The sequence below is a fragment of the Alligator mississippiensis genome, chromosome 1 (genome assembly GCF_030867095.1).
Source record: "Alligator mississippiensis isolate rAllMis1 chromosome 1, rAllMis1, whole genome shotgun sequence".
Taxonomy (NCBI): domain Eukaryota; kingdom Metazoa; phylum Chordata; order Crocodylia; family Alligatoridae; genus Alligator; species Alligator mississippiensis.
This window is the reverse complement of record NC_081824.1, coordinates 231,376,091-231,519,106: the sequence shown is the minus strand read 5'-3', so window position 1 is coordinate 231,519,106 and position 143,016 is coordinate 231,376,091. Positions and strand designations below refer to the sequence as shown.

Genomic DNA, 143,016 nt, shown 5'->3' with positions numbered 1-143,016 from the left:
AGACAACCTCCAAGCCCACTGCTCTAGCATTCTATAATGAATTCTTTAGCCCCAAGACCTGGGTGGATAACCCCATTCGTGCAGGCCTGAATAAGCTCCAGGTTCCTGTATCTCCTCCCTTGTGGAACCTGTGGCTGCCAACATAGGACCAGATCAATACTGGCCTTGTTAGCACTTCCATTTAGGTCTCAGCCTGCCTAAAATATATGCAATTTGTGCCTGGAGTGCATTCCACATATAAGGAATTAGGCATTGATGATCCCTGTACCATCAGTAGCACAGCTCAGTGCCTGCAACAGGAGATCCAGGTACTTACACAGTGAGCAAGGAACTATTTGGAGGGATGAAAATAGGAAGCATGGGGCACAGGAATGTGTCTGAATGCCTGTTCCACCTCAACATGCTGCATAATAGGCATCTCTGTCTAGTTAAGACACCTGGAGGTAGGTGTCTAAATGATTAACACTGGTAGTGTCACTGCCACATGTTTTTGTGCAATAGCCTAGTTATACAAGCAGTCACCCAAGAAGCTGGAGACCAGAGTACTAGGCCCTTCAGTCAGTGGGGATCCAAACTCACACAGTTCCCAGATGAGCACTTGTACCCACAGGTTATAAGACAAGCTATGTAGAGGCTCCCTCTAACCGCTCCTGCTGAAGCCAGGCCATAGTGCAACCAAGAATACAAGAGTCCTCAAGCTAGAATGCCTATGAGAGGCATATCTATCAGGCTTTGTGACTGGACAAACCCTGCTGGAGAGCGGGGTAAGGGAGAGGGCAGGTCATAACTATACAGTTGGTCCAATAGAAGATATCACACACAAAAAATCCTTGCCTCTTAAATAATTCCTGGACCATCACAGCTACTATATCACTCCAACACTATTCCTGCTATACTGAGAGGTTACTTATGCTAAAAGATTTCCCAAAGATCACTTCATCCTTGCTTTCACCAAAAATGCAACTCACTCTTTTGGAGCCATATACTTGTGTGATAGGAGAAGAGGGCTACTTCAAATGTGACTTCAAGTGAAACAGTGGAAAACAATGTGCACTCACATCCAGGGGAGCATGTAATGGATGACACAGAAGGAAACACTTCTAACCTTAACTCAAGCTGAAGGAGAAACCATGAACAAAATGTTGAAGTCAAAATTAAATGAAAAGGAAAAACTCCAAATAAAGTGTAACAATCAAAGCAGAGCAAAATGGGAAACTGGAAACAATGGGAAGGGAAAAAGCTAACTCAGAAAAAAAACAAAATGTTCAAGCCAAAACAAATTAAGATAGCATTATTTCCAACTGATCTATAAATACTTCATGGAGGTTTTCATCAAAATCATTTTGAGCTTGCAAAAAATACATGCTCATTATGATGAATCAGTAATTTCTGGGAGGGAGAGGTGAAGAGGAGAAATCCCTAGCTCTGATAAAAAATTCCCAACCAAATTTATTGCCAAACACACATATTCAAAAAATCTCATTTTAGCTCCCCGAAAGCACGGAATTAAGATAATCTATCAAAAATCAATATACAATAATTATGTACTAGTCCTCTGATTTTTGAGTGTTTAGAATATGCAGTTTGTGTTCACAGGCTTTTCTCATCTACCATGAGGGCTATGAAATTACTGTTTGTAAAATAAAAATGGAGATGCTCATTCAACCTCTCCTTCCCAGCAGCTAAGGCTTTAAGAAAACACAATCATGAAATTCACGATGAAACCACAAGCTGTGGCCTTCTCTTGCATTTTTTGTAAGTAATTTCTCCCCAGTTGTTTCCTCCATGGTTTTAGGAGGCAGTTAAATAAAACTGACTCTTTGGAATGGATATGAGTAGCTTTCCTGGAATGGTATTTGGATGACTTCCTCAGTAAGGAGGATTATTGATGCTGCACTTGTCATGGATGAACAAACAACATCTGTGCTTGGGTGCAATCCAGACATTGTTTCATGGAGCTGCAGGTCTCCTAGGACTGTCACAAATCCAGCTGGTGCTGCAGAGTGCTGGCTTTTACATTCAGAGTGTGGGGAGGTAAGAAAGCACAAGCAGGCACTGAGCCCTCCCATGATTTTATCAACAGCTTAGGAGACTCAAGTGCTGGGCTTGTTCCAGCAAGCACACAGATGTCTGGGACTCATCAAATGGAGCATTGCAGTGGAGGGGCACATAATAATTGAATGATGAAAAGAGTTGCTCCTCTATAGAGAAGCCTGGGTTTTCTTTCTGGAGACTAAACATGTTCCACCTTGAATGGTTGTTATAACAGCATATTACCAGCTTCTCCATCCCAAGTTTTTTTCCGTTCCTTTCAAGTGCCTCCACCAGCTTGCCCCACAGTTGCAGCCACATTAGGCCTGCTCTTCTGAAGAACCAGAGAATATCATAAGATATTCCTTTCTCAAAATGCTTGCTGCCAGGATGCAGCCACACTTCAGTGCAGCAGGTGGGACAGGGCAGCAACTTTAACAAGCATAACTCTGTGCTGCAGGATCCAGTCTCTTCTGAAGTGCAGCAGCAGGAAAAAGGGACCTTAAGATGGACATAAATGTAATTTATACCATCTAAAGCTTCTTTTCGCTACCAGAACAACAACAGAGCTTGGTGTAAATGATAATCAGACTATGTCAACAGCCTTGTGCTGTGCAACATAGCACTTGCAGTCCTTGACACAGAGAAGATATGATTTTGCTGACAAAGCTAAGGGCCTGGAGCTCTGGACAGACAAGAGAGCTCTCCTGGGAGTTGATGGGTTTGTTCAGTGTGCGTTTACTGGCTGCATGGAGGGAACACAAACTGTAACTTCTGTCAAGTCTGGGCAAGTCTGCTTAACTCAGAACTCCTGAAATAAGCCCAGACTCAACCAAAGCCTACGATAAACAGTCTCTGGATATTGTAACCTCTCTCTATCCCTACCCTGGCAATGAACAATAATTTTAATGACTGGTCTGTGTCTAAAACTGTAAGGCCTCTACAAAACATTAAAATAATGGTATGCTTGGGACCTGAGGAATTTTATGCTCCATCACCAAAATGACATGTCATGCCATGCAAGGACAGAGAGGCTGGGAGCTGTTTCAATACACTGTGCTCTGGGTACCTCCAGCTGGCTCTTAGGAGATTATTGCCAGCTGGCACAACACAGAGCAGTCCCAGACTGCTCTAACCTGTGCTGAATCAGACAAAACTGAATGTTGCAACTGAGCTTCAAAGTTGTTCCCCACACCCCTCCTGGAAGGCCACACAGGAGGAGAACTAGCTTTTGTGGCTGTCTGAATCTAGGGGAGTAAGAAAGACCAGGGAGCAATCTAGCCCTCAAAGGACGCATCTACATGAGACATTTACTGCAGTTGACTAATTAGCTGCACAGTAAATATCATACATCTACACATGCGCTTCTATTAGGCTAGAGTAAACTAAGTTACTCCACAGCGGGACAGTACTTGTAAATACAAGTACTATCCTGCTGTGGAGTAAAAAACCCCATAGCAGTTCATATTTAAACACTGCCCTGGCTGGCAGGAGCACAAAGGTGCTTTAGTGTGGGGGCTGCCTGCTAGCTAACTCCACGCTAAAGCACCTTCATGCCCCAGCCAGCCCCTCCACAGCACACTGGGCCAGGAGGAGCAGATCCAGACTTGCAGGCTGACCCCTGGGGTCCCCTGTCAGCTAGGGTTGCTCCAAACCAGCTCAACATGCTGCACATGAATAAACTCCAAAGCTTATTGCTCTGGTGTTTATTGCTCCTAGGTACATGTTCAAATGGCACACCTAGGACCAATAAACTCTGGAGCTTATTCATGTACATTAATTGCACATGTAGATGTGCCCAAAGAGGTGCACTGTAGAAAGAAACTGAAAAAGCTGGTGAAAGCTATTTGCCTACATGTCTGAAGGAGTGCAGTCACCGCTTTCAACACACCTTCTTGCACTTTTTGGGTCTTGCATTGGTCTGGGGTCCAAGAGTCCATTAACATGTTCAGAGTTAAGCACATATTTGACTTCACGGAACTGGACATTTAAGAGAAGTGCTACAAAACCAAAGTAAAGGGTAATTGTAAGTCAGCTGGCAATCAGCTCACAGTTGTCTAGAAAGTAAAGATGCATGGTTGGTTGCTAGCATGTTTGCCCTATTATGGATCAAAAGGATCTCTGAATTTTCATTAGCTACCTCAAAGCACCATTCATAAGGAATTCTGCATGGAGCAAGCAACAGCACAGCCCAGAATTACACTTGATTTTTCTCCCAGTCCACTGTATGTCTCTGCTCTTGGTATGAACTCAGAAATGCAATGGACTTAATTTTTATTAATTGTCTTAGTGTCTTGGTGTCCAAGATTGCCATGAATGATAAGAAAGCACCCTAGTGGCCAAAGCAATGCTTCTGTATGCTCAGGATCTCACTTTCACAGACCACCTACAGCTCATCTTAGAGGGACACAATCTTTTGCTTTCTAGAGAGCCACCCTGTCTAACGGAGTAGAGTAGCTGGCATGAAGCTCTGGGCTATTCTGGCTAGGCTGCTGCTGGTAACCAAGCTAGCATGAGTATCATTGCACTGCAGTCTGCATCACAGACATTTTAATCAGTTCTGTCACAGGGCCAGCTGGCACAGCATCTGGAGGCCATGGCTGATAGAGACACACCTGGTTGGAAAGTTGGAAGCATGAGACACCCAAGAGTAAAGCCAGGTATTCCCAAAGGAACCAGGGGAGTTAAGCCCTCCAAACCCATCAAATTCCTTTGGAAATCCCAGCCCACAGCCCTGCCCAACATGAGTTAGTGCAAGCCATATAAGAGGTAATTGCTGCTCCAGTGCTTTATATCAATATATAGGTTAAAATATGAAACATTTCCTTGGGTATTTTTGCCTGCATCTAATGCATGAAGGCCAATCACAGGATGTTGCAGAATGTTTCAATTTACCATTGCTTAACAGACAGATCAGAACTGGAGGGTTTCAAATGAGATTGTGGGACTGAAACAAATACACAAGGAAAATGAAATGTCTCTCTCCACATTTCCTCTAGTCTGTTTCCTGCTTTGCCTCCAAGACTCCTAGGAGAGTCTGAGCTGGCTCCTTTCTACTATGCAGGCACAGCAGAACAGCACTTCTGAAGAGTTCATACCAGCCCCTGTATGAGCTACAAGAACCCTGAGGGCTGAATCCAGTATCTGGTTTTAATGGACCAGCAGCAAATTCTTCCATCATATTGGCTTCAGGGGCACAGAAAGCAAGGTAGAGATGAACCATTGTGGACTAACTAAATAACAAAGCTGCAGGCACTCAAATCAGCCAAGCCAAACTCAGACCTCATGCTGACCTGCTACAATGCCAACCCCAGGATAATGAAAACAGTATCCCTCTGGTTGTCACCTACAGCCCCCAGCTTGAACACCCTGACATATCATAAATGACCTCCAACCTCTCCTGGAGAAGGATGAACATCTCAAGGTAGCCAAGGGGGACAAACCTGTCCTGGCTTACAGGCAGCCCCCCAAGCTCAAATGGCATCTCTTAAACAGCAGATTAACTCCCATCCTCAACAAGTTCACCAGGTCTTGCAATGGACCTCAATGCCTGCTGTGCCCCCACATCAGTGCCAACCACATCATCATTAGACCAAATAAGGAATACAGCATCAAAGGTTCATTCACATTGGTTCAATCACCAATGCATGCCATATGCCATCACCTGCTTACAATGCCCATCTGCTACCTACATCAGACAGACAGGGCAATCTCTACGTGTATGAATGAATGAACAGCGATCTGACGTCAGCTAGAAAGACAAAAAAGCCTGTGTCAGAACACTTTACCCTTCCTAGGCACTCTGCTCACCTCAGGATTGCTGTTCTCAGGCAGAAAAAAAATTAAAAACCAGTTTGAATGGGAAAATGCAGAACAAGAAAACATCCACAGACCGGGTTGTGTTTAGTATGGTTTAAACAGGAACTACTGCTCCTTATGCCATTATCTGGATTAGCTTGTGTGACCCGCTCTGTTTCTATGAGTTCTTTGCTTGCATGCCTCTCCTAGAATATTCCCCTCTATTCAGCACTGGTGAGAGCACATCTGGAGTACGGTGTTCAATTTTGGGTCCCCCACAACAGAAAGGATGTGGACAAATTGGAGATTGTCTAGTGGAGGAAGACAAAAATGATAAGGGGCTGGAACACATGACTTATGAGGAAAGACTGGGGAAACTGGACTTATTTAGTCTAGAGAAGAGGAGACTGAGAACAGACTTAATAGCAGTCTAACTACCTGAAGTGGGGGTTCATAAGAGGATGGAGCTAAGCTAGTCTCAGTAGTGACAGATGACAGAACAAGGAGCAATGGTCTCAAGTTGCAGCAAGGGAGTTTAGGTTAGATATCAGGAAGAATTCTCTCACTAGAAGGGTGGTAAAACACTGGAACAGGTTACCCAGAGAGGTGGTGGAAGCTCTATCCTTGGAGGTTTTCAAAACCTGGCTGGACAAAGCTTTGACTAAGATGATCTAGTTGGGGATGGGCCTGCTTTGAGCAGGGGGTTGGACTAAATGACCTCCTGAGGTCCCTTCCAGCCCTTACTTTTTAAGATTCTATGAACTCCTCCTTCCCCACATACTGAATCCTAGTCACTCACTCTACTTCATACTTCATTCTATGATGTCCTTTCACAGCATCTGATGAATTGAACCTGGATTCACGAAAGCTTGTGCTCTCCCTATGCATCTCATTCAGTTAGTCTATACAGATGCATATGTACTCTGCCTTCTGACTGATTTCACACTAACACAGCTGACTACCTCTATCAGTGGTGCAGCTTGGTCCTGAGGATACCACTCTACTTCACTCCACTAGAGACAGCAGGTCAGAAAGAGAACACCACAGCTGTGCTCCATCAAATCTCAAGGGATGTAAGGCATCTTTGGGGACCATCCCAGGTGGTCTAAAGTAGAACAGCCTTCTCTAGCTTATACTGGGGCTGACTTCTCTAGCTCATGGTGGGGCTGATGCAAATCCTTCCAGAGAGAGGGAACCACAGTTCCTTTGCACTGAGTGGACCTTTGTGCAAAACAGGGACTGTAAACCCTAACAAGTCCAGAATTGCTGAAGCATGAAATAATACCTGTCGGCCACGAGGTGGCACTCACACCTTGATAGTGATTAGCCCAAAGCTTCTGGATCCCACTTCATGCTGAGTAACATAGAATCATAGACAATTGGATTTGGTTTGAAGAAGTAGTCCCTTGCAAATACTTCACAAGATGGGGATGCAGTAGCCCATGTGAGGCTAACTGTTATTCTATACGCTGGCTATCAATGCTGTCTTTCTAAAACTTAACAGTTCTGGTTCCAACTCAGACTTAAACAAACACTGCTTCTTGTCTCACTGCCTCGGCCTTACTGGCTGGGGTTCTAACAGGGGCAAGTGGAGTGGTTTGGAAAGGGGACGGACTAAGGAATTGGAGAGAGGAAGGTAAATCAACCACCAGCCCAAAGATGAGACCAAGCTGAGGGGGAGAGGAAGAAGAAAGGATGAGATCTTTTGAGCTGGGAATTATAGAGAGCCAGAAAAATGAGATAGCTGGAAATTTTCAGAGGATGAGGATTTCAATCAAACTTTTCAAAACCTCAGGGAGGCATCCAAATCCCACTGAAATACAATGGGGGTTGAGTGCCCAGCTGCTATAAGCTCCATTGAAAATCCCAGGTCTGTCGCTTATTGATAGGTTGGACACACATTTATACCCATGTTGTTTACATCAGTTTGTGCACTAAAGAAACTTACACTAGGATCTGAAGCAGACAGACCAGCAGCTATTCCAGAGTACTATTGTGCTTTGCCATTAACGCTAGGGACAGACATTCAAAAAGCCAGAGCATGAACTGATGCAATCTTTGCAGGTTAGTGTAACCTGCCTAGATTGAACCAATTTTCAAGCAAACAGACATTCCCCCTGGGCTGAGGAAATAATTGCAGGCACATGCCTGCAGTCACTCAGGCCAGGAGCAGGGTGGTGCTAGAGCAGCCTTCAGCTGCAGGAAAGCTGTGCTGCGGGGTGGGGGGTGGCGTGTGGCCAACCCTAGCAGTAGCCTGAAGTGAACTGGCCAGGGAGGCAGTTAAATTCCCCCCTCCCTGTGCCATGGACCTGAACCAGGGTCCCCCTGGCGCTCCCACTTCACTGCTGCAGCAGGGCCACAGCCAGACACTGGGCAGCATTGTCCCCTGAGGCAGAGAGGGTAGGGAGGGGGTTTATTCCCCCTCAACCACCTCTGCCCTCCGGGGACTGCAGCAGTTTGCCAGGCCTGGCCGCTGCCACCTCTAATCATTCTCTGCATGGGGCGAGCAGCGAGATAAGCCCCCTCTCTGTCCCATCCACCAGATGCTGGAGGGAGGGGGAAATAACCCCCTTCACCACCCCCTTGCCTAAGGAGGCCATGCCGGCCCACCTCTGACTGTACCCCAGCTCCGCTGCCAGTGGTGAGGGGAGAGTGACCATGATGGGGCAGCAGTTTCTCTCATAGCTTCCAGGAGCATAAGCCTCCTCCCAGTGTGGAGGGCCGCACTGCAAGTGGGGGCAGGGTGGAGAAAGCTGCAGCAGACTGTGTGGAGGGAGCAGCAGCACCAGAGCTCAGAGGGGTGGCCATAGCCCCCAAACCCCACCTAGTGCTACTGTCGGTCGCCCCGCACAGTCTGTGGCAACTCTGACCACACAGCTCCCATCCTCACCAACAGTGCAGCCCCCCTGCCGGAAAGAGGCTTGCACTCCAGGAAGCCATGAGAGGGGCTGCAGCCCCCCATCTCAGTCGCTCCCCCCTCACCGCTCCAGTAGCAGGGGTGGGCGGGCGGCCAGAGGCCAGCAGGCATGGCCCCCTTAGGCAAGGTAGCAGGGAGGGGGGTTATTTTCCCCTCCCTCCAGTATCTGGCAGAGGGGGTAAGGAGGGGGCTTATTCCACTGCAGGGAGAGATCGGCAATGGTGGGGTTTGGGGTGGGAAGACCCCAGCTGCAGTTTCTCAAGGGCAGAGGGGAAAATAAACAACCTCCCTGCCCCCTATGCCTCAGGGGCCCATGCTGGCCAGCATCTGAATACCCCCCTGACCCAGCTGCTATGGCAGTGAGGGGAGAGTGCCAGGCAGACCCCGGCTTGGGTCCATGGGACAGAGGGGGGGAATTAAACCCCCTCCCTGGCCAGTTCACTCCAAGCTACTGCCAGGGCTGGCCACGCTGCCGTTGTGGAAGCAATGAGTGGAGAAATGCCTGGCAGATCGGTGCTGGTGCGACAGGGGAGGGATGGGGAATAAACCTCTTCCCTGCCCCCTGCACCTTAGAGGGGCTGGCGTCTGGCCATGTCCCTGCCCCTGCCCACCCCCGCTCCAGCTAGGGAGAAGAGAGGTGGGGTCAGCCTTGGTCCACTGAAGCAGAGAGCCCAGCCCAGCTCAGCCCAGGGCTGCAGAACATGCCGGGATGCTGGGGGACTCTGGTTTAACTTAAACCAGGAAGGGGTCTGGGACAGATGTTGCATACACTGGTTTGAGCTCAGTCAGTGAAGTCTGACACTACATTCAACCAGGTTTATCTCAAACCAGTTTCAGCCATGTGGTTCAAACTGCTTTATGTGCACTAAACTTATGTTCTGTTACAAGTTTAAACCAGTTTCTGCTCACTTAAACCATTTTATGTGCAACTTCTGTCTCTAGCCCAGGTGAAAGGGGAGCAAGTGGCAGCTTGTTTACAATGAGCAAAAAGCTACCCTGAGATAAGACGAGGGCTCATAATATGCCCACGTAACTTATTCCAGAGCTGAGTAAATTATACCAGTGAAAAGCTATACATTGTGGGTCCAACTGCTGCGTGTCCATGCCCGTGCTTGCTCTGGCCGTGCCTAACTTGTGCCTCACTCAGCTAAGCATCACTCAGCTCACTTGCTCTGACTTTGTACAGTCTCTACACCGGGGTGGGCAAAATACAGACTTTGTCCAGCCCACTGCAGGTCACTCAGTCCCACCTGGCCCATATGCCATATGACCTGTGGTACGTCCCACCACCCTTTGGGCATGCAGTGGGGCTGCGACTGGACTGCCTTTCTAGGCAGCCCAGGTGGTGACAGCTCCTTCCAGCTACCACTGCCACTGGCCCGAACCCTGGGGTACTGGTGGGGACCTGTGCACACAGCCCCGACCCCAGCCCTCCCTGCGCCTGCTCCGGACTCCGCCCAGTGAAGTGGACCAGCTCTGGACCAGCCGGAACTAGTACCCCCAGTCCCAACCCTGCCCTGCTCCACACTTGCTCCAGACCGGCCCGCCCATGCTGAGCAGCAGCAGCTGGGCAGAAACTGGGGCAAGTCTGGAGTGGACATGGGGTGGGCTGGGGTCAGAACTGGGGCTGTGTGCTGTTGGCAGTGGTGGGAAAGAGCCACAGGAGAGGCAGTCTTCAGGCTGTTGAGGGGGAGGGGTACTGACTGGCCTGTGGCAACTCCACAGAACTACCTATGTAGCCCATGGGCCCAAATAATCGCGCATCCCTTCTCTACACTAATGACCTGCCACAAACCCAGTCACGGAAATTCATCTATGCTGACAACATCAGCTATGGATTCCAGGCCCAGACCTTCTCTGAGCTACAATGCTCTGAACAGTGACATCACAAAATTGGCTGACTACTGCAAGACTTGGCACCTGTAGCCTAGTGTCAGTAAAACAATTTCCAGTGTTTTCCACCTACACAATGCCAGCACTGCCCTGGAGCTGACCATTTTCCTGAATAGTCAGAGGCTGTGGCACAAAGCACAACCCATCTACCTGGGTGTGATGCTAGACCAGACATTAAGCTACCATGAACACTTGAAAAACCAACAATGAAAGTTAAGACACACAATAATCTCCTTTTAGAAGCTGGCTGAGTCATTGTGGGGTGCAAGAGCCTCAACTCTAAGGATGTCATCACTTGCCATGTCATACTCTGTGTCAGACTACTGCGCACCAGTTGGGAACCAGTTGTCACACACCAAACTCGTTGATATGCAGCTACATTCAACGATGTGCGTCATCTTGGGAACTCTTCAACCAACCCCCCTACCATGGCTCCCAGTCCTGAGCAACGTTGTTCCCCTCCATACCTGATGGGACATTGCAACTAGCAAACTACTGGAAGAGATCTAAGCCAATCCAAGCAGGCTGCTGCACAACAATCTCTTAAATCCACCTGCTGCATTCTACCATCACAACACCCACTGTGGTCCAAACTGCCACACCAGGACCTCATGGCAGAGACTTTATGGTGTGAGGAATGGAGGTCTACATTCAAACAAGTTCCTTATCACAGATCCTACAGTCTTTCCACCTGGCTTCAACCTGCCCTGCTGTCAGTGGGCCTTGCTGAATAGGTTCCAGACAGGGCAAGGTCTATGTGCAGCCAGCGTTGGGGTCTTTGTGACAATCAGAGACCATAGCTGTAGCAAAACACACACCATGACACATATTGTTGATGACTGCATGCTAGGTTCTGTGCCCATGGCCACTGAGGACACTATCGCATGGCTTAGCAGTTACATACATGCTGACTGACCAACTCAGCTACAGTAACTGCTGCTCTCTGCTGGCTATTTTGAGGCCAAACTATACCGTGCTGCATTAGGAACTCAGAGGCCCAAGAGGACACCACTGGAGATTAGGAGTTGCTACACTGGATTCTGAAGCTAGTCCATGATGTTTGGAAGCCCTTCTCAAAAGCTCCCTGTTCCAGCCTTTTCAGAGCATGGTTTAATGTCTCTATAATGGACAGATGTACAATAGCATACCTACAGCGTGTTGGTAGGAGCAGGTGCACAAGAGGAGACAGGCTCTGGGATGACAGCAGGACGGTGATAAACCCTGGTTTCATGTCTGCACTCAAGGTTCCATCACTGGAGTTGCATGGTGGTAGCAAGGCAGATGTCTCCAAAGTGTCTAGCATAGATTAGGCCAAGAAACAGAAAACAGAAGTAGGAATTAATGGCCAACATTGCCCACTTGTTAAATTTTCAAGCAAGCCACTCTATTTTCTTTTCCATACCACCACTCGTGCTGATAAGAGCTCCCCATAAACCCACACACATCTGCGCCAGCTTCCTTCCAGTCCTTTCTTAGAATCCTCTTTTCCCAGGCCTGCAAGAAAATCTGACAGCATTTGGCAGCAGGATCTGTACACCAGTGGCCTAGCAATCAGACCAGCACCGATTCCTTGCATTCCCCACTCTTGTCTGTGTTCACCTCTCATCTCTGGCTATTGCACAGGGTTTAGGGCAAGGAATGCCTTTTTGTTTTGTCATGCAAAACTCTAGAACTCTTGGTTCAGAGATTATACCTTTTATTAGACCAACTAATTAATTGCAAAAAAATATCTATTTCTGCAAGCTTTTAGGTACACATACTTTTCCTCACGCTCAGGGAAAATTAAAGATGGTAAAAAGTCCCCACAGGTAGAAAATAAATTTCAGTTTTGCACAGAGAAAGCTGAAGGTGGAAGTCTGTTCCTCTGGGTCCATGAGAGTGTCTTTGTGAGTTGATTTTTGTTCCGTCTGCTGGGACAGCGGCGTCCTTGGTCTAGTCCAAGAACTCCTAGACCTGAGGGTAGCTATTATCAACAAGGCAAAAAGTTAAAGTGAGGCTTTGTCCTGTCTTCATTAGCCTCAATTAGCACAAGCCTCATTATTTGGAGCTCAGTTAGCACTCCAGATAAATCCACCTCAACACTAAGTGCCTCAACACTGAAGGCAAAAGGGGCATAAGCAGTTACTACTGTTGTACATTGCAATCATCTTCCTAACTGTGCTTTAGTCAAAGGTCTCTCAAAATGGGATGCAGAGATGGCACCTCTTAAGGGCATGGGCTGAGGAAGGGTGTCCCAGTGGTTAAAATGCAAAAGCTGACTCATGCCTGACTTAGCACAACTTCCTGGGCAAGTCACGTAGCTTTCTGTGGCTCGATTACCATTGGTAAAATGGAGGTGATACCCTGCCTTAGAGGAGTATTACGAAGCATTTTCTTGCTACAGTGATGGAGGCCATGCAAAAACCATGCAGAATCCCAGGGCTTCAGCGTGTCAGCAACAAGTTTTCCCTCTCCATAGAAGACAGAAACTTAAGATGCAACTCTTGTGTAGAAGGGCCTACCACAAAATAGGTTATAAATATAGGGTGTATAGGCCCTGAGCTGACTCTGTGCAGATCCAGGCATTTCACTCTTGCTCATTGCACAAAGTAGCGTCCTCTGGGCAATACCAAAAACATAATGAACCACACAGGGAAGAACATAGAAATGCAAGATAATGATTAACCACAACAAGATGCTGTCCAGTTTGAGTTGCCTCCTAATCCCATTTCTTCTCATGAATTCCTAAACACTCAAAATGCCCTTGGAGGTTTTTAAAGCCCAGCAGATGAGAACAGGATGCGGTTCAACGTAGATAAATGCAGGGTGCTGCACCTTGGGAGAAGGAATCCACAGCATACATACAGGCTGGGGAGTTCCCCTCTTGAAAGCACAGAGGCGGAAAGGGATTTTGGAGTCATTATTGACACCAAGATGAATATGAGCCGCCAATGCCAGACCGCAGCCAGCCATACCTTGTCATGCATCCAAAGATGCATCTCAAGCCGGTCCAGAGAGGTGATACTTCCCCTCGATGCGACTTTGGTCAGGCCGCAGTTGGAGTACTTCATCCAGTACTGGGCTCCGCACTTCAAGAGGGATGTGGCCAGCCTGGAGAGGGTTCAGAGGAGGGCCACCTGCTTGGTGAGAGGGCAGCAGGACAGGCCCTATGAGGAGAGACTGAAGGACCTGAACCTGCTCAGCCTCAGCAAGAGGAGGCTGAGGGGGGACCTGGTGGCTGCCTACAAACTCATCAGCGGAGATCAACAGCAAATAGGTAGAGCCCTTTTCTCCCCAGCACAACGTAGGGTGACGAGGAACAATGGTCATAAGCTGATGGAGAATGGATTTAGGTTAGAGGTCAGAAGGCAATATTTTAGAGGTAGGGTGGCCAAAATCTGGAACCAAATTCCCAGGGAGGTGGTCCTCGCCCCTACCTTGGGCAAATTCAAGAGGAGGTTGGACGATCACCTGTCTGGGGTCTTGTGAACCCAGCATTCATTCCTGCCTGTGGCAGGGGGTCAGGCTAGATGATCTGTTCAGGTCCCTCCTGACCCTAGCTACTATGAAACTATGAAACATATATAGTGGCCCTCATTCTGATCTCTTTGAGCAGTGCAAATCCAGGATGATTCCAGTGTAGTTGGTGTCCTTTATTCTAGATTTACACTAGCATGAGTGAAATCACGTTCTGAACCAGTAGCCCATTGTTTTTACAACCTCCACTTCCCTGTGAAGTGACAAAAATGCAGCCTGCAGCAAGTGCAGAAGCCAAGAGCAGTCCCAAAGGACATTCAATTCTGGCATATATCTGTGGAATTTAGTGCAGGATTTTCATCCCTGTGCATGTTAGTGCGTTTCCAAAAAATGCCTTGCTCTTTCAGCAGTAGGCCTCAAAGCACTTCACAATGGAAGCTGGTATCAACCTCTGTGTCTGCAAAGAGGGTAAACTAAGACATGGATTAAGTGCCTTGCCCAAGATCATACAGCACAGCCAGGAATACAGTGGGGACTCTAGTCACTCCACTACACTGCCTCTCTATAACAGGAAATGGGATAAGACAGCCCCAGGATCGTGACAACTTGGACGTTTAACTCCCAGTTCACCTTTTGATCACAGAAAATTATAGCAACGCCTATCCAAGGGCTGCGCCCCAGGGTCCCATTAGCAGGTGAATTGTCAGGGCTGTACCTACCAAAGTCTCCTTACAGACTCCTTACATGCCCAGGGAATTGCTAATATCCCATACCTTAGAATAAAACAAATAATGGAATGGAAGCACACAAAGGCATTACATTGCTATAGCGGGGCCAAGCAGATCAAGCCCACATTAGACACTGCATGGAAGGAAATGATGGACCTACCTTTGAACAGCTTGCAAACTAACAACCGAAACTATGATGTCTGTGTCACCTTTAAGCCCATGCCTTGCCCCCCTTCCCCACCCCCATGTAGTAAATGGGGCTCTCTATGGTCACTGCCCATCACCCATGTGTAACGAACCACAGTGGCAGAATGGAAGCGTATGACAAGGCAGTGGGTGGATATAACACACAGGGGAGAGGGCAGAGGGCAGCAATGAGACAACGGTGATTAGCATAATAAGCAGCAGCCCCAGCATACCAGCTGCTCTGCCAGTTGTCAACTCCTCTGATTCACAATGGCAAATAAACCATTTGCATAGGAGCACAGCACATGTCTAAAATGGACGCTATTGAGAAAAAGAAGCTGAATTTCTAAGACACAAAAGCAGCACATGCAAGGCAGCGTAGGAGCTGTAAGAGCTGGTTGAAGCAGGGTTTTCAGCACACAGCCAACAACATCACAAAATACTGTATAGTGAGAGTCTAAAAAAGGAAGGTTTAACAAGAGGAAATGACTCAGTAGCTGGGAGGATGGGAGGGAGTTTCACATACTCAGGGCATATAAAGTAAGCAGGCAGTCACCATCCTGAGGGTGGAAAATCTGGGCGGGAGGTGGATTTATTTTCCCATGGTTAATAAAAAAAAATCAAATTAAAAAAAAATCGATGATTTCACCAAAAACAAAACAAAAAACCCCTAACACTTGGATTTTTAATTTAAAACCAGCTGTTTTCATTTTTGGTATCTAAATGATCTTTTTGTGTGTGTTTTTTTTTAATAAACCTGTTCAAAATGAAACATAACACAAAAGTAAGACCTAAGCTAATCAGCTCTTAAAACATTTAAATAAAAAACAAACCTGCTTAACACGAGCTGCTGTCAAAACTTAGAGTTACAGGTTGTGTTCTTCTATACAAAGAAAGAATAGGGAGAAGCAGGGGAGGGAAGGGGTTGGTAGAGAAATCAGTTACCCATTGAGATAATGCTTTATATATAAATAAGCCACAATACGCCAGGTACCATATTAAGAGCCTGATCCTCTGAGGGACACAAGGATGGTGCAGCTGCGTGTTAAGAGATTGATACAGCCTCTGCAGATCTCACCTTTGCCTCCAGGGGCTCCTATCTTGTATCTTACCAGTACCACCTAAGGAGCCACCTGCGTAATTTCATGCTCCTATTCCAGGGGTTTTCAACCTTTTTTCATTTGCAGACCCCTAAAAAATTTCAAATGGAGATGCAAACCCCTTTGGAAATTTCAAATGGAGGTGTGGACACCTTTGAATTGTAAGTGTGGCTAGTCACATACTTTTGATGGATCATAGTCATCTTTCATGAACCCCTTAGACATGGGGTGGAAACAATTGTCCTATTCTAAAGTTTCTTCCTACCTGAGCTCCAGTTGGTTCAGTTCTTAAATTCACATGGAGGTTTACGTATCAAGAACACTGAAGGTTGTCTTAATTAATAAAAATGTTATATGCTGTTTTGTGTGCATTCAAATCCCAGATACCAGCCTACTGCAGCTACTTGAAACAAATCATGAGTAAAAATTATTTAGTAAATAAGCCACATCTCATTCCCATTATCTGGTATACTGAAAAAGTGAGAATTAATAAAGATTTTGAAAATGCTGAGCTATATAGTTGTTTGAATTAAATACGAAGTCATAGTGTACTCTCCTAGGTAGAAAAAGATGTTCGAAATCTACTATAAAGGCTCTATTCCGTTGCAAATATTTATGATGCAATGGCTATAGCAACCAATGAAAATGTAGCTTTCTTTAGAAAATAACTGACAAATACAAAGAAAAATAGATTTAAAAAATCAATAATGTAAATCAAGGCTATCCACTTGAGGACTTAACTCATGATTTACTGTCTTGATTTAAATCACTTCACTCCAAATCTTATATAATATCTCTTTATTCAGGGCATTATCCAGAGACATTGAAATCGTTGGGAGTCTTTCTACTTTTACAGTCCTTGGCTGATGAAAAACAAGCCAGAACATGAGAACACAGTGTCACCATTGTGAGGCTCTTCTAAGTCATCTGAAATTTCTTAAGCTCATTTTTGGATGAGGGTTGGACTTTTTGGAAAGGTTCAAGTTAACCAGAGATGCTGTTCTGAGTAATCAGACTAAAAATTTTTGGAAAACATACATCAGTGGTATAGTCTAAGCTCTTCTAATTTATTTGTATGTGTATTATTATTCCTTAGAGGATATCTGAACTGGACGTTGAACACTGGGTGAAAAGGCTGGCACTGCTTAGGTGAGAAGAGATAGGAGACATGGTCTAAAATGCCATTTTAAGAACACTAAAGCAATTCATCATTATGTTGCTTTGCCTCTCATTTCTTGGTCTCAGCAATGTGCTTGCTGGGCATAACTCCTGAAGGCAAAGTAGTAAATCTCAGTGCACCAAAGTCATAATTCCTGCTTGAGAATGAACCACAAACCGTATGTGCATTAACATAGCAAAAACTCATGAAAGCTCATATATCTGTACAGCAAAAACACATAACAAATGAGAATTTATTCAGTTGTACTCTAGCCCCTCTCCATCACAACAAAAATGTGTATGTGGACCTTAAAAGTTTGTTTAAGCTATGGAAGGATTGCTCAGAACTAGCAGTGAGAGGACACCTGGGAGACTTCAGAGAATCACACCACCAGCCATTTTGCATTGATCAGAACCACAACGTTGCAGAGATTGGGCGAAACTGGGGCCTACAAAGGCAGAAACACCTGCAATCATTTAGGCACTGGAAGAGCTCAGGATCAAGTAGGTAGTCCCCTTTCTCCTGGGGCTGCACCTGTGGTGTTCCTTGTCTTGAAAAAGCAGCACAGTTTTGCTTGGTGCATGCATCAGCCATAAGTGTGCTTAAGCTCTTAACATTTGGCCTTATCCCTTCAGTTACTCAAAGCACATGCATGGCCAATTAGTGTACACACGCCTAAGTGCACTATTGTGATTTTACAGGGGTATAGGGTGTAGCCATGTTGGTCTAAGGACATAGCCAGACAAGGTTCTTTGGATATATGTGATATATTTTATTAAGCCAACTCAAATAGTTGGAAAAATTCTTCTTTGCAAGCTTTTGGGTATAGATACCCTTCGTCAGGCTGAGAAAGCACCTGCAGTTGGTGTGTGCGTTCACCCACTGACTCCTCAATTTACATTTTCACTGACTGGCTTTCTTGCCTGCATACCAGCCTCTGGCTGCTTTACTATTCATTCCATCCAGGAAGAGCTCCCCCCCCTCCCCCACAACCGGAGATGCTTCCTCAGCCTGACAAAGGGTATTTATGCCCAAAAGCTTGCAAAGAAGAATTTTTCTAACTATTTGAGTTGGTTTAATAAAAAAGACATCGGATTTAACCAAAGAATCTTGTTGGTCTAATATTATTTTGGAATTTCCAGGGAGGAAAAGGAGTGGAGGTTGTATGAAAGGTTGGAAATAGCAAGGTGTGAGTTCTCACTGACACTTTGTCCTCCCAGTATGCAACAAACCTCTAGCAAAAAGAGAAAAGTACACATACTAACGAGGAAGGGCTTCACATGCTATCTCTCCACTACTCTAAACAGAAATTGGTAGCTGGTCAAACCCCGCCCCCTGCTTCATGTTAAAGGTTCCTTCAGCTCCTTGGACTCCTTCCCCACAAAAGCACCAACTCCAGACACTCAGCTCCCCCTTTCACTGCAGTCAGACCCAGCTGACAATTTCAATTCCCTTCTGTTTGAAACAATTAGGTTTCAACTAGGGCTGGCAAGCCAACCAATTGATCAGTCCAATATTGTCAATTGACAGGTCAACGGATTGCATTTTTTTTTTTACCTATCAAAGATTATAGCAATTCTACAAAAACAACCTTTTTTTGTTTTGTTGTTTTAACAGAAATATTTTTTTTAATTTTTTGACACATTTCTTAATAGCAAATCTGTGCTTTTGCTGTGTATTATTGGACCCATGGACAATTTTTGACCAATATCTGACTGCTCATTTGACACAACTGTATTTGACCGGTCAAAAACCCAACCTTAGTTTCAGCTGAACATCCTCCAACCTTGCTTTTGCTGCCTTGCTTCACCCCAAGCGTATATAGAGCACATCTTTGTTTTCCTCTAACAGCATGCCTCTTCCTCCATTTGACTCACAACCTTAGCTAGCACCCACCCAAGCGATTCACTCCCAGACTTGGATGGGTGCTGCAGCAGCTCCAGCTGTGCCCCACAGCTGGGACCAAGCTATGATGTCATCTAAAAGGCCCAGCCCACCCATCCAAGTGATCAAAGTCCTCTCCACCTCTTCAACCAGAAGAAGGGTGTGCCCTGCAGGTAAGTCCCGTATCTTAAAGGGAGGGCAGATCTGCTTGCTCTCCTCCAGCTGCACAGCAAAAAGAGCACCAAGCTGGCAAGCTGGGTATTAGTGCTATGCTTGGCCAGAAGACATGGCCAGATAACTAGGCAGGCAGGCAAGGCCTGGGAGCTTCTGGAAAGTGCTGGAAGCGCTGCCAGGCAAGCTTCTTTAGGCAGATGTGACATCTTTGATGAAAACAACTGAATCCTTGGGAAAAAAATGGCCACAATCGCCCTTCTTCAGGCACAGGGAGTCTCTGCAGCTTGGAGATCTCCCAGGAGGAGCTGCCAGGTGCCCAGGCAAGCCCAGGACCGGCTTATTTGGGGGCCCCCTGCATACATGACACCACCCCCCAACCTTCCAAAGGGCTCCACGCAGAGCAGCGGACTCCGCTGCTACCCAGGAGCCCCAGGAGCTGCCCAGCCCCCTCCCCACACTTCAGGGCGGAACGCAACGCGAGGCAGCCGGCGCTGCCGCCAGTCACGCGCGAGCGAGGGGCGGGGCCTCGGGCGGGGCCCAGCCAATCCGGAGGGGGCGAGCCCCGATCGCACCAAAGTAGGTAAAAACCAACCGACCCGCTGGCCCCGCCCCTCCCTGGCCCCGCCCCCTGCACTCTCTTCCCCCCCCCCGCCGCACCTGACGCAGGTAGCTCCTCCCCCTCCGCAGCAGGCGCCGCCATTAGCCGGCCCTCGGGCCACTCCCGCCCCTCGAAAGGAAAGAGAGACAGAGAAAGAAAGAAAGAAAGATCCCCCACCCTTCCTCGACAGCAAGCCGCCCTGCCATTGGCCGGACGGCCATTGGCCCCACCACCCCTACCGCCTGATTGGGCAGCGGGCCGGGCCGCGAGAGCGCGCGTGCCCCGTGTCTATATGAGGCAGGCGGGCGGCGCGGGCGGGTGACAGTCGGCGCGCGCGCGGCGGAGGTAACAGGCGTTACCACGCGGGGCTTCTTCCCTAGCAACCGCTTCCTCCGGGCACGGCGCCGTGACGTCGGCAGCGTTTCCGCCCGGCCCGCGCCTCGCCTCGCCTCGCCTCGCTCCTTCCTTCCTGCTCTCGGAGCTCGCGCCGCGCCCAGCTCAGCCCAGCCCTCCTGCGAGCCCGCCGTCTGCACCGCCCGCCGTACCCAGCCTTCGCTATGGTGAGGAGACGCCGGGGTCGATGGACCCGTGTTCCATCCCCCTCCCCGTGGTACTGCCCGCACCCCTGTGGGGGCAAGTGGGGGCGCCCCCCCTCCCCTCCCCTCCCCTCCCCTCCCGCGGCAGATGGATGCGCCGGCGCCCGCGCGCGGGGGAGGCCGGGGAGGTACCATCTGCCTTGCGCGGAGGGGGCCGCCCCCGCCCTGCGCCTCCCGCCTAGGCGCCATTCTTCTGCCGCGCGGCTCCGGGTTGCAGCCCATCCCCCCCGCGCAGGGTGGGTCCCTCCGCGCCTTCACTCCCCTCCCTGCTCCATCTCGGGGGAGGGGGGAAGCACGTGTCGTCCCCTCCGGGGTGGCCCCGCCCCGCCCTGGGGCCGCACGTGGGGGGGGGGGTTACAAGGCGGGAGAGCCGCCCTAGGAGGGAGGATCCTGCCCTCCCCCCAGTATCTGCCCCTACAGGCATAGGGATGGCTTATGGGCCTGCCTCCAAAGAGTCTGGGCAGTGTCTGGCTTTCCTGAGACTGACAGTACGTGGTGCCACCACCCTTCAACCACCTGGTGTGTGGCAGAGTGGGAAAGCTGTGGGTGGAGGGCCAAGGGGGCAGGCTGTGCGATCCCCACCCTGCAACACTTTGGGTGGAAGGCTGCGGTGACCCCAGGCTGTCCAGGCCCTATGACTGGCTTTATCCAGCAGTGAGGGGTGGGGAGGGTGCTGGATGCAGCAGCTGAGCATCCCTTGTGTTTAGGTGGTGGCTATGGCTGCCTTGAAGACCTTGCTATGAAACTCGATCTCTTCCATGCAGTTGAAAGGCACAGAAGGATTTTTTTTCAGGGGATGCTCAAGAGTGGTTGGCCTGTCTTAACCAGGGCATCCGCAGCCCCTGAATTCCTGTTGTGGAGTGCCTCCTTGCCTGCCCCCGCTCCACCAGGCTTTGTTTTTTCTCTCCTTATAGAGGAGCTAAACACCCTGTTCATCATAGCCACAGCGCTTGGGCCTCACTGAAGCAGAGCCATGACTCATTGAAAAGCATTTGCTTGTTCTCTAGCAGACTCCCTCCTCTGTCACTGCTACTGTTGTGGGGTAATGCCTCATTTGGTGCCATTGTGGTCCAGCATTGGGGTCCTGTTGCCTGAGGGGGATGTTCTTAATGGCAAATGCAGTGGTAGAAGGCAACTTACCTGCACAAGCACAGTCACTAAAGCATAATACGATTTTCAGGCTGCTGCTCCAGAGCTGTTGATCTTTGCACAGCAGGTGCTTCAATGGCATTGTCTTGCCTTGTCAGTGTGGTACAATTTCAAGTATTGAAAAGTAAAGAACTATAGAGAAGTGTATTAAGTGCCTGGTCTTGCTTATTTTTTCCCTGTTCCTCTTAATCTGCAAACCAGGAAGTACCACGTTCTTTGAAGTGTGGATGGAGGGGAAGGGCTGCCACACTTGACCTGGTGCTATACAGCTCTACCTCCTTGGAGCTCATTTTTATCCTAGGCCAAGCTATGGCTGCATTTACAAAGGTATTGGCCAATTCAGCTTATCCGCCCTGGAGCCAGAAGAGGGCCCTTACCTTCCAGCCTAAACAAACACTTGACAGAAGAAAATTAAGAGTTTCTAGTTGAGCATTTATGAGTGCTCCCTAGCCAAGTCGGTTCTCAACTAGCTTCCACTTGGAGCAGTTAGCAAAGTCAAGTCTACACAGAGTGTATATGCATAGCTTCTGTAAGGCTTGGCTTGTCTAATAGCATATCTTCTTGCATACCACATGCCTCTGAAAAAGAAAAATACCTTAATTTGATTTCTCTTTTTGGAAGACAGAATAAATGCTTCCTTACCCCAGTAATGCCTACACAAAACAGATATGGAGCCTGGTCTTCAGCTCACTTGTGATCCCCTTTCTGCACAGGAAAAAGCTTCAGTTTTACTCCTTTTGCAGCTGAACTGTCAGCAGCTCTTGGCTGAGCAGCCAAGAGCTAAAACTAGTTGCTGCTGAAGATTGGCCTCTGTTTGTAGATCTAGAATTTAGGAAGTGGCTAAGAAGTCTGCAGGGCTGTGAAATAGGAGAAGAGAGGCCAGGAGTTCCTAAGTTCCAGATTCTTCAGCAAAGCTAGTGAAGCAAGGTTAACTTGATTTAATGGAACATGGAGACTTATTAAAAAAGGACAGTGATTGTTAATACCTGTTGAGTGAAGAACAATTGTCAGGATTTGGATTATAACCACCCAAGAAGTAAACTGACCCTTACTGCACTATCTGAATAGAATTGCCACTTCTGCTGTTCTGGGCAGAAAATCAGGGTGTCTGCTTAAGACATGCACCCCCAGTTCTGGGAAAATAATTCTTGATGGAAAGGTTGTAAATATTGTAAACATGTAAGTGAATATGGTTAATATTTCTTTCCTCTGTGTGAACCTGGTGAGGCATGTTACATTGCTTCCTATAAAACCAGAATGGAGAAGAATTGCTGGCACTGTCCCTCCAAAATAGAATGTAGTTAATGGGTGTGCTATAAGAAGATACAGAAAACTTGGGCAAGAGTTGCTTTTAGATTTTGCAAAACCAAACTTCCCAGTTTCCCTTGGAAACTTCCACTTACTCAAAGCCAAGAGAGACTAGACAAAAATCTGCTAAAACATGGGTCCTTTGCTAATGAACAAAAAATCAGCACAAGCATGTTGGGTCTTGTTTCTTGGGAGAAGTAAGAGAGCTGTCTACTGAAAGTTGGCTTGTTCAGACAGGCCTATACCTGATCTGAAATGCATAAACCTGGTTTGGAATTGTTGTGGTAAGGCTTCATTTTGCTTCCAGTTAAGCAGTGTCCCAATTTTCTCTTCCCATGCAGCTGGAGGGTAGACTCATTGGAACAGGATAGAGGGTTGTCACAGCACAAACATGCATTCTGCCAAAGGCTAATGATCCTGCTGCAAAGTACAGTACTGCAAGCAGGGGAGGACAGTGGAGTATTCTACATGTGATCTCTGTAGTTCCTGCTTTTAAACATTTATGCTTTAGACTAAGGTTTAGTTTGCCATTAGCTTAAGCTGTCCTATGGCCTGCAGAGAGCCTGCAGCGCTTTCTCCCCCCCCCCCCCTTCCCCTCCCTGCCCCTCAAAGCTGTTGGTTAATATTTATTTAAACTTATAATTCTTGTAATGGCCATCTTACTGGCTGGAAACTCTTGACAACTGATGATGAGGCTGTGCTGGTTTTCTGTGTTTTTGTGTGCTCTCACAGGAGACAATTAGCCAGGATCCAAGCAGCTCTGAATATTTCTGATCTACATGTACAGCTGTCTGCATGAGAAAGGTGTCTTGGTAAACAATATTTGGATTCAAAGAGATCCCAGTTGCTCCTGAGACCTCTGAAGAACCAGATCCATTGACCCTTTCAAAGGCAAAGAGGTTCCATTCTTTGAAGGGACTCTAGGGGAACACTGAAGTCCTAGAGTAACTATACCTCTGCCAGGAGAACCTTCAGGTGTTAGGACAAGTTCCATAGGACTTCTGCTGCATATGGTTTACATGCCCATGCCCTAGAAAGTAAGTGACTGTGAGGTAAAGGAAGGTCAGGTCTTTAGAGAGCATCAGCTGGCTTGTGTTAACTAGCCATCTGCATGCTTTTACCCCAGCAAATGGAAGCTAACGCATGATAACTTTTACCTAACCTTTTATCATCTTTATATGTCTATGCCCTATAAAGCTATACTTCTGCAAGAACCCAGTACCCTACAACTATCAACATCCTGCAGTGTCCTTTGCATGTCAGCCTTGACTCTAGAGTATACTAGCTCCACACCAGCATTCCCATTTTCAGGTGGCTCAGTTCCTGTATTTTTGTTTTGTTTTGTTTTGTTTTTTTGTACACGTGTGGGCTGGGGTTAGTAAGCATCAGTGGGTAGTAAAGACTACCAAATGCTAATCTATGTACTGTATTTACCTGAATCTAAGATGAATTTGAATTTAAGATGACCTCCCAATAAGTATGTTTTCCACATAGAATCTAATTAATAGAGTGTAATTTTGATTTTTCTGTCACTATAATTATACCTTCAGAGGAAAGAACATCTTTTTCTGGTGCTACTTAGTCTTTTTCCTCTGCCTCTGCTTATCTGTGTCTTTTTTGCTGTTTTTATTGGTAGACAAAAGGCTAGAATGGAGCCTTGCTTTTCTTCCAAGATACCAACTAATATAAAATACAACACTTTATTCTGTAGGCATGTCTTGCAGGCTTGCTGAAGTGATATGCAAATAACTGTACTACTTGCTGCTTTATGATTTGTAAATAATGGCCTCTTACACAACAGCAGTTTTGTCTTGTATCTTGCTCCAGATCTGAATCGGAGTTTATTCTACATTGCTGCAAAAAAAAAAAAAAAAGCCCTGCCTCAGTCTGCCAAAGGGCCAGCTGTCTGACTCAACAGCGCATGTGTAAGGGAAGGAATAGGGGTCAATAGGATAGAGCTCTGGATTGGTACTTGGTGATCTAAGTACCCTATAGACTAAATTGAAGTGTTTGTTGCCAGCTAATAGTATAGTTGGCAGCAAATGTGCATTGCATGACAATATACGTCATAAATCCTTAATTTAAATATGTTCTCTCACCTTTATAGAGACAACCTGGCTTCAGACCAAGTTGTCTTCCAAATCAGTTTATCCCAGCATGGGTGACCCCTCTGTGTGTCTAACTGGTTTGTTTAGCTGTAAGGACATCCAGAGAGAGGTGAGGCAGAGCAGTTTTTGGTGGCATAGAGAACTCTAGTATTGCTGCCCAGACTCTCCTAGATGACACAGGCATGTGCTGAGTAACTAAAACTTAACAATTGTTAACAAGATTTACAGTACTAGATGAGGGATCATGGGTCAGATAGAAGTGTGACATGGCAACTTCCTGTGGTATAAATGAGCATCCTATTGGAGTGAGTGGAGGATGACTTAAAGTCCATCTCAATTGCTTTTGCTTCAGATGTTAAAAAGTAAATGCATTCTGATTAATCTGACTAGCAGTCCTGAGCATACAAAGTTGTGGGGCCTCTGTGTGCCTTCTAAATTAAGCCCAGAATGCTTGAGGAATGTAGTCCTGGGCTGTACTTGCAACTGAATTTATGTAATAGCTGACTTTTCCAAGAACCAAATGTTTCCACTCATTTGACTTGAGATGGATAGTCTGTGCTGTTGGAGTTTGTGTGCAATTATCTCCCAAACTAATACAATTTTAAGAGCCAGTTCTTGAGAACTTGAATGTCTAATTAAGCTGTTTTACTATATGTAAACGTAATGCTGTTATTGGAGAGCTTTCCTTTCCAAACCAGGCTGTCTTTAGAGGGAGTGGACCTAAATATTAACCTTGCTATTGCTACTTGGAACAGTTTCAACCCTCTAAATCTATCCTGGTACTCAAACTCCAATTTAGTAATTCAAAGCCTTTCTTGGCTCTTCTGCTGTGGCCAGTGGAACAAAGACAAAGCTTATTCTTGTACCAAAATATTTAAGTATTCAAAATAGTGAAGTTCATAGCTCTTGCTAACCAAGGATTGGGCTAATTTCATTGTGTCAGAGTTGCATTGGAATTCAAATTTGTTGTAAAACCCTCTTGCAGGTGTTGCATGCATCCCATGAATTTGCTTTCCGAACTCACACTTCCATGCAGGGATGTGTAGATTTTTGCTGGTATTTTGCAGCCTTTCAGAACTATTCGCGCAAAGAGGAAAAACTCTTCTAAGCTGGATTCATGCTTAACTTAGGGTATTTGTTTATTAAACTTAGAGGAAGCCTACAGTCATGTCATTGCCTGTCTGTTACCTGCAACTATCAAGCTAGGGCACTGTTTTCCCTTACACTTTGGGATCTGTGTGGCTCTGGATACCAGCTTTGGTTTGCAGACATGGGAGAAGTACATGATGCTTGTAAAAAGGAATATAAAAGTGGCTGTGTCACTGCTGTGATGTGGTTGTGGTATTGTCAACTAGTTTACATTTTGGTTTCCCTCATACCTGCAGCAGTGTGACTAGACTGCAGAGGAACATGGACTGGTATGGCTAGTTTTCTACAACATACAGCTTGCTAGCAGAGGAGTCCATGAGACATGCTGCCTTTTTCCACCGACAGTTGCATAACATCCCTCCAGCAACTGCAGCTGTTTCATGAAAAGCATCACAAAGAAACACCTAGCTCATACAGAGCTTAATAACCTTAAGGGAATTCTTCCTACTCTTGACGTTTCCTTCTGCTCCTACTACCTTGCCATGTTTCTCTTCCTGAAGAGCTGTTGGAGCTTCCGCTTGGCTTGGCTTTCCTTGCTTCCCACTTGTAACGCTGCCTTGTGTTTCACACGCTTAGACAGGCCTCTTAAGTGCTCTGGTACTGAAGAGCATGGGCAGTTGTAGAAGCAGATCAGAACCACGTGGCCAGGCTGTCCTTTACTGATGTGTTCTGGGAATCCTTGAAATGGAGCCTATGAAACAGACCCTTACCTGCTAAATAAGTGTGTTCAAATAGCGGTCTTGCATCCCTCAAGTAGCAGTCTTGCATTCCATTGGGTAGCTGTACTTGCAGTCCAGAAGTTTGTTGCTTTAAATAATAAAGATGGGCTAGAATTAGAAATGTTCCACTACCTCTTTATGGGCTGTGCAGCGTAAGAGTTGAACAAGTAGAGATGTGCAGCATAGGTGCAAATGCCATGTTTTGCCCAAGCAGTGAAGTTGTGTTAAATGGAAATGAGAGATTTTGTTCGGTAACTAGTGGATGGTTTTTTAGGGTTGGCAAGCCAGTTGATTAACAGGTCAAATATTGTCAATTGACCAGTTAATTGCCTTTTTTTTTTCATTTTGGACCTGTCTGTCAAAGATTTAAACCAATTTTACAAAACTACTTTTTTTTTATAGTTTCCTTAACATATATAGGATGTTTTTATGTTGTTTTTTGATGCACTTAATGGAAATTTGTGCCTTTTCTGTATATTATTTGGATCTCTTGGCAGTTTTTTACAATTTTTGATCAATCTTTGCCTGGTAAATTGACCAAACTTTATTTGACCGGTCAGATATGTAGCCCTAGTGTCTTGGGTTTCTCTCAAACTGGATGTGAATTTTGAGTTGTTCTTTTCATTGCCCAGAAGACTAGAGACTTAAAGTATGAACAGATAATAGTGAGATTAAAAGGTGGGAAGGATGTGCTGTATGTTGGTTGCTCTGAGGTAGCTGTCCATGTGCCTGCCCTTAACCTGAGTTGAGGAAGCAATGGTTATGCTATTCCAGTTCAGCTCCCTGGTACTGTAGGGCAGTGATTATGAACTCTTTTATTATCTTATTTTTTATTTATTTTTAGAAGTCCTTGGGAAATGCCAGCTCCTGGATATTTTTTTTTGACTGCTGTACAAAAAAAAATAGTCTTTTGTTGCAGGTGATTCAAAGACTGCAACAAGTCAGTGATTTTGACTTGTGGATTCCAATTTGAAATCTCTGGTTTTGCCTTGTGAATAATATTTGTATACCTAGCTGTATTATCATGGGCTGCCTTGAGATCCTGTCAAAGGTGTCATGAGGTGCCACACAAAGGTTCTCTGTTACTTTGGCTAAGAATTACCTCTGTAGAGTAAAAGTAGGGGCACAAGCAATTACTGTGTGGCACCTGCTCTGCAGTAATTTACTACAATTTTAGTTATTCATACCCCCTTTATTCATTCCTTGCTGTGGTTAAAATATGCATTTAGTTAACTGTAGAGGTGCACATTTCTCATTGTAGTGCTGCTCCTTCTCCAGTGCTCCTGATGCAGCCATGTGCTGCTGTAGACAAAATTACAGCATCATACTGCAGTTAACTAGCCCGGGGGGGAGGGGGGAGGTTATTAATTAAAACTTTTTCCAGTCATCCTAAGCTGTTACAAATCTCCTTCCATTATTCCCTGACATTATAGCCACTTGCTTCTACAAGTGAAAGTCAAACTTGTGCGTGGTTATCGGGCAACTTAAGATTGCCAAATATGGCTTGGTTGTCTTAACGAGTCATCTTAACCAGGGCAAACAAAATGCTGTATCATTATAGCTCTAGGGTGATGAGATCACTGCTAGTATCAGGCTGCACAAAGAGTTCTTCAAGTGGTTGGTGCACCATAATCAAAGAGGTAGCATCATTGGCCACTCTGAAACATTTGCTGTGGAGCACCATCTCGTATGACCACCTCTGCTTCCAGCACACTGTGTCATACCTCTAGTCAGTCTCAATTATCAGTTCCACATTTAACAGTGAATTTCTGAGTTTCCAGACTGAATGCTCCTAACATTTTTGGAATCTGAAATGACTTACCAGCAGCACTGGATTTCTTTATAAGGAAGCAACTTGTCTCCCAAATGGCAGACGCATTTCTGGCTCTGTGCAGTAATGCAGGAATATGCTTTTGGCTGCATAGTTCATACTGAAGCTGTTACAGCTTTTTGCTAAGTTATTAACCTTTTTCCAAACTGATAGCTGTGATGACATGGCTATGAATTGGTTTAGGACAGTGGTTTTCAACCTTCTTTTTATTTGCAGACCCCTAAAAAAAACTGAATGGAAGTACAGACCCCTTTGGAAATTTTGAATTGAGGTGTGGCTTTGAATTGTGTGTGGGTATTCATATACTTTGGATCATGGTCATCTTTTGATGACCCCTTAGAGATGGTCTGCAGACACCACCACCAGCCCCCTCCTGCCCCAGGTCCATGAACCACAGGTTGAAAATGACTGGTTTAGTTTGGAGTAAAGGTAAAGGGTTGGCAGTGGAGGATCACATGGCATTAGTTGTTGCTTCCATAACATGAGGAAATGTTGAATCCTGGTATCTTTCATAAGCAACCACAAATTCCAGAACCTAGCATCCTGCAGTCTTAAACATTTGGAAGCTCTGTTGCAGATTTCCTGGAAAGACTGCAGCCAATGAGTCAGTGCCTTTCAACAAGCAACCTAATTGCATTCAGTATGAAGCCACGTGTAGTAAGTGTCTTCACAGTTTCTGTAACTCTAGTCTTTGTTTTAAGATGTTAACTTAAATTCAGAATTGATGCTTTTGTTCATACTGTAAGGACTTTCAGCTTCTAGTTTTCTGCTACAGTAGTACATCTGGGCACCGAAAGGGAACCAGATCATTAGAAGGAGCTTTGAGCATTGCACCTGATCCTCATTCTGCAGTAAGACTCTCTTGTCTTCTAATATTTCTGGTCTCTGCTGCAACAGACAACCTGCAGACTAAATGGCAGCAGCCTATAAACTGTCAAAAGCAAAACTGCCACTGTTAGCATTCCAGAATCTTACTATAAGAACCATGTTTACTTGCAAATGATCCTCCCCTAACACTAGCTGCATCTGGTTGTTTCATGGCACGGGTGTGCTTCCATATTGCAGCCAGGAAAGAGCGGGAGTGCCAGAGTTCTAACACAAGGCATGAGCTTCCAAATCTGAGGGCAGCATTACATGCATTGTGATGTTTGAGTTCTCCAAGGAAGGGATGGAGAGAGGCTTGAGACAAGAATGTAGCAATCCTGCCACATGTGAACTATATAAATGCTGCAACCTCAGGCCTGTCTTAGTTTCCCCATGCCCTTTTTCCTGACTGTTCTAACTTCAGTGTTATCCTCTTGGCAATATCTCAACTGCCAGTTTGGTCCCCACACATGGAAGTATATCTCAGTGTACAAATGTGATGATGGCATTCAAAGCTGTTGGAGTTGCATAGGAAGATGGCCCCACTGTTCTTCAGTTCTGAAGGAGCAGTGGACTTGGGAGACAGTTCAGTCTTTCTTAACTTCCCTTGCTGGCATTTATTCCCAGTTAAGTCTCTTTTAATGTTTATTCTGGGTTTCCATCTACTCCTGTATATAGAACCTCTTGGTGTTTAGAATGCGTTCCATGAGATAATTAAAATAATCCAATGAGGGAATTTGATCAAGAGTAAAAAGCACATCAGACTGCATCAAGGTAATGTAAGATTGCAAGTTAGTTGGTTTCTTGTCTGACTAGTTCTTTAATAAAAGCATGAAGCTCCTGAGTTGCTTACACAAGCTGTCTTGTAACTGTTCAGAGCTGAAGCCTAAATGTTGTACCTACACACTCGCTAAGTAAACTATCTGTAGCAAATGGTGCGGACCGAAGCTGCTTATGAGGCCAAAATATGCCTATAATTTGTCTTTCCAAGACCCAAAGTCCATCTAAAAGATACTTCAGTGCAAGAAGGGTCTTCCTTTTTTTTTTTTTTCCCCACAGAAACTCAGTTTCAGTAACGGATCTCAGAACTAACTGTAGTCGGGTATTTTCAAGTTAAACCATCCTCTCCTTTTGTAACTACTGACTGATTATTTCAGGTCTTGACAGAACACTTGCTCCTTTTGTATTATGGCAAGAATGGCTTGTCTTCTGGTCTTAAGCTTGGCTCTTGCTTACCAAGCTGTACATACAGTAGCTCCCTAGATTGAGGTAAATGATCAAAATGGTGGACCTGAAGGTCTTTATGGTTCTCTCAACAGGCATCAGGAGTACAAGTGGCTGATGAAGTATGCCGTATTTTCTATGATATGAAAGTTCGGAAATGCTCCACTCCTGAGGAAATCAAGAAAAGGAAGAAGGCTGTTGTCTTCTGTCTCAGCCCAGACAAAAAGTGCATTATTGTGGAAGAAGGCAAAGAGATCCTAGTGGGAGATATTGGTGTCACGGTTACTGATCCTTTCAAGCACTTCGTGCAAATGCTGCCTGAAAAGGATTGCCGTTATGCCTTGTATGATGCAAGCTTTGAAACAAAGGAATCCAAAAAAGAAGAGTTGATGTTTTTCTTGTGGTAAGCTGCAAATGTGTTTTATGTAATTTAGTGTGTTAGTTTAGCATATAGTGTTCTCTGTGGTGCAAAATCTATAATATGCTGCCAGCTAATTTGTCTGCCTGCTGCTGAGCTTTGTGATAAGGTGGCTGATCCCTTTATCATAAACTTGCATGTAAAAGATTTCTAGGTGTTCATTTTCCACCAGACCACTGCTTGTTAGCTCTCTTGAGCTTGTGTGCAGGATGTCGGAAGTTGTAACTACTTTCCTTTTGGTCTGTCCAACCCAGGGCACCAGAACTAGCTCCTCTGAAAAGTAAGATGATCTATGCAAGCTCCAAGGATGCTATCAAAAAGAAATTCCAAGGTATGTAACATAGCTAACACTGCCTGACCTGAACTAGATTCCTTTTGCAGTGCAATTGCTAACTGCCAATAATGGATGAATACTTCAAGTGACATTACTTGTAATAGGGTTGATGTTCCTGATAAGAGAGAGACTGCAGTTAAAATTGTGCATGTGCAGTGAAATGGCCCCTGGTGTTGAAGTCTTGGCATTAAAGCAGATTGCTCAAACTCTGAAACTATTACGGCGCCAGGCACAGCAATGCTTCCACAGTAGCGTAACTTGGAAACAAGGTTTAGATTCTGCTACTAATCTGGACCTTACTGGTAGCTGTCTCTGCATGGTACGGTATCACAGTTCTGCTTACTGAAGTATAAAGCCTTCCAAACCAAATACTACACGTTTCAAGAGCACTTGCTGCTTACTTGCTATGTCAACACAAGTGATGCTCCTACATTAGCTTGGCTGAATATAGCCTTTAAGGAGTATTAATGGACAAGGAGTATAGCAGAAGCAGCTGGATATATATTACATGTCTCACTTCTCAAGGACTTGATATAGTCAGAAGGTTATACATCAACTCTTACTCAAAAGGGTATTTGCAACTTCAGCCTAAAATTGATTTAGATCTTACTGGTTTGAATTTGGGCACATCTCTGCAACAAGAGAATGTTGGGAGTTGAATTCAGTAATGCTAAATAACCATAGCAAGGAAGGCTATCAACTGAGAGCTGCCCTCCAAAGCAAGAGACAGAGACACTGTCGTCCACCTGCCGTCTCCAGCATGGCTGTTGCACCTTGCACTAGCAAGTCATGCTAATTTTTCTCTCCAGTTCTGCTGGACATGGTCTGTTTCCCTGTTGACTTACCCATCTCTGAACCTTGCTTTCTAGATCTCCTGTCACTAGTAGGTGGCCCTTCATATGTGCATCAGAACCCTGTACCAAAAAGCTATGGTACTAATGTAAAACTGCTAGCCTCGCTTGCAAAGGAGACTGAAACTGGGAAGGGCAAAACTAGCATGCACCCTGGTGAATCGCACATCCCAAAGTTGCACAGCTGCACCATGGATCTGTGCACGAATGCCAAAAAGTCAATAAATTCGGTAGGACTTGAGCATCTACGACAATGGTTCTCAACCTTGTTTAGACTCGAGGAACCTCCCTTTGCTGTTCTTAATTCAGTCACACCCTCTGGCACTGTATATAGGGAGTGCTTCTTTCCCAGTTCAAGGGAAACCTGTCTCCCCTGCTTTTGTCTTGGTGGATAAAGTCCAGGGGCTGCATTTTACTTGGTGGAAAGTGCAGGGGTAGAGGTGGCACTTTCTGTATCCTGCCCAGTAGCAGTGTCACTGGCTTGCTCAAGAGCTGGGACTGATGGCAGTAGCTTCATGGTGGCCCTTCCCATCAGGCCAGGCTGCAGCAAGGTATCCTCTTTTGCCATAGCCACTTCCCTGTCCAGCCAACACAGCATCTTCTGGAAAGGACAGGATGGCACCCTGGCTCAGAATTGCGGATCTACATATTTTGAGACCTTTTGAATTCAGGGCAGGACTGCTGTGTGTATGAAATGACTAGGGTGCCGCCTCTAGCTCTCCAACTGTACATGTTTCTAATAGATTATGATGTATATAGAATAACTTGCATCATTTAATTGTTTTGCCTCTCTTTTTAGGCATAAAGCATGAATGCCAAGCAAATGGGCCAGAGGATCTCAACCGAGCTTGTATTGCTGAGAAGCTAGGAGGTTCCCTAGTCGTAGCTTTTGAAGGCTGTCCTGTGTAGATACCAAACAGTGCCACAACTCTACAAGCATTCCACATTTCATATATCCCAAATGTAAAGCAAACATCCTAGGCCAGGGTTTCACTAACTGTAGGGAATCTGTCTTGTAGAATAAAGTAGACTCTTGAGCTGTAGTTGATATATGTACAAATGACCCTAAATAAATCAAGTCTAAGGATTATCTCTGTGTATTAATACTTATATTGGCTGACCAATTGATGGACATAATCAGGCAGGTTAATAACAGCCTCTAAAGCTTCTGGTTCAACACCTCAAGGGACAGGGGGAAGCCTGGTTTCTCTCTATTTGAAGTTGGAGCAAATTAATGGCTTTTCCTGGCTTCTTTTTTTTATGGCTACCAGCCAGCCAGGTTATGAAATTCTTCTCATCTGTTGTTTCTTAACACGAGTAAGATGCCTTTTTAAGTTGTACAGTGATGTGAATACATCTGTGTAAGCATAAAGATAGGTATTAATACCATAAATAGCTGACTTACAATTGCTGAACAGTTCCAGTGCTATACTAGTAAATAGCTAATCCTTCAGCTAAATGAAAGTATAAATGGGCATGCTTTCCTAGGGAAATAGTCCTCAGTCTCTTTGTAAACCCACTGTCTTCTACTCATGTTGAAAAGCTCCCTTCTGATATATTCTCTGATTAATGAAGTGACTTAACACGTCTGCTCACATGAGTGCAAACAGTGCTGCTCTTTAACAGATGCTTCAAAAGTGGCGTTTTTGAGGCTTCTTAATTGAGTCTTGTTTCAGGCTCTTCTATTTATTTATACCACAGCTACTGCAAGCATTTGTTCTAAAAGTCCGTAGTAAGCTACAGTTGTTCTCTGCTCCCTTGTATTAACAAAACCTGGATTGGAACTAGTCTGATTTAGTTTAATTAGGTAAAAACCAAACCAGTCTGATCAAAATGGCTTAACCCGGACTACTCTTCAAAGTTGAGGAGCTTCTAGGAAGCTGTGGAAATACATAGAAATGTATTTCCATCTGCTTTGAAATTTAACTTGAAGCTGCTTTCCACCAGCGACAGAACATATCTGACCCAATGTAAATGCTATGAAGCTTCCAAGTGTAAATTGTGTATAAAAGGCAGTTTTAACTAGTCTTGCATGAACTTGTTCTGGTTTCATGATGGAAAAACTAGCTTCTGATGCACTCTGTGCTGTGCCAAGCCCTGCCTGTCTCAAAAGGGGGAGTTTACCTTTCTTTAGTTAATGCCCGACCCCCTCTCCAGCTTCCAGGGTGACAGTTCCTGAAAAGCTTACAGCAGATTCTGCACTACAAGGCAGAACAAGCCAAAGACCTTCGTGTCCAACAAGCTTAAATAGTTCCTTCCTGTGCCTCCTGCCAGTGATGTGGAAGAGTCGAAAGGTGCAGTGCGTCAGCAAAGACAATGGTATGCACATATGCATCTCTTGAAGTGCATGGTGCTTCTCTTGGGCCTTGTTGTTGCATAACAAGTTTGTTGGCTGTGGTGCAGCTGTTCAGTTAGTGTTGGCTGCTGCTCCCTTTCCTACATAGCCTTTCCCTCCAGTAGGCAGCTACCCGAGGCTTAGCAGGGGGGTGAGGTACTGGTTGGAGCATAGCCTGGGTTCTTGCAGTCTAACCCATTGTATGCCTCTATTTCCTGACAAGGAATGGGCCTCATAAGCAAGAGTTCTTTTTAAACCTCAGTAACTCCCCGTGTGTGATCAGTGTGCATGCAAGATGTGTCTGGACAGGCCTTGTCAGAGCTGCTGTGTGCATGCTGGAAGTGAAGTGGTGTTACTGGCACTAGTTTGATGGAGTAGAACAGAAGCTTGCTCATTAACATGCCTTTGGGTCCTGCTAATGCTAAAATACCACAGCTGCTGGGGGCTTAGAGGTAGCCAAAGTGTGACACAACCTTTCAGCTCCCTTAATTCCTTCCAGATGCTCTTGTGGGGGACTTGCTGAAGGTAGTTTGCTCCTCAGACTAAGGTAGCCAGTCCACACATCTCCTAGTAGGTAAGCAGAGCATCTTTTTTTGGATATGGGAACAGCAGGAACAGGTACAGAAAACAAACACCACCACCTTACAGAGTTGGCAGTGTAGTCTGCCAGAGCTCCTTGGCATCTACCAGAAAAGTAGAAAGTCTGCCTTCTCGCTAAGGGTATAACACCAAACCATCAAGTAAAACTTCCGTGAGGGTCTGCCCAGCAGCCTGGAATAGTCTTAGCTGTTAGCATTCAGATCTTTCTAGCCATTCAACTTAAAATATTCACCCACAGGACCTGCAGACTCCTTGAGCTAGGAGAATTGGAGTAAGATTAATACTGAACTGAATTGCTCTTCATTTGTTCATATTGTGCAGGTGGTTACAAGTTGGTAAGTGATGGTAGGGTTTACTGCTAAGATAAGGAAAGCAGCAAGTGAAGAAAGGTTCAACAGTAAATGCTTGTGTACAGAGTGACTACATATTCTGGTTAAATGGTAATAGATTGTTACGTATTCATTAGGCAGCCTTTAATGTGCTATCAATATAAATTGTTGCGGTATGGAATTACCTAGTCTATGGCACAGATCCACCAAGTATCAAGCACTTCCTGAAACAGAGAAGGATAAAGCTATTTTAAAATTGCTGTTACCAGTGTTCTGTCTTAGGAGCATAATGCCGTGACTAATATCCCAATAAAAGTTCCTGCTTGCCCTAGGTGGCTGAAATGCTTGTATCTGTCTAAAGTCCAGCCTTGAACAGATACGGCTTGAGTGACAAACTGGGAGTGGCACTGCCTAACAAACAAACTCCAAGTGAGGGTTACTGCTGACCTATGATTCTTAAGTAATGGATTAACATTTCTAGGAGAAACCCCAGGTCAACTGGAGTCTGATAGTTTTGCCACAATTTTTGTTCCTTGTGTCTGAAAGGGTCTAGTGCTTGTGGAGATGAAGTGCAGAGAAATCAGGAACAGATTTGATCTGAAAGATGGTTAGACATTGCCTCCAGCATGAGAGGCCTTTAGGTATACAGAACAAGGATCCTCAAAGGTGGTGAACTACTTAACCACCCCACCCCGTTCTTGGAGGAGCTGAGCCATAGTGACTATTAGCACTTGCATGTGCTTTAGACTGGATAAAGACCAGATATCCCAGCTTCAGTTGATCTGAATGGCTCTTGGCTGCCTTTCTGGAAGCCTTCTCAGGAACAGTACTGTTCTCTAGAACTAGCAAGCAGCAGCTACTTGAATTTGTGGTGCTTTACTAAGCAAATCAGTATCTGATCCTGGGGAGAAGGGTGGAGGGTTCTCCATAGGTCCTTTGCTTCTGGTCATATGACAGGTTGGAGAAGGGACAGTTTGGTGTCAGGGAAAAGGATTTCTTCTTGCCCATGTTTCATTTTCTTCAAGCTAAAATTTTCTTCCTGTCACCATGACCTTTGAGGGGACAAAACTTGGCATAGGAGCTTCATGCAAAGGAAAGTTTCCTATGTCTTTAGGGCTAGTGGGGTTGGGCTTTGGGGCAGGAGGGAGGGAAGGAGGAATAACCTAAATGAATCTCTTGGAGAAGTGAAGAGCAGCCTGAGCAGCTTTCAGCCATGTGGGCATGTGTGTCCTTTATTCACTGCATAGCGAGGCCCAAAGCGTTTCAAGCACAGTGGTTTGAACTTGTAGGCATAGTCGTTGAAGATTGTACCTTGACTTCAGGAAATGATGTGCCTGTCATTTCTCTGAGCGCCAATGGTGGTTGTAGGGGCAGCATCTCTGAAAAGCTCTCAAGGGGTCAACTTTAGACTAGGTAATGCAATCTTTCTCTGTGAGACCAACCTACTGTCCTGCAGGGAGCAGATGGTAGAGGTGGGGATGAAAGGCAGCCCCTAAATTGTTATGCTTCACTGTTCCCTGAACTACACCCCTTTGACCAGATGTGCTGCTGCATGGCCCATCCCTGCCTTCAATATACCTGCCAGTGGTAAGATAAGCTGGGTCCCATCATGGAGATGGGTTCCTGCTGTCAGTTGGGAGGTCTCACTGTGGTCAGGGCCTATATGTGGTGATACTAAGCTGGTGGAGGAGCATTCCTTGCCCTGATCCCCAGGGAGTGGAAGGAGTGAAGATCCTTGCCCTTCTCTTAGCCCATATATCTATGCATGTGCTACCCACCATTTGTAGCAGTAAAGGTGTACGTGATCTCAGAGGTAGGTGCCTGCGTGTGAACAGAAAAAATGTGAACTCAGCTTGGAAGCCACCCGGCTCTGGAAGCAGCAACTGGAGCAAGGCAAGGTGGATTTTTAGCAGCTGAAGTGCGGATGTGGGCAAGGGTTGGCTAACATTTTCCATCAATGGGCAGTGGGATGGGCACAGTGGTATCTTCGGTAACCAGTTGGTAGCATAACTACAACCTTCTAAATGAGCTTGGTAAAACGGTGAGTACTGCTGCTTATATTGACCTGAAACCAGGGAAGAACTCCTGGTGTGAGCAATGGCTTGGAGCTGTTTGTCTGTTCCAAGCCTTCATGCTGATGTAGCTACACCAATAGCAACAGTGGAATTGGGGACAAATCTGGTGTAGGTGAGGATGTTGGGAGCAGAAGAAAGTGTCTGAGAGCTGGTGGAAGGACATGAAGCAAAAGCATAGCCTAGAGGGAAAAGAAAGCAGAAGTGAGCAAAGTGCAATGCACTAATAGCCTATGGAAGAGGAATTGGCAACAAGGCAATAGGAATTTTGCAGGCAAGGAGAGCTCTCCAGTGTGTGCTTGAGGCAGAAAGACAAGGAGTGAAGGCTGTAACAGAAAGAATGTAGGGTACCAATGCAGCACTTCTGTAGGTGGCTGAAGGGATGCTAGAGAGAAAACGAGGGCTGGTAGATATGTTGTATATGAAAACACAAGCTGGAATGGGTTACATTGCTGGACTTACAGCAGGGGAGATCATAGCTGTTATGTGGAGGTTGGCTGCTTGGAAGTTAAAGCAGATAAATGCATGCCTGCAGTGGGCTGTAACCCCAGCCATGCCAACTTATTTCAGCTGAGCACTTGGCCCAGGGAATCTTTTGAAGTCTGTTTTCTTTTATAAGATGGGAGCTCTTACTACAGAAAGTCTCTGTGCTGTGGAGGTTGGCTGGATTTGACTGTAAGGCTCTTTTTACCCTCGCTGTCCACAATGGGGGGGCCCCCTGTATGCAAGGTGGTAGGCTTGACAGCAGCAAATTTGTGTGCTGGTTCAGGTCTGCACCCATTTGCATTGGGAATTTTGTTACCTAGCAAATGTGGCTAGGGGTACAGCTAAAGGGGACCAAAACCTATTAGGATCCATTACTGCTTCCAGAAGCAGTTAGGCCATGCAGCTACTGTGACAACCAGGCCTTGATATCATGAATTGGGGTGAGGCTAGATAAAACTCACAAGAGGAAGACTGCATGTCTCTAGCATTTATCTCCTTTTTCTCTTACCCACTGTATCATTGCAAGCTTCTGAAAGATTATAGCAAGCCTTAGCTATCAAAGGGTCAGATGTAGATTCACACCTTTCTCCAAATGACCTGCTTCCACTGCTGTTTCCAGGGCTTTGGCCTCTCGTGACCAGCCCTGACCCACCCTCCCACCCTTGGGGGGTGGGGGGGAAGAGAATTCCCAGATATTGATGTTGGGTCATTGCATTCCTCACCTTAAGGATGAAAAGCTTCTCACATTTAGTGAAATAGTTGTCCCACATACTGTCTCCCTTCCACCTCATTGCCCACCTTTTCAATGCCATGTACCTATTTTGCTGTTCTGCCCTTTCTCTTTGCTCTGTATCTTTGGGTCTCTCTGTTATTGCTATCGTGTTACGTTTTTTATTATCTTGGTCTGTTTTACACAATGATCACAATAAAGGAAATGGTTACTGCAAAAAGAGAGAATTGTGTGGCGTTATTGTGCTGTTAATCCTTCCTACAAACCAGGGGGGATCCTCTTTTTTTCCCCTGCATTTGGATTGCATGCAAACAAAAGCACTCTAAGAAAGATGCCCTTTTTGCCCCAATGCAAAAAAAAAAAACAAAACCTGCCTGTTCTTTTTTTACAAGACTAATTTTTTCAAAGGTTCACGTCCTTAGGCACACTGTCACATTGCATTTACTACTTTTAACAAGCACAGGGTCTGGATGGCTGATGTAAAAATCTCTAGGGAGATGCAGAGAATTAAAGAGAGCTGGGTGGGTGGGGAACACGCGGTGATTAGCTTCCAGGAGCTTTTGCTGCAGATGGGGCAGGCCCAGCAGATGCTTCAAATTCTCTGGTGCTTCATCTAGATTATGGGGCTGATGCCACTGAAGCATTGCCCCCATTGCTTTGCCTAGTGTAGATAATCCATTGTGGTAATATTGGGGGTTTCTTTTGCTACCCTAGCTACAGCACCTTCCCAAGCTTAGTCAGCTTCCATTGCCCTAGCTGCATCCAGATTTGAGTGCAGAAGAGGGAGGGGTTGGTAGCATAGATACATTATCTACAGCAGTGGTTCTCAACCTTTTTTTTTGTACCAGGGCCTATTTGTAATTGGGCCAGTCCTGATCTGGTGCCTCTTGCTCCCAACCTGCTGCCCCCAGCCCTTCAGTGTGTGATACAGGGGGTGGGTGTGTGAGCTAGTGGGGTCCCAAGCATCCCCTCAGGCTGGAACTCTGCCAGCCTGCAAGGAAAAAGTCACAGTTTCCCACATTTTTCTTTAGAGGAAAAACCCATTTTTAGTATTTTCATGACCTGTGTATATATTTTTGCAACCCACTTCTGGGTTGCAACCCACGGGTTGAGAAACTGCTCTACCAGGTGTGAGCTTTTTATGCTCCTCTATTACAAAGCTTTTCCAGCACAGTTGTCATGTGGACCAGGCTGGACCATGCATTCAACAAACAAGGGGACTTGCTGGGAGAGAGTATAATAGAGAAGTACATTCTACTCTGTACCTGGCTCCCTCATGTAGTCTATGTCAGGTTTTAAAGGCCAGAGGAAGGGCTATGCTAAGCCCTGACCTCACAGTCATACCGCATTGGAAAGACCTATGCTATGCAGCCAGAAGAGCCATGAGCAGCTTTCAAAGGGCCCTTTGTGAGGAAGAAAGATCACTCTGCCACATCCACCCAATCCAGGAGAGGACACTGCACAGAAGACCGGGAGTGCAGCTTAGCCTCTGGGCAAGTGTCCCTTGGCCCCCCAGCTGCTGCCTGATCTCCATCGTACTGAGAGGCATAGGGAAGAGCAAGGCATCAAAGCTGGTGGCAGGTGGTAGTAGGCATAGAAGGTGCTGTGGGGTGATGAGTGGGCAGACCAGCTGCCCCACCACTGGGATGGTGCTAGGAGGAATAGAAGGATGGCTGTGCCTAGAGCCATGCGTTCTCAACACTTGGACTCTGCTCCTGGCCCCAGTCCCAGTTCATCTCTCCTCTGCTATACAAGGACAGCATATGTCTTTGTCCTGTACCATGTGCCACATCCCAAGCACAGAGGTGCCTGGGGCAGCATTTCTCAAGGTGTCCTTCACACTGGGCCTTGTGCTTATGTTCTTTATCTGTGCAGGAGATTATGGCATACACTTGCCTTGAGAACCAAGGGTCGTGACACTCTTCTGCCCCTAAAGCTGCATGCGCTTGATTTCCTTTCTTAACCAGGGTATTGCCACTTCTGCATTTTTTAAATCCCAAATCTAAACACATTTTCTCCCTGGGGAGAGCAGACAGTGCAGAGCTGCAGTTGCATCACTTGCTGCATTGTTGGCAGGCACTTAGGCACTGTGACAGATTCTGCTCTGAGGGCTAGGCTCAGTGCAGCACCCACCCAGCCATTCAGACACCAAGCCAAGGCACAGAGGTGGCTAACCAGGTCTATGTGACAGCCCCAAACCTGTTGACAAATCCCAACAACCTTAATACTCTATTATTATAGGATGCTCCTCCTCCCCATTTCTCATTTGAAGGAGACACTCAGCTCCCTCCAGCCCCCCATTTTGCATTTACGTTCAAAACCACATTTAAGGAGATGGGACAGACATGATCTACTAGAAGACCTGCTGCCTTGGTTGGGTCCATTGAGGGGAAAGTAACGGCAGCCAGGCCCAGTAGCACAAAATGCATGCAGCATAGCTTCTCTCAGACCCCAGGCTGGGCCTAAAGCTCTGCTTATCTGAGGAGCAGCATTGAGGCCCCCCCAGGGGACCATCATCAATGTTCTCATTACATTGGAGAGAGACAGAGTGTTTAACAAGCCAGGGAGACAGTTTCACAAGCACCTCAAATATTTTAATCATATTCTGCACACACCCCCATACTCTTCCCCAGCTCCCTCCCACAACCCTTGCTTTCCCATGTCACTTGGGTATCTTCTCATCTTGCAGAAGGAATTGCACAGATCCCAGCATAAGCTGGAGCCTGCAGATCACAGCCCTGCATTCCCACACTGAGGTGTGCTTCCAAGAAGTCAGAACCAGGAGATGGTTCGGCACACGGTCAGGGAAGCCCAGTGTGGGGAAGCTGAACTTGGCAGTGTGTGAACGGCAGCGTGGTCACTCAGGAAACCAGGCCTGCAACAGGACCCCATGCCAGTTCCTGAAGAAAAAACTCAGCTGGCGGAGTTGCAAAAGCATCCAAGGGAACACAGATATGGCAGAAGCTGCAGCCTACAGCTGAGTTATGGCTTGTGGGCAGATGACCAAGAAGAGGAAGTTAATGAATGAAAAGAACTCAGTTCTCCTCCTAACATCTCCCTCCTCCTTCCCTCCCCCAGACTCAGGACTCTCAAGAGAGCTCAGTGCCTGCCAAAAGAGGTCAGATTATATCACCATCATGTTTTGCAGGCAACTATATAGTTCAACTTCCTTCTGCACCAGCTTAAACCAGCCCCTGGCAGGGCTTCCCTGCCATTAGGCTCAGATACATCAAAGTATTTAAGGCACACAGACCTGTGTCAAAGACAGGAGAGCCTGGCTTTCCTACCTTCCTATACAAACACTGGGGCTTTCTAAGTAGCTTAAGGGCACTAGGCACTAGCACATTTTTGGCATTCAGTGGGGAGTAGGCTCCTAACCCTCCTAGACCCCCTGCAAAACAAACCTGGCTGACACTCTCCACCAGGATTTCAGTAAACAAATTAGCCAAGCAGGAGGAAGAGGTGCTGCTAGGCTTCCAGGGGTGCACCTTCTCTGTCTGAAAAAAATACAACAGAGAAGCGTGAAAGCAAGACAATAGCAGGTGAACCCAAAACAAGGGTTAGTCCAAATTTAACAAGGAAGGGTCACTTAGGATCACAGGAACTGGCAGACAGGAGCCTGGCCCAAGGTCCTTTTCATCCAGTGCCATATCTAGGACACGGCCACATCCAGGTCATGCAGAGAGAGCTGCCAGGCCCCCCATAGCAAGCAGGCTGAGAGTCAATTGTCCCCCTCCCTCCCCCGCAACCACCTCTCACCATGATCTTAGTTTTTGGGCTGCAGAACAAAGATTACCACATTCTGCCCCCAGGAACCTAGGACTGGAAGGGACCACCAGAGCTATCAAGTCCACCCCCTTCCCCACAAGCCTTCTCATTATCCCAGCACTATCTAATCACTGATTAGTAATCAGTCCCTTGTTGAATCTTGCTAAGGTCTCAGCCTCAGCAGCATGCCTTAGGCCAGAGATCCTCCTACTGCAGAAGGGAATAGGTTGATGCCTAAGCATGGCATTCATCTATCCTGGAAGGTGAAGCCGTATCTTTTTGTGCAGCATTCTTTCACTGCTATCTTCCTCTCATATCTGTATGTTAGTGTGATGCACGTGGCAGGGGGTGGTCTTTGTCATCCTCTAGGAGCAGATGGAAGAACAAGGTTGGAGTTTTATGCAGTTTATGCTTTGTGCTGGGATACATATAGAAATAACCCTTCATTTAGATACTCCAGGCTCTGATAAAGGGCCTATGTTTACAGGCTTGGTTTAGGCAAACTCAACACCTGTTAGCAGCAATGTAGTTGATAATGGTTTTAGAACCAGTAGTACTAGAGTGGGGCAGTTCGGTAGTCCATGCCACATATATCCCCAGTCCTCCATGTGCATAGTAGTGACAACTAGATTCAGACCCCACTGTTGACCCAAGTATGTTTGGATGCACCGCTGTGATTGAGCTACCTCCATTTTCAAGGGCCCAAAGCTTAGGTCAAAAAACATGATGCATAGGAGATGAGTTTTCTCCCTGTAAGTGCTAGAGAAAAATTTCAGAAGTGTCTCAGCAACATAGGCCCCTCGCTCTCACTTCCACAAGTGACCTAGACCCTGAGGCTCCTAATTCCTGCTGCCTCTTCATTTTCACACTCTCTCAAATCACTTTGAAAATTTAAAATAATTAAGTGCCACCAAGGCTGAGGTGCAAAGTCAGAGTCTTTGCGTATCAAGTAGGTCTGAGTGTCTCCAGTGCTCTAGTGGGAAGAGTACACTCCCAAGTAAAGCTGCTTCCCCCTCCCTGGCTTCTGCTAACACATGACCCTCCCCTGCCCCCAGCAGATGAGAGCCATTTTCAGCATGCTTTAGTGTGCATGGGCAGCATTCCCAAGCAATTTGACCACAGCATTGTTGGGGTTGGTGCATGCCAGTGGCAGCAGGTGGGCAGGGTCTGTCCTTCATTGGCTTTGGAGAGGCACTATCTGCACCATACCCACAGCTCCAGGTGGCTGATGAAATGCAGTTTCCAGGGAAAACAAGCTAGATGACCAACAACCAGATGGTAGATGCTGCAGGGCCCTTGAACACCCACCCAGCCCCTTGTGAGAAGTGATTCAGCTTCAGGCTCAGGTTAGAATTAACCAGCTGGCCAGTAACCTTTCCCACCCACTCAACACCCCCAGGAAGATTCAGCCAATGGCATCACATGGGGAGGCCAACGCCTGGCTTTCTGCCCAGTCAAAACATTGGAGGCCTGGTCCCCTTTGCTGGGATGCAGGACTCAGACCCAATTACAAATTGCTGGCTGCTCTTGGCCCCCATTGCCGAATCCTCTCGGAAGGAAAGAAAATCCCCCACGCAGGATACACCATATGCCAATGAATGCAAAGCTCGCCATGTGGCAGCTGCCAAGGAAAACATACCAAGCCCTTTCCAGCCCCACATTCCTCCTTTGCTGAAAGAGAAAGAAGCTAATGGAGGTGGGTGGGGGCAGGTTTTCAACTTCAGATGAGAGCCGAGAGGCCCTGCTCCTCTCAAGCTGAAACTTGGTATCATGCCTGGAGCCAGGAAGGGACACGATTGGCTGGAAACAGTTTACATCCACATAGCTCATGGTTAGTCATCAGGTAATAACTAGTGAGTCCTAACTGTGCCCAGCTGTAGCCCCAGCAGGGTTCCTGGACCAAGCTAAGCCTGCGGGTGTTCTCTTGACAGAACAGCCCCTGCCCATGTTGGCCCCTCTCCCTTTGCTTGCTCTTTAATCCATGCACGCAGAAGGCAGCGGTGCTGGTGGGTTGTATTGGGCACTACTTTTTCCAGAGATGGGACAAATAAAAGAGGGAGCACTGCTTCTTCAGTGACATGCATCCACTGGCACTATCTGAACATGTAGGAGCCCATTGCTCCAGGGCCTGTCCTTTCTCCTCCCCCACATCAATGGAAGAATAGCACAGTGCCCTTACCCTGTTCGCTGCCTTGCCCCAGGCACGGCACAGTGAGCTTACAAGCACCAAAAGCAGCAGATGAGGAAGGTCTTACTTGCCTGGGCACTCTGCAAACTGAAGGCAGCCCTAGCAACATTACCCTCTCCCTCTCCCCCCCAACAAAAATAAAAGTGAGTGTCTAGGAGAGTAAGATGATGGACACGTGGTAAGTTTTACACATTTCAGATGACAACCTTCTACCCGAGGAGTCCTTGGGCCCCCATGTACTCAGTCACTCGGGCTCTGGTAGCAGCAGCCCCGTGGCATGGGCTCCCTGGTTCCCCATTTGCTTCCCCCCTGCCCCAAATGTGCTATCAGGTACAGGTATGCCAGCTCAGGCAGAGGATCCCAAGGTGGGGGGAGAAGCACCATTCCACTAGTCCCATTTGCCATGCAGTCTCTCTCTCCCCATATTACTGGTGCCCCCATTACCCTCACCTAGTTATGCTACTGGCCCCAGGTCACTATAGTAGGCTTGCAGGGGGTAGCAGGGAGCACAGGGAGGTACACCAGTTCAGGGTGTTTTGGATCCAGAGGCCCCTGCCCTTCATGTGTACACTTTCTTGCTCTAGAAAAATACAGTGCCAGAACAGGGTACTATGGGAATTAGACTTTGTCCAACACCCGATTTCAGTCTTGGCTTTTTTGATAAAAAAGTAACCATATCTATAAAAACAGACATCTGTCTGCCATTTGGACTTGGTTCCAAACAAACATTTTCATTAAATGAATGAGTACTGAGTAGCATGCAAGTACACATTAAAAGGATTAAAAAGTGACTGGATGACAGACTTCAAGCATCTCTTCTTGCTGGGGAATCATTATTTAGGGGCGCTGGGGGAAGAGATTATGGAAGACATTTTTTCTGAATTTATGTAGATCAATACTAGCCTAGTGCTACTCCATGTTTTTATTAATGATATGCAAGCACACAGGAGAAAAAAAAAAAAAAAAATCACACCTTGTGGAAGACAAAAAACCCCCCAACCAAACAAAAAAACTAGTAGAGCGTGATAAATAAGAATAAGGACAGGGCAGTCTCAGAGAGGTCCAAATTAGTTGGCTGGGCCTGTTTAAAAGCAAAATTTAATTTTAAAATAGAGCCAAAGACAAAGTTTGATAGCTGGAGACAAAAAAAAAAAAAATGTATGTCTTGCCTACAGAACATGGGAAGCATATATTGGGACAGATTTGGGGATCAGAGTGGACAAGTCACAAAAGCTCCCAGGATGATGCAGTGGCAACCTTTAGATGTATAAGTAGCACAGCACGGGGAAGATATTTACACTGCTGTGATCCCTGTGGGACTAACACTGAAGTACAGCACCCAGTTTTGGTCATTGTGTTTTAAAGATGTGGAAAAAACAGAGAAAGGGTAGAAAGGAACAACACTGTTGGGGGGGGGGACGGGAAATGCATTCAAGGGAGACTGAAGGAGATAAGTGCTGTTAGCATGACGGAGAGACGAGTGCATTACATGCGTCTAAGCAACTTCCTGGGGAGGGGATACAGGTGCTGAAGGGCTCCAAATGCTAACAGAGCCGTGTGTCCAGTTCCAATAGGTATCAGACAAAAAATCAAAATTAGTAATACGAGGTGTAGTTTTACACAAAGAAAGAGGGCTCACACCTTGGAAGAAGATACCAAGGGGAAGTAGTGAAGGATTTCATCTGGTCAGCTCAAACCTGGAGGATACAAAAGATGCTTGTCAGACACATTACCAGGCTCATTACAGGAGCTGCTGGATGAAGCACTCTGGCCTGCGTTCAACCAGGTGAACAAATGATCCCAGCTGGCCCTAAGACTCCCAAAGCTGCCCCTCATCCCCCCCGCACAGCACACCTCTCAGGGCAAAGGGCTTGGCCTGGGCCAGGTGCCACTTGTCTTGCGGTCAGTTCTATACTGTAGAAGCACTCGGTGCATCTCATCTGCCTTTTCCTAGGCAAGTTGTGGGTGCTGTTGCCTTGGCAGAGTGGCTCTGCTCCCAAGACTGTCAAACAGCCGACTCCAGCAGCTAGGGAACACTGCTACCTTGGGAGCGATGGACTGCTCTGTGCTGTGGAAATCTATCGGAAGCCCCAACCCCAGCAGATTAAAGGAATTAGAGTTTGGGAACTGCTAGGTGGAAAGCTGACATCATGTAAAAGCTGTTTCTGCCTCAGTCCAGAAAGAAACATCACATGCCAGCTGCCTTGCACACACTGCCTAACAAGCTTGGTTTGAGGCTGGGTATACACATATAGCTGAGACAGTCACAAGAGTCATTCAGTAGGAACCCATCATCCAGGCAGCTGGCCAGTTGCAGGAGCCAACCTACTGCTAGCCCTAGCAGCTGCATAGAGCAAGCAGGTGGGCCAGGATACTTCCTGAAGGTCCAGACACACCCCACCTAGCCCCACCCCCCTCCCCATAGGGGCATCCCACCACGTAGGCCCCATCAGCCAGATCTTGTTCTATTAGATATCTAACCACCATTTTGATATGTAAGTCCCTAAGTGTACAGGAGCCATTCCATTCCCCCTGCTTACACCCCTGAAATTGAGTTCTCTCAATCCTCCTTGTTGCCTGGTTAAGCTTCAGGCTCAAAAAAAATAAAAAAAAATATGAAGGCACTCCCTCAACAACAGACATATTAACCGTGTCGCCAAGAGAAATGGGATGCCACCAAGACAAACAGGTCCTGGCACTGCATCTAGACAGCAGCCCTGTCTCTTTGGACAGAAAAAGCATGCTGGACCCCCAGAGCCATAGGAAATCCACACCCTCCCACCTAACAGAGATTAGTGCAGAACAGATGCCTCTTGCTGTGCTACAAGCCAGCCTGCAAGGACAGCTATGGCACTGCAAAGACAGCAGACAGAGCTGGATTTCCCCTCAATGAAAACAAAATCTGAATTCTCTGTGCTTGCATGAGCCCACAGGCAGCAGGCCCTCCACCCCACTCCTAAACAATACAGCTGTCTGCAGGGCAGAGCAGCCAGCTTCTCTCCCTTTCCCTGCAGGGCATGGTTCTACAACAGCGCCAGAGGGATCACTGCAGCGCTGGGCTCAGATGAGCATCCTGCGCCCCCTGCTGCCTGGCATGCTCACTGCCAAAAAAGCAAGAGCAGCATAGAGCCAAACCAGCTCTGAAACTGCCCCTGCACTTCATATTGCAGGGCTCCTAGCTGCCTGCTGATCACTTGCACATATATGGGGGTGCACATGTAGATGCCAGGCTATTCTCAATTTTCACTAGGACACTACCCACTAAATTAGATGCCAACATGCAAGTCTTCAGCGCCCAGCCTAGAGTCCAATTAAGTTTCAGGACTTAAAAACACCCATGTGTTCTCTTCAGGACACGTGGCATAAAGGGAAGGTGAGCTTCTCTAAGCAAAGACTTAGAAATTCTCCCCCATCCCCTCCTAATCGTGGAAGACTAGTCTTACCCCACATTTACTACTGCAGCCTATACAGTTTTGCCACCAGTTCCAACGTAACTCAAGGTAGTGAGTCCTAGCAAGATGAGATCTTTTCCAGCCCCAGGTTATATTCAGCTTTGGGCTCATGGTTAGAGGATTTAAACCAGTGGTTTTCAACCTTTAATTTGCAAACTCCTAAAAAATATTTCGATTGATCAGTCATCTTTCACAGGCACCTTATACAGTCTTCAGACCCCCAGGGGTCAGTGGACCACAGGTCAAAATAGCTAGTACTGGAGGTGAGGGGAGAAATGACATACTTTACCCCCTTCCACAAAAAGCTCACCAGACTACTTTAAAGCAAACCCAGGGCTGTACCAAGCTAAAAAACCCCACACCTGTCTAGGATGCATCTCTCTTCCTCCTGCAGAGCTCCAGGCTCTAGGGACATTTATACACATTCTGTTTTGTACGGTGATGTGCCACAGATCCACCACTTCCCAGCAGTTAATCAAGTCTGGTCCGCACGCGAGCTGATGCACACTGTGCTGCGCCACGTGCAGTCGTGTAAGTGGTGAAATGCACGTCAGCGTGCAGAAAATGGTGGCGTTGCACTTTTGAACTAAAGCACTTTGAGGTGTTTTAGTTCAAAGTGCGCCGCTGCCATTTTCTCAGCATTGACACGCATTTCGCCACTTATACAACTGCAAGCTTTGCAATGCCGGCTGCTTTTCAGAGAGGTTTCAAAGCACCCGGCGCTGTGGCACTTGCACATGTAAAAATGCCCTAGAATCCTAGAAAAGTAGGATTGGGAGGGAACTAGTCCAACCTCCACTCAAGGCAGGATCATCTCTAAACTATGCCTACATCACCTGGTACCCTGTCATAAAGGACACAGCCCTACCAGCGCCTCGTGCACAGGAAGATTTTGGGGCCATGAAAACAGTAAGGCAATGACTGCTGGATACAGGGAAGCAGTTTGTAATGGTTTCACTGATTACATCCAGGGTGGACTTTTGTGGAAGGAGTTATCAGAGCCTCTCATACAGAAGACTTCAAGACAAAGATCTCACACCACCTCCCACAAGAGAGCTGGGCACTTTGTGCTGTTGTGCCTTCTGCTCCTGTCCCAACCAAGAGGGGCTGCTTCTCTTCCTCCCCATCCTGTGGGCTGGGAAGGGTTACATCTGTGACAGATGTCGCAGCTCTTCACATATTCCAAAACATCAGCCAGCTACAGCAAATGAAGGACCAAGTCAACCCTCAGTCAGCTACAACATCTGTTTAATTGCATTAACACCCAGAAATTCATAAAGGACAGTTACTGAACAGCCATCTCCCCCAGCAGAGGTGTTCCTCACACTGAGGGTGCGGGCCTTAATTTCGGACTTCCTCTCACTCCCAAAAGCGAGGATAAGAAATTGCACCGATTGATGTACAAACAATCTTCTCTTTTCACACATTCATGGATTCCGTTGCTACAGAAGGTAAGGCTTGGGACTGGCTTCCTGATGCAGTCGGAGCTCGGCCAAGGGAACCGTTGTACAAAACAGTATGAAGATTCCTTTACAAATGCATGTCTGTAGGGTTTACTTGGATTCTCTGTTTATGTTTCGGGACTAGGAGGTTTTTGGGTCACTAATGGCTTGTATCTTTAGCTACAGTAAATTGAGCGTATATTTTAGGAATGTGTAAGGCATTTTGGTAAGTTGAATAGCAAGTTCTTGATCTCCACCTGATCAGACAGAAGTGCCTTCTTTTGAACCATCATTATCTTCTCCCTGCAGGGGACGGGGCAAGAAAGTAAGCAGTAAAAAAAAGATAGGTTATTGCACTGTGATTCACACATAGGCACATCTACAAGTTCATTAATACGCTTTTGCCAATACCCATTAAAAAATTTAGTACCTCCATTGTGAAGTACTAAAAAAAAAAAAAAAGGCACACTGGCCTATGTTAATGCACATTAGCTAAAAGTACAGTTTGTGACACTAATGCATATTAACATAGGCTAATGCACATTAAAAAGTGCATGTGTAGACAGGCCAAGACACACACACACACACAATTGAAGCAACAAAAGTTTTGTTGAATAATTACATCAGAAAGAGACTTTTTGCAGCACCTAGCTTCAAGAACCTCTAACTCAGGTGTTAAGCCAACACTCTTCTGGTCAGATCCTGCCCTCAGCATGGCTTTTCAAATAAAGCTGTAATTCTAGACAAAATTGAGGAGGAAAAAGAATCTATTCCCCTCCCCAACTCTACAAAAGAGATGGCCAAGATAAGCTTAGCTAATATATGGTGTACTCTTGTAGGAGTTCCCATCTGTGTGTATGCATGCATATGCACAATACATTACCTCATCCCTTGCCCAGCATCTGTATCAGCCTGTTGAAGAGTAAACTTCAAAGGTACTGGTTATAGCCCAGGACTGGGCTCAGGAGACCTAGGTCTGCTACAAATCCTCCCACATGACCATGAGCAAGGTTATTTCCATCTCCAAGCCTTTGTTACGTATTATACAAAATGGAGGACAGAACCCCCACCCTTTGTCCAGTTTGTTCATTTCAGGGGCAGCCTCCCCCAAAGGACTACAAGTGTACATGCTGCCTCCAATCAACCCTCACCTCAGGAAAGAGGGGCACAGAAGCATAGAACAAGTAAGGCTGAAAGGGACCTCAGGAGGTCATCTAGTTCAACACCCTGCTCAAGGCAGGACTGTACCCATTTAATCCATATCAGTCAAAAATTTGTTCGATCTGCACTTAAACTTCCAGGAATGGAGATTCTACTACCTCTATAGGGAATCCATTCCAGTGCTGAACCACCTCAGAGTTTTAATAGTCAGCCTAAATCTCCCTTGCAACAATTTAAGCCCATTCCTTCTTGTCCTGTTCCCTTTGGGCCAGAATAGTAGTTCCTCCCCTCTTTATAAATTACCCTTTGTAGGCTTGAGGACCTACCAAGTCCTCCACCATTTTTTTCTTCTCTAAACTAGAGTGGACCCCATTCTTCCAGCCTTCTTTCATGTTTTTAGACTACCACCGCAAACACAGTTTTGACACAGACAAGGAAGTACCGTTTCCTGAAGCTGCTCTTTCAATTTCTTCACCGTTTCTCTTTCCTTCCCCAACTGTTCCTGGGTAATCTTCAACAGCTCTTGGAGCTTGGTCGCAGCTCGTCCCAAGTCCTTTGTTAATTTCTTTTCTTTTTCAAGCCTTTCCTACACACAGTAGATGAAGAAAAGCCATCATCCCAAATTATCATCTACCAATTGGACCCCAATCCTTTTTGAGGGTGCACCAGCGTTCATAAGATCAGCATGAGAGGCTGCGCCCCCCACACCTCTCCCAGATGCCAGGTCTTCCCCAACTCCCTTCTGAAAAGGGCTCTCCTAAGCCTCTGAATAAGGATACAACATGGAGACCTGCTTTGGCAGCAAACATCAATGGTGATCTAGGGTGGGGACACATACGTTATATGTAACTAGATTTTGCTCTGTAATGAGAAGTTTGCTAATCAGGTGCCTGGTCTCTTGGTTGAGCTCACCCAAGTAGCTGTTTGTTCAGTGCAGACTGGTTCACATTCCACCTAGTGGCTAGGCATGGTAATAGGACCTACAGACTTAACAAGGTGGCAGGGTGCTCAGGGCAGCGGGACGAATGGGGACAGCAAAAACTTCTGGCTGCTGCTGTACTTCTGGCATGACTACGTGGCCGTGGCAGCAGCTGTTATTTTTCCACCATACCCCTCCACTGCCCCAAGTCATGCTGCCCTGTCCATGTTATGCTGATAGCACTTGTTGCAGGCAGCCACCTTGAGAGAATTGGTTGCATGGCTGCTCCTTACTCTGCAGTAAGTTACTGAAGAGTAAAGTCTAGGGAAAAATTAAATCTGGAATAAGTGTCATGTGTCTGCACTCCATGTCTCACCACTAGATGCCAAGTCAGAGCAGCAAGTGGGGGTGAAGGGGGGAGGGTGGGGTCCATTCCTTTTCTTGCAAGGCTGACTAGGCAGCATAAGAAGGACATCCTGGATGTCCATTTCAAAGGTGTGGAGCTCTCCCTTTCACCCATGTCAGGCCAGAAGGCAGAAGCAGTATCAGGCTTAATTCCTCCCCACCCTTGTTTAACTCCTGTGCCACCTTATGAGTTATGGGCCATATCCTAGCTGAGGATGAGCAGAAATTTAAGGACAGCCCTTAATTGGGGGTTAGCAGGCTGTCAGTACAGTACAACATGAGAGAGAAAATCCTCATCCAGGGCCAGTGCAGCAAGAGCAGTGAGCTTGACTACACCATGTTCTGTACCCAGCTCCTGATTAGCTAGCTAGACCTTAAAACACAGGCCCCCTGGCACCAGCTTGCCATGCTGTGTGTTAGGTCCGACATGGGCAGGGGGCAGGAGGGAGTGGGAGGTGTCACTGCTTTATACCACTTGCATTCTGGGCTGCTGCAGAAGCAAAGAACAAAATAAAAATGACACCCTCTATGTACTGGGATGCCCCAGGAACCCTATTTACAGTGGCCTTGATCAGGCTTCATCCAACCCCAGACCTACCCCCTGCCCCATGGCACCTAGCACTAGGGCCACATCTCAAGTCCATCTTGGAGCATGCTTCGAAACATATGGGTTTACAAAATACTAAATGGTGAAATGAAAGTAAGTAAGTAAGGATTTACTATTTCATGATAAAAGAACTAGGGGTTACAAAATGGAACTAGTAGGTACTAAGTTTTAAATAAAAAAGTTTTTTTCCACACTGTGTGTAATTACAATGTGGAACTCATTGCCACCAGGTGTTGGGGAAGCTGACAGTCTAGCCAGATTAAAAAAAGGATTGGACACATTCTTGGATCTAAAGGTGCATCAGTAGCCATTGGGTATAGGAGTCAGGAATATAGCCTCTGGATCAGAATTTCTGAGAGCTTAAATGCTGGAGGCTGCAAGCAAGAGGAACAGTGGATAAAACCCTGGTCATACCCAGTTCACTCTCCCTTGTAGCACCCACTCTCTGCCACTGTAAGACACAGGATACTGAGAAAGATGGACCAACAGTCTGACCCAGTAAGTGACAGGTCTTATGTTCTCCTGATCAGCTGAGGTACAGGCATGCTGCTTCTGCAGCCAGACAGACCAGAACTAGGCCCTGCCTGGTTGTGACAAGTCATTTGCCTTTCTTGGCTCACAGGTGTCATTTGCACAGCATTACCTTGAGCTGCTGTGCCTCTTCCATCCCAGAGGATGCCACATTTTCAGAAGACCTCAGCTTCTCAAGTTCAACTTGCAAACAGCATACCGCTTTCTGAGCCTAGAAGGTGAGAATTGCACAGGTTACGCCTTACCCAGCTGACTGGGAGATGCTAGAATGGCCTAGGTAGTGATCTTGGAAAAGTATAAAAAAAGTAGGCTATAAATGGCTCTGCCCAGGAAAGGTTAGCTGCTGTGAAGCCTAGGCCTGAGGGCTGTAGCTATTTCCAGTTCTGTCATCTATGGACAGCTGTACTATGCTATAGCAGGTATATGACCATCAGATGACTGTTGAACATGAGCTCCCCGATCTCAGTATGAGCGTTAGAAACTCTTCCTGACCACCAGTGTACTCTGCATTCCCCTTCCCCCCCACAAATGGAAAACTGGGTAAGGCCACATCTAGAGTACTGTGTAGTTCCCACCCCCCAACAGAAGGAAGTTGGAGAGTCCAGCAGAGGGCAACAAAAATGGTTAGAGTGCTGGGGCTCACCTACACGTTCATCTGTGCACTTTTACTAGTGTGCATTAAAATTTAGTACCTCCACTGTGAGGTACTAGAAAAAGGCACATTAGCCTATGTTAATGCACATTAGCTAAAGCACTTTTGTGACACTTTAATGCACATTAAAGTGCATGTGTAGACACACACACACACACACACGCGCGCGCACACTTCTGAGGCAAGGCTGAGAGAACTGGGCTTATTTAGTCTGCCGAAGAGAAGGCTGAGGGGGGAATTGATCAAAGCCTTCAACTACCTGCAGGGTGGGTCCAAAGAAGATGGAACTAGACTGTTCTCAGTGGTGGCAGATGACAGAACAAGGAGCAATGGTCTCAAGCTGCAGCAAGGGAAGTTTAGGTTGGATATTAGGAAAAACCCTCACTAGCTGGGTGGTGAAGCACTGGAGCAGGTCACCCAGAGAGGTGGTGAAATCTCTATTCTTGGAGGTTTTTTAAAGACTCAGCTAGACACAGCCTTAGGTAAGATGATCTAGTTCAGGATTGTCCTGCTTTGAGCAGGGGGTTAAACCAGATGACCTTCAGAGGTCCCTTTTTACCTGAATTTTCTGATTCTATGGCAGACTGCTCCTAGAAACCAGCTGCTGTGGCTAGGCCTTGACGTTGGATTTTGCCTATGGGTTTATGCTCCAAAAAAACAGACATCCATCTTAAGTATCAGGCATCAGTGCTGGTTGTGTGTTTGGGGGTAGAAGAGGGGGTCAAAGAGCACCAAGTCTCACCCCATTCCATGGTGGCCATGTTGGAAAGCAGGAATTTCAGAAACTGCTTATATTTAAACAAAAACTTGGGGTAGCCAGCACCTGCTCACAGGGCTAGCTCAGTCCTGCCCCTTCTCTTCCTGCTCTTCATGGGGTGGTGATAAAGGAAAGCTCTCTCTCCAGAGACAGCCAGTCCTCCTTTCCCTCAATACAATAGACTCATATCCCATTATTCAGGCTCAAGATAAAAAGCTTATTTGAAAGCTATTTGGAAAGCAGTTTTTGTTTGTGTTTCTTTTTTTCTGGGGGGGGGGGGGAGGGGGGAAGCACGCGGGGGAGAAAAAATAAAGGAATTCCAAACGTGACAGCCAACATTTCCTGACTGTGAGTAATTTCCTGCACATCAAATACAGAGAGAAAAAAGAAGGAGTCTTCATGGCTTCTTTAGTAGGGAAGGGAAAGAGCATGGAATATAACAGAGTGAGAAAAACTGCTAAAGAAGGGAACCCTGGCTGATGGCATACAGAGTAGGTAATGCATATCTACATTTGAGGCAAGTAGGTGTTTTAGGGGCCCAAATGGACACCTTATGAAGGGACCTCATCTATCAGTGTCAAGCATCTAGCCATTAATAAACACCTTAGCTTGGGTCCTCAAAAAAAGTCTCATTAAGTCACTACTCAGGGGAAAAATACAGGACAATTCCCAAATGGCTGTGAAAGAGGACCTGGGGGTAGATATTTGCCTGTAGGCAAATACAACTTGGTTTGTTACTGCAGCTTTAGATACTTAAATATTTTGCCAACAGGAAGATGACAAATATTTTAGGAAGTGGCATATTCATATTATACTCTCCATCATTGTAACCCTAAAAGAAAATTACTTGATGCGCGGAAACAAGCTTCAGAGCAAAGCATTAGATTTGACAAACCATTTTCGCTACCTTTATTACTATCCCATTGGTTCTTTGGCATTGTCAGAAGGGTTAAAAGGTTATGGGCCTTTTTGCTTTGTGTTTTAGACTAAATAACTATCGGATTAGATCATAACCCCTTAGTCTGATCACCTTCATATGGAGGCAACAAGAGATTCCGTGGGGAAAGGACACAGAACCCTGCTGTATGAGGGATTATGTAAGGTCTCATGTCCGAGCTTCATTTCTGCCACCAGGTTGCGCACAGACCTGCTTCATAGATTCATACATGTTAGGGTCGGAAGGGACCTCAATAGATCATCAAGTCCGACCCCCTGCATAGGCAGGAAAGAGTGCTGGGTCTAGATGACCCCAGCTAGATGGTTATCTAACCTCCTCCTGAAGACCCCCCAGGGTAGGGGAGAGCACCACACCTCCCTTGGGAGCCCGTTCCAGACCTTGGCCACTCGAACTGTGAAGTTCTTCCTAATGTCCAATCTAAATCTGCTCTCTGCTAGCTTGTGGCCATTGTTTCTTGTAACCCCCGGGGGCGCCTTGGTGAATAAATACTCACCAATTCCCTTCTGTGCCCCCGTGATGAACTTATAGGCAGCCACAAGGTTGCCTCTCAACCTTCCCTTGCGGAGGCTGAAAAGGTCCGGGTTCTCTAGTCTCTCCTCATAGGGCTTGGTCTGCAGGCCCTTAACCATACGAGTGGCCCTTCTCTGGACCCTCTCCAGGTTATCCGCATCCCTCTTGAAGTGTGGCGCCCAGAATTGCACGCAGTACTCCAACTGCGGTCTGACCAGCGCCCGATGGAGGGGAAGTATCACCTCCTTGGACTTATTCGTCATGCATCTGCTGATGCATGATAAAGTGCTATTGGCTTTTCTGATGGCTTCATCACACTGCCGACTTGTGTTCATCTCAGAGTCCACTAGGACTCCAAGATCCCTTTCCACTTCCGTGCCACCCAGCAGGTCATTCCCTAGGCTGTAGGTGTGCCAGATATTTTTCCTCCCTAGCTGCAGCACTTTGCATTTCTCCTTGTTGAACTGCATTCTGTTGTTTTCTGCCCACTTGTCTAACCTGTCCAGGTCTGCTTGCAGCTGTTCCCTGCCCTCTGGTGTGTCCACTTCTCCCCATAGCTTTGTGTCATCTGCAAACTTGGACAGAGTACACTTCACTCCCTCGTCCAAGTCGCTGATGAAGACATTAAAGAGTATCGGTCCAAGGACTGAGCCCTGAGGGACCCCACTGCCCACACCCTTCCAGGTCGAAACCGACCCATCTACCACGACTCTCTGGGTGCGACCCTCCAGCCAATTCGCCACCCACTGGACTGTGTAGTCATCCAAGTCACAGCCTCTTAACTTGTTCACCAGTATGGGGTGGGATACCATATCAAAGGCCTTCCTGAAGTCTAAGTATACAACAACCACCCCTCCTCCTGTGTCCAGGCGTTTCATAACCTGGTCATAAAAAGAGACTAGATTGGTCAGGCATGATCTGCCTGCCACGAACCCGTGCTGGTTTCCCCTCAGCATAATTTGTCCTGCCGGGCTCTCGCATATGTGAGTGAGAGCCCGGCAGGACAAATGCCGGGCTCTCTAGGTGCAAGATCTGTTTTTCTCTCTTCTCTAGGTGCAAGATCTGTTTTTGGCCAACAGCAGTCACCCCTCCTCTCTCTCAGGGATGGAGACTTACTTCTTCCAGCTCCAGTGCTAGCTTCTGCCTCAGCACTTGCTCACTATCCAAGTTTGCTTCTGTTTGCTCCAGTTGAGTTTTCAACTACAAAAGAAAAAAAAAAAAAGAAAAGAAGGAAAAAGTCCTTAAATCAGGAACATCAATCAACTGCAGGGATTTAACTTGAAAGCTAGAAGAGAGAGACAAAACCCAGAGCTTTCCCCAAAGCCCTGAGAGCCAGCTGCCAGGTCCCACTTCCCTCAAAGCTTCCCCTTTTGGCAAAGGCCAAGATTCAGCTAAAGGAAGTGTACAGCTAGTAGTTTTCCATCTCCAGACCATGCCAACTCCTGGTGGGAGACTGGACACTGGCTCTACCTACAGAGCCCCCATTAAATTTGGGCTGGAGCAGTCAGATCAGACTGGGACATACAGATTTAGCTGGCAGCTCTCCCAACACACAGACAATAAAACAGCACCTTGGGGAAGGCTCCACAGTGAAGAGGGTTAGGGCCTAAGGAGCAGGCAACACAGATAGTGGTGTCAGTAAGCTACAGAAGAGGTATTAGTGGTGACAGTCTCACCTACTGGACCTAACCCAACTCTGGTTAAATGAGCATATGGATATCCTTTCTCCTCTGTGAGCTCTAGCCTCAAACCGAGGAAGCCCCCACCCTTTGGGGTCTCACATGAGGGAAGGGGGTAAGACAATAAAAACTGAAGCAACCAGTAACATCCAGCCAAAGACAGAAGGGTATGGGTGAGTAATGAGTCCTCCTAGTAAGGGGCTGAGTGCACCTCCCCCCTCAGCACTCTCTGCCCGCTTGATTTCCAGTCCCTGAAGCCCTAAAGCCACTGGGGGTGGAAAAGTTTGCTGATAGCAGCCCTCCTCCCAAAAAATAATCCTCTCTCCAGAGCAAAGCCATGACTCCAGTTTCCTTCTCCACCCTCCCCATTTTAGACCAACAAGAGGGGACACAAATACCTTTCCTCTCTGCCCTAACTCACATAAAGAGTGGTACTGCCTTCCCTCTCTGCTGTCTATTCAGCCCTTGTGACAGAGAGCTGCATCTGTTTTGCTGCATCTGGGTAGCCTGGCAAAAGCAGAGCCCCTGTACTGTAAGGCCACCACCCTTATCTGAGAGCTGGAGGTTTTTAGATAGTCTCTAACATTTTGAGCTGGCCCAGGGTAACATCACTTCTTCCTCTCCTGTTACGCCATTCACAAAGTTAATCACCTCAACAAGAACACCACGACACTCCTCCCACCACTTCATTCAATACATTCACAACAGCCATCAGTGAAGCCACGTGCTGTTATCATGCAGGAACAGATGGGGAGACGGGACAGGTGTAATGGTTAATCAGCATCTTGGGATACACAGGGATCTCACCGCCCTAACCTCGAGAGGCTTGTGCTCGTTTTGGTCAGCCTGTAACCCAACTACTTCTCCATCCTGCACATGGTTCTTCATTTCACTCAACTGCTGCCTGACCTGAAACAAGGACCAGCAAGTGTGGCTCAGTTACCTGCAGCAGCTGTCAAGGTGCATGCACACTGGGTCTGAAGGACACCTACACTTGAAGGCAAAACAAAAATTCAATGTGTCCTTGCTTCCGTTCTGAAGGACAAGGTCACCCCAACCAGCAAGTTAAGCTTCTGCTTGATCAGCAATTCACAATTCATTCATAGAGCATTGCAATTTATGGACACATGGGTACTGAACCTTAAGGTTTGCACTATAAACTGTTCTTCAGCAAGTGTCCTGGTCTGCACAAGCTGGGGGGGGGGGGGGAAAAGAGATGGAGAAAATTGTTTGAGGAAAAACACACCTGCTCAATATTCACAATTGCTTCTGAAGTTAATTAGATTAATCTAATTGCTTCCCAGAGGCAAGTTCCCTAAATGGTATAGATCTGCACCAGTTTGCTTAATGAGCCAGATGATTGCGCTTCAAATGCATGGTGGGATTTCAGCATTCCAAAGAGTAACCAGCTAGGCCGCAAATGGCATCTCACTCAGGGAGATCTAATGATTTAGATTTGCCCTGCTTCTGTCCATTTATAAAGAGGTAAATCTGGGTTGTCAAATCACTGTTAGCCAGACTTTTGCCATTTAGTCTTCCCTAAAGCCCCAGGATCTGCAACCATGCATTTATGGGACCATTTCAGTGTTCCTATGCACACTGCACTGGAAAGGCCCTTTGGACAATTGAGTCCAGTCTCCCACTTCATTAACCTTAAAGGGCTTCCCAATTTCTCCTATGAGCCCCTCTTTTTAAAAAAAGGCAAAATCTCCAGTCCTACTTGGGAGAGGGGGACTTTGAAAGGTGTTCCCTCAAAAAGCTCTCAACATCAGAAGGCTAATAAGTAGTTAGTGTCCATTCAAGATCATAATTTAAGTCAAATTCATGATTTCTGAAAGTCTGGGACTGACACTACTGCTGGCTCCTTCACAAAAATATTCCCCCTTGGCCATTTCCCCTTATACTGAGGGACTGGGTTCCTAGAAGGTCAAGCATTTCAAAGGTACCCTATCACCAATTTCCATACTGAAGAAAATCTTGTGTCACAAGTTGCTGGCTTTTTTCATAGCCTATGGATTCCAGATTCACTAGGCATCCTCCTCTTAGGTCTGAAGACAGGGACAGATCAAAAAAGGAGCATATTGGTACACATGCAAGAAGACTATTAAGGTTGCAGTCAAGCCCTCAAGCTAAGAAAGGCCAGTATAACCTTGTCACTTTTTTTTTTTTTTTTAATGCCAGGAAGGGCTATTAGCTAAACTTAGTTTAAATCTGCTAACAGTCCCCAGTGACTTAAAAAAAAAAAAAAAAAGTACAATTGCCATTTTTCCAACATGTAACCATAAGGTTCTTTATAAAGTCAAGTGTGAGTGAGTAATGTACATAGAATCAATTTGTTGCAATTACTTAATCCAGATGTTGAACCTCAAATCCATTCAAGTGATGTGCCACTTGACCCAAGTTGCTTCAAAGGACAACCTGCTATTGCCATTCTGAAGACACCGCAGTACAGCTGAAGTGCTGGCTGGGTGTCCTTACAGACCAGCAAGTCTGTTCAGCTCTGTCTCTCCATCCATAACAGTTACCTCCATGGCAAGGGTAAAAGCAAATTTAAGAAGCCGAATCATTTTTCAAAGAAAACATTTAAAGTTGGTCCTTAGCTCCAAATCAGGTTTCCACCTTCAAAAAAAAATCTGGTATGGCTGAAGCACTGAGGAATCCAACTTTGTTACAAAGGCCTGAAGCTGGGCAGAAGAGGATTTGTGGCACAAGGATTTCACGCCACCCTCTCCTGTCGTTCTGCCTCCCCACCCCACCTAGAGGCTGCCAGATCATGCAAAGGGCATTTCAGTCCAAAGCAGCTCTTGAGAAGACCTTATGTTGATTTAAGCAGAGGTTTGTAAGGGTCTTTATAGAAGGAGATTCATCAGCACCATGGGCGCATAAGATGTGGTTATTCAGACACATGGACTTCCCAGCCTGCCCCTCCCAACATTAGACAGCTTTTATATTGGGCCCTGTTTTCACAGTGCAGGCATGTGCAGTTCAATCCTTATGCCCCCAACCCTTTTAATTGAGGTAAAAGATCTTTGTACCAGCATGATCTGCCACCACGTCAGGGGAGGTGGGCAAGAGAACTCTATCAATTCTAGTTCTCTCACACAGAACTATGTTAGTAGAGACTAGCTCTTGAAGTGGGCATTAAAAGAAAAAAAAAAGTTAACCATTACCAGTGCCAACTCCTTGCTTTGTTTCTGAGCTTCTGTTTTTGCTGCCTCCAGCTGATCCTGGGATTCTGATAAGAGTTGCCTCAACTGTAGGAAGAGAAAAAAAAGCCACAGTAGGAAGCGAGTAGCATCTACAGAGAGCATCTGTTGATTTACAACTGTGCTGGTCTCTCCCCCTCCTCCCACCTGCTGTTTTCAAAACTCCTGTTGGTTCAGCACCTTCTCATACTCAAATTCAGTCTAAGAAGGGTTCACCTGCACCCCGCCCCACCCAAAATGCTTCCAAGAAAACCTCCTCATGCCATTCTCTACCCCTCTCCTCCTTGCCTGTCTTGAGATACTGGGACCAGGGGTGGTCAGCCTGCAGCACAGGTGCTACAAGAGGCACTGGCAGCCTCTGTATGGCATGCACAGATCAAGGAGGGGGCAGGCAAAACAGTGGCAGATAGGGCAGAATGCAGTAAGAACAGCAGATCATGCAGGGAGCAAAAAGCAGAGCAGCAGATAGGGCAAGGAGAGAGGATTGGAGTCGTACTCTGGGAATGTGTGGTACTTTAATTTGTGACATGCTTGCCTTTAAAATTTGTGGCACTGCCCTGAGGAGTAGAGACTACTTAAAATTAGTCAAGAATTTGTATTTACAGTCCCTTGCTTTCCCAGAAAGAGTTAATCACCACTTACTATTTCAACTTCCTTTGTGTAGTTCTGGCGTTCTGAATTGGCAGTTTCCAAGTGATTTTTGAGTTGTGCTTCCAGAAGAGAAGTATATTCCTTTACCTGATTGAAGCAAATAAACAAATAAATAAAGGCATAAGGACTTCATTATTCAAGATACAGTAGTTCAGGTGTTTGCATATCTAAAGATGATGCTAAAAAAAAAAAAAAAAAGTGCTCTGAAAGCCAGGAGTAGATCTTCCAACCTACTCCAGGGAAAGTTATAATCCAGTCTCCCTGCAAAACACACCGCTCTTAGCAAATTGCCACACCAGGCAATACACACCACTCTTGCCACACAGGGAAAGACAGACCAGAGTGCACAGCATAAGATGATGCCAGTCAAAGCTCACAAGTCCTTTCCTTCAGGCTACAGCAAGATGTCCATACCTGGTCTGTGTTCTGTAGCTCTACTCTCAGCTTCTCCACAGCCTCTTCCAGAGATTGCACTTGGACTCGGGACTGCCACCCAAAAGAGAAAGAATTAGAAAGAAAGGAAGTATCAGTAGCTGTCAGTTACAAGGACTGTCTTTTTGTTGTTCTTACAGTGCCTAGGCAAAAGGACCCCAGTCCATGAGGCTGTTTAATTGGAGAAGCCAAAACCCAGCCAGGAATCTGAGACAAGCAGGGTTCCACCCCTCTCTTCACCAGGGCACCCCAAGGGAAGACAAGGTCTAACGGTCACAAACTCTGGGAAGACCATTTTAGACTGGACATAAGGAAAAACGTCTTACCATACAAGTTCTCAAAGTCTAGAACAGACTCCCCCCAGGAGTGATGCAAGCACCTACTCTGGACACCTTTAAGGCATGTTTGGATGCCTCTCTTGCTAGGATCATTTGACTCCAGCAGACTTCCTGCCCTTTGGGCGGGGGGCTGGACCTGATGATCTTGTGGGGTCCCTTCCAGCCTTAAAGTCTATTAAACCTATGAATTCTAAGAAATGAGTCTCCAGTAAAGTCAGCAGTTCTCAGCTGAGAGTAACCAATTGAACAAAACACAGTTGTGGTTTGAATCCCACCAAAATATCTAAAGCCCAAAAGAGTTTGATTTTTCAAAAATCCTAGACTTCTCACTAGGAAAAAAAAAAACCCTAAAAGAGGAACTCCTGAAAAAGTGAAATTCAATTTTCTTTTGTGGGGCTGAAGGAGTGCAGTGACAAAGCTGTTAATACACACATCATGCTGCAGCCATGAATTCAAGCCCTGCTCTTGACTAGCACAAGAGGCAGCTGGTCCACCCAGCTGTAAGTGGGTAGTGTGTCACTCAAGCTGGGGAGTCAAAAGGCAGCCACATCAGATGGTGCTGTATCACTCTCCCACACACTAATGTCTATAAACACAGCTGTGCCTTAACTATGCTGGCCTTGAGGGCTGCTAGGCTCAGGGAGACCTCTGACTTTCCATTGGGAGGAACATTTGTTTGACCAGCTCTAAAACAGCAGCCATGGCATAGGATGCTCAGCTGCATCTATCTTCATTACATGCAGAGGCATAACAGAACACAATGTGGCTAGCAGGATCTCAGTTTCATAAGCCACCACTACTTGATGGATGCGGCTAGTTCTCCTCAAACTTTGGTGGAAGAGTTCACAGAGCTGGGAATTTAGAGAAGAGCCCAGGGCACCTATACTGCTTATCACTGGAATAAAAGTAAAGACACTACCCAGATAATGCACACAGACCCCCCCCCCCGCAGTGCTGCATGTAGGTCACTTTCCAGTGACTAACTACTGGAGTGTATATTATTTAGATCAAGGAAAAAATTAACTGTCCAAGTTAAGGCCACCCAGCCCAGTTCTCACGAATGCCAACTAAGCCACAAGAGTTTGTTCACTTTCCATCTCCAGCTATTCTTCAGCAGGCAGCAGCTAATACCAGACAAGCGGAGCCTGCATCTGCAGCAAGGCCAACAGCTGGAGAGGACTGCACACAGAGCATGTGGTTTGGATGTCAGCTCCTCTGGAGTATACCAGCATATGCTCCAACACCAACATCCAGCCAGACTTCAGGAGAGCCAGTCTCTTCTGAAGATGGTGTTAAAAAAAAAACAAAACACAACAGCAGGGGGAAAAAGCCAGCCTAGCTAAGAGGGGTGTGCACCATCTGGTTTGACCTAGCCAGTTCATTCAGCTTCAATCTTCAAACAAAAGGAAGGAAGGATTCCAGGCCTTCTAGACTCCAAACCACTGTGTAAATTCTGGGATCAGGAAGGCAGCTCCTTAAAAACCATGCTCCAATCCAAATGTTGGAGGGTAAATAACAATACGCTTTCACCAACTCCAGAAACGGGAGTTGTGAGAGCATGATGGAAGACTCCCCATTAAACAAAACCCAGGAATGAGCAGAGGAAGAGGTTCTCCACCAACATGGGTGGGAGGGCCAAAGAGAACTAAGCCAGAGACAAAACTTCTTATACCCTGCAATTAGGAACTCGCAATGTTCACCCAGCTGGGACAGGTGGGGTGATGTGGGTGTGAGCTTCCCTGAAATAGAGCTGTCGATACTGAGGACAGCATGATCATGAGCTTTCTTCATTCTAGGAATCCTCTGTGCCCTACACAGTTCAGCTACTTCAGGAGACTCCAGCTTTGAGGAGTCTTTCACAGGCCAAAGAGTCACTGTTACTGTCTCCCCTTTCCCACCCCCTGTATTTCAGGCAAAAACCAGATGGGATCACGAAGATGATCACTTGCTCAGTTTACAAGGTAGATACACCAGTAACCCAATCTATCTAGCTACACTGAGCCAGGTTGCCATGGTCAGCTATACAAGAGAGTCTTCAGAACATACCTTTTGAAGTTCCTCTTCAGACACTGTTAGTTTTGCTTTCCACACCTGCTCCTCCTTTTCCACACTCTTCTGTAGGGCTTGGAGCATTCCTTCCTGCCCAGAGAGGAGAGGGAGTGTGAAGGAGGAAAGGCTGCTGAGAAGAGAAGGCTTGACAGGGGCAGTGCGAGCTTTTCCGCATAACAGCTCTCAGGGAGGCTCAGGCAATTAGTTATGGGCTCAGCTATTTCTTACTGACATCAATGAGCTCACTTGACTTTAAGAAGCAAAAGAGACTTCTACAGGGCAGGCTGTTTAAAGCAGGGAAAGGAGGGACATTCTTACAAGAAATTAAGAAACTGATGATGATGTATTAACAGCACAGCAGCATTTCCAAAGGCATTTCTAGCTTATTTCTATAAGCTGCCTTTTAGCACCTATAAGCAGGCGCTGTCTGAAAGCAGAATAAAAGGCACCAACGTTTGCAAGTACTCTGTGCAGCAGCTTCAGACAGTGTGCTGCAAAGATGCTAGACAAGCAGTGTACAGCATCTTGAAGGTGGCATGAAGTTCATCTTGCCTCCTTAGCAGCCTTTTCAAATCGGAGCATTGGGGGAGGGGAGGAAGAAGTAGCACCATGGACCTAGCCTACCGTCTCAGCAAGAGTGGTTCTGTATTGTTCACATTGTACTTGTAAAGTGCTCTGAGCTTCTTCTGCTTCTTGTAATTTAAGTGCTGAATCCTGGAAGGAAACAAGATTAAAAAAACACCCAAAACTTAGAACTTTTCCAGGGTTCCCCTCCAACGCCCTCCCCCACACATCCACATGCTACCACTATGGGGGGTTCCCCATTTGAGCTTTTCCAGTAGCTACTCATCCTTCCCCCAGTTACCCACAGGACATCAAGGGGTTCCTAGCATGGCTGCCTGGCATTTCTGAGCTTACTCACAACTGATTCTGTCTTTGCCATCTGCTGTTTCAGCATTTCCAGAGTCTTCTCCTTAAACTCTCGCAGCCACTCATTGTAAGTCTAAGGTTTAACAAAGCAGAGATAAAATTACAGCATCTGGCCACAATGCTGCCCATAGATTCCAACAAGAACCTTTAAGTTGTACGAGAACATCATCGCCTACCTGCTGTGAGGAGACTGTGACCTCTGGGAAAGCAGAAAGCAGTGTCTGCTGTGTGAGAGCCTGAACTGCACCAAGCTGCTGCTCTGACTCTTCCTGGAAGGAGACAGAGAATTTCATGAACTAAAGTTGCCGAGACAGCACCTCCCTGGCAGCCTGCTTAGGGCCAGATACTCAGCTTAGAGTTCACTGAGGTCCAAAAAAGCCAACTTGGGGCAGGCCTTCACCTTGGGGGTTCACACTTCCACCTTCAAAAGGGACAGAGGGGATTTGAACAACTAGACTGTTTCAACTCTGGCACACCATTAAAAAGAAAGAATCGGACTACCATTCTGGGAAGCTTCTGTGCGCTCATTCCACAAGATCTTCCCAATCAGAGCCCAAAGCACAGAAATAAGAGGGTTGTTGGCATCCTCTTACTTCCAGCTCTGAAAAAAGCATTTGCAAGATATACCAATAAATAACCCTGCTATCACCAGGGATACATCAAGATCTGTAAAGGATATTAACACCAGCCTTCAGGTAGTTAAATTATAAAAAACATAAGGTCACATCCAACGTTGCTTCTTTGCATTGTTTGTTCCTCATATGAAGAAAGAGCTGTTCCAATGAGTGGGTCACAGAAGCAGGCAAAAGTAAACCATTACAGCAAAGTTTACTGAAAGGGCTCAAAGAGGTCAGCACGTTTCAGAAAAGCAAAGGTTACCTAGAATCTGTACAGTCAGAGACACTGCAAAAATTGTTCTCCAAGACAAAGGCAGACCCCAATCCTGCAGCTGATTAGCCCTTGTTGCTAACAAAAAAACCAAGACTCACTTTTGCTTTGGCAGCAGCAAGCACCTTTTCTTCACATGCTTTCTCAGCTGTAGCCAATGCTTCCATTGCTTTCCAGTTCTTCTCACGAAGGTCCTGTTGAGACGACAGATACAGAACAGTGAGCCACAAAGACCACATAAGATCCCCATAAAAGCTTACTCAGCTCTATAATTGTTTAAGACCATGATGTGGCTCTGAAGAGACTTCTTATCAAGCAAAAACAGTTGCTCAGAACTCCTGTTCTGCATGTATCTGAAGATCTAGGATGGGGTAGGAGGGTATCCCTATACTCTAGTTCTCCGCTAATTAATCAAGTTATTGCAGTAGTCTGATGCACCCAGGCAGGAGCCTTGCTTTTGAAATTCTTACTGAAACGCAGCCTACCAGGCCTCCTAACAAGCCATTAAGCCAACTCACAGCCCTGTTGCCCAATATAAGAAGTATATTTGAAGAGGGCACCTGGCTGGTGAATGCATCAGGTCAGTCTTTTGTCAGCAAGGGTAGAGGAAGGGAATACACAGAAGCAGGCCTTCAGAAGGCCTATTTCAGAGCAGTAGCGAGTGAACCTCTCCTGCATGAGACACCAACCTGTGTCCCTAGCATTCCAGCCCTTCAATAGGATGGAGAAGACATTCAGTTGAGCTAGCTGGAGTACTTCTCCACCCCAGCCAGCCAGAGGAGTACAGTACCAAATGGCTTCAAAAAGTCCCTCCATTGCTCTTTCTGACAGTCCCCCATCTAACAAGATCACATGTAGCGAGTCACCTGGTAACAAGGACACCAGGTTGCTGGCCCTATGCCCTAACAGGAGCTCAGTGCCTAGCAATAAAGTTCTCACATCCCTCACTACACTGCAAAGTTTTGTTTGAGGCTAGAGACTGCCCATGGGTAGGGTTAAATAGACCAAGCAGGTTCCTAAAATCCAAAGCTTTATTTGTACTAAAACTAGAAGAGGGGATTCGAAAAGCAATACCTCCAATACATTTAGAGTTACTTCAGTGACAGAGGAAGGAGCCAGGTTTACCAAGACTCACATTGTTTTTTGTTTTCTGCTGCTCAGCTATCTCTTTTAGTTCCATGGCTTCCTTTTCTAACAAGGCGACTTGGTCAGATTTCTCCTGGAGTCTGAAATGAAAGATAGATGGGAGAGAATTAAACAGAGAGAGACACGCCCTTCTGTTGTTCTTCTAGACACGATCATGATCTATTCCACCCAAATCCGCTTGCAGAATAGATGCATCTACTGTGGATCCCAAGGGAAGTTCAGTCACATTGCATTAGCAACAATACACTCAAGCCACCTAAGTGAAATAAATGGAAGTAGCAAAGCTCTTTCCCCAAATGAAACTGCAGGAAGGTTATCCTCATTACTGGATAGCACGCCAATGCATTCACTGAATGCAATTTGTTGGCTTATTGCAGCGTTTCCTAAACTTTTGATACTTGGGGTACATTTTCTGGATTAAAACTTGTGGCATACTTCATTCACCAGTCTGTGGGCCAAATCCCATCTGTGGACCAATCCTGCCATGTAGAAGTGGTGGAGCAAGGGCCTGATCCCACCCATTTTTCATGAAATACCCTTTGGGAGATCACTGGCTTACTGCATTTAGGGAGTACCAAGTTTTTCTTGTACAGATAGAAGTGTACAATCCAAACAGAAAATGGTCAATAGGAAACCCACACAGTCAAAATACAGGTTTTAAACTGCATGAATTCTATAGAACACCTTGAGGTTAGCATGGGCTTAGGTCCAGCCCAACTCTCTACCTGACATTTATCTGGGCTAAAATTATTGAGAGCAACTTCAGGAAAAAATTAAGACCCAAACTTTTCACCACTAGAGATTGTGGCTGTCTCCATTTTTGTTTCTGGAGTGTGGCCTCCCTTCAATTCCCAAAACAGCAGAAATTCCCTGCCAGAGGTCCCCCCACCCCGTGTGGAAGCTCAACTTGGCTCTCGAGAACTGAGGCATTTGAGGAAGTTTGAAGAATATGGGGCCAAAGAACTCACTCTGATTATATTTATGCACTGAAACATTTTTCAGAGGTACTGTATTCCCAGAGACTCCTGCTGACTTAAGCAGGGGTTAACACTTAGCATTTAAAATACTGTTGTTTTTCAGCTGCTCTGTACAAATCTCATAGGGCTTTGCCTAGGCTTCAAGCTGACTCCAATTTAAAGGACTTGTACCATGTTCTCTCCAAAGAGGTGGAAGTCCTGGAAGACCCCTTAATCCAAAACAAATCCAACAGCTTCCGGTGCAGACCAGGCACATGCAGTGGTTTAACATCCCAGTTGCCACAACGCTTCCAACAAGTAACCCTAGCCCGAGACCTTGACAGGATTTGCACATACCCCACATTCTTTCAAAAAACTGGCTTGGAAATCATACAATCAGGTCCCTGAATATAGGGTTTCCCCCTTCCATCTCCACAAAAAAGTCTGCAGTCTATTCTAATGTTTTTAAGACTCTTAAATTACTACGGGACCAGATGCATGTTAACACTACCAGCAGAGCAGACACTCTACCAGCTCTTTGGGGTAGCTGGTACAGCAGATGCTATTACAGCATCTTGTCACTAAGCGACGACCTGTTTCCACTGAGTGAACAGCTCCAACTACAGGACAGAAAAGGTGGACACGCCATCCAAACCAGCTTAGTTTTATCAGATATTTCCCCAGGAGAAGCCTATACTGGGTTCTAGGAAGTTATACTTTTGTAGGGAAATACAGAGCAAGTCCATTTTTTGTTTATAGTTGTATCATTGCCAAAATTAGCATTGTATGTCTAGTCTTTAAACTGCTTTGTTTGGCTACCAAAAGCTAACTGAATTGTCACAAGCTTAGACACAAACATCCACCTCTACTCCCATATCCTGCAGCTATGCAAAAAATCAATCGACAGACATCCACTGCCCATTCCAGAGGAACTCTGGGTCTTCTGTATTCATGCTTTCACGTGCACTTGCAATAAAAATGTCACTTCAGTGCTAGCCTGAAATAACAGTTAATCCATTCTGAAGTCAATTAACACTTCTAGTCTGGGTTTACTATGGGGTCACTAAGCGCACGCCTACTTAACAATTTTATTTTGCCCTTTAATGATAGTGTGCAGGCTGTCCTTGCCTCAAGAGCGTCAACACGTTAACAGCAGCCAGGAAAGCCAAGGAAAAAGGCATTTCAACTCTTTCCTTTTTTAATGTTTCAATTGTTTTTTAGCACGCAGAAAGAAAACAGTGCTACTGGTGCACCCACCAGCCTTACCTTAGCTGCAGCTGGCTCACTTCTGCTTGATTAGCTTCCTGAAAGTTTAAAAAAAAAAAAAAAGGCTTTTTTTAGCTACCATATACTAACAGTCCCCCCCAAAGTGCAACTGAAGTACAGAGGGTTCCTATGAGATGGACAACCCCTACTCCCATGTCAAGAGCATGTGACCTGCAAGCCTTTATCTTTTTCTGTCTCCCTTGTCTGGCCTGCTTCCAGGAGGGCTTCAATGGATTTGATCCTCTCTGTGAGCTGCATGTTCTCAGCACTGGCCTCCAGCAGCTTTGTTTTCAGACCGTCAAGCTCCTCGGATTTGCTTTTTGTCTCCATTTCAGAGGAAAGTAGCTTGGCTTGAAGCTCTGTTGGGAGAAGTGGAGGAGGCACACAGAGAAAACAAAACACCAAAAGTTATACATCTCTAAATGCAAAGGCCCCAGACGAGGGCTTGAACTAGAACTTGAAATGACAAGGATTTGGTCCCCAGCACATGCCCTCACAAATGGAGGTACTAGGTTTGAGATGACAAGCAGCCAGCAAGGAACAAAGAAAGGCACCAAGGGGCAGGAATGCCAGGCACCAGGAACAACAGGACATTCATCCAGAGGAGGAGGATTGCAACAGTCAGCTTGAAAGGCACTCTGCAAATACAGCCATGGCCTCTCATTACCACACAGCAAATACTAGAGTAGGGAGAAGTCAGCCAACCTGAGCACCCAAATGCCCTTCCCTCCCATCTGGCATGTACAGAGAAAGGGACAATGTGTCCACGCAGCTGCACAGGTGGCAAATGGAAGAAGGGTGAACAGAACCCATTTCAAGCAAAACAGCCCACAGAGAACATTTTAGGGGAACTGGTAGATATACATACAAAGACAGCTAGACCACCTGGCACCTTCTGATCTCCCTTGCCCCCTGTAAATTGACCTCAGCAAACAGTTTCCAAACATGTCAGGTCCCTGTTCTCTCCCCACACAGGTGGACACTCTTCAGACTGACCATGTTTGTCCAGGTAACACTAGTGTAGCTACCACCCATGCTCTTGTTTGTTCTTGTGCTCAAGATGCATCCAGTTCTCCCACCATCACTTCAGGCCTCCTCCTGCACTTCTGAAGTATTTCTGACAACGCAAAACTAGACATCCCCAACCTAAGCCTTTGGAAAAGGCCATGAACTGGACTTCTTCTGGCAGATCTGAAGTGTATCTACACCCAAAGTTGTGTAACAGCAGAGCCCTCTGGTCTGCCAATGGAGTTACACCTTCTCTACCAAGCAGAGCAAGGTTTCTGTTATCATCTATCAAAAAGGTGCATGCAGACATTTCCATCGGCTTTCTGCCAGCAACAGCAGTTCCCCTCAACAGCCAAGACTTCTCTAGGGTACACTTCACATACTGGTGTGATCCCAGTGGAAGGAAACCAGAAGCATATTCTGCTTTCTGCCGGCAGAACTTCTGTCCATAACTGCCTTGGTTTCTGGAAATGAAATACACGTTAGTCAAGTACACATACTCCAGATATGTCTCACCAGTGAGGCTCTGCTGCTGCTCTTTTGTCTTTTCTGTGTCGGTCAGTAGGCTTTTGTAGCTGGTCTGGGTTTTGCGCAGCTCTTCACTTACTTCATCCAGCCTCTTCTGCAGCACTGTCTCTGTTTCTTTTTGAGAAGTCTGCCAAGAGGAAGGAAGAGAGATGGGTCACAGATACCAGAGCCAGCTTGGAAAGATCGTTCTCCATGTCTAGCGCCACACCAACCTGGCATTCAAAAGAAACGAGCAAGTAAATCTGCCCAAAGGAAGAAGAGAGAGGGTCCTGGACACCAACACCAGCCTGGAGAAATCATTCTTTATGTCTCGCTCTATATGCCAACCTGGTATTCAAAAGACTAGCAAGTCTTCCCACAGCATCCTCAAGGCAGAAAGTACCTCCTACTTCCAACAGGACAATTTCATTCCTCTGGTTTTAGTTTTGATAAAGCATGGACTGGAGATGTACAAACGCCCCGTCTCATTTCTGGGCTACAAGGACTCCCTTTAATGTATAACCCCAACTTCTCCCCTAGGTTGAGTAGGACAGATTACTGGGCCAGATCCAAGCTGGACATGCATTCTACCATGGCACAAGTCAAGTAGATGAGGATGCAGACATCTATCAGATTGCTTACTATCATGATAATGTAACGGACAAAACTGGTATGCAGGTGTGCACACTGTTTACCCAATATTTATGATGGGTATGCACAAGGCGACTGTGTGTACACATTTCCTGATGCAACTATTACAAATGGAACATGCCAAAACAATCTTCCTTCCAAGTGTCACTGTCCTTCTCCATGAACTTCTCATTTCAGGAGAGGAAAGGGAAAAACAGGATACCAAAAAAAGTGTTAAGAGAAGGGATGTGGGGCCAGCCACCCATAACAAGTTCACTCTTCGTACTCCCCAAAACAAGCTAGCTACATGCACACACAGCCTTAGAGCAGTGGTTGGTTTTTTTGTTTTTTTTCAAACTTCCTTAAGTCATGGCACACTTTCATAGCATTGAGTCATAGAGACATCAGGTTGCAAGGGACCTCCAGAGGTCATCTAGTTCAACCCTCTGCCTGAAGCATGATCGTTCCTATCCAAACCATCCTATACAAATCCATGATCTAAACCCTTGTGTTGTCAGAGTTGACAGCAATTTTACAAAGACATAATGCTCTAGACATGTCACTTCTGTTGCGGAACCCCTACCCCTATCCTCAAGGTTGACACAGAGCCAGACGACCCAGCCCCACAATGGTGGCAACTGCCTCTCATCTCACTCTGCCGTTACCCCCAGCGACCCTATTGTGGAACCCCAGTTTGAAAACCACCACCTTACAGCAACATACTCCACGATCCCAGCAACCCTCAGAGTGTCAGCAGTGTGCATACGAGATCAGAGTGCCGCTCAGCATTAGCTTGACTAGTTCTTCATCTGAGGTAGAGGTTGTTGCCAAAGCTGCTGTGAGCTAGAAAGTTTATTGAGAATAAAAGAGCAGAGGCAACCCTGGGAGGGCATCCACTTGCCTCTTCACAGAAAGGCTCAGAGACTAAAGGATGGAGCCCAGGAAGTAGGCTACTGCTGCCATGGATGTTTATAAAAAGGCCCAAAAACTAGTAATCAGTTCTTTAAAAAGGCATGGCCCATAAGCCAGGATGCGACTTTAAAAGCTAGCTCTATTACAGCAGCAGTCAAGCCTCTAACCTCCAAGGAACAGGGAACACAGCTGCTTACTTAGTGACAGCCTGAGCACACAATGGTCTCAGCTGAAGTGAAGCATATATAGGATTGCCACTGGCTTCCACTCTTGCAGTAATGCGAGGGGGTGGACACAGACATTAAAGACCTTGATGACTCAGGGTCCAGTTACTACACAACACATCATGCTCTTTCCATCAGTTCTAACCTCTCCAGGACTGAGTTCCAATGGAAGAGCATCTGTTCCCTACTGGAAAGCAGTCATGCTTATTTTGCTTGCTATCCAGTGTTTGAAGCACTCAGCTGCTTAGAGAGAGTCATTACAGACTGCAGCAGCATAGGGATAGGGAGTTCCTCTCAGCGTGTTTCACGCAGTGGAAATTTTCTGCATGGTTTGGGACAAAAAATGGTTTTTCCATCTTCGAGAGTGGCAGAGGAACAGCATGCTCCTTGGCACACCCCTCTTCAGAAAGGCAAAGTAAGGAATGTGATGATTGTGCTGAAACAGAGGAACTCCGAAAATTAAAAATCGCTTTCTTCCTATCGGAGCGGCCAGGCAGGCTAGAGTTACGACAGACGGAGCTGCAGTCAGCACTCCCTCACATTGGTCCTGTGCCTACGGTGGCTGGTTCCAAGTCAGGATTTAGAGACATTCCTTGTTCTGACTTCGAAAGCTCTTTCAGAGGAAAGGCACCAAAAAAAGAAGAAAAAAAAAAAGCACACCAAAGAGCTGCTGCCTGAGTAGAGGCTAGCAACATATTTATGACTGCTTAAGGAGATTTAGCATCTCAAATCTCTTGAGAATTTCACCTGCTTTCTCCTCCATTTAAGAAGTATGGATAAACCTACATTAATCATGCTTGCAGACTACTCGCGCTGCCCCAAGCTACACATTCTTTAAAGATGAAGGCCCTTGAAGTACTTCAAATTGAGTACTTGTCACTCAACTGAACATGGAGGGAGACAGCAGCAGCAGCAGCAGCAGAAAGGCCATGTTGCTGGAACCTCATTCAGGAGCAGGCTCTAAAGGCTAGGGGTATGTGACAAGAGGTCCTGGCTTGCCTGGCATCTGCCTCATCCTCAGTTTGGTCTTGTGAGGGTCTGTGGTCCTATCCAAATCAGCCCCCTCTGAAATTAGATCGTTTCTCTAACCATACAGTCCCAGTGAGTGCAGATGTGAATTCTCATGTGTTAGGACACACACAGTTTGGATTAAGAGCTGTCTAAGACCTCCGACTGCATCTCTACACGTAGAAAGGAGATAATTGAGGAATACTAAGGTTTGTAGAAGAGTTAAAATGTTCTCCAGGTCACAGAATCCCAGAAGTTGGGATCCTATGACTAGGAAGAATATGCTCAAAGGTCAGGGACAACATTGTGTCACGGGGTAAGAGGCAGTTACCCACTCCCATCATGCAGGGACTCCCTTGTGTCCCTTGTATTTGTGGAATCAAATGTCTCAAGATTCCCCTATAGACAAAATATAGAGTGAGTACTATTATCAGGGATATTTTTTTTAAATCAAGCCCTCAGAACTGTCCACTTCAACCTGCTTTCTGCTGTGGTAGCAGAAGTTTGTGGGGTCATAGTTAGTGGAAATAGATAGATATAGATTTTTTTTAAAAGCTACAGACTTTCTTGAAACAAAAAGCAACCTACTTCAAAGTTTGGAAGATCTATAAACCCTCCTGCCATGAGCCACCTAGCAGCCAGGGGCTGAAGGAGAAAGCTTTCCTTTGGAGTATGACCTCTTGCCATCTCTACAGATCTTGCAGGTTCCTCAGAGGCATCCATGAGTTAGCCCAGTATCCTGGCAGTGGCCAAATGAATGGCCAGTACCATGACAACTCTTAGATCTGCCACCTCTATGGTGTCACCCCACTGTACACTACTGCCGCCTGCATACAGACACACCTACAAAGGTAGACCATTTGCAGCTCAATCCATTATTAGAAGCAGATACGTACAAGGAAAGTCCAAAGCTTGCTTTAAAAACTACCTTGAACAGATGCTGTAGCAGCCCATCCACAACACCACCGAACTCATGCCAAGGTAGGGTAATCTTGGTGCTGCTGCTACCCAAGCGCATCATCACCAGTGGTATAGCAGAGACATATCCAAGATGGCTGTAGACATGCCCTTAACTGAAGCTACCTGTTAGTTTCAACAGCATCTCGAGCCCCAGGTATGCATGCTGGGTTTTTAGTCTGTTCTCCCTCAGGCTAGGTTACCATCCACAAGATAAACAAGCTCTTGTGGGGAACAGGAAAGGTCATCTATCCATTCATCGCCAGTCTCCAATATGCTAGTAACAGGTTCTGTGAATAGCCTTGGCATCACATCAGAGACTTGTGCTCTTAATAGGCCTTAGGACAAACAAAACTAAAATATTCTTCTTTGCAGCTTTAGAAGTCTCTGCCACTGATGCAATATGCTCAAAGAAAGCACTTCCATCCTCCTACCACACATGCTGCCCAAGTCATGATCCGGACCTCATTTAGGAACCTGAAATGTGCTACCTGGGCCTTGTAATCCAGGAATTTACAGAGGAAGAAAGGAAGCATGGTATGATTACGGGATGGTTCAAGTTTGCGCAAGGATACTGTGCCAGAGGCAGATCTCCAGAGATCCAGCCCAGTGCTCACACAGCAAGAAAGATGGTCAGAGCTATGGTAGCAGTTAAGGCAATTTTTTTTTCAAAAAGCAAGAGCTCTTTGAGTAGTAGGGAGGGGAGAAGAGAGCAGTTTATTGGTGCATTGCTGACCTGTAGTTGGTCAATTTGTTTCTCGAAGGCAGCAGCCTTGACCTCCAAGCTCTTTTTCTGCTGTTCTTCCTGCTGCAGCGTCTCTGATTTTTCAGAAAGCTCTTTCGTTAGCTTGCTGCATTCTTGACGGAGCTTGGCCAATTCAGCGTTTTGCCTGAATAGTCAGAGCAGAGTAATTTTAGTGCCCAGATTCTTATATCTTCTCCAAGTCAGTTGCAGATAGCTATACTTCCCAAATCAACACTTCACTGGATTTTTACTACATAAAATCTTCAAATGCAAAATGTATCTGCAAACAGGTCATTTTTCCCCTGCTTTCTGGGACATGCAAGCTCCACATGGGAGAGCTTTTTAAAACCATCAAAAATCATTTTTGCTAAATGGTGTTCCAGCCAGGGGCTACACATTTCCATACTTAGAGTTGCACAAGTGTGAGGATACAGGCTTCTAGATCCAAGACTACATTTTTAGAATCCAGGCAATTACTTTACAATGACAGGTTATTGGACACAGCATTAAAAAAAAAAAAAAATTAAAAATCTGTAAAATGCGTAGCATTAGTTCTTGAATCTTAACTGTACCTGGATTAAAAGTTGTACAACTGCTTAAAAAAAAAAAAAAAAGAAAGAAATTGGAGTGTGTAAATTCTCATGCCCATTTTAAAATGAGGATAAAGAGATACTAGAAGAGCCAAGGAGCCAAGCATGCATTTTGCAAGCCACTACCATAAAGTGTGTTATCAAATTCATCCACCCTTTGCTCCTCCAACAGCTCATGATTTAGCTGTGCTCTCAACTGTTAGAGCACTCCATTTGACTGCCATCTTAGATCACTATTTCACAGAAGAATTTGTGGCAGTCAAGATGTCAACCGCAGTCAACCATGGAGCTATACTGAAGTCAGATAATGGACAGACAATAAGGGCCTGGCCACATGTTCAATTAATGGCATGATTAGACCAAGCTACAAAGTTATCACACATTTTTTTCTGGAAGAATGTTGCAGCTTAATGCTCATTTTATCTCACCATTAATTGGCTGAATGTGTAGCTGTCACAACTTAATGGCATGATTACCTGGTTAATCATGCTTGAAGTGTAACATGTAGGAGGCCTAACCCCTCTGACCTTAATCTAGTAATTTACCCCCCACTTAGAGAGGACATTATACCATGGTAGACTGTCAACTAGCAGCCTCCTCCAGAACCAGATTAGCAAGGTGCAGAATGGCAAAGATTCTGCAGCCCATCAGTAGTGAAACAAGTCAATGTGTTTTCCTCTCTACCCCAAACACACACTTCTTTCAGGATCTAAATTCTCAAAGTTGTAGGTCATGCGATTCATTCCAGTTCTCCTTGATATGCCTTCCTATCTGGGCAGACAGCCTCTTGTGATGCCCCAAGAGCTATGTATTACAACAGCTTCACAGCCCTCAGTACATTATGGGAGATATAGTCCAACTGGAGATCCTAGTGTCTGGGACACAGGAGTAAGCAGTTCAAGTACCTCCAATTCCCATTTCTCATTACAGGAGCAGAGCTTTTTGGCCTGCCAGGGGTACTGGCTGTGCCCAGGCTTGGCTGGATTTTTGTGATGTGTAGGAGTTTCCTATACACAATCCAGACCTGGCTCCACCTGCTCTATAGCCACCAGAAAGTGTGTTCTCTTACTTGCTCTCCGTCTGGCTTGTGGCTTGGTTTAGGGCATCCCTCAGAATAGAGTTCTCCTGCTGCAAACGAGCCAGCTGGGTGTTCGGCCCATTCTCCAGCTGCTCTTGAAGAGACCGGATCTGGAAAGTCAAAGATGGCAAAACACTATTAGCCCTCCTATAACATACAGACCAGCTCCCCCCGCACTCCACCCCTTACCCTCCTAATTAGCCCATTGCAGTTTTTCTTTAGAAGATGCATATGGTTTAATGCACACAGAGCAGGTGCCTTCTGCAAGTGTTTTAAAAGCCTCTCACATGTTATAATCAGACATCAAAACCCAACAGGGAGATGGAAGAGAACCATCTCCCATCTCATCAAGACAATGCCTAGAGAAAGAGCTCTACAGAAGGAGTTAGGCTGGCAGCAGTTAAGATATTCTAACCCCTACTCCACCCACAACCCACCCCACACCCATGTATATACAAAAGCCCTTCCTAAGTGGAGGTGCTACCTTCCCTTGTTTAAAATCATAAAGCTGCTTTTTGTACAGTCAGAATGCAAAAGCACCCCCAAAGGAAGGATGAGCTGTTCCAAGATTCCAGTTCCACCCAGGCACCCTCCCTTCCGTCACAGCTCTGAAGTAATACTTCTCTTTTAACCATTTCAATAGCTTAGACATCCCTGGTTCTTTCCAACTACCAGATAATTTCAGAGAGTAATTCCCACGAAGGGATCTGTGGTTGTTTCCAGAAAGTTACAATCTTTTGAGACTGGCTGTCCTTCTGCAAAACATGCTAGCACTCAACATACGACAGGTGGGGCAAGCTCTTAGTCTGACATTCTGCATACATATCAGAATGGTTTTCCTGGTCTTCAAAAAAAGCTACAAGTCCTGAAGGCCAAAGGTCAAGTCCCCTGTACTCCATGACATGTACAGATGTAGGAAAGCCAGACTAAGGTTGATTGCATTAAAGCTTTAGATGCATAGTTTCATAGTTCATGCATGTTCAGAGCCTCAGCCAAACTGAGGTAGAAAGGCATGAAAGTCACTTAGTCCTTATGCCAGCAAGCAAGATCAGCGCTGCACACCAAACCCAGCACAACAAGGACATCTGTTCTCAACTCCTCCAGACTTTGCCTGGAGCATGTGTTCAGAAGTATAGCAAATCCCCCTACCTTTCCTTGTAGCTGCTGAGTTTCATTGACATGATCCTGGTAACTAGCCTGCATACGAGCCTGTATAGCAGCAACCTCTTGCTCACGAGCCAATAGCTGCTCTTTCAGCTTGGTTTCAACGCTGACAGTCTTTGCCTTCTCAGCTGCGAGTTCCTTCAAGAAGATGGAGTTTCACTTAGTTTCCAGCAATTTTTTTGGGGACATGTCTTGTATAACCTGAGACATTTAAACACTCAGCAATTTTATGCACTGCACCATCACCTGCTTTCACACCATGGGGGGCTAAATTCATCTCCAATAAAACCCTTTGCATTTCTTCTTGCAGGTCTTGTTCTGAGCTGTGGCCACTGGATGTCACTGTTGTTCCATACTGGATCAGTTAAAAGAACAGTGTGAAACCTACAGTTCTCCAGATCAGTAAGCTCTTTGATTATACCCATGTCCAATGTGGGCAAGCCCTCCCACCTGCTTTTTAAATGAAAGCACACTCTGTCCTACAGCCATCTGATTTCCTATTGTGCTACACTCCCCCAAGAACACGTGTTATTTGTAAGCAAATCTGTAACACTGATAGGGCGAGGGTTTTCTGGACAGGTAGCAAAAAGAAGACAGATGTACAGAGCGATCCTGAGCCGCACACCCCTTTGCTAAGTGTCACCGCACTGGTAGCATTTTCATTTCTCCTGCTCTTACATCAGGCATATTGAAGTGTGCTCTTGGCCTGTCTCTTTTCAGTCACATGCAAGGGCTTGATGTGGCTATTTTAGGGAATCCTTGGGTAAAGTGGATGCTTTCAAATGCAGGAACTGTACTCGTGGCCCAGGAGGCTCCATCCAGTCCCATGTTGCTTGGTAAGGTCTAACTCATGGCTTGAGCTGCATAGTATGGGGGCATGCTGATGTCAGTACATAGGATTTCTGCTTTAGAGGAGACATTCAAGTTTGGTTCTCGTGCGCAGAGAGGGCTGGAAAAGTTACAGCATCCACAGAAGGGATATTTTTGGACACTGGATTGCCTTCAACACAGGCACTATGCTGAAGTGTGTGTTCACTGTGTACATGGACAGGAAGGAATTTTCAAGACTAACAGGAACACAGGTACATTCAGTTCTTTCCACCTTCCTCCCCCACAAAGTGCCAGTAAACAGCCCATTCCTGAGCTTTGGTGTCGAGGAGAAAAGATGAGTTTGGAATAATTCCTATCCTCGTGAGACTGCAGGGCTTCATGAAGTCTTTATTTAGAGATCAAAACTAGGGGTAATTATGACTGGTAGCGGTTTGGGGGAGGAGAGGGAAGGGGGGGAGGGGGAGGAAGAAAGATGGCTTTGACCTCTAATTACCAATTTGAGTTAAAACAAAAAGTAGACTCCTTTTGTACAAAAGACACTTCCTTTTCCAGCTGACAAAAAAGGCAGGGGGGAGGGGTAAACACCGCACTTAACCCTAACGCTTAGCAAACATGAAATTGTGCTCATCCACCAAGTTCTATAGAAAAAGAGAAAAGAATTGTGCACCCTTTTGTCAGCTTTGGCTTGGGGCAGTTTTGCAAATGCCTTACAACCTGCTTTCATAAAGCTGCATTTTACAACTGGAACTAAAACTTAGCATGAGCCCTCAGAAAGGCATTATGTTTGTACAGTGCTTAGCACAATGGCACTGTGGGTCCATGACTGCACAGGCTAATGCTTTGAATCTCTACGTGGGCTCCACATACAAGTCAATGTCATACCAGGCAACTGTTTTTCACATAAAGGGAGCAAAGAGGTTTTAAAAAATAAATAAATAAATAAAAATAGTAAAAGACATCAGCTAGATTGTGGAGCCCAGCCCACTGGGCAAATCATTAACTGCAATTCCTAGCAGACAGGCAGTTATCATACTGTTATCACATCAAGCGGGAGGAAGAAAGGCAGTGTAACTACCTAGGTTAGAAGAAGTATTAGAGACATGTAGAGGGCACAAAGCTCTTACCTTGTTAAGCTCCCTCAGTTTGTTTTTGGCAGCAGAGGCATCTTCCTGTTCAGCAGAGAGTTGCTTCTCTTTCTCTTCCAGTTGGCGTTTCAGCACAGTAACTGGGTCACCTTTCTGTGTTGCCTAAGAACAAGAGGTCACACGCTGTTTGTACAGGCTCTCTTAAAACCTGCTTATTCATCAGGGCATTGTAGGAAAATGTGCTTCCATCTTCAGACCCCAGGGCTGGAAGTGACCTGAAGGCCATCTAGTCCAACCCTCTACACAGATGCAGAATGTGCTGTTCCTAGACCAGGGGTGGGCAAAATGTGGCCCGTGGGCCAGATGCGGCCCACCAGGCCATTCTATCTGGCCTGCGGGGCCCCTACAAAAAATTTAGAAAATTAATATTCATCTTCCCCTGACTGCCTGTCATGTGGCCCTCGATGGCTTGCCAAAACTCAGTAAGAGGCCCTCCACCCGAAATAATTGCCTGCCCCTGTCCTAGACCATCCTGTCAAGAACACCTCCTCTTAAGCACCTCATAAGAAAGTGATTCTACAGCTTCCCTGAGCAACATGGTCCATCAGCCTACAGTTTTTGCAGTAGAGGAAGTTCCTCCCCGATATGTAATCTACATTTGATTTGCTGCAGTTTAAAACCTATTACTTTGGTTTTCCCTTGCTACAGAGAGCAGGAGACAATATCCCGCCCCATAATTTTATTTGCTCTTTTAGCAGCTGCACCATGCTGCAGAAGCATGTCAAGCCTGTGATCCACCACAACTCCTAGCTCCTTCTCAGCTACACCGCTACCTAGGCAGTCATCTTCCGTTCTGTCTGGGTGTTTGGTTTTCCTTTTCAGTGAGGCACCATTGTTTTCCTCTGTCGAATTCCATTCTGTTGTAACTGCCCAATTCTCCATTCCAATCTTATCTTCTGTAGGAGAATCAAGTTTTCCCAGTTTGGGGTTATCTGCAAAACTTGAGCAGGAAAGCTCTCTTCCTGCATCCAAATCATTAAGTAAGGGAGTGTTCAATAACACTGTGCCCAGAACAGACTCTACAAACCCATCTCAATCTACCTATTATTCCAGCAACAGGCCCATTTATAATTATTCTTACTTAAGGTTATTCAGTCATGTATGGAGCCATGTAACAACAACTCTATCTAGTCCACATCTTCAGCATACTTATGCACACCAGGGGAAGACAGGGTGTAGAACAGGGGTGGGCAAAATGCGGCCCATGGGCCAGATGCGGCCCGCCAGGCCATTCTATCTGGCCCGTGGGGCCCGTAAAAACAATTTAGAAAATTAATGTTTATCTGCCCCTGGCTGCGTCACAAGACCCTTGATGGCTTGCCGAAACTCAGTAAGCAGCCCTCCATCTGAAATAATTGCCCGCCCCTGGTGTAGAACCACTGAGAACGTACACACTTGGCCAAAGCAATTGTGAAAGAGTCTTCTGCTAGACCACAGCTTAACACAAGAGCTAAGAGGAAAAGTTTCCTACCACCAGGGATGTAAAAAGACTATGGCGTTGAGTTAGTACAGCAATGCAAAGTCTCCTCATTTAATGGGGAACTAGTCTTTGCATTTTTTATCTGGAGTGAAAGTTCAGAACTAGGCTCTCAGACAAGAGCTCCACTGCCTCCAGTGGAGTTTGTTAGCACAGAGAATGCCCCATGAAGTGGGACCAGTTACAGAAGCCTTCCACCGACACAGGTCTGGAAAGGGTACAAAGTACAGAGGGTCTTCAGGACTGCTGACTCCACAACACAACAAAGCATGTGTAAGGAACACCAAACAGTTCAGCACAGAGCACTTCATCCACAGATGGCAAAGCACTACAAAGAACCACTGGCTCCATTTTCCACACATGGGGAATTTCAAGCTCTGCTTTGCCATTAGAAGATGGCAGGAACCCAGGTCTTCAGAACGCTTATCCAGTCTCCTCACCACTAGACCTTGCCTCCCCAAGATTGATGCTCTTAGGATTGTTACACGTTCAGCATCCGAGTTGCTCAAATGTAGACTGTTGCAAATACTAGCCCGAGTTAGGAGCAGTCACACCTTAAGGCTAAAACCCTTCTCTGGCTGTCCCCCCCATCTGCACAGCTGTGACTTGCTACAAGAGGGCTGGCAAGCAGGCACTGGACTATGAGCTATAGTTGTGAGTTGCCACTACTGAGCTGGTGAGCCAAGACAGGCTTCTAACCCTGCACTAGGTAGGGGTGTGGAAGAGATGCAGGGAGTGGGGCAAGGCAGGGGGCCAGAGGGCAGGAGCATGAAGCTAGAAGGTGGAGAGTTAATGAAACATGGGTGGGTAATGAAGTGTGAGGTAGAAAGGAAATGAGATGGGGGAAGGATGGTGAAGAGAAGGAAGAAGTCAGCCGCCAAAATATAAAATAAAAGAGAAGTAAAAATAAAAGAATTTAAAAATAAATAAATAAAGGAAAGTAAATTAAAGAAGGCCTCATGTTTTAATAAACTGAGACTTGGATTTAGGGTTGTTTGTCATGCTTCCCAGGATGGCTAAGAGGTGGGAGTGGTGAGGGAAGGCACTTTTAGGGGAGCTACTGCCCCTGTCCAGAGAAGAAATCCCCAGCTCATGGGGATCTGATCTGACCCCCTTTGTTCTACCCTTCCCCCAAACCTATCCAATACCCTGAGACCTGGCTAGCTCCTATGTGCTCTGCAGGCTGTTTGCATAGGATTGCACACCTGGGGGTGGGAAGGTCCCACACCTAGAGGTTGGAGGCAGAGTTAGCTTAGTGCCAGAAATCACCCCTGGGCAAGAGTTTAGGGGGTGGAAAGTTTGTCCCTGCAGAACAGGAGGTGGGGGAGGGCACACGGCATCCTGAAGGACTGCAACCTGGATGGCTCATCTGTGGGGAGTGGCCACACATTAATGGAGCACAAGCTGGGTAACACGGATCAGAGACAAAGCCTGCCTTGGAGTGGCGTAACTAAGCTGCCTAAAAAGTGTGCTTAAGACTACTTTCAGGTGTTAATGTGTGCACAATCCAAGGGTTCAGAGTTCTAGGAGCCACCTAAAATTAAATGTGTAGCAAGGTCCTTATAGGTGAGTGTGGAACCCCACATTTCCCTTTCACTGTCACCCAAGATCACATAAGAGCCTTTAGCAAAATAGTGAGCATAACACAAAGTTAAGGCCCAGACTATTCAGTTTCAGCCACGAGATCTGACGTTCCACTGAGCAACCTCCAGTTACTGCCAGAAGAGACAAGGTGATCCTCTCATTTCAAAAGGCAGCTTATGGAGAAAGTTTGTTAAGTTGGCTTAGCCAAGTACATTGCATCTTATGAAAGTGGGTCAGATCTTTAAATACAAGTATCTCTATAGTTCCATCTGATTGACACCAGCTGAGGTTCTGGCCCACGATCTCCAGCCCCTGCACTCCTGGAACGGGCCTGTGTCACACTCGGGCCAAGAGGATGTTAGAAAACTACATGAAGCAGCTGCTGGCTGCTCTCACTTTACCACAGGGAAGTCAGCAGCCGATTTGCTCCGAGCTAGGGAGTTATACTACCGTGTGCCACGTGTCCTGGACAACACCGGCTCTCTCTGACAGGATCTCGATGAGTTGCTGGGCCTCTCCCTCACTGAAGATCATGCTACTAATGGTGGAAACCAGGGTCTTGTATGGCAGGTAGAGGGGACCATCAGCATCTGTAGGCACTGAAGGGAAAAACAAGAGTGGGGGTGTTATATAAAGCAACAAGGTATTGAACAATAGCAAGTTTGCAACATGGGGATTTGCACCAGTTTATAAAGTTAGTATGGACTCACCCATTTTGGATCAAGGGTCTTAGGGTATGCCCAGACAAGCAAGTCATCATGAAGCAAGACTGGCTATGAAGATGATTCACTTAAGTGCCTGCATTCATGCTCCTACCTAGTGGTACTTAAGTCACACTTTACCCCTCACCAAAAAGCAGAGCAAGGCATTTCATATCTACCACAGGATAAAAGTGAGCACATGGGCTGTTGCCACAAAGCAGCCAAGGAGCTACAAAAGTTCACACCAGGCAAGGCATACCTTGCAGCTGATGCCACCCTATAGCTTAGCTTAAGCAAATTCCTGAACAAACTCACTAATTAACCAAAATACGCATCTTCAGTTTCTTAGCAGTGGTTTGACTAGAATCATTTTTAGTTACCCTTTTACACAGGGTAGTACAAAACTGGCAGGAAAGATTTGAACGGTATGTGCTGTCATCCAAACACAAGACCAATTCATAAGACACTTAAACACAGAGAGAGAGAGAGAAAGAAAAAATGAATACAGGACAGCACAACAAAAGGCAACATTTTTGGTCTATTGTTTAGTAAGGCATGTATCAAGGTCAAACAATCCTCAGTCAGAGCAATTCCCAGCTCACAGCAAAGCATAAGAGTGAACTTTAATAACTTAGAGGTGAGCAAGTGGGGCTCACATCAAACCTATGAGCATCTAGTTAGAATCCCATAGCAATGGCATGGCATTAAAAACAAAAGCTTAAAATTTTTTGGAAGTCTTCAGAAGAAGAATCAACATCTTGGTATGGACCAAGTGGTGACAACAGAGCATACGCCATTTCTTCCTATGCACCTTAATTTCTAGAGCTCTGGCAGTTCATCACCCACCAGCTTGGGTAGTTATAGATTAAGTTGTTCAGACACAGCAGAGATGGAGGACAGTTTGAGAAACAGCATTTCTCAAGATTAGTCTTCAGAAGTGGATTCTGGAGGTAACATCGCTCCTGAAGTGCTACAGCAAGTTGTAAAGAGTCTGCATTTAAAAAAAAAAAAAAAAAAAAAAAAAAAAAAAAAAAAAAAAAAAAATCGGCATCTGCACAGGAGCCAAGTGTCGGTGAAAACAGTCAACTTTCCATAATCTGGATATGTACAAAGTGACCAATATGAGGAAGAACATGCAAGCATCCCCTGGCTTGGAGAGCTGGTCCATAAAGGTATGGCGCCTGCCCTACCTCTCCAAACCGTTTCATTAAAAAGAGCTATTTCTTGCTTGAAGATAGTAGTGCAGAGAACCTCAAGTGATGGCTTATTATCAAGGCACCATGTTCTGCAGGAACTTGGTTTCAAGTTCTACCAATGCATCAGATAAGTTTTAGGAGAGGATGCTCTCCTTTGTGACCCTAGCTAATCCAATACTAGCCACTGAGAAGATCCATGGCCTTGAAATCAAAGTATTCTGTTACCGATGTAGCTCCAGCTCTCAGTGTACATCTCAGGACTAGTCTACACACAAAGTCATTCTACAAATAAAAAAGGCAAGACGTGATCCATTCAGTAATACAGGCAACCGCCGCTTAGAACTCTTAATTGGTTCTCCAAAAACCAAACTTTAAGCAGAATAGTGTTAAGCGAAACCAATTTTGACAAACCAAGATGGCGACAAACTGGCGCTAAATTGCACAGTGAGGCTGCATGATGCCAATGCACTGTGGCGCTAGTGTACTCTCCCTGTTGCCAGCTGTACAATGCCTGTGAGCGTTATAACAAAACTCGCTAAGCCCTAAGTAGAATCAGGTATCAATATAAAGTGATAGCTATAGTCAAATAGCGCTAAGCAAAACAGTGTTAAGCGGGGGTTGCCTGTACAAGTATACACAGAGAACCTATAACAGCTTAAATTCTGGTCCATTTCCCCACGTGCACAAAACCACAGACAGAATCAGCTTGAGGATTTCCCAGCTAAACAGTCCATTATGAGCTGTGAACTCCCCAAGGTCACACCACTGCTAATGGAAAAGAGCATCAACAAGTGAAGAGGAACCACGTGGTCCTGAAAACAGAGTTTCTTGGTGGTGTTTCTTTTTCTTATAAAAGGAGTCAAGATTCTAGAGTACTTCAGAATCACATTCCCCTGCTTTAGGTCCTCTTCCCTCTGGAAGGGAAGAAAATTTCATACAGCTTCTAGCTAGCCATCTACCCCGGCTAAGAACAGACACTGCATTTATCCCTGGATACGTTGTGCTTCTATTTGTCCCAGGTCAGGCATATACACACTTAGGCACACACTAAACCTCGATTTAAGAAGGGGAAAATGCAATGCTGCCTATAAGACACTGTATCATTGAATCAATCCTAGAATAAAACTATACAGACATACTTTACAATATTCCCAGGATAAACTATTACTACCTCTTATTTGGGAAATGTTTTTAGGATTTATCCTGGTGCAACAGACATGGATGTCTATGTTTGCATTCTGTCCCGAAATAAAAATGTTTTATCCCAGGAGAATTGTGATGTCTGTTGGCAGCTTTAGTCTTTCTGTTTACAGTGATGACAACTCTTAGCACTTGGGCTACCTATAGATGCGCTGGTTCGCATGCCAATTAGAAGGTGTTGGAGCAGACACAATTAATTGAGTCTGCTCTGCGTTCCAATCAGAATGCTCCAGCATTGCCTCGCCATCATGTTTATTAAGACCCCGTCCCCCCCATTATAAATATGTCTACAGGGGCCCTTTAACTAAAGCTCCTTGAAGGTGCTTTAGTTAAAACACCCCTGCAGGCATTTTAAAACATGGGGAGGGGGGCTTAAAACAATGTGACAGTGACCGTTTTTAATTAGAGTGGTTGTCAGGAAATGACTCTAATAAAAACAGCCCATCCCCACCCTCAAGCATGTGTATAGGCACCCTTAGTGTCTTGTGTTCAAACTACACTGCTGATCCAAAGGTTGCAGACAGAAGTCCAGCTCCTGGGTCCAGCTCACAGCAACTCATAGAAAGCACCATGAGTTAAAAACTGATCCTCGCAACCCAATGGATGTTAGCTGATGGATCAGGAGGGTGAAGGATGAGCTCCAGTTAGGAGCTGGGTCTCTACAGCCTCTTCTCCTAGCTTTACCCTGCATCTTGCAGCTCTGCTTCTGTCTCTGGATGGGAGGGAGAAGGCAGAGAAGGGAGGTCTATTTTGGGCTTCTCAGCCCCCCTGGAGTGGGTAGATTAAAGCTGCCTCCACCCCCGAGATGAGGGGCTCTAATCCACCCCCCACTCCAGCAGGACTGAGAAAACCCTATAACAGACCTTCCTCCCCTGCTTTCTCCCCACTCCCATCCAGAGAACAGCAGCTGCACTGCAGCAGAGGCAGACAGATTAATGAAAGCACTCCGCTTTGGAGCATCTTCATTTGAACCCTCATACAACAAGGGTTAATTTGTCGTGTGACTGAAGCACTGTGCAGCCGTGCTGTTCTGTTTGGGCCTGGCTTTAGAAGCACTTTCAAAGGGCCCATGCCACAACAAACGTAATTTCTGTCTGCTCCCAAAGGGCATTTTTACGTGTTGCGGGGTGCAGCGCCAGGCACTCTAATTTGCCAGCTGTGACAATTAGAAGTGCCTGTGTGTCATGTGCATCAGTGTCCCCATGCTGAAAAAAAATGGCAGCAGGGCACTTTGAACTAAAGCTCATTGAATGTATTTTATTTCGAAGCACCCTGCCACCATTTTTGCAGCGTGGAGATGTGCAGCGATGCAGATACACGTGACGCAGGCTGCCAGAGCACATCAATTTCTGTGCTCCAGCAGACTCGATTAATTGAGGCTGCTCCAATGCATCAGAGCAGGCTCCACACACGTGTACAGGAACCCAAAGAAACCATTTCACACCATGCCTGGGGCCCTGGCTACTACTTCTGTTTATATGGCATCAGCCACTACTTGTTCAACCTGTATTCTGACAGGGCCAAATCTCTACCAAAACTGGCAAGCAAGGGGTGAATTTAATTTGTGTGTATAATCAAGTAAAACTAAACGCTTTCAAGCCAGAAGACTGCAGCTGGATCAAAATCAAAGCATTTTCAACAAGTGTTAAACAAGACACTACCCCCACCCCCAGAAAATAAAATTTGAGATTAGACCAAACTATTTGAAATCATTGCAAACACCTTTGCAACCATAATTGTGTTCAAAAGGAAAAAAAAAAAGTCACTCAAGTTGTGTCATCATACAGAAATTGTTAAAGGGGTATGATTTTAGACCCAGATGTGAAGAACTTAGTTCTAAAATAAGAATCTCTGAAGAGCAGCGGCTCAGCAGGATATCTGTATTCAAAGTCATGGATAAACTAGATTATAACATGCCTGCCGCAGAGTGCTAGAATTAAGCTTTAGCCATTTACAAGCAAGGGCAAGATCCATCACAAAGTTTCTTTGGTAGTCACAATTTAGGTATGGCATGCAACTGACCATGCAGACCATTGGCTTCCACAGTAAAAATCAGGAGCACCAATGCTACCATTACCCTTATTCTGAAGCTCTGTGGACAGAACAAGGCAAGAGTCACCTCCACTTCAAATCAAAAAGCACCTATAAGCACACCAGTGTGGGCAGTCTGCTGCACATGCCATGTTGCCACCTCTGAAAAACAGTAGGTGGGTGTACAGGAGACCCTCTTGCAGCTGCAACCTGGAAACGCCCTGCCTCCAGCAGCCTCTGCCGGCTGGTAAACAGTATTCAGACAGGCAGCTCCAGCTGTACTCAGGGAATACTGTGGTGCAATTTACTGCTTGCTGAAGGCAACTCCCTGCCTTTCCCACAAGTCACGCTACCACCATTTGGAGGACTCTGCTCAGCTGCTGGCCTGCCTCCTGGGTAGCAAGGACTTAGCAATACAGGGAATAAGGACAGCAAGACAGCAGACCCTGCCCCATCCCCTCACCTCAGCAGCTACAGCAAGAGGAGCGAGCTAGACAAGGACAGGCTGCAAGTCCTTTCCCAGATCATGGCCCTTTCCCTTCCACCTCCCTGTCCACCACAACAGACTTATCAGCTGCATGCAGCTCTCCATGCTGCTCCTCACCACCTAAGTGCTGCGCTGCAGCTGCACACATGCATGGGTATTTATTGGCCAAATTATCAGCCACATCAAGCCAATTTCCATTACAATCAATTTTCTTTATATCAGTGCCGATCTGATATATCACCTCTATTAGCGACATGCTGACAAAGGCAAAACTCCTATCCACCTTGGCAAGGCTAGAATTTAGCTTCTCATATCTAATCAATTGCTGTCTTCCTCTTCTAATACAGCCAGATCATAAAACAGGTTGAGTGCGCCCAAATCCTCTATTGGGAAACCGGAGGGGGTGGCAGGGCAGGCCCATCCCAGCCCATGAAAAGTTTAAGGGTCATTTTGTCCTAGATGGCTTTAAGTTTAAAGTTAGTCAACTTGATACTTTTATAAATGCTCCACAACCCTGTTTAATCTCCAGAGCTACTGCCAAGCAAGCATCAAGATTTCTTTCAGTAAGGGGAAAAAATGTCAAACTCCAACAAACTTTAAGGCAGGATTTTAAATGTACTTTTGGCCACATCAGCTACAAAACAGTCTCCTTGCCACTGACAGTCCCAGTGTCTCCTAGCAACTCAAACTGGGTCAGACACATCCAGGGACCTAAATGCTCCAGGACTTACTGTGACACCCATCTTGAACCCAATACAGATCCTCAAGGTTTTGGGAGCTAGAACCCTTATTTCTGTAGGAGGCATTAGGACCATTACAGGCAAAAACTGTTGGATAGGCTGCCTTACTGGAAGTGATGCTTAAAGTTAGCCTAGTCCTTCACGCAAAGGGAAAGCTGCCACTGTTGACAAGTGAAAGGCATTTTAAAGAAATGCATGACAGGAGTTTACCTTTTTGATGAAAAAGGTGTCAGAAAATTGAGAAGGGTTCAGACAGGAAAGAGGAATGTTCCACAGATGGGGAAAGTCATGCCTTAAGTGGAGAGCTCAAGAGTGACATCCAACTTGGTTTATCTCCATGCAAGAAAAAGCTGAGGAGACTTGATCAATTTACAAATAGCAGAATAAGAAAGACTTCTAGATCTTGTAGAAAAAGAAAATTTAAAAGATCTGTAACCTGAGCCAATGCCTAGGAAGCTTGGCAGATAAAGAATTGTTGCCTTAAAGGGAAGTTCTTGCAGTAGTTTAATAACAACACCTAATGCCGTAGTCAATTGGATTAGCCACATGGAGCTCCCAAAGACTACATAGTTGTCCAAACAGTGGGCTCCATCTGAACCAGAAACTTGGGGGTTTGAGTGACTGAACTTTTTTTTGGCCAGGGTTTTGTGCAAGAGCTCTAACTCAGTCTCATCTATCCATCTGGAGTAAAGTGATGCTGCAGAGAGAAGCTCCAGAAGCCACCTCAGGTCCAAGATGCCCCTAGCAACTTTAACTTCTGGATGAAGAATCTTGCAAGAACTCATTTACCTTATTCTAAATACTTCCAATAAAGGTCTATGTTCCCACAACCACCTCCAGATCACACCATTTTCCCACTTCCCTTTCTTTTTTGTGCCCTTGTGACAGATGCCACTTACTGTGACATCCATCTTGAATCCAGTGCAGATCCTTGAGGTTTTGGGAGCTAGAACCTTATTTCTGTAGAAGGCATTAGGACCAAAAGCTGCTCAATAGGTACCTGGCAGAATTTGTAGATTCACTGGAATCCGACATGGCCTGTCATATGCACTTCCACTGTGGCCTTGAACTTGCAACCTTGTGGCTATCAACTGTGTATGCCTTAGCGCCCACGCCATCCCAGCCCCCATCTTCCCACTGATCCACCTGCACTGCATTTCTAACTTTCCATTCATTTTGGATCAAGTCCCATACCAACAGGCTAGAGTACACAATGTTGTTTACCTAATGCAATTTCAAAGCAGTTGCACTAACAGGCAGGAACAGGACTTTTTTAACCCCCTTTCAAAAACCACATGTCTTTCACAAAGTGACAGCTTCCTGGAACATTCAGCTTCGAGGCCGACATCCAATTCCTCATCTATACCTCAATTTTTAGGGATAGAACTTCCTCCAAGAGTGGATTTTTGCAAGCCTCATACAAGGAGAGTGGAAAGAGGTGGAAGACCAGAATATTTATTTAAAAAGCTGTTCAACTCGTCTTCAGCTGGCCCTTGCTGTAGACATCTGAAGTCTGGAAGGGGCAGTTCAGGTGGTACGAACGAGCCTGAAGAACCAAAAGTGTTGAAGGGAATGACGGTTACTTCTGAGCTTGCTCAGCTGACACTTGCTAGGGCTAGAACTCAGAAGTTGTGTGATATCATGATGAACTGCCCAGTAAAGTAGCCCTGCCAGATCCAAAAGCAAACCGAATGAAAGCAGTAACTTTACTGCATTCAAGTTTAGGTGAGCGGAAGGAGCCTCAGTATGGACAGTTCATGTTGTCAGTGAAAGAGAGGGGTGCGTGCATGTATGGGTGGGATTGGCGGTGGGAAGAAAGCTACATGAATTGTTTCGTTTCCTGGAGAAAGTATCTACAGACCAAAGTTGGGTGTTGTAATGGGTCCAGGCTGCAGCTGTGACCAGCCAGAGTCTTGTACTGTTCTGGCTTCAAGGGTCCCTCCCTTTTGTCTTCACCTGCCACTCCTTGATATACTGGGTTGAGCTTAGAAAGGGAAGCTGCCCACAGGTCCTACAGTGAGCCTCAGCTCGTCTTTGTCAGCCGATCCTGCTGATCTCAATCTATCCCTCACATCAGGTGGGGCTTTCTAGACCCATACATGCTACCAGGACACCTGTTGCCTTACGGACTATGCACAGCCTTTGACCTCCCCATAGTCATGCCCATGCCTAGCAGATTTTACTTAATACTGTTCTGTCCCTTGTAGAGACCTCAGCTTTCTCAGCTGCAGCTTCCTATTTCTCTGGTTGCAAGCCTTCAGCCCTGGCCCACTGATTCCACCCCATCAGTCGACAGTATTTCTGGGCCTGTGGCTCCAGGATTAGCTTTTCTGGCCAGCCGAGCCCATGGGCTCTGCCCTTCTGGGCTGATCTCACCCATCCTAGGCTACTGGCCCTAACCCTAGTTCATGCCCTGGTCAGGCGCTAGGCCTCTGGTCCTTTCTCCACTACTCTAACTATTGAAGCCCCATCGCTGGCCAGGCTCAAGGCAGGCACATGCCCTGGTTAAAAATTCAAATCAAAACATAAGCACTCTGGCTCTAATAAAAACTTCAAGCCAGCTGGCTGTCTAACAAGCTTCTGGCCTACCTTAGGTCCTATTCCCCTTGCAGCAAGCATTTAGTGCTTTACTGGTATCATCAGGGCATTCCAGATACAGCAGAGCCTCCAACTACAGCTTTCCATAGCAGGAGGTACTCTGTAGCTAGCAGGGCCAGACTGTCTGCCTGGACTCAGGCACTGGCTTATGAGTCTCCTAAGCCCAGTCCCATCTGGTCATGCGACTCTGCAGGCACTCACAGGGGTCTTCGTTCTGTGCCTGATGGCCCACCTACTTGCCCTGCTAGGACTTAGCTCAGCTGCCTGCAGCCCACTGCTTCTAGGCTGCCTCCCTGCCTGCCCTTGCCACATTTTACTCTTCTGTCTCCATTCCCTAGGTGAATTACTTTCCCGTGAGTAGCCTCTACCCGTGACCTCAAAGTCTGTCTGTTTGCTAGCGGCCAGCTTATTAGCAGTTACCCTGTTCCCTAGCTGCCATCCTTCAGCTTAGCCAGCTACACTTTCCTCTTAAGGAGATAGGAGCACCTATTATAGCTGCTAACAAGGTAGTCCCACAGAATCCCTTGCTTCCAACCATTACATCTGGATGGACCAAACTCTCAGGATATGGTGGTTGATGGTAGTGATAGGACGTGTGACTTCTTCCACACCGAGTCTATTTCCTCTAACCTAAACATTTAGTTTCTTCACAGTCTCCTCCATAATTATGTCTTTATAAACAACAAAATAATGGCACCAATATTTGGTATTCTCACTAGAGAATTTCAGTTTTTGGGAGTCTGTCTTGCCACTTTCTATTAAGTAGCACTGGCATCCAGCTTTGATGGAAATGGCTCAACTTCTTGACAGGATGGCAGCACATTGTCCATGCCTCTCTGACACAGAGCAATGGGGTCAGGACTACCACCTTGTAGGCTTACATTGCTGTTGGCAAAATTGTACCTTGCCTATCCCAAAGGTTACCTTCCAGAGGCTGTGCCAGCCAACCTTAGCAATTTTGGAACTTGGCAGGCTCATGCAACCCAGGGAAGTGAATTCATCCACAGCTTGAAGCTAGCTCCAATCGTGATACCTTGTACTTACTAAGTACCATGATACCAAGGTACTTACTAGGAACATGGTGGTATACGGCCTCTTAAAAACAACTTAGTCCAGAGATGCCTAGTAGAAGTAACAGATTTTAAGTCTTAACTACACATTGAGTGTTCTCAAATTAAAAAGACTCCCTCCCTGATCTCTCAAAGAAGTCTTGCATAGGACGTTATTATAACAGAAGTTCAGATATCAGTGTAATTTTTTAAGTTTCAAACAGAAAGTTGTTCAGAAATGAGGGAGAGTGATTCCAAAGAGTAAAAAAGTCTCTCTAGGTACATGTCCAGGACTCTGTTCTGCTTCAGGAAAAAAAAGGGGATATTATGCGAGACAGGAAGAGATGAGAGACACCATTTGCATAAAAAAAAAAAAGCACAGTGAAGGATTTTTGGTGCTAGAATCTTAACTATATTTTTCCTTGCAACCTCATTACAGCTGTTTGCTCAAAGCTTGACTGCAGTCAGGAGCGAGATGCCAGAATTCTTGGAATTGTTCTTGCTCAGCGTGGGATCAGCAGACGCTGATCAGCTAGAGGCTGAGCTGGCGATGCCAGAGGCAGTCTGAAGACAGACTGTCCAATAAGAATTTAAAGGATGTTTTTTCCCTTTCCAAAGCAAGCCCATATTCACCCTGTCCCCCTCCCCACTAATTCTAGCATAACTGGTAGAGTTACTGCAGCACAAGCTAAAAGCTACTAAAAAGGCAACAACAAAAAGCTTTGGTCAAAGTCTATCCAAAAAGCAAAATGCAAGAGAAAATACAAGCTTCTTTGACAGACCGGTGTACAGTCTCTGTCATACACTCTCTGTAGCCAATGTGGGAATTCACTTCTGTTAGCCAGGGACTGCTCTCCAGCTAACCCAACTGCATTCAGGATCCAGCTTTCCTCTTAAAAGAGCATGCATGGTCAATATCAAGGGTACAGCACCATTTTCCTGCTTGGATGCAGCATCCAAGCAGTTTTTCTTCTCTCTCTTCTATTCCCAGAAGCAGTAGAGAAGAGTCCCACCTACAAGCCACCCATCCACTTTGCATTTACACACAGTTGCAAGGTGCTTAGATACCCATGAGGAATATGCTGCCTGGTCCTCTGGCTCTGGAACCAGATAAAGTTATTTAGAACCAGAGCCAAGCAACAAATCAGTTTAGAGCACATGGGAGCATCCAGCACCCGATCCGATAAACAGCCGAGTGACAAATCAAACCAAGAAGTTAAACAAGGGTTAGTTTCACAGAAAACCCCCAAGCCAGCAAGGCTTTCCCAGTCTAACAGAAACCACAAACATGTGGCTGGAATTTCAAACAACAGCATCCCAAGCAACACAGCACTTCCCAAGAGAAGGTCAGAGCCCGAGGACCAAGCACTTCCTCCTTCTCCTTCACCCCCGCCAATGCAAGGCTAATCCTCCATTTCCCACACCAAGCTGCTTTACTTACTCATAGAAGAGGGAGATCAGCAGCAGATTCGACACTTACCTGCCTCGCCCTTCTTCTTGGATGTGGCCTTCTTAGCAGCTCCATCTGGCCTCAGCTCCTCTTGGCTCACAAGAGGATCTGCCTTTTTGACGGCAGAGTTGGCTCTTGGACCACTCTGCTGTCCCAGTGGGCGGCACTCCACTTCCACCACCTGTGCAATCTTTTTCAGTGGAGAGGCTTGCAGAACTGGGGAGGGTGGGCTCGCCACCACAGAGCTGGGAACTGGCTCTACCTTTGGCACCTTCTTTTCCTTTTTCTTCTTCTCTTTTGGAGATGGGACAGGTTTCTCCTTTTCCTGAGGAGCAGCTGAAACCACCACAATGGGCGACTCCAGGACTGTCAGCTCAGACACTGGGGCTGGTTCAGGAGCAACTTCCTTGGAAGCATCGGTCACTTCTTGCCCAGGTTCCTGCTCAGGTATTTTCCCATTAGGCTTCTCCTCCTTTTTCTTGGTCTTCACTTTCTTCTCTACAGGTTTCTCTTTCTTTTTCTTTTCCACTTTGTGCTGCTGGCTTTTCTCAAGCTCCTTCCGTTGCTTGGCCAGGGCTTCTTCATATGAAGTTTCCTTCATGGAAAAGGTGGAGACCAGGAAAATCCCAATGGCTGAAATTACCATGAAGCCTCCAAAGACCATAAAGCCCAGGGTCTGAGGGTCGTATAAATCCATTTCTGCTTATTTCCCTGCACCTGCAAGATACCAAAGCAAGAACAAAAGTGAGTGCCAGGATACACAGCCAGTTCAGGTTGCTTAGCACAGCATTATTTTTTATTGCTAGAACACCAGAAGTCAATGCTCTATTATCTTGTATAGTACAAAGTGCAGAGTTTTGTTGCTCCAGCAAGCCTGAAGTGAGATGAACAGCTGTGAAATAAAAACTGAAGAAGGATGTTGAGGTGGAAAGGGGGAGGAAAGAGAAACTCAGAATTCACCAGATGGTATTAAACTAAAAGCAAACATTGGAAGGCTGACTTCCATCAGATGTATAATTGCATGTGTATAAACTCTGCAAATGGTGTTGTGTGAACAGCTTTGGGCCAAGCCAAGGTATTTTTTTGTTGTTTTGTTGGTTTTTTGTTTTTTTTTTTAAACAAAGTATTAGAGAAGATGAGATCAGGACATAAGAGCCATCAAAATCCCCCTGTTAGTAAAGCCTCAGCCTCTGAGACACTTCACCGGAAGTGCCATTTGCATCCAAGTAAGGTCTTTCAAGGAACACTTTAGCAGAAACTCCGTTTTACTGACACTGTAGACTGAAAGGCTCCATTACCCTCCTTCTAACAAGCTGTACGAGATTGTTTGTTTGCTCGTTCTTTCTGGAACACAGTTTACGCAAGCAGAATTGGGTCCCCAGGGCACAGTGCCTCGACAGGAAACCCATCCCAATCAGGCAGCATACAGTTGTGTCAAGGATCATAAGGGTCTTTAATGAAAAGATGGACCAGTCTCCCTCCACCTCCTGCTTACTGGTCCCTCTACAAGGCAGGTGGGCTGTAAGTGGGATACCCCTCCTCTAGATGAGTTCAGTGCAACACAGCCACAGATGGTGTGGGGAAACCTTAGGGTCCCAATCCCCCATCTCTTTCTAATTCTAAGTCAATGTCCATATCACCACGCAGCCAAAGAGCAAAGATCCAGACTTCTTCATATACTCCCAGTTATAGCCAAGGGAATATTAATTGATCAACCATGTAGAAACACAGACTTAAAAAAGGATGGACAGTTCAGGAGTCCTAAGTTAGCACCCGGAAACACTGGGCAAGTCAGAGCCTTTGAGTGCTGGAATACACACCACCATCATCACCCCCCACCCCCTCCCTGACCCTGTCAGAAAGGTGTAATGCCAGAAGTTGCATGGATATCCTAGGTATGGCCAGACTGGGGAGGGGGCAGGCAGCAGTGACAAAAAGCAGAGCAGCAGATGGGGCAGAGGAAGGAACCTGGAGTGGCAGGCAGGGAAGGGGTTCAGGACTTACCTTTGAGCAGCCTTTTGTGGCAGGCATATCACGACACTACAAATCATAGCCACGCTCCAAGGCCATTGCACCCATTTAGAGCTGAAGTGGGACTGAATCCTCACTGCTGTATGGAGCTAAAGCTTTTCATTTCGCTCTCAAGAACCTTAGAACCGCAGGTGCACCTCTATGTCTAAGTGGCTGAGCCCTGAGGGTTCCTCCTCCCATCGTGTGTGTGTGGTGGGTGTTTATCTGCAAGGGAGTTGTGTGTCCAGAAACACATGAAGCTGCTACATCTGAATCTAGCAGTTGGAGAACTTGCAAGAGGAAATTCTGTTGCACTCCAAGAATATAGAGACAGAAACAGGTGGGAAGAGGTCTCAGCACAAGCTCAAACTGTTGCAAAAAACAAAACAAAACACAGCTCTGTGCTTCCCACCCCCCCACCAGGGAGACATCCCCTGATAAAAGGAGTAGGGGTGAAGAGAAGCAGCAGAGGAATGAAGTGGCTGGCTCAAGTTCACTCAGCAGATTAGGTGAAGAACCCCACCTAGAACCCAGCTTCTCCTCTGCCCCTGCCTTGCCGTGTTCAGCATCCTCACCCACCAGACCATGCTGCTTCTCAAGCAAAAAGAACTGTCTGTGTTAGTGATTAGCCAGTGCAGGAATCAAGCTTATTCAGACTCACATTCAGTGCACACTGCAGAGGTCTTCCTGCAGCATGTCTGCCAGTGGAGCTGACCAGGGTCATATAACCCCAGTAAGGATTTGGCTGTGAGGGATACGAAAGCAGGAGACCTCAATGCCAAGGAGGACACGGGGACCTGCTGTCACACAAACCACCCACCTTTAATTTTATGAAACAGATGAACAGCCCCTTCCCACTCTTCAGTCAAATGTGTTCTGGCCCACTGAGCTGCAACTCCGCTTATGGGAAGAGCCTCCCCTCCCAAAACGCGTCGTCAGCTGCCCCACAAACCATTAGTTAGGCTATACACAAGGGGCTGCCAGGTGTGGCAATTAAATAGACTGAGGAAGTTCCCACAGCTATTAGGCATTACTCACAAGACTAGTAAATTTGACTTTTTCAGAGGGAAGTGTACACTTCTCGCCTTGCCCGTGTCTCAAGTTTTTGCCAACTCCCACACCAACCTGCTGCATACTGAAGTGACTGTATTGCAGTGTAGACTATTTCCTTGCAAGTTAGAACCCATATTTGGAATTCCCTGTTCAGAGGTTTTTATCCCAACTCTGTATTCTCATCCCCATGGAAGAGCTGGGGCCTCCTTGGGTGTTGGGTGCGTGTCTACAAAGTTGTTGCATTATTAGCAGTGGTTTCCAAATGCATGGATGCTCTAGCTTGCTACATAAAAATATACCAGTATCTGCATGGCCTTAGGAGGCCCACCTCAAAACACCTGCTCTTGGCACAAGGCATGGCATCAGTGTTACCTATTAGCATGGATGTAGCTTGCCACTGCACAGGTTAGGAAGCCCTTTGGCCAATATTAGTTTCCTTTCTCTTCCCTCTAACAAGAAAAGAGAGCTGCCACAGAGTTGGCAGCAACAGAACCATGGCAGGCGCTAGTATTGAGAAGGTGGAGGGAAAGCAAGCACAGGAGACCAAAAAGGACCATTTGGAAGCAAGTAAGATGGCAAAAGAGCAAGGAGAGCTTAGCTTGGCCTGCAGCTTCAAGCAGAAGTCTGCAACTGTTAGCAGGAAGACACCCTTGACCAATAAAATAGAACAGATAGGCAGAATGGCATCCCTTTAACAAGGAGAGAAGGAGCCAGCATTTTCCAGTATTGTGAGACCAGCCAGTCCTCTGCAGACTTACTCACAGCCCTCAGGTTGGGGTGCCCTTACCTAGGCAAAAGCATAATCAGCAAGCCCTTGTGGCTCTAACTTTAGTCACCAGGCACTTGCTACCACTGACACTCCTGGCCAAGGGTTGGTTACCACTGCTGATGTGTCTGATGTACTGGCCTTATAGGACCTGGAGAATCAACACCAGAAGTTAAAAAACAAAACTCAAAAAGACAAATTATTCCAGCATTCATCCAAGGCACAGGCTGACCTGTAGGATAAGTCTCATTGGAACAAAGAGACTGTAGATCAACTTGTGCGTTCCAGAAGATCTAGTTTGTTAATTATAGCTTCCCCACAGTGCGCATAGGGGCAAGAACATTCACACAGAACAAGTCGCCTTCTCCAGTACCTTTCTGAATACAGAAATAAGTTGGAACGTGGCACTTGGAAGTGCCAAACAGGACTTCCTTTTCTACTCCATTATACTAGACAGTGATGACGGGGGTTATGAATTCATTAATTGCTTGCTAGTTGCAGAATTTTTTTGCAAGAACCACGCCCCCTCAACCTACCTCCTTCTCCACCTTTCTTGTAGGAAGTATATCAAATACTCTGTGCTCACATTTTGAGCAAAGCAGTTTTAAGAGGGAGCATACATACCATCATGCTCCTAGTAAGCCCCACGTACTACAAAGTATTGTTACTGGGGCTAGCATCAAGCTGTAGATGAATTCACCTCCCTGGGTTGCTTGAGCCTGCCAAGCTGCAACAGAATTGCCAAGGTTGGCACAGCCTCTGGAAGGTAACATGAACACCTTGGAATAGGCAAGGTATAGTTTTGCTAATAACATTGTAAGTCTACCAGGTGGTAGTCCTGACTCCCTTGCTCTGTGCTTGTAAATTGTGGATAATCTGCTGCCATTCTGTCAAGAAGTTGAGCCATTTCCAAAGCTGGATGCAAATGCTAATGAACAAAAAGTGGCAAGACAGACTCCCAAAGACTGAAAGTCTCTAGTAGTGATGCCATTATTATAAAAGGCACAATAAAAAAAAGTGATCTAGCCATGTAACTGGGATGTCTAATAACCAAGGGAAAAAATATTTTATGGAGAAATGCACTCTGGCAAATGATCACACATCAGGCAAGGCAAGAGGAAAAAAGAACTGTTTGAAACCCCAGTCTGAATCAGTGCCATACTGACATTCAAGACTAGGAACAAGCAGCCTATAAACATAATGCAAATTGGTCCACAGTGGCCTAAACTAGCATTCTGCATCCCTTACATCAAGTCTCACATCAGGACCAGTCCCCAAATGCCCATCATCTGTCCAGCCTGCAGATGTAATTTTCAGGCAAAACTTCAACTTAGTCACCAGAGAACTCATCCAGGTAAAAGGTATTTGGTCATCTTTGATTACAAGGATGACATCAGGCATGCTGGCCTCTGTAGCAGTAGCTAGTGTCTTCCATCACTGACATTAGACACACCACTCCTGTCCAAATCACACAGCTGAGGAAGCTCTGCAATTCCCCTTGCAAGCTAGACTTTAAGCATGTTCAGGACCCGAATCCAACCTCTGCCTGGCCAAGCCCTGCCACTGCAAGCATCACTTGTGATGGAGGGGATGCCATGCCTGCCAGCAATGCAAACTGGAGTGACACAGTACTCTTTATTTGCTTGGTTTAGGCCTCGCACAATACCCCAGCCCCACCCCCAAATAACAAGTAAAATATGGAAGGGCCCCAGGTCACACGCATGCAGCCACAGCAAGTCACATTCAGATTCTGGTTAGATTGACTCTACCACACTGACTCTCACACCTAGAAGCAATGCAACTAGAGATGGACCATGACTCTGGGACCTAGCAGAGGAGCCGGGGCTAGGATCAAGTCCTGCTATCTCAAGGTCACCCACCCGGCAAGTCACCGTCCCTCTGTTCCCCAGCATTTGCAAACAGAGACAATACCAAACTCATATCTAGAGCATGAAGAGACCTATAATAATACCTAGCGTAAACACATAACAGACAGTCTAGCAGGCATATTTTTAATATAGGCGCATACTAGTTATAGTTTTTTTTCCCCAACTTAGAGAGAAGGATAGAGCGCACTTTTAAATAACTGTCTCACACAGAGAGAGCTAAGAAAAGTAACACTAGCTTTAGTCTTCAATTTAGGAGCTGGAACAAATAGACTGAGGCCAAAAGGGTCCCTTGGGATCATCTAGCCTGGCCTCCCACATAGACAGAAGACACACAACTTCACCTGGTAAGTTTCTGCATCCAGGGCATAACTTCCACACCAAAAAGACAGCCTGTTGTTTCAAGGATGACAAGGCACAGGAAATCTATTACAAGCCTTGGAAAGTCGTTCCATAATTAGATTACTCCTCACCATTTAATGCAAATGTTGCACTCCCCCCTCCTCATTTGTTTAGATCCAGTTTCTAGCTATTAGACTGTATAATGCTGTACAGTCATAGCATGGAGTAATCATCAACATTTCTTCCCTCAATGCAACAGTCAAGTCATGTTTTATCTTTCTGTGACTAACTAAAAGATGAAGCTTCTGAAGCCTCCAGCCTCAGGAGATTTTTGCCTTTTTTTCTTTTTAAAGAATACTTCCCAATATTTGGGGCATATGTAATTTTTGCTATGTTGACACACCAGGTCTGAACTGTTCAAGCAACTATTTCATTCCAATTTGATTCTTCCATGGTACTATTAACATGCATATGGAATACACAGATGTAGGGTTGTATAGTAGTGGGCTGTATGGTGTTTTAGCTCTCAAGGCATCTCCCCTGAAGCTGGAAGAGCCTCGCAGCTTGAAGCATGTTGAATGCCAACTGGAGGAATGTTCCCTGGGGATTGTCCATGTAGACTGCAGAATCTATTCTAGACTGCAGTGAGGTTTGTGGTACAGTCTATTTCAGGTTCAGGGGTGCCAAATCCAAAACTAACACACACTCTCTCCAAGTCGTATCTATCCTCAGCATGGTTGGCATTAATAAAGAAGTCTGACTGTTGACTTTATCTGTTGCCAAATGGATTCTTCAGGACCTTTTCCATGAGAAGGAATAAGACTCTATTTCTAACCCTCACACTTAGAAAGAAAACAGGATCCTCTCTCTCAACCACAGAGGCTAAAAAGACAAGGGTTTATTCTAAAAAGGGTTCAGATACATTTCATGGCATTATTTTTTTCATACCTTCTCTCTCCACCCCTATGAGAAAAAGGTCAGGTTTCACTGACTGGTAGGTGGTGCTGGTGACCAGAGCACTGAAAAAGCAATCCCAGGAAACTTGGAGACAGAGACCATCCCCATCTGTGCTGCAGGCAGAGGGTCTTAGATAAGCGACTCTCTCTCTGTGCCTTTATTTCCCCATAACCACCATCTAGTCTATTTAGACTGTAAGCTCTTGAAGGAATGATAATCCTATTGCAAAGTCTTCACCGCTGGCTTGTTTCGTTTGCAGAACTACATTACAAGAGGTAAGTTAGTGTACACTGCTTATCTGAATTGATATTTTACAGCAAGTTAAAGTACAGGTAGTTTTTACCACAGCATAGACAGGAGAGATCAACACTATTTCCACACCTACGGTGGTCCTCACCTAGCAATATGGTGCTTAAACTTTACTTCCCACAAGATTTTACAGCATGATAAGGATGCACGGTGGCTATCTCACTGGTTAACAAAAGTCACATTCCTTTCAACAATGCCAACAGAGTCCAGTGCCACTCACAATGCAGCCCTGGGATTGGCAGGGTGCCCAGGATGTTACTGCAACGTGAGGTGATTACATCCAGTTCCGTCAGGTGTGTCCCCATCCACTCCCCCCGGATATTTAAAGTTTGATTTAGAGTGACGCTTGAAGTAGGAAGATGGACACTAGGTAAGCTGGCAGGCTGCATGGGAGGGAACCCCTAGTCCACTCTGTGAGAAGAAGCACTATTAGATGGTCTCTGCTAGGGTCACAGAACCTACAAAATCAGTCTGTACGGTCATCCCCTCCTGTCCAGCACATGCATCCTTTATTTTTGCTTTAAGTGAATCACAGACAAGCTTCATCATTAAGTAGCTGCTACTATTGTCTCTACAACATGCAAATAAAATGTGTTACCTGCATTCACAGTCCCTCAGTTATATCCAAAGATTGACAGGCCAATGGCCAAGAGAGGCAGCTATTACTATTATTTAGCAGTCACCATATTTTCCTTTTAAGTCACCTCTTTAAAAAAAAAAAAAAAGTCAGTTTTTCCCACCATCTTTCTATCATCATCATAGTGATTTCAATTATTTTGCTATGGCTTCAGTGTAAAAATATGCTGGATTTTTGGTTGTAGCTGTGCTGGTCTAAGGACAAGGTTCGTTGAGTAGATGTGACATCTTTTATTAGACCAACTGAGTAGTTGGAGGAAAAGTTCTTAGCAAGCTTTCAGGTGCAGACACCCTTCATCAGGCATATAGAGTCTCTGCTCGTCTGAGACTCCAAGGAAAAATATGCAACTTCACTATTTCAGGGAGAAAAGTAGCATTTTATAGGCTAGGAAAAAGATACTATGATATTAAAATAGCCATCTCAGGTTTGTCCTCTTAAGCATATTGAGACCAAACACCAGGACCTACAAACCCCCAAACACTGGCTTGACAGGAGTATTCATATGCAGGCAAGATGCTCACAGAGCTAGTTCTTACAGACACTTAACCACAAGTCATTAGAGGTAAACTGCACCATTATGACAGTTAAGAGAGAAAGATTACAAGATACCACACACATCTTAAATAGGACTGCAGGGCATAGCAAAGCACTTGAACAAGACAGCTTTAATTATGGAATCCCCTCCTTCACTGCAGGCAGACAAGGTTCTCTGAGTAAATCCAGTATCTTTTATCAGATCAACTGAAATAGCTGGAACCGACACCCCTACTTCACTGCAATGCATACAACACATGGATAAAAAGTTAAAATCATGAACACAACTTTGACTCCCGTATTTCTCGACTTGCACTCATAGCGAGGCAATCAGAGTATTCTCTTCAACAGTTTAAAGGTCATCTTTCAGTTTATACAAGTTTCCTTTTCTCTCCTAAGGATGAGTCAGAAGAATGAGCTCCATGCTCTTTAAGACACAGACCTACCACTTTATGCTTGTGCGAGCCCAGGTGTAAGAGGCAGAGAATCCACCTTCCCAAGATTATTCCTACTGGGAGTTTGACTGGACAGGTTAGTTAATGGATTTCTAGAGGCTACTTTGAAGTCTTACATTGCAACTCAGCAACCTTCTTCAGTAGCACAACTTGGTGGAAGGGCAAGCAGGGCACCAGCCCTGGGCACCAATTCAGAGAGGGCACCAGAATGGCAGCCACTATGGAGCTCACACTGGCACAGCAGCTTGCACTGCCACAACTGCAGCAGGCCCTGTGTGAGGTGGCAAGTACTCACTTCCCTGCCCAGGCCACCAACATTAAGTTACACCTCTGACCTCTGGTACATGCAAGATGCTTGTGAATTCCAGTCCCTCTGCATGCATCTTCCCCACCTTCCTACTAAAAGTTCATGTTTAGCCTTTCTTCCAAATGGACAGTCCTGTTCTTGCAGAATTTTCTGTACTAACTGGTGGCCTACAGGCCACATGCAGCCAGCAAAGAGTTACTTTATTTACTCAAATCCAAGACAAGGTTTCTTTCCCCCATTCAAGATGGGAGAAAAAAAGAACCTTGGATCCGAGCATAGCCCAGGGCAGGCAGCGGCTGCAACCTCCCGTGGTTCAGCATGACTGTAGTCAAACTCTGTGTTGATGAGCCCTAGTGTGCTGAATAGGAAAACAATGCTGCTATTCTCCATGAGGTAAATCTGGAAGTCTCTTAGCACTGCACCAGCTGAGGATCTGACTGTGTGATCAGACACTGTTCTGTAACATGGTTTTGATCATGATTGCTCCCTCCTCCCACTCCAGAAAGAAGTTCTAGTATAGCATGGCCAACTGTTAAAGCAAGATCGTTATTTGTAGGGAGCATGTAATCCAGGGAAAAGGAGGGATGATGAATGGAACGAGGTAAAATAAATTGTGAAAGGCTAATGAGCCTTTCAGAGTTCTACAAAGGTCCTCTCTGTCAGCCTGATGAGGCCATTAGAACAGGAAGCCAGAGCAGACAAGCCATGAAGAACCCTTCATACTGGAACAGGCCACTTGATGACCGAGTTCAAGCCCTGTTCAACCCTGCAAAGACTTGTGTGACTATGGATCCATTATAGTGGGGGAGGGGGCAACCTGCTGCACAGGTGCCACAAGTAGCATGGGCAACCTGTGTGTGGCATGCCACAAATTGGGGAGGAGATCTGGTGATATCCTCCCAAATATCCTCCCAAGTTGCTAGCTCTGCTATTACACAACAAGGTTTAGAACAGCTCATGAACTATACCCATCACCAGTACTGCAACTAGGAGTCGGCAAGCAGTATACCAGCCCTAGGTGCCAATTCTGAGGAGGCACAAGAATGGCAGAGACTGCCATAGCCTTAGCCACAGGTGCTGCCCAGGGTGAAAAAACTACTTGTTACACCTCTGCCCATCACCACAGGATCTGAGCTCCTAGGGTGCTGGCACCTGTCATATATGATCTGTCCTTCCTTTATCATGTGTGAATCAAGTGAATATTATTGTGAAAAATACTCCATTTGCATGTACCCATGGCATGCTGTGGTAGATGTTTAATTGTCAGGAGCAGGTGGTTGAACCCAGAATTGCTGAAATTTGAAGAATGTTTTAGTCTGCATTTTCAGTTCTTACAGTACTACTTGCAACGAAAATGTGATTAAAACCCCCACATATTTCCATATTTCTTTATTCTTTGTGGGAATAAACAGTCACAAGTGCAACAGCAACCCTCTCCCCTTGCCAAGATGATTAGCTGTGTAGGGAAGTCCATTAATTGCAACATGGCTTTTTTGTTATGTGGATTTTTTTCTTCCCTTACGGAATATTTTGGTCTCTTCTGTGGCATCCTGGACTAGATCCTCAGCTTTTAGCACTTGGGTGACTTCCTGTAGCTGAAGAAAACTCATTTTTTCTAGGGCTTAACCAAAAGGGGTTGAACTCGATGATCTATTGAGGTCCCTTCCGACCCTAACATCTATGAATCTATGAAAACCTCAGTTCCAGCCCCAACACAGAGGAAACCAAGCAATGCAGGGTTAGGGTGGGGGGGGAAAATTAGGGAAGACCATGCAGTGACAGAAGAGCTGCTGAGGCTCCAGCCCTGACCTGGAGCCAAACCTGAATCTGGCGCTGCAATCTTGCTGGGCTGAAGCCACTGCATGCTCCGCGTCCCAGGCTGGAACTGCCGTCAGACCCACCGCATAGAGCAAGCAAAGGTGGGGACAGGTGGTGGGAAACAGGGTATAGTGGTTGCAGAATAAAAGGAAGACTGCCTGCCCCCTGCCACTGCTTTTCCAACCACAGTAGTAACAAGGGACAAAACTTGGAAAATGACCCTCTAATAATTATATTCTACACATGGAAAAATAACACCACTTATAAAGCTTTCCATATACAGAAACTAAGAATTAGGTGATCCTCTTAAACTCAAAGAGATCTTGGATTCAGGTAAATGAACTAAGATGCAGCCCACAAGCTTCCACCGGGCCACCACTGCCCCTACTGCTCCAGCTGCAGCAGCAGCTGGGGTCTTGGGATTCCCCCAATCTCTGCTCCATGCCTCCACCACCCCACGGTGCAGGGCAGCATGGCACAGCTCAACCTGCAGTGCCAGGAGAGCTGGCAGTATGAAATGCCCATACGGCATGGTGCCACAGAGGAGTTGAAAGCAAGGCAAGGCACCATGCAATGTGGAAGAGTTAGGGCCCACATGAGTGTGCAGTGCAGCAGGGTAAGGGGCACACATATACAGCAGAGGGACCTGAGGTACCACTAGTGCTGCCCTTGTGGTTTGTGGCCCATGGTCCCCTGAAGCTGGACAGTGCTGGTTTGAAGGCACTCTCCCCTCCCCCCCCCCCTCCCCCCACACACCATACACCCAGGATAAAGATAAGCTTTTCCCCAAATGGTGGGGGGGATGGAAATGGGACTGGCAGAGTTAATATTTCAACCATGAAAAAAAAAAAAAAAAAAAAAAGATGCCTATTAAACAGAAGAAGTCAGGATCAAACTCACACATTAACCCTTTGGATTCTGAAGGGAACAGAAAAATTCATTTGTAATTAAGCAGTGGAATCCTACTTTTCTCTAGTGAACCATCCATTTTCAAAATTAAATATTTAAGGCATTGCAGGAGGAAGGGGGGGGGAAAAAAAACAAAAACAAAAAAAACCAAACCAGCAGACTTACCCTAGCCAAGAGGACCAGAACAATTGTACCACCACGTGCAGTGTTTAGCCCAAAACCCTAGTTCTCAGAGAACTGCAGATCCTGTTTTGAAAGGCAAAAGCATAATTAGTGAGCTGTTGGAAGTGTTAAGAGCTCAGACTCACTGACTTTTTACATGCCAAAAACAAAATAAAAAAAAAAAAAAATGCAGATTTCCAGGAGTCACCAACTTTCATAAACATCACATGAATACACCAACTGTAGGTTAAGTGATCAATTCTTTCAAAACAGGATCTGAAATGCTGTCCTTATTAGAAGGAACTGCAGGAAGTTGATACAGCATCACACCATCGGAGCCACTAATACATGGAATAGTGCCACAGAGGAAGAGGCTGCTATGCCATGTTAAACAACTACACACACCCAGAATCCTTTTTAGCTGTTGTAGTGACACTGGAAAGCAAGACTCAAGTTGAAACCTACATGGAGTTGTCCAAATCTATCATCAACCATGATGTCCGACACCAAAACCACCAAGATGCTTTCAGCAGAACAGAGTGAAGATGTTAATTCTAACAAAACAATTAAAAATCAGACCTGAACTTACAGGGCTTGACTCCCACTAGTAGCTACTGCTTCTTGACATAAATCTGTAACACCCTGCAGAGACCACACACACACAATCCTTCTACAAGTTGGACTTTGCTGTAGCAGGTCAAGATATACCAGTAAAAGAAAACTAGCAACTTGAAAATATATAGGCAGACGTGACATCTTCCTACGTGAAAGTTAGTCATGCACTCCAACCCCATTCTTAAAAGAAAAGCACTTCATCCACAAAAACATCAATCAGCTTTTAAAAGGAACGGGGCTTCCATCTGAAATAAAAGAAAAACCCTGCAATTTAAATTTCAGAAGATCTCAAAGTAGCACAAAAAGGGGGAGAAGTCAATTACTACCAAAAGAACTAAAGTCACCTCCTCTCCAAACCCACAGGCATTCATGATTATAGTAGAGACATCTCTGGCTCAAGGCACCCCTAGACAGTTAAAGAGAGAGACATATTTCACACTGGTTTGTGTAGCTGGAAGGCAGCTGAGTTGGCACGCACATTTTTAGCTGGAATTTCCTTTTTTTTTTTTTTTTTTTTTAAAAAAGAAAAAAAAGTGAGATAGGTGCATCTACACATGCAATTAATGCAACACAACAAACTCTGGAGTAGTTTGGGCTCGAGTAAACTGCTCTGAGGAACAGCATCTATACTGGGGCAGAGCAGCCCCTCCCCCTGAAGTAGCATCTACAGCTATTTGAGCCAGTGTGGAGCAAGCCCCCAGCTAGCTGGGAGCAATTTATGCCCCCAGTCACTGTCGACACATACATTTCAGTGCAGTAAAGTACCCCGCCCTAGGACAATACTGTCCCTGATGGCACTACCCTACAGAAGAGTTTAATTAGTTTACTGTCCTAATACTGGCACACACGTAGACTATGATGCTTTACTGAGGAGCTAATTAGTCTACTCTGCAGTAGAAATGTATGTGTAGATGCACCCCATGAGACTAAGTCAAGAGGAGGTACATGTGCATGCTTGCTTTTAACCCTCCCCCCCATGCACACAGCCCTCAAACATTTGAGGTTAGTGACATTAGTTTGTTAACTGGTTCTTGACAAGTCTAGAGGTCAAAGGAATAATCATCATCTCTCCGTTCTATCCTCAGCACAACCCAATTTCAGGCTCACTATGAAAGCTACTGTAAGTAATAGTCTTTAATCTCCTATTTTCCTGGTAACTTCCCTGGGAGGTAGCAGTAGAGAAAGAATCATTGTTCTAGCATTTGGTTACAGGACTGTGTCCTGTAACAGGGCAGCCAGAAAAAGGAAACTGTACAGATGTGTTAACAATGCAGAAGAAACATTCAACATATTCCACCCCCGCCCCGTCCCCCCCAAACCACCACCTCTAATAGGAAAAAAGAAAAGAAAATACGAGACAAATACACACCTAACCAACCCATTTCCCCACTGGCCCTAGTCCCAAATAGTCACACTTGCATCTTGATGCCACTTTCCTACTGTTCTATACTGAACAATAAAATGCAGCAACTTTGGGTGTTACCTGCCCTCATGTTTTATAAAACATGGTTAAAGCTCAACTTAAATTGCATTCAGCTCAGGCACACAAACCACCACACAAGCTAGGCAACTGCAGCCATGTTTAGTATTATTTTTACCTTTACAAAAGTCAGAAACGTGCTGTCAGTCCCTTAGTTTCACACATTTGTCAAGTTTTTTATCCACAGATATTGCCCTTCTCCCCAAAAGATAAAAGGAGTTAAGATTAAACACCTCAGGAACACTCACCTACTAGCAATTTTAATAGATTAAAGATGTTGTCTTGCCTACAAGTGACCATTTTGAAAGAGAAAGCTCTTCAAGTCTATAGTAGGCTGTTACTATTAACTGCCTTCTAAATGCCTAGATGTATTCCCTTCACAACATTTGCTCCCACATGTGACATGCTTGGTGACTGCAGGAGATCTTGCTAACAGAACCATGTGCAAGCTGAACACCTGGTTACCCTCCCTGTATTGATTAGTCTCAACTTTGTCTGTTCAAGTTCTTAATTTTGTGGTTCTTCAAATCTCACCCCTTCTCCCCGAGAAAGAGCTACCCTATTGTACACCTGAGAGATGGCACTTTATAATGTGAAGTTGTGCTGTTGTAGGAAAGCTCAGGAAGTTTAGGACTCAGCCGATATCTGCCAATAGATACCTTCTTTTTTTTTTTTTCCTCCTCTAGGAGTCAGTGTTTCAAGTACTCACAGCTTTAGGTGACTGCAGAGTACACTATTTCAAGTGAGGTGTTAAACTTTCTGTAATACTAGTCTCTCCTGTCCTGATGACCCGAGGAAGAACGTCTCACATTCAAAAGCTCATCTAAACTTTATCATCATTACATAGTTGGTCACATAAAAAAAAAAAAAAAAAAAGAGAACCCCCCCGAGAAATTCTGGCTTCTCACAACTTCTGGACCACTGCAGCTACATCATTTTTACACTCCCTGGTTTTACACAGTCAGCCAGCCCAAAGCTTCTTCCATATATAGAAAACAGCCCTTTCTACGTCCTCTTTCATGGGTTACTCTCCCATTTCGAACTTATCAGCTCTGGATGCCTTAAGGAGTGCTGTTCTCTAGACACAGTCACGCACTTATACAAGATACACACGCACGCACGTACACGAACCACTGGCCTCTCATTGCAAGCTCATGCTTCTTTTCCATGAGCGTTACTCTTAAGGGTGTCACTGGAAGTTTGTTCCATCCATCAGACATCTGGTTCCTCTTGGCTGCACCACTTACATTTAAGATAAGAGCAACACTAAAATCATCCACAAATTCTGGGCTTCATCATGCAACTGCCTCCTTGCAAGCATGCCTCAAACTGCTCACCCAGCCCCTCTCCCACAGAAACAGAAATCTTTACTTCCCTCCTATAATTTCCCTGTCCTTACTGGTTTTCACATGTCTGCCACCATCTTTGGTCTTGTTATGATCACTGGAGTCCGTACCAATCCGTGACTCATTCTGTAGATTAGAACTGCTGAAAGCCAGTTTAGAAGAGGGAACAATCTCTTAAAAAAAAAAAGTGGGGGGGAAAGAGGGAAGAAATCGTGTCGTGGCTATGACCTCTTGCAACGGCACTTAATCAGATTACAGACTTTTTTTCACAGGATTGGCTCTGACCATGGTCAGAGGAATGCATTCAGAATATGTGTAACAGATGGGACTGCTGCCATGTGCAGCAGCTAGGTCAGTGAGGCAGGAGCCTGGTGTCCGGACCCAGCCTGGGAGCTACCGAACCTTGGTGCCTGGCATCAGGCACTCCAAGGCTGTGCCCACAACGGGGGGTGGGCAACAACGACAGACATTTCTCTTTGCCCCCTCACCCAGGGCTACACCAAGAGGCCACCCAGAAGTGTGAGGCACAGCGGCAGCTACCCGATTCACTGTGGAGCCAACCCTGCTTGGGAGGAGAATCCCTTCACATCATGGCCCAGAGGGAAGTCTTCTTGCCTCCCTCTTCTTCTGCCTACCCAGGCATTCCTCAGTTTCCCCTCAAGGAAGTGGCGCCAGGCTGCACAGGATGGGGTCTGTCCTCCCAGGACCCAGTGGAGCCCAGGGGCAGGGCAGGACCTCCCAGCCTCCAGGGAAGGGGCAGCAAAGGCAGGCAAGCACTGGGCAGGCTGGCTCGGGGGCAGAGAGAGTCTGCTTGCAGCTTGGCAAGCGCCAGGGCTGTGGGGCTGGGCAGGATGGGAAGCGGAGCTATCCCCGGGCCAGGGGAGGAGACGGAGGGAGGAGACAGAGGAGGCTCCCTCTCTGGATGCGGGGCATGGGGAGGTGCCCCTCCTCCTGCCCCGGGGGGGGGGGGGGGGGCGCTGAACACGTAGCCCTTCCCGGCTGCCTCTGACACGACAGTGTCCCATTCATGGGGGGGGCGCACTGGCCGCCCTGGGGTAGGGGGAACTCCACGCTCAGCGACCCCGCTTGCTCCTTCCCGGGGGCTCGGAGCAGGAGCGGGGCACTCCGGAAGCCCCCGAGGGGCATTTAAACCCGCTGGCCAGCTCCGAGCCCCCGAGCAGAGGAGGGAAATCACCGCCTTCGCCTCCAGCCTGGCAGCCAGCACAGGGCTGGAGACAGCCCTCCGCGGGGCCGGCGTGCGGCTCACTCGGGGTGACAGGCAGGGAGCAGCCCACGATCACTGGGACCCGGGGGGGGTGCTGCTGCCCCGTCACGCACCCACCCACGCGGGTGACAGGCGGGATGCGGGACGCGGCCGGAGCCCATGGAACGCGGAGACTCGGCGCGGGACGCGGCGAGGGGTTCTAGAACACGGCGCTCGAGAAGGGCTGGGGGAGGGGCAGCCCCCTCCTTACCTGCCCCGCTGCGATGCCCCCCGAGAGCCAGACACGCGCCTGTCCCGCACTCCCGGCCCCGCGCTGCGCGGTGGAGTCGTGGCACTTTTTCCTCCGAGCTGGCGCTGAGCCTTTTTTTTTCCAAGGTCTCTCCTCCGCCCCGCCCTCACGGCGCAGCATGGCGCCTCTGCCATTGGTCCCCGGCCCTGCCAATCCGCCCAATGAGCGAGGAGGAGGAGGAGGCCCGAGGGCTCCTCCGAATGGACTGGGCGGGCCTGTGACGTCCCATGCCAGCCGGGCCAATGGTGGGCCGAGAGGGGCGTTGTGGGAGTTGTAGTTCACCGCTGCGGGCTTTGACCCGAGGGGGGAGCATCGCCTCTAGCAAACGCCCGCCCAGGAGCTGCCTGGACTCTGCTGGGCGCCGGGCTGGGCCTGGGGCTAGCTTCGTATTTGTATCAGTGCAGGTGGAGGGAGGGATTAAAATAACGACATCAAAAATGAGTGATACATAGAGGGTCTCCCACTATGGGTCCCTGCAGCACCCAGCACCCTCCTGCCAGCGGTTCTCCCTGGGGTTTTGCTGGGTGCCCCGCCTGGCATAATGCAGTTAGTTCCATTAAAAGTAATGAGAGGCCCCTGATTCACACTCTGTATTTATTTTACAAGCCAAAACCCAGCCAGCCTAACAAGACTAAAACACCCCTTCAAACCAGCAGCAGCAGACAGTGTTGCTGCAAAGGCCCTGGATCGGGCAAATACATCGGCTCATTCCTTACAGACCCAAATAGCATCATGGAAATAAATGGAGCTAATCACATGAATAACCTTAAGCGCCAGCTTAAGTGTTTTCAGGACCCAGAGCTAAGAAAGGGCTGAAGGATCCAGCAAGAAGCATTACCGTAACCAGCGTGTTCAATGCTGGTCACATAGTGTAATATTCTCTCTATTTCTGTATTGGCTCTAGGGATCAAGGCCTTTTTGTGCTGTGTATGTGTATAATAAAATGGCAGTTCCTGCTGCAAAGTGATCATATTCTGTGTTTGTACAAAACAAGACAAGTGAAGTAAGTAAGCTACTTGCTACAGCTTGGCTCTGTCTTCTACACAGCAGGTAGCTAACAGTGATATGTAGACACCACAGGTTAATAGTGAAAAAATGTGAAATAATGAAGTTGTGTGAAAAAGTCTTGGCCGGGTTCAGTTTTGAAGGCATATTCTTCCCACATCCTCCTGTGTCCCCATCTTCTTGTGTTCTGTCCTATTAAGCTGCTCCCTAGACTCTCTTTAAAAGTTTCGCACAGGAGTACAGTTTTTCTGATCTAGATCACCCTTTGCAGTTAGCCTGCAGCTTTGAAATCCACCATTGAGCTCACTTTGGATTTGAATCACTTCTGTGCTTTGGTTGTTAGCAGATGGGATCTGTTCTAGTATGCTGTATGAGGGTTTTTGTATGAAGATAATAACCTGTATGTAGGCAAAGACCATCAAAAACATTACCGTTTTGGCCTGATAGCTAATGTTTGAAATCTAATAGCATGGCACTGCAACAGCCGGCCATTACGAGATGGTTTTATGCTATGACACTTCTTTAAATAATCAGTCTAGCTTTGCCTACTTAAGCTTGACTTTCTGCATAGCTGCAGATATCACTTAAGATTCATTTGCATGATTTTTACATTTAATAGATATTTCCCCATAGGGACCTGGCTCCATTATTTACAACTAGAAGAACATTATTGCACATTCCAATGAAACGTCATGCAAATATATACTAATCACAAGTGTCAATCAAATATCTGATTTGTATTACATGGGATAACTCTGTGCACAGTGGCTGACACTATGCATCATTCCCATGAGAACCATAGCCCTTATTACTATTCAGGTTGCAGGAGATATTAGGGAGCTCATTCAAGATCAGTCCTTTACATGGCACACTGGGCAAACACATAATCAGAAGAATCCCACCCCCAAAATCCCCAAATCATCTAAATGGAGAAGGCAGACAGAAATCAAATGGCTGAAGATCACATATCAGGTCAGCTGAAGAGGTGGGACTAAAGGGAACGTCCCTTGTCTTAGGAGACAATATCCGAACCGCTGGGCCACGATGCCCTTCTAAGAAGTGATGGCATCCCACCAGCTGATCAGAATCCTTTGCCAACACAATGTCATGCATAGTTGTGAGCAAATTCAGTAGTGACAGATGGCCACATCAATTTATTACTGTGCCCAGGGCTAGAAGCAGCACCTGAGTACCTGCCCATCAGCAGAGCAGGAAAACTGTCTCACTCTGCCAGACCCATTCATGCCCTTTCTCTCTCTGGATCACCTTGCAAGAAACTGCAAGGAGACCTATATCCCTGTAGTAGCTCCACACTTCTCCCTGGACCTGTTCATACAGCAGTGATGCTCTTTGAGCTTTGCCCTGAGAATTAGTTCTAGTCTCCAGGCATTGCTGAGGATCATATTTGTCACTCCCCATCACTTCACAATCCTTTTGCACTGCTCCTGTATTCAAAGCAAGTCATTTGCAGGGAGCCAGTTGCCAAAGGCCATGTATAATCAGGTCTCCCTTCTGGATAAGCTGTGAGCAGCTCCCATAGGCCCAGCCTACATCCAGTAAAGAAGTCCTAAACCTACGGTCCCTACAGACATGGTGAGATGGACCTTGCAGAATCCCCTTTGTACTGGCAACTCAAGCGCCCCTGGCCAATCAAGCTGGTCCAGCCCCACTCGTGACTGAAGAATGGCATACAAGGTCCAATAAACTACATCTTCTTGGTATGATGACAGCTCTGTCATGCAGAGGCTGGCATGCTAACATTATTCTGAACCTCCCAATCTACCTCCACCTGTTTACAGCCTAGATTGTGAGCCCAGAAGCAGGACAAATTAACTCCTGGATGGGACGTCAGAGTTGCATCTCCAATACCAGCATTCAGTCTGTCCCAGTCTAGACCATAGGGCAGGAGTGCAGATGGTCAGGAACATTGCAGAGAAGGGTAAAACCAGAAGCTCAGGGGACTGCTGTGTATTGCTACCTTTGGCAATGGAGTAGTCGGACATCTGTCTGGACTAAGCATCATTCTGTGAGTTCATGCAGAAGACGCAATGACCCTCCAAGTAGGGTCTTCAAGAATCCTTACCTCAGAAATACTTGCTGTCAAGTGCAATCTGCTGCCTTCCAGGCACCAAAATGTACTGTCTATTAAGAGGCACAGGGTAGAATTCTGTGTCACCTACTGGACTACCAAAGTGCAAGCTTGCAACCAATTCTGAGTTATCTAACTAGAGGATAGAAATAATTCTGTTATTCCCTCTGGGTACATTAGTGGGTGTACTTACATGCCCTGAAGAAGTAATGAAATTCAGTTGAGTAACTCAGCATTGGTCTCAATCTGCACTTCAGTCATCCACCAGGTAAAATGAGCCAGGGATAAGTCATTGTTAGAGATGATGATTACAGGCTTGTCTACACCCTGTTGCGGCACATCCTAGTAAAGACAGGACTGATCCCACTCCGCCCAGCCATGCCCTCAGGCCCGATCCAAACACAGTAGTTTGTCAGAGCAGCTGCTCCAGGCTCATTCCTCTGTGCCCACTCTCATATCCTTGGTCTCCATGGCCCTGCGAGCTGCAGCTGGGGACAAGCCAACAGTGACCTTACTGGCAATCTTTCAGTTTGGAGTATTCTTGCAGGCCTGGGTAGGCAGAGCATGCTTTGGCTCCTCCACTTCTGGAGCCACGGCCACTACAGTATAGATAAGCCCTTAGATTGCCAGGGGGCTGTGGTGGGCACATTTGGAGTGCACATATCTGGGATTTCACCTGCCTCCTCCATGTTCTACTGACTGTTATATACATACTTCTTGAATCCATCTGCTGCCTCTTTATGCTGCTTTTGCAGGGAACAGAAGTCAGATCTGTCCAGCTGAATGCCTCCCATGTGCATGGGAGTCCCATGCTGGCGTGTGTATAGACATGGCATAGCTGGCTCCTGTAGCTCAGGACAGGGATGACTTAGAAACTCAGGGTACACTGATGCCATATTCCTGAACAGATCCTGGGAGGGATGCCCCAGAGACCCCCTACCTACCTGCAGATGCTTGCAGGTGCCAACCCAGGAGCATCCTCCTGCAGCCCCTCTCAGGAACTCTGTCTGTAGCATGTCTGAGAGCAAACAATTTTAAACACCCCAGGGCAGCCTCACTGCCATGTTTCTGGGTTTGGCACTTGCAAGCAGGAGCAGGTGAGTGGGGTATGTTCAGGAGCAACCTCTCTGGAACACATCAAGGATATGGCTACAACTTGCCCTCAATGTTTCCCAACCATCACTCACCCTTGTCATCAAACTTGTAATTAAAAGGTGGGGTGGAGGCAGTGGAATCAACAGAGCAGCTGCAGACTTAGGTTGGGAATCACTGCAGTCAATGGTGACTCAGGCCTTGACCCCAAGCCCATTGAAGCAAACAGAAACCTTTCCATTTTCTGCAATGGGCACTGGAGCAAACGCTTTGGAACTGATGAGACTGAAACAATTCCTTTCTGACAGAATGTCAGGCAGGGACCAGAATAGCATAAAGACCACGTTATTCATTGCCCGTCAGTGCTGAGGTGTCTTAGTAGACTACAGGTAGGGCACAAAATTAATAGAACTGTCAGAGCACGGGTTCATCGCTGGATAAGCTCCTGCATATATTTACTATCCGAAGCCAAAGAGAGAGAAAATGCATGTTGATAATAGATGGAAGTATGCAGAAGAGGAAAATTGAAAAATTAGCTGAAGCCTAAAGCCTTTACCATGCTATTACTGTAATTAGCTTCACAGGAGCAACTGGAGGTCAGAATCCACTGGACGCTGTCAGTCCTTGCCCCAATGGGTGTGCAGTCTCTCAAGATGAAACACAAAAGAGCTATCCCCACTTTGCTTGGATTGCCCCAATGTCACACAGAAGATCTGTGCTAGAAGATGAATTTGAACCAAGTGTTCCCACATTTTAGTTCTATGACCCAAGGCTGTCCTTCCATTTGCTTTCATGGAACAGCTCTAGCCAGGAGCTAAGGCAGTTGTATGTTATCAAAGCTCTGACGTTCAATTGGACATTGAATCTGGAGCAAAAGTTCACGTGTTATGAAATCAGGACTCAGGATATAATATTTAGACCCAGGACCCTAGGGTGGAACCTCAAGGGTCCATCCCTCTGCACAGATGCAGAATATGTTATCCCTATGCTGTTCCAGCCAGATACCTGTCCAGCCTCCTGAAAACTTCCAATGAAGGGGATTCTACAGCATCTCGCAGACAGCTTGTTCCATCATCCCACTGTTTTAGGAAGTTCTGCCTGGGGTTTGATCTTACCTTGCTTTGCAGACATTTGAACCCATTCATTTAAGCTAATAGTTTAAACCCCTTGGGAAAGATACTGTGACTCTTGATCTTTTTGGATTTCCCAGTCATCCCACGATCTCACCCCTTCCAGCCAGATGCAGTTGCTTTTTAGGATCATAAGAAAGTAGGGCTGGAAGGGACTTCATGAGGTTATCTAATTCAGCCCTCTGCTCAAGGCAGGATTGTTCCTGACTAAACCACCCCAACAAAGTGTCCAGCTAACCTGTTCTTGAAAATTTCCAGGGACAGAAATTCCACAACTTCTCTGGGCAGCCTGTTACAGTGTTTAACCATCCTCATAGTCAGAAAGTTCCTCTTAATCTCCAATTTAAATTTACCCTGCTGCAGCTTAAGGCCACTGCTCCTAGTCCTGTCCCCTACAGTCACAAAGTCCAGTCTATATCCATCCTTTCTATAATTGCCTTTCAGGTATTTGAAGACAGTTAGCAGATCCCCCTCAGTCTTCTCTTCCCCCAACTAAATAACAGTAGTTCTTTCAGCCTTCTACCTTAAGTCATGCTTCCCAGGCCTCTAATCATTTTTGTTGCTCTCTGCTGGACTCTTTCCAATCTGTACACATCTTTCCTGAAGTTTGGGGCCCAAAACTGGACACAGTACTCCAGGTAAGGCCTCACCAATGCTAAATAGAGCAAAAAGATCACTTCCCTTGATTTGCAAGTGACATTCCTGTTAATACAACCTGGGATGCTGTTGGCTTTTTGTGCAACAAGAGCACACTGTTGGCTCATATTCAGCTTATGGTCCACTATAACCCCCAGGTCCTTCTCTGCAGCCTAGCCAGTCATCTCCCAGTCTGCATTTGTGCAAGCAGTTATTCCATGCCGAGGGAAGGACTTTGCACTTGCGGAACAAAAAGGTGAAATATGAGACAAATACAGAATTTAAGTGGAATTAATGTGCCAAGATTTCAGGGCAGCTCCTGGGCAGGGAGGGGTAGAATAATTATTTTTAAATACATCATTTAGTTTTATGGGCTGCAATGGCATTACACTGATTCACACCAGCTGAAGCTCTGGCCTGATAACTCTCTAGCATACTGCTCAGAAAACAAGTGCTGCTATTGAAGCAGGGCTGAGATAGGTCAATGGGCCTTGTTTATTGCCTGGTACATCTCGCCACAACAGAGATGAGAATGAGTGACTCTTTTATGCAAACAGATGTGATGAAAAAAGTGAACAAATATGCTAATTGACAAACATTTCTGTTAATTATGGTAATGCTGCTGCTGTGTGGGGTCCTGAAATAATCACGTGCACTTCTGTTCTCAGCCCTTGTGAATGCTTCAAGGCTTTTTTGACTTTCCAGGATACTTGCAGCCAGCCTGGGTGCCAGGACTTTGTAAGACTGACTGAGGCTTCCACCTCCCTCCACTGCCCCCAAGTAGAAGGGGCCTGATCTCAAAGAACTTGTTAAATCAACTAGGAGTCAGAGTACATCACATGTACTGGCTATTATGTCAACACTGAGTCATAAAAGCACAGCAGGCAGGAAGGGGGGGCTTGGGCTTAACCTGTTAGACTAGGGGCATCTATATATGTGCTCTGGTGTTGAGAGGGGCTCTGAGAGCCGCTCGAATTAAAGCACCCTCAGGATCACATGTATTCAGCTCCTGCACTTCAAAATGGCGGCAGGGGCACACAAACTAAAGCTTGTTCAACAAGTTTTAGTTAAAGCACCCCCACTGCCATTTTGAAATGTGGAGCCCCTGAATGCATGTAATGCAGAATGTGGCAGGGCATTGTTGGTGCCTGCCACTTTAAGGGCTGAGCCAAGCAGCCTGCAGGTGCTTGATTGTGGTGGCCATTTCAGATCTCTGGCTGCCCATATAAACAGGGCAGTTCCCTGCTGAGAGGTGAGGTAGAAGTATTGCATGGCTGTTTGGAACATCCTGGAAGTAAGGGTAGGTGCTTAAGGGTGTGGTTTGGAGGCTTGTGGTTCTGGGCATAACCAAAGCTGCACCCTGCTGGAAATGGGTGGTCTGGTGGGACTCCCAGTGGTACAGGAGTTCCCAGGAAATACCAGGCCAGTTACCACCCTGGTGAAAGGTGGGTTGGGACACCTTAACCCCTAGCCCCAACAACACTATAAGAGGGCCAAGCACAGCTATGGCCACCTGAGCCCTGACTGGGGAGGGAAGCCCTGTGGCCCTGGTGAGGGGGTGGAGATGAGGATCCCTGATGAGGGGGAAGCCAGAGGGCTGGGAGTCTGGTGTGTGTGTGTGTTTGCATAGAGTTGCCCTGGAAGGGGCCAAGACCATCTTGGACCTGGTCAGGTAATTGGCTGGCCACTAACTTGCTGAGGGTTGTGGGAGAGACCCAAAAGATGGTACATCTGCCACCCAAGGTATGAGCTGGAAAAGCCTATGGCTGAAGGGGCCTGCTCTGGGAGGAAGCAAGGTGGTATAAGTTGCTGAGGTGTGGAAAAGCCCTGTGACTTCCTAGTGAAAGGAGGGTGGTATGAATGTGTGTGTCTGAGGCCTGACAACGAGGGCCAAGCTTGGTCTGGCTGTAGGTGGGAGTGTTGTCAGCTGGATGCCATCTGTGAAGCTTGGGCTCTGGTGTAGGGGAGGAATGGAGCTGCAGATAACACCCCCTGGCATCAGGACAAGAATGGGCAGCCTCCTGCCTTATTGAAACCAATTAAGAAACAAGGCAAGGCAGGTAGGTGGCCCAGAATAGACAGGTGGCAAACAGGCCCTGAGAGCCCCCTGTTACACAGGCTGCTGGAGAATGCTAATTAGCATGTTTCAGCAGACCTGCAGCAGACCACCCTGCTGCAAGGGCTGGAGCTGCAGGCTCAGGCTTATGGAGCAGAACCGCACAGATAAGATGGGCTCCACTCCCTCCCTCTGCACAGCGCTGGCCGGAGTTGTGCCAGCACTAGGCCCAAGTGCCATGATGTCCCCACCTGCTGCTGCTGTCAGGGAATACACTCTTCTTGGTGGCAGATGACAGAACAAGGAGCAATGGTCTCAAGTTGCAGCAAGGGAAGTTTAGGTTGGATATTAAGGGGAAAAACTCTCACTAGGAAGGTGGTGAAGTATTGGAACAGGTTACCTAGAGGTGGTAGAATCTCTATCCCTGGAGGTTCTTAAGGCCTGTCTTGTAGGGCTGTGCAAAATTTATCTGGGTATTTCATTTCAATGATGTTTCAACTTTTTTTTTTCTTTTTTTCAAGCTCAAAACTGTGAAATTGAAATGAAACAAAAGGCTTTGAAATGCCCTCGTCTAATTTTGAGGCTAGTCAAAACACTTTGAAAGTTTTGAGTTTCAAAGCTGGGCTTGCTTGCAGTCAAAGAGACACGGAGGAGATGGAGGGTGAAGAAGGGGGAAGGACTGCTCTGATATTGACATGTGTAGCTGGTCAGTGACTGTGATCTTTCCCTGAGGTCCCTTCCAATCCCAGTACTCTGGGGGAGGGATGGAAAACAGCATAAAAAGCATTGCTTGAATTGAGCTTTCTCTGCATTCACACTTACAAGTGACACAAGTTTTGCTCTGAACAGTTGGAGGTGTAGCTTCCCAGAAAGCTCTGCACCCATCTCCTTGATACTTGACAGGATTTGTGGTCTCAGCAGGGGCTGCCCTCCCTGCTATTTTCATTCAAATCCGGCAAGAAATGATAAAGTTATAGGCATCTTCATGATTCCCCATTATAGCCTATGGGCAAAATGTCAAAACATGTTGAAATGGTGAAACAGTTTTGACGGAACAGAACAGTGCTTCGAAACAAAATGCTGTCCCTTTGAAACAGTGACATGGAAGTCAAAATGAAACGGTACTGTTTTGCATAGCCCTACTATCTTGACAGCCCTAGCTGGAATGATCTAGTTGGGGATGGTCCTGCTTTGAGCAGGGGGTTGGACTAGATGACCTCCTGAGGTCCCTTCCAACCCTAACTGTCTATGATTCTATGACTTGATTAATTGAGTCTGCTCCAATGTGTGCTAATTAGCATGCATCAGAGCAGAAGTCCATCGCCTCTATAGGTGCCCTAGAGTGCTGGTGACCTATGCTTAAGTGCTGCTATCGCCTTCCCTCGAGTCCTACAGCAATTTTGGAACATGGGGCTTCAAGGGGTCTCTTGGGCCATAAAGTCCAATCTTGAAGTCCTAGTTCAAGTCTGAGTTACTTTAGAATGAACCCACAAAGGGACTTAGGTGCCTATGTTTACCATATTTACCTGCGTACCACATGAATTCTTTCCTCAAAATCAGCCCTCCAAAACTGGGGTTTGTGTCTTAAGGGAAGCTGGGTTGTTGGGGTCTTTTTGTGTGTGGTCGGTTTTTGTTTTGTTGTTTTTTTGTTGTTTGTTCTTCTTTAGAATAGAAGCAAGCAGATGCTGTGCTCTAATGGATGCCAAAATGGTTTCTGCTTCTCTCTGGCCTCAGCAAGCAGAAGGGGTAGAGTCTACTCTTTACTCTCAAATCACTAAGGAACTTGCAGTAAGTATTGGCTGAGTGTTGCTTCCCTGAACCAGCTCAGTTCCTGCTTCAGGCATAAGTGAGCTGCTGCATGCAGTCAACAGTATATGGATGGAACTTGTGGAAAGAAAGAAGCAATGGTTTTGCTACTGCCCTTGCAAGGGTCCAGGGCCTAGCCTGCTATACTAAGAAGTTCCTGATGCCTTACCTAGACTGTCTCTTGGGATGCCATGCTTCTTGGACATGCTGGGTTTCCAAGAGGACTGACTGTGTCATACAGCCATGACTCCAGAAAACTTTTTGCTGCATTCTGCCTTCTAAAAACAAGGTGCAATCTTATTTGGAGGTGTGGTATATGCAAAAATACAGTATAATTTGGGACCTCAAAGCCCTGCACAGCTAGTACCTACATTCCTGCCAGTGGAGGCCCCTGCATCTCCACTACTGGGCATATGCACAGACCTCTAAACCCAGCATTGCTGACATGGTTGGCAGGTTTAGATATTCTCCCCATCTTGTCTGTGGAGCCTGCTCTATGCCCATCCTAAAAACATACCACATTGGCAAGGAGGAGATGATACTACCAGGCCCCTGCCTCCTATTCAATTGCTTAGTGGTCAGAGCAGTCCCCTGGGAGAGACCAACTCACCCATGGCCTCAGCCTGCTTTGGAGCATGGATCCAAACCGAGCATTTGCCCCTCTGGGGCCTTTTAAGCCAACGCTCTGCCTGGCTCTCCTGTTACTATTTTTCCATGTATAACATCCTAGAGGCTCATTAGAGCAGACACAAGAACCTGCTTGTCCAGCTGAGTGCTCTCACAAGCAGGGCCCTAGCACCATTCTTCTTCTCTGACCAAGTGAACATTGAAGTAGTTTATGCACATACAACTGCTTCAACAGGAGAGACTTTGAGGTTGGGGGGATAGGGGGATGATGGCTTCAGAGTATCCACTAATCTAGGGACTTGGTATACATGTCAGGAGATGTGAGACTTGGGCTCAACTCTGCTTCCATCTCGGGCAGAGAAGGAATTTGAACCTTGCCTACTTAGCCCACTAGTTCAATCAATTGGCTAAGGCACAATTGGCATCAGCCCTACTTCTTCCTAGTAGCTGGGCTCTGTTCAAAGAAGTGCTGGGAGACCTAGTAAGTCATGTTAGTTTGAAGTCAGTTAAAAGGCAGGGAAAATTTGCACCTTATCTATCGAAGTAGATAGATGCACCTAACTCCAGGAGAGATTTCATGGCTTTCTCTTTCAGAATTGACCCTAAATCTTTGTGTCTCAGTTCCTTGCCTGTAAAAGGGGGCTTCTGATTTGGCCTGGTTTGAAACTAAGCTCTTTGGAGCAAAGACTGTCAAAAGCAACACTGCAGTGCAGCCCCCTGTTAGATATTGGGTAGCAGCAGCAAACAATAGCAGAAGGGGAAGGCAACCACAGTCAGCTGCATCTAGAGAAGGGATTTTAAGCAGGTAAGCTGCATCCTGCTGGAGTTTTGCCTCGTGTTCTTTGATCTGTAAATAAAATGCTATGGGATCTTCGGCAGCAACCAGGCCCTCTGAGACGTACTTCACGGACAAGGAAGTGCTGCCAGCATCAAGGTCCTCCCTCGGAGAGCGCTAAAATATGGGCCCAGCACTGACACGGTCTCTCCACAGAGCCACCACTCAATCCACCCCTTGCAGTAGCACTGGAAAGTCTACTCCTATCTTTGCTTGGCTTTTCATTTCTGGAGAGACCAGCCCAGCTCCTGGCTTGGCTCTAGATCAGAACCTCCCATTGGTCTCTGATCCTGTGATGTTAACATTCCCTAGACTTTTCCTAGACCCTTTACCCTTCTTATCACTATTTCTTCTATTTCCTGTCTTCTGCAGGCCATATCTCTGGGGTAGCTCTGAGCAATCACAGCCTGGCTACTCTTCCAAGATTGAATTTCCGTGCTGTCAGAATGCAGCACTCTGCCTTGATTGCGCTAATTATTTTTGGCACATTAGTTTCTATTAACTTGCAGGGTATTTAAATAGAAGCCAGCTCCTCCATCATCTGGGCTGACACTGCCTACAGAGTGCGCAGCCAATCTCAGGGGCAGGCTGCAACAGCAAGGTGAGGCTGTTTTCATGGCTGTAATACTGCTGGCCTCCTGGCTATAAGTCCTTAGCATCTGTCAGTCCATATATCCCCACGACCTCAATGGAGCTAGCTGACTTGCATCAATTCTGGGAGACACTGCAGTGATAGAGGAAGCCGTTCATAACTGATTTACTCCATACAACCTTCCCTCAGTTTTAAAAATCCCAGATTTATCCTTCCCCACTCCTGCCCAGAAGGAAACCGAGCCTTCCTGCTGGGCCTACCTAACCCCTTCCCTGCCCTGGTGGTGCATACAGCCTGCCTATCCCACCATCTGTTCTCTCTAGGGATTTGTTTGGATTGAATTTTCATTAGGGTTTTCGGTTTCTTTATGGATTCTGATGCACAAATCCTAGGGTAGAGTTGATGCTTATCCTTCTCCATCTCCAGACATATTCCCAGTAATGGCAGCTTTTATTCACAGCTGGGCAAAATGAATGTCTGCCCTGGGGAAAATGCACTTTTAACACCATGCCCAAGGCACCGTGACTGCAGAATGTGGCTTAATAGGATTCAAGGAAGGGATTGGACATGTGGATATCAAGAATGTTGTTAACTATAACAAGGAAAAACCAAACAAGAGTCCTCCCACACCAAACAGTTAGTCTAACTGGTATAGATAAGGCATGCCCACTTCTGTAGCTAATGGTACACAAGAGAATGATGTGGCCAGCATCATACCCAGCTACCCTTAACTGTCAGGTAGAATGACAGCACGCCCATTTAGAGCTGGGTTGATTAGGACTAGGCACTTCAGCACAAGCGCAGAACAAACCTTGCTTCACTGCCTTTTGAAGTGCTAGCAAGAGAGATTAACTGTTCTGCTACCACACCAATTTGCAGTTACACTAGTAAATCTTAAAGCAATGGCCAAGAAGCTTGTAAGACTTAAACCTCTGGCAACTGATGATCATCAAAGCATATTACCCTATTGGGCAGCAGTAGCCCTTAAAAACCCCTGGTATGGATCAGCATTTCATAACATTGTGCTTAGCACTGTATCAACACAGACACAAAAGACAGCACCTAGCCCAAGCAGCCATGTATAAGACCTTTCCAGTGTCATTCGGGGGTGGTCTCTTTATATGCCTAGTCTTACTGTGACAGTTACATTAGCCATAGAATAGATAGAATAGGGATAGTCTGCATGGGGGTTCACGTTAAAATTTGTGCTTCTCCAAACTTCTGAGCTGGAAGGGCCTCCATAGCCTCCCTCCAGCCTTACTGGTGATGGGGTAAATTAGGTGGTGAGCTGACCTTTCTCTGGTCCTGCAGTCAGAGGACAAAAGCCCCTCCATTCTCAATCTGTGCTGACTGCAAGGCAAAAGTTGATGCAGGCTGGCTCAGCTGTGGACTTGCAAAGTTTGTTCATGTTCTTGTACAGCAAAAGAGGTGTTCTGTGGTTGGAAAAACAGAACTGCCCAACTAGAAAAATGGCCTTGATCTGTGGATTCATGCTGCTTGCAAGCTTAACCAAACAAAAAGAGTGAAAGATGGGTATTGTGAATATTTTTCTGTGGTAAGAGTAGTGCTGGAAGTTCATGACCAGGATCCTGGACTGTGCAGACTTAAGAACTAGCAGTAACCAAGCAACAGGTTGCCAGCAGGTGAGGGTGACCTGGGAAGGGCTTCTCTAAGCGATGGTGGGAAGAGCAGTGTGGTAGCTTCTGTGAAAGGCAGAAAAGGCTTTAGAGTGGCGCACAGCTTGTTCATTAGGAAACACAGACTACCAGATGGAATGCCACAAATCAGAGATCCAAGCTAGCACACGTGAAACTGATGCAGCTGATGGGAAAAGGTGAGATTTCAATCCCACAACAAGTTCTGTGAGGACTGATCTTTGCATCTCCAGCAAATTCTGAGTGTGGTGCATGGGTAGAGGGGTTTGCTGAGCCAGGGTCATGCACATGGAATGGAGACCTGCCTGCCAGGACAGAATCCTAAGTGAGTGACTACTGACTAGCAATGCTAATGTGCTTCACCAGCGGTGGTTCTGCTACTGGGGCACTGACCCACTGAAACCTAAACATGAGAACCTACTTCCTTTCCTCTGAGCTATAAGTCCATCACAGTTCAATACAGTGTGGGGGGGTTCAACTTTTTGGACAGGCATGACACAAATTAGCCCTGCACCCTCCCCAAGTGCCACTCTGATTGCCTTTCCCTACCCGATCTGCTACTCTGCTTTCTGCATCCTGCCCTGTTTGACCTGCTGCTTTGCTTTCTGCGCTCTGCCATATCTGCTGCTGTGCTGCCTGTCCCTTCCCCAATCTTCTGTGCAATATACAAAGGCTGCCAATGACATTTATGACACACGTGCCAAAGGTTGGCCACCCCTGGTTTAATGCATCCCTTGTCCAAACACAGGATTCATAGGAGGTAAAGATGGATGTCCCACCAATTCTCAAGCTGCACCTGAAAGACCAGACCCCCTTGAACTAAGTCTCCTAGCAGCACTTTGGAGAGGTCCTTTTAATGAATGAGCATGTGAGCAGTTGAAATTTCACCCCACCTAAAATGTTGATCTGGGTGTCACTCATGGGAGTGAACTCAACACACACACACCCTTCTCATACAAGCAACTATGAAATCCTCATTGCAGCATAGTCATTGACCACACAGTTCAAGCTGACAGCTCAAAGAGGCCACTGTTGGTTCACAAACAGCTGTGCTGGCAGAGGCTGTGAGTGTATGCTTGCAACTGAGCCGCAATTCAGAGGCCACATCTGGTAGGAAAGGAAGGAATAGCACTAGGTGAGCTACAAGGACAAACAAGGCATTACAAAATGATGAGATTAAAGCAAATGACATATGATAGGTTTGGGCTGCCGGTCTCCAGAAAGCAAGACCTTGGTGAACACATGGTGTTTGGAACAGGTACATTTCCAGGTCTCTCCACTTGTTTCATCTCTTTCCCAAGATCACCTACACCACATGGTTTTTAGGCACCTGTCAACAGCTTCCAAGGTACTCCAGAGAGCACTGTTGAGAAGCATGCCTCACCCGCCCCCTCTTGCTGTGCATGTTCCAAGCTCAGAAGTGAGCTTGGGGAGGCATCCTGATGGCATCCTCTGCCACTGCCCTGGAGCTTCCTGGGTCTGGCATGCTTGACAGAAGCAGTGTAGGGGCACCTTTAATATCTCCTTGGTGCAGATGGGCAGGCCTTGCTTCTGAAAAAGTAGTCCTGCTATTACACCGAGCTTCATTGGGGTGCAGTTTTGGCCAGTCATGCCCAGCTGTGGGGGTTTGTCCTCATGACATTCCCAATTAAGTATTTGCACCCAGACTGGTTTACATAATGTGTTTGCTGGGATTTGTATTTAGCTATGCAAAAAAAAATGGCAAACATCTGTGTGCACCTGCATGGAACATTTTGCTCAGCATGGAAGCACATGTGGGGCAGGGACCCAATTTTTCTGCTAAGGTTATAAAGCACTTACCATACTTTTGTAGCTAACTAATGAGCTAACTAACCAAATATTGTAAGTTACTGGAAATATTAATACATAAACAAGCCTAGATTTGAACATGTAAACCTAATTACATAAAGGCAACTGCTCTACTTGCAAGGCTACAGCAGATGAGGACTTGAGTGATACCATATATTCTACCTGACCTCTCTAGTTTGTCCCATTTGAGCTCCTCTAGCCACCTGGCTCCCTCCAACTTCTAAAAGGAGGAGCTTGAGCTTCCCCCCCCCACACTTTTACTCTTTTGCTGGCTTTCTAGCAGTTTCTTTTTGTCCATCTTCTGGTGTGTTTTGACAGGTGCTTTTATTGTTTGAGATTTGATTAAACAGCTCTTTTGCTGGGACAGTGGAAATGCCTAGTCTGTGTGGCAGCTGAGCATGGTGTGGAGTGTCATGAGAAAAAGTTAGGAGGGTTTATAAGCATAGCCCCTGTACTGGATAGCTTGTGGCTTGGGTGTGTTTGTGCCTATGGATCTTAATGAGATTATTGATTTCAGCCTTTGTGGCTTGTCCTGTTTCTCTTCCTCTTCAGAAAACATGCCTTGTCTGTTGTGTTGTGAACGTCCTGGGCAGTAGCTATGGGTCATGTCATGTCTTCTCTGATGGCAAAGTCTAGGGAAGGTTTTGGGGGAGGAAAAACCCATGCCTTTCCCATTTCAAATGTTCCTCTCTCTCTCCCTCTGTACTTGAAGGGCCAACAGGGAAGTTGACTCCTTCCTCAAGAAAGTTGATGGGGATGTAGTGGAAGAGTAGACCCTTCTCTGGTATCCCAATTCTGCAGGCCCCACATGTCTTTGTGAGGTGGAGAAGGGTCTCCAGTGAGTGGGTGGGTCATGCAGCTTGTCACTACAGTGGCTTTTCAATGGAGTAGCTGCTGGGTGTTGAGAATAGCTTGCTCCACCGCCCTGCTGGCACAGGCTGCCAGTGGGGTCCAGGGCAAGTGAGGATGAAGCTATAGCAATGCCACTCTTTCATCTAATTGGCTAGGGGCACAACCCCATCCTATTTAGTGCTAAACTGTGTCCTTGCTTCAGCACTTAGCTAGTGCTCAGGCTCTGAGGAACGGAGGTTCTGGTGACTCAAGCAGGCTAATGGAGTCCATGAGTACCTTCATGCCCTCTTGCCCCTGGGACATGGCAGCTCCTCCCTCTCTGTTCTCACCCCAGGGCTTCTAGTGAGTCAACTTCCACTCCACACAAGTCTCAGAGCCGCCTGCTGCTTGCGTACTACAATGAGGATGCTAGCTCAGACTCTCCAAGGTATTGCTAATTTGAAACGAAGAAACAAACACCTTTTTCGCTCCCCTGCTTCCCCAGTACTCACCAGAATTACCACCTCTTCCTCTTGTGGCCCATGGGCCCCATGGCAGGTGCCTCAGCTGCTCACATTGAAGATCTGTTTCCCTTTTATGCCACAATTTGTTTTCCTGTTGAGATAACCAAGGTTGTGCTGGTTTCTGTGGATATGCTGATATCAGGCCTGATCTTCCAGGTGCCCTGAAGGTCAGCAAGTCAAGACTGAGCCCTCAAAACTTCCACAGCTGTGGCCAAATTTCCAAGGCGCTCCTTCCCTGAGTCCCCTTCTCCATGCATGCTCCTGGATACTGAGCACTCTGACACCGGCTGCTGATCAAGGGGCTGCAACTGGAGCTGAGCTCCCTTGAAAACCTGGCCCTGACTACAGATATGAGCCCTTTCCTTTCTAAAATGCTAGGACCCAGCTACCTGCGCTGAAGTCATTAGATGCATGAGATGCTCTGTATCTCTCAAATCAGGCCTATGAACGCTATGGGCTAAAACCTTTTGGTGACTTTAGAATATCCCTCTTCTGTGGGTAGGGCTGTGGCATGACATGCATTGTTTCTCCCTGAGCTGCATTTGTGTGCTAGATTTGTTTTTTTGCTGCTCTGTAAAATATTTATGGTTGTGTGGTTGTAGCTGACAAGCGTGAGTACTGGAGCCTGCAGGCGTTTTTCCTGCCAAAATCTCCAGTTGGCTTTGATCAGGACTTTCTGAATGGGAAAACATGAAGAGTTCAGCACCTTGCAGGGCAGATAATGTATTTGGCACAGTGGGCATTGTCCTGAAAAAAAAGAGGAATGATGTCACAGTGCAAGAAGGTTCCAGAAGCTCGTGATTCTTGGTGTCAGCAGGGGAGCAGGTCTCCAAACCAAGTCACAGTGGCAAGGGAGCTGTAAGCCCCATGTCTGAGTGTCATGCTGCTTGCAGACCTAGGATAGACTCAGTCTTCTTGACCCTTCTCGGTCAAAGTCTGTGAGAAGGTGCAGGCGTGTCCTCCATCTCTTTGACCTGTATCAGCAAGGATCTCTGCCATCCTGTTTCTGCCAAGAGTTTGTCTCCATCATCCCAGATGGCTGAGGTGAGCATATGAGGGGTTGACGGACAGGCAAGGAAAGACAAGTGATGTCTGTGCTGTGGAGGAATCGGGAGTTGAGAGCTGTATGTGTTGGGGGAGGACTCTGCTTCTCCCCTCTGCAGGCCCATGCAGTGTCATTAGACACTGACTTCACCTACGCAGGGGAAATCCATGTCTCAGCAGCAGTAGAGGTCCACCAGCAATATCAATTTGGATACATGTTAACCTTGTCTAAACTGTTGGTAGCAAGGCACTACTGCATCCTTGCCAGAAAACACCTGCTTGTTTCCCAGCGTAAACCCACCGGAGGCATGAGGCAGCATTGACAATGAAGCCAAACTTCTCCGACTTTGCAGGTTTCTGTTCTTGGGTGTCATCGTGACAACTTGCATCTGATCGTCAGATCAGCTGCTGAGACAAAGTAGTTAGCACTAAATTCCAGCAAGTAAGAAATCAAATGAAGATGAACTGAAACCTCTTTTATGGCATAGAAAATGATATTTATGTGGGAATACAATTGCTGAGTTCAAGTGAGGCCAGTTGCCTGATTTGGGGCATCATCAATATGGAAAAGGGTCAGAATACCATGCAAGAAACACTGGATGGCCTTGAGTAGTAGAAAGCACATGGTCATGCACTTAGGAACTAATAACAGGAATGGCTGCAACAAGCGGGGAGCTCCACAGTTGGAAATGGCTGAGTGGGGAAGGACTTGAATGTACTAGCTGGTAAGGGGATGGCTGAGCCGCCAGTGTTAGGCAGCCACGAAAAACCAAACATGAGCCCAGGAACATACCAGACAGGGCATTTCCAGTATTAATGCCCTTGTACCCAGACCTGATGAGACTTTGTCTACAGTATTGTGTATACTTCTGGTCAGCTGATGCACTCAGACTAGAGCAAGTGCAGAGAAGGACTCCTAAGATTATTGGGGAAATGGAGAGAAAAACTAGAAGAGATGGGCTTGTTTAGCTTATCAATAGGAAGGCTGAGAGGGGATATCTGTAAATACATCTGGGTTTAAACACCAGGGAAGCAGTAGGGCTCTTTGAGCTGTCAGGTGATGGTGGTACCAGAACAAGTGGGTATAAAACAGCAGGAACAACTTTAGGTTGGAAATTAGAAGCAGGTTTCTGACCCTCAGAGCAGAGAGGTTCTGAAGCACCCTGCTTGTGGGAGAATTGGGGGCAAAAAATCTGTTTCCACATCAACACTTAATTGGTTTATGTCAGGGATCAGGTGAGATGGTTTATGATGGCAGAGGACAGGACTACCTGACCTATGAGGTCCCATCAGGTGTGGGGTCTGTGAGGGACCCCTCCCTCACTGCTGAGGCAGGGCTAAGGTTAGCTCCAGGCTTCCAAATGAAAGCTACCCCTCTTGGCTATGTATGAGTTACGTCTAAACCTCCAAACTCACATTTGCTGTTCTTAATTTTTGACATCAATCATCAACAGCAAATATGATGGGCTGGGGGAGATGCTGAGCTGGTGTGATACATAGGTAGCTTTGAGATTAAAAGGAGAGACATTTGGCTAGGAGTAAATGGGCTACATGGGTGGTTCTTGTCTTCCAAGATGACCCTGAGAATTGCAATCTCAGTGTAGGCCATTTATGGATTCATATTCACCTGACTTTTCCTCTTTCTGCTGCTGTTCCAGATGATGGCTATCAGAACCCAAAAGTTCAATGTGTTTGTATCCGAGCCAATGGGTGACAAGGATATTACAAAAGTAGATGGGATTAATGATGATCTCGGAATGAAATTAGCTGCAAAAGGCTTTAACAAGGTAATCTCCCTTCTTCCTTACCAGGCTCCTTTTTTTTTTTCCATTTTTTTTTTTATACTCAGTGAGTACCATGGGATTATTTCATTAAAGAGGTGTTGTCTGTAACTTGTGATCTAGCATCTCCTGCTTAGAGTATTTCAGCACAATATATTAATCTGAAATGTGGAGTGCAGTTCCACTGAATTATTCAAAATAATTGATGTCAAATGTTACACAAAGGGACAAAGTCAAATACCTTGGGTCCTGAAATTGATGCAGTTTGACAGTTACTCCATCTTCAAGGTCTACCCAGTAATATTCCAACCATGCCTTTTGGGCGTTTTCAACCACTTGTCATTGTTGTTGCAGAATTTGTTTGTTCAGAGGCCAAAAGGACTTCCCATGGGGGAGAAGGAGGTGGTTTGGAAGCTGTATTTATGGAATTGAAAATTCACAGCCTACAGTTGTTGTGATGAGGCTGGTAGCAGCTACAGTAAAGAGAGTTAAGCTACTAAGGTTGCAGGACCAGCTTGGGAAATTCCACTGATGGATAAGCTGGACCCTGTGAGGCATCATAGGCTTTTACTGTCCTACTCCCTATCCTTGGATGCCCTTCAGCCATCTCCCACATAGAAAACAATTATATCACTCCTACTCCCATTTATCTTGGGTGTTGAAAGGCTGGTCAATAGGAAGAGGCATGGGAAGCTCTCCAGGGTTTTAGGAGCAGAGTCATTTCCACCTACCTGTATATGTGATCTCATTTGAGTGGTTAATATGTATGTACCTTGGGCACAACCACATGTGTGGTGAGCTGGGTGGTTAATACAAAATAGACTGTGGTCACCATGTGCAGGCCATGTCTCTTCCTAGTATATGCCGCTACCATGTACCATTCTGAGCTCCTCCTGCTTAGTCCGCACTGAACTGGAGTACCAACAGGCAGGTGCCAGAATCCTTGAAAAAGTCTTTTAGGTGACAATGTCAGTCGAGGCAGGTCCGTGTGTAAACACCGCAGCTGCAAGTCTCTCAAACTAGAATTTCAAGCGACAATCCATTCACGACACAGCAAACTGAATGAGGAATTATTTCTAGCTTTGACTCATGCCCTGCATGAAGTCACAGCAGAAACTGGCCCAGTGCTTCCTGGAGTATTGCAAGGATGGTGTTAACCTGCAGAAGTTTGGCATCATGAAACAAGCCCCTTTCAAGGGAATCAGGGCATGAAGCTGCATGAAACTTAATAACTTCATGGATGCTTATGGAGCTGGAAAATAAAAGGAGAAGCTTTTGGCACTGTGGAAAGGGAATCTGTTGTCAGCTTGTACCAGAGGAAACTAAACACTTTGACTACTAAGTCTTGGTGATCTTGTTCCTCTTGGTCTACAGATCTCAGCCCCATTTAAAAAATTGACAATGCTCTTACACAGGCAGTGCCCAGCAAAATAGTTACCCCTTTTGACCTGCACAGTGAGCGGAAATGAAGGGTCTCATGGGCTCTTCTGGTGTGGAGAAGAACTTCACAGTGGAGTTGGGTTCTTTCTGATGCAACCCTGTCTTGTTACAAAGAATATGTGAAATCCCATTTCCTTGAGCCACAGGAGTAAAAATGCAGATGAAACCTTCCTTGACTGCAGTGAGCACCTCTCAAAGCAGCCAGCTGCTGTGTGTCGTACAGGTTAATTGGGTGCCTGGCTCAGTGGTTGGGATCAGGGGGCAAAAATACTAGCTTGTGCTGTTTGCTTCTTCCTTGCAGGCATACATCCTTCTGGGCCAGTTCCTCCTGTTGAAAAAGGACTCTGCAGTTTTCCAGAGATGGCTGAAAGGGACTTATGGAGCCAGTCCCACTGAGGCTCAGCAGTGTGCTTCCTGCCTGTTGGAGTGGTGCTGTTCCTTCCTGTAAAGACCTGCCCACTAAGCTTTGATGGTACACTTAGCAGGACTCTTCCAAGGACTGAAATAAAGCAGCTCCTGAATGAATTGTACAGCCCAAATGGCTTATATTTGAATAGTTGCTGCTGTCCCCAATCCTGTAAATGCTCGTGTGCAGGGACTGAGCTTGTTCTTGGGCAAAGCAGGTCACGTTCTGCCTTTAGGGAGCTCTGTGAATCCTCACTGTATCTATGACCAGAGTCCTAGCATGGTGCAAATAGGGAAAGCTGGAACTTCCTGATTTTAGGTGAACCGTTAACTAAAATCCTGGTTCAGCAAGGTACTTAAGCAGATTCTTAACTTGAACTGCAGGACTGGTGCTGCTGTCCTCGGGCATCTAGGCCTCATGCTTTAATTTAGAGAAGTGTTTTAATTCCCTGCAAATCTGGGCTTAAAAGGCAGGATATTTTTCTGGTTCAAGCACTAGGGTAGGACTCGAGACATGTGGGTTTTGTTCCTAGTTCTGGCAGAGCAGTCCATATCCAGCTGTGGGAAGTTGCTGTAATCTAGAGCAGCATTTCTCAACCCATGGGTCGTGACCCAAAAGTGGGTTGCAAGAATATATGAATGGGCCGCGAACAAACTTTAAAAATGGATCATATTTTGCATACATTTTTGAAAAAATAGATGCTGCTTGTGCTTCCCCATATGTTAATGCTGTGCATACTAATAAACAGGGATCCAGATTTTCCATTTGCCATGGAAAAACGTGGATTTTCTCCTTTAAAGAGCTGCAGTAGTGCTGTGGCCTGATGAACAAGCAGCTGGCAGAGAGAGGAGGCAAGGGCAGTGCAGCTGCTGCACCCCTGCCCCTGTCCGTTACTCCTCATGCTGCTGGTGGTGCAGCTGGTGTAGGAGTCTGAGTGGCAGCAGCAGCAGCAGCAAAAAGTCTCACTGCTGTGCTCTGCCTTTCCATACCTGCTGGGCCATGGAGGTGGCTCCTGTCCATGCCAGGACCAGCCAGGCTGCAGCCCCATGCCCACTGTGGGCACACAAATCTGGGAGGGCATGTGCCCCCGCCACGCCCCCTCTCCCCCTGCCCCACACACTGGGGGGCTGGGGAAAACAGGTTGGGAGTGAAGGGCACCAGCAGGGTGGGGGAATCGGGGGTTGTGGTTTGGATGGGAGTGAGGGGTGCTGGTAAGGCTAGGGAGCTCTTTTCTAGCTAAACTATTTACTGGGCTGGGACTAGCCCTCTGTTTACAAATGGGTCCTGGTACAAAAAAAGGTTGACGCCCACTGATCTAGATCAGCCTCAAGGCTTTACACTAGTTGAGCCCAGAATTTGGCATTCTCATTTTCTTTACCCCTAGCTATGCCATTTGTGGGTGAAGAGGGGATTCCCGAAAGGTTTCTGGATTCCCTCTCTCCCTTTCATGTATTCACTCAACCATACTTATGTGCTTTGTTTCCCTCTGGCATCCTTTGCCATACTGCTTCATGGGACAAATGACTGGCATTCTGGAGTGACTCAGTAAAAAAAAAGCATCATTGTGATTCCACATTGTGTGCCTGCCTGCAGTTCAGCTGTGTTCACTTCACATATAAAAAACTGAGGTGTGTTTTCCCACCTGTCATTCCACCAAACTCTGCTTGGGCTCAGAATATAACTGGATTACTTTCTGGTGCTGGTTATGTGTACTAAAGATTGTAACGTATAGGGATGTCAGTGAGAGGGTGTCATCAACTACCATCCAGGAATCTAGCGTTCTAAATCGGCTCAGGCATGCTGCGAGTGAGTCTGCTATGAACACTTACACTTTTTTGCCATCACATTCTGCTCAGGAAGGCACATAAATAAATCTGTGGAAGTCCCTGAAATGTAGTGTATTAGGGTTCTGCTGCTGCTGCTGCTGTGTAAAAACTAACAGATTCCAGCTGGTTCCCTGGTAAACTTAGCAAGACCTTGAATGCAGGTAATCAGCTGAGTAAAGATGATGCTATTTTTTACATCCACGGACTCTCAGGCCTTTGTTCCTGAAAATGTGGCAAGTTGCATGTCCATTTTGCATAGACAGTATTAGAGGTTTGAAATCCTGCAAGAGGGAAGAGCCTTTTAACCTTCCCCAGAAAGCCCATCACCAAGGCGCAGATGCCTGGCCTCTTTCCACTAGGCTAGGGACAGACTTTACACATAAACCTCTTTAAGTGATCAGAAACTGGTTTAAGCCTGTAACAGAACAGGCATTCAGTGCACATAAAGCAGTTTGAAAATGATTGAAACCGATTTGAGATAAACCTGGTTGAATGTAGTATCAAACTTAACTGATTTGGGTCAAACTGGTTTATGTGATGTCTGTCCCAGACCCCTTCCTGGTTTAACTTAAACCAGAGTCCTTCAGCATCCCAGATGCTTTGCAGCCCTGGGAAAGGCTCTCAGCTCCACAGCCGAGCTGGCCCCTCCCCTCTGCACCCTGGCTGGAGCTCCAGCGGAGACTTGCAGGCACAGCAGGGTCTGCCTGGCTTCCCCCTGCCCCATACCTCCTTCACCACTTGCTGCTTAAGCAGGGATTCCCCCCTCCCCTCTCCCAGAGCACAGACCATAGCCAGCATGTGGTATGCTAGCTAATGCTGAGAGGTATCTGTGTAAGGCAGACAGGACAGTGCCAACTTAGGGCTTTTTGGAGCTAATCAACAGGTAGCTGGTAGTGTTCCTCCGGTCCTTCCTTGGAAAAAGTTGTTTAAGAAGAGCTTGAACTAATGAGAGAGACTTTTGTTTTGCTGGTGGGCTGTGTAACTCCCTGATGTGTAAGTAAATGCTGTGTAACTCCCTGCTGGCTCTGTCACTGGTCAGAGGAGCAGCGAGGGGGGGGGAGGAACCCCTCCCTAATCAAAATGTCCTGCTGTGGCCTGGCCATGCCCCCCCCCCCCCCCACTCAGCATTGTGGAAGTGAAGGAAGGGCTGCTATAGTACCCCCGGCTTCTAGTCCAACCCACAGACATGTGCCTGCATTTCTTCAGTCCAGAGGGGATGTCTGTATGATTACAAACTGGTTCAGCCTAGCCAGGTTAGACTAACCTGCAGAGATTGAATCAATTCAGGCTCAAGCTTTTTGAATGTCTGTCTTTAGCCCTACTGTGCATGTCCCTGGAGCACTGACCCAGGTCAATGATCCTGGCTTCTGTGAAGTGGAATAGCTGCTATAGCCTGGAGTGCTGTTTTTGTAGAGGACACAGCTTTAAACATCTTGAACTAAAAGTCGGTTTCCTTGCCAGACAGCTCAGGTTTTGACGTAAGCTCTGCTCCATGCATGAATAAAAAGCAAGATTCTGGCTTTGTCTTCAGTAACCCTATATCCCAGTAGTGTCTGTGTGAAAGAAAATAGTCAAGAATCATTGGGCTTCATATCAGAACACCTCTTCCTTTTAAAAGACATCTTCATTTCATGTGTCCTTACTGGGTTACAGCAGGACTTCCAGATTTGAGGTTTCCTTTGAAAATTCTATGCTCAGAGGCTGGAGGAAGGTAAGACAATTGTCCACTGGAGAACCCATTTTTCCAGAAGCATAATAAAGCAGCTCTATGGCCTGGACAGTGGCAGTCCACAGGGCAGGGTTGGCTACCACCAGCAGTGCTGTAAACAGCTGCCAGCTGTGGTGGCAGTCATTTTTTCCCCTCCCTTTCTCCCCATGATAGCAGCGCCTGGGGCTGCTGCCCTGGTCAGCTTCTTCCTCCCCTGCCCCCACCCCACCCCACCCCTCCTCCCAGTTCAGCTACTGCATTTTTCTCTGTAACTTGCATCACTGGTGCATTTCCAAGAGGGAAAAACCAAAAGCCTGGAGCTTACAGATGACTAGCGGGAAAAACTTTTGCCATCCTGAATGCCAGGACCTATGTGTTTTGAGGTAATGGACATCTTCTCAGGAGGGTGACCTGACTGTTACTTGCAAGTACACCAAAGACTGTGTGATAACTGGTCTGTTCCTTCATGGTATCATTTTATGCCTTTGCAACAAAAAAGCAGCTGAGAAAGTGTCAGCGGCCACTGCAGTTAATAAACCCGCCAAGGGAAAATCTGGCCTCACTCTAAGCAGGCCTGGTTCTGAAAGCCCTAGTCCTGTAGCTGCTTGTGCCAGGGATGAATCTGGCCTCAGAAGGCTAAATACAGCAGGAACAAATATGAAGGCAAGTCTTGCGGTGAAAGCATTTAGCAGAAACACAGGAGACCCATTTCCAGCTCCAATACAGACTGTATGACGTGGGACTTCATCTCTTTGTGTCTTCATTCCCTGTCTGTAAAAGGAGGTTGTAGAGATTTCCTTTCTTCTATGCTTTGCCTTCAAACTTAGACATCATAGCATCCCCAAGGAGAAGAATTTAGGCTGCTTTGCTAAAGGAGTGATGAGGAGGGAGACAAAAAAAAGTAGGCGCAAATCTAACTGCTCCTTTAGGTGGGTAAATAGCACTTTTGTGGCTAATATTAGCCACACAGGTGGCATTTAAGGCAATTACACAGATTCTAGGTCCTGCTTTCCCCCTGTACAACTCTGTACATATTTAGACCTGTTCTAGGCACTTATGCTCTATTGTGATGCTATTACCCCTGCTCCACCCTCCCAGAGGTTAGCCACAGGAAAACCACAGCTAGCAACTGAACAGAGGAGGATCTGCTCCTGCCCCAGTACTGTCCCTCCATTTTCTCTTATGAGTATTTCATGCAAAATGCAGAAACACTCTTGGGAGCAGGAGCTGGGCCCCAGATTGAGGATCCCTTCCTTCCAGGACCGTGCCCTACTCACTGGCTGTGTCTACATGAGATGCTTTACTGCAGAGTAGACTAATCTACTGTGCAGTAAAGCTTAACTGTCTACACCTGCAGGTGCTTACTGTGCAGTAAATTAGTCTACTGCACAGTAAATTTACTACCTGCATATGTAGGTACTAAATTTACTGCACAGTAAAATCAAATAGTATTAACTGCATGTGTAGAAATGACCCTGAGTCACAGAGCCAGGCTCCCTTTTTACTCGCTCTTTTTCTGGTTCCACAAATTGTTGTTTTGCCTAGCCCATAGCCTGGTAGTTAGGGCAGTGTTCTGGGAAGGAGGAAATGTAGGTTCAAACTTCCTCTAGGGAAGGGGGACCTAAAGTCTGGGTCCCCTGCTCCCTAGGCAAGTGCCTGAACCACTCAGCTCTTGGGCTAAAGGTGGCATGGCATCTTCTCCATCAAAGCCATTGCTACTTGCATTTTTTTCTGAGACTAATATTTCAGGGACTTATTTGGAGTTTACAGGTTTTATGGGGACACCAGGATGGCCACAGAGCATAAATGGCCAGAGCCAGTCCCTTCTGCACACGCTCAGAGGGACAAGTCAATTTATATAGGGAAAACATAATCCAAAGGCCACCTACTCAGTTAACATTCAGGTCGTAAGTGCTACTTACCTGCGTATGGGGCAGTTGGATCCTGACAGGGAAGGCAGAGATTTGCAAGAGAATTTTCTTTTTCTACAATGAGAACAGAGGGGGAAATGCCAGAAAGGCAGCATCTCACTACAAAACATGAGGCACAAGGCAGTGTAATTTGTTTTTATATATTTATTTTATAACCAGTAAGCAATCCTGGTGCATTGCAAATAACACACAGGCGTTTCTCCTGCTTCAGACTATCTTTTGTGAGGACTAGTTAGGAGAGCAAACAACATGCTCTAAAGTAATCCTTCCAGGCCTGGCCAGCTATAGGTGGATCAAAAGCCTTTTGAAATAAATGGGAATCTTTCCAGTGATTTCCAAAGGCTTTGGATCAGGTCTTTATGAATACACTGTTTATAATAAATTCCTAGGTCTTGCACAGCACTTTTCATCAGTAGATTGCAACATGCTTTAGAAAGGAAGCCACTCTCTGTAGCTCCATTTTACAGCTGGGGAAACTAAAGGACAGAGTGGTTAATTGAAAACTTGCCCATGGTCACCCAGCTGGCCAGTGGCAAAACCCAGATCGCCTGAGTCCCAGTCTAATACATTAACTACTACCACCTTCATTTTCCAGGGGTACATTCATGCCACAGGGGTAAACTCATGTCTGCACTTGCAAAGCAGTTCAGCCATGAAAATATGTTTCCTGGCTGATTTTGTTTTAAAAATTTAAGGGGTTATTTTGGTAGAAAAAGCCTTTTTTCCCCAAGAAAAATAGTTGTTTTCAAGCAAACTTGAGCAGAGATTTTTAACTGAAATTTGCCTTGGCATTTTTCGTTTAGCATTTCCAAAATTTTAAAATTTTAGTGTTTGAAATTTGCAAATATTAAAAAAAGGGCCCACCATGTGACTGAATGGAGCAGGCAGTTTGTGGGGAGGGGTTGGGAATCACATCAAGGGCCCTGGTAGGGAGAAGAGAATAGGATGCACAGAATCTCTGTCCTGGTATGGAAAGAGGAACGAGGGACACAAGGAGCCCTTGGTGTGAGGGAAGCATCACACCTTGGGAATCAGCAAGTCCCTGAAGCAGGGGAGGATGAGAGCTTGTGGGGTGAGGCAGAGGGATGCAAAAGACCTCTGGTGGATGCCAGGAGCTGAGTGTATAGGAGCTTACTCATAAGATGACTCTTTACTTCCCTGATTTGCACCACTTCCCATTTGAAGTCATCTTTCTTGGACACAGGCGACCAGAGTTGTATGCAGTGTTGCAAGAGACATCTCAGAGCATTAACATTTCCTTCTCTCTGCTGGAAACACCTTGCCCAGTGACTTTCTAGGATTACATTACCTTTCTCTATGGCTGCCTTGATAGGTAATATATAGACATCTGGAAGCAGCTGTTCACCCAGTTGAGCAGAATGGTCCCAAGGGCATCATTACAAATGTAGCAAATACATAATAGATTTAATGCACTTAAGCTGGAGTCAGTCCCTGTAGCCCTGTCAAAGTCCAGCCAAGCTCAACTAACATGTGTCAGCTGGGGATCCAACCCACTGATGTCAGAGACACCAGAGAGCCCCATTCCAGTCCTGTGTTGATCAAGAACAGGCTGCTTCTAAAACTCCGGCCTTCAATTGTTTTCCTCTCAAGAAAACAATATAGGAACTTCAGTGTATAAAATGCTTTCTAGAAAAATGTCCATCTGTGTCAGAAAGGGATGCAACAATTAAAGGGCAAATTAGTATTATTGTTATTATTACTATTATTATTACTAAATAACAATAATAATAATAAAAATTAGTGTTGCCATGGAAACACATCCTGGAACAAGACCCCACTGTCCCAGGTGCTGTCCAAACACAAGAGAATGCTCCCTGCCCCAGGAACTAAGTAGGCATTTGAAACACCACACAGTGATGGAGGTTCTGATCTGACACCACACTTATTTTAGATGCCTACCTTCTAGCACCTCACATCGCAGCATTTGAGTGAATCACATTCATGAAAGAGTTAATCTCTCCCAAGTTACTGGGTCACAGTGCTCCAGGATCATGGATTAGCCAGTGGGGTTGACTCTCTGATGTCATCATGCATCTATACTGTATTTTATTGACTACACTGTAAGCCCATATCCAGCAGGGCCACTGCATATATATCGGTGATGTTGCAATAGGTCTGACTGTTCTCACAGAAGCCCTTCCCTTTCACCAATATATTTAGCAGGACTGAGATGGAATGCAGCAGAAACGTGGGTAATAAAATCAGCTTTTTTCTACTCTGCCTCTATTTCAAGCTCTGTTCCTCTAAGAAACAATGCTGGGCAAACTTCGGGAGACTTGGAGGTCTAGTTCTGAAAGGCAACCAAAAGATCAGATGCTTGTTTGGGGATTTTTGGGGCTCCTGACACAGAAGTAAATGATGATATGCAGAAAATCATGATTGCAAGCAAAATCTGATAAGTCCACTCATTGCATGGGTATAATTATTTGGCTAAAGGGCATGGGTTTTTCTTTTAATGAAACAGTTATGTTGGTACAACACCCAGTGTGGATGTGGTTATACAAAAATACATGTGATCTGCAATGATAAAGTTCATTTTTTTCCCCACATAGGAACAGCTGTGCCATTATAAAGTACCGTTCCCAGAGTCCCAAATAATCATGCAGATTGGTATAGTACCCCTGAGAACACAAAGCTATGTCCATTTACCTACATCCAGGTTCTGGCCCAGTCTTTTTCAAACGCAGCCAACAACAGAAATCCTGTAAAGTGGACATGAGATGAAGCTGGACTATAGTGACATCACACCAAGGCTACTCTTGGGACCCACACAGATTTAAAGGAAAAGAAACACGGTGCTACGTAGTGTTTGCAAACCCCTGCTTTGCTCTGGAATGTTATAATGCTTTGCCATCATTTCTGTCTGCTTTGCCTTTGGGGCAGGGGCTTTCTCCTACTAGATGTCTGTACGGGGCCTAGCACCATGGAGCCCAGACCTGGGTTGACCCCTTAGGCACTACCATGACAATCATAATCACTGAGACTGGACACATCCTTCTGCACTGAGACAGATGAAACCGGTTCTGTCTGACCTGCCAAATGACTTGTGTTAGGGGATGGATTCAGCTCACCAAGCAACATTATTTGGTACACAGAGCCAGAACATCAGCAGCAATTTGGCAGCAGAGAAAGTGACTGCAGCAGCCAGGTCGCAGGTGGTAGCCTGCTTTTGGACCAAGCCCTGTTTACATATTCCACCACTGCTAAAATGTTGTCAAACCCTAACTCGGGCCATGTCTCCAGTCCCCTGGTCTGATAAGCAGCTCCATGACAGCAGCTGCACCACTAGAGTTGCATACACCCTGGGAAAGCACCAGCTGCTGAAGGGACCTCAGCAATCAGCAAAAGACATGGAAGTATCTTCATGCAACTTCAGTTATCTGCCAGAAGCCTCACTCTGCTCAGCAGAGTGACTCTGTGGGCAGGGGGGAAGGCTCTGCTGCTGCTACAAAGTTCATGGGGGCTCATAGTTTTACTAGCAGAATGGGAGTAGAGGTCTGGAGAGCAGGGCATACCAGGAGAGGCTGAAAGACATGGGACTGTTCAGCCTGAAGAAAAGACAACTTAGAGGGGACTTGGTGGCAGCCAATAAGTATATTAGGGGCATACATCAGGGTCTGGGGGGGGAGCATCTGTTCACCAACACACCCCAGGGGAAGACAAGAAGCAATGGGCACAAACTGATAGAAGATCACTTCAGACTGGACATCAGGAAAATCTTCTTTACAAGTCGAGTGCCGAGGGTCTAGAGCAGGCTCCCCCCAGAGGTGGTACAATCATCCACCCCTGGCAATCTTCAAAAAGTGTCTTGACGCTCACCT

The 143,016-nt window shown here is 46.3% G+C and overlaps 3 protein-coding genes across 8 annotated transcripts; 2 read left to right on the top strand and 1 right to left on the bottom strand.

Moving 5' to 3' along the window:
- The first annotated feature begins 20,261 nt into the window (after positions 1-20,261).
- DSTN (destrin, actin depolymerizing factor) lies at positions 20,262-33,565 on the top strand. The gene is made up of 4 exons (XM_014593786.3): positions 20,262-20,484; positions 30,968-31,275; positions 31,545-31,621; positions 33,275-33,565. The coding sequence occupies exons 1-4, from the start codon at positions 20,482-20,484 to the stop codon at positions 33,382-33,384; spliced, it is 498 nt and encodes a 165-aa protein (XP_014449272.1). The 5' UTR covers positions 20,262-20,481; the 3' UTR covers positions 33,385-33,565.
- A 16,101-nt stretch (positions 33,566-49,666) lies between these two features.
- RRBP1 (ribosome binding protein 1) lies at positions 49,667-112,409 on the bottom strand. Of its 4 annotated transcripts, none has more exons than XM_019491043.2 (25): positions 112,292-112,408; positions 110,870-110,989; positions 95,261-95,947; positions 84,229-84,377; positions 80,697-80,819; positions 78,727-78,879; positions 77,569-77,687; positions 75,901-76,054; positions 71,443-71,581; positions 70,090-70,277; positions 69,919-69,956; positions 67,686-67,776; positions 66,652-66,744; positions 65,839-65,931; positions 65,655-65,735; positions 65,357-65,446; positions 64,730-64,822; positions 62,328-62,399; positions 61,905-62,000; positions 61,227-61,310; positions 58,873-58,965; positions 57,494-57,577; positions 53,613-53,711; positions 51,481-51,624; positions 49,667-50,180 (listed from the first exon to the last, which is right to left on the bottom strand). In XM_019491043.2, exons 3-25 carry the CDS (start codon positions 95,925-95,927, stop codon positions 50,139-50,141), a joined length of 2,985 nt encoding a protein of 994 aa, XP_019346588.1. In that variant the 5' UTR covers positions 95,928-95,947; positions 110,870-110,989; positions 112,292-112,408; the 3' UTR covers positions 49,667-50,138. The 4 variants fall into 4 exon arrangements, with proteins under 4 accessions (XP_019346588.1, XP_014449274.1, XP_006260980.1 ...); XM_014593788.3 differs by lacking the exon at positions 110,870-110,989 and adding an exon at positions 107,379-107,459; XM_006260918.4 differs by lacking the exon at positions 110,870-110,989.
- Positions 112,410-119,477: 7,068 nt separating this feature from the next.
- BANF2 (BANF family member 2) lies at positions 119,478-134,451 on the top strand. Of its 3 annotated transcripts, XM_019491004.2 has the most exons (4): positions 119,500-119,582; positions 122,006-122,126; positions 131,741-131,869; positions 133,605-134,451. In XM_019491004.2, the coding sequence occupies exons 2-4, from the start codon at positions 122,034-122,036 to the stop codon at positions 133,749-133,751; spliced, it is 369 nt and encodes a 122-aa protein (XP_019346549.1). In that variant the 5' UTR covers positions 119,500-119,582; positions 122,006-122,033; the 3' UTR covers positions 133,752-134,451. The 3 variants fall into 3 exon arrangements, with proteins under 3 accessions (XP_019346550.1, XP_019346549.1, XP_014449281.1); XM_019491005.2 differs by lacking the exon at positions 122,006-122,126 and having other exon boundaries at positions 119,478-119,582; XM_014593795.3 differs by lacking the exons at positions 119,500-119,582; positions 122,006-122,126 and adding an exon at positions 128,886-130,082.
- The last annotated feature ends 8,565 nt before the right edge of the window (positions 134,452-143,016 follow it).

What these genes read in the sequence shown, in the direction of transcription:
- DSTN (XM_014593786.3), top strand. An exon ending in GAGTTGATGTTTTTCTTGTG is followed by an intron (nt 31,276 to 31,544) that starts GTAAGCTGCAAA and finishes TGTCCAACCCAG; the next exon opens with GGCACCAGAACTAGCTCCTC. An exon ending in TATCAAAAAGAAATTCCAAG is followed by an intron (nt 31,622 to 33,274) that starts GTATGTAACATA and finishes CTCTCTTTTTAG; the next exon opens with GCATAAAGCATGAATGCCAA.
- RRBP1 (XM_019491043.2), bottom strand. Translation starts at nt 95,927, where the DNA reads ATGGATTTATACGACCCTCAGACCCTGGGCTTTATGGTCTTTGGAGGC. An exon ending in AAAAAGATAAAGGCTTGCAG is followed by an intron (nt 69,957 to 70,089) that starts GTCACATGCTCT and finishes TTAAACTTTCAG; the next exon opens with GAAGCTAATCAAGCAGAAGT. An exon ending in GAACCACTCTTGCTGAGACG is followed by an intron (nt 64,823 to 65,356) that starts GTAGGCTAGGTC and finishes CTCTCTGGGCAG; the next exon opens with GAAGGAATGCTCCAAGCCCT.
- BANF2 (XM_019491004.2), top strand. Translation starts at nt 122,034, where the DNA reads ATGGATGCCAAAATGGTTTCTGCTTCTCTCTGGCCTCAGCAAGCAGAA. An exon ending in AAATCACTAAGGAACTTGCA is followed by an intron (nt 122,127 to 131,740) that starts GTAAGTATTGGC and finishes CTGCTGTTCCAG; the next exon opens with ATGATGGCTATCAGAACCCA. An exon ending in CTGCAAAAGGCTTTAACAAG is followed by an intron (nt 131,870 to 133,604) that starts GTAATCTCCCTT and finishes TCTTCCTTGCAG; the next exon opens with GCATACATCCTTCTGGGCCA.